Source organism: Rhamphochromis sp. 'chilingali' (assembly GCF_963969265.1).
Source record: "Rhamphochromis sp. 'chilingali' genome assembly, chromosome: 2".
NCBI classification, from domain to species: Eukaryota; Metazoa; Chordata; class Actinopteri; order Cichliformes; family Cichlidae; genus Rhamphochromis; species Rhamphochromis sp. 'chilingali'.
The window spans coordinates 15928651-16055937 of NC_137930.1; the positions used below are offsets into that span (position 1 = coordinate 15928651).

The window sequence follows — 127287 nt, forward strand, 5'->3', positions numbered from 1 at the left end:
TGTGAGAATTCACCTTCAGTTTACTGTGGCTGAGGGAATTTATTCAGTGGCCGATACTGTTGTAGTGTTGCTAAAAAGTACAGAGATAGCAAGCTGAAAGTTGGAAAGCATGAACTGAGATTAGATCAATAGCACCCCGAACTATGGAATTTGAAAAGCAAAAGCAAAATTTTAAAAGGTAGATTAAGAACATGTTTAAAGATTCATCTCTACACCAAAGTTGCTAGTTAGTTCATACATATAAGTTCATCATTTTACTAGTTTGTAAAGAGTTCCTTTTTCACAGTGTCATGGATGTTTGGTTGGATCTTTGTGAAGATAGCCCCTGGACATCTTGGGTTCTCTTGGCTTTTATGAACAAGCCTGCTAAATTTCACCCTGATATATCAGAACAAACGCTGAATGAATCATTGCTACCTCTGCATGGCTTCATGGGCATTTTGTTCATCTGGACCATGTGCTTCTGAGACAAAGCATCCAAAGTTAAAGAGATAAAACCATTATCGAAAATTACTGTTACAGAGACTTTTGTGTCCAATCTCTTTCTTAACACCTGGTTAACAGAAAGTAAGCAATATCACTTTTGCCTACAGCTGGTGTTTGCTATTCAGAAGAGGTTGCTTTTGGAATGTTAAACTCATTTTACATTATGGATCATCATGCAGCCCAGTGGGCCATACTTGTGAAACTTACCCTTCTGTCATTGTAAAGAAGTTTAACACAGTTAATCCCTGAGATACCTTCAAACAAACAAGCTTTATTTGTCATATACACAGTACATTGTATTGTATCATGTCTGCAGACAGCTGGCAGAAATAGCTGCACCATTCAAGGGCTTGGTTTTTAGCATGGGGGTTCTATAACTAACTATAATTAATTAATTTTTCAAAGTAACTTGCCCAACACTGGTCACCACTACTCTATGGCCTTAACTTGCAGGAAAGAAATGTTTAAAATTGATAGCTTATTGCCCAGGCAGTCCTCTTTCCTGTCATGTAGTTGTTTCTATTATTTAATGACTTTGTTGTAGTATGAATGTGAGTGGTCTTCATCAGGAAGGAAGGCCATAAAATTCATGTCATCCTGAGAGCCAATTTGGAGCAGTGCCTGCCCAGTTCTATTCCCCAGGCCTGCTAGTTGACACATCTGGCTGTAATTCTGAAAATAGTGCACCTACTGTCTAATACATTTTATTAGTTTATTATTTATTATTAATTCCCCTTGTCTTCTCCTTTGGATATATTGTTTCGTTTATCATCCACCTATCCTCACAGTTTGCTTGACAAGACAGTCTTTACAGAGTAAAAATACACTCTGGCAGCTCCATTTCTTTTTCCTCATATGTTGAACTGAAGTTGACACCATGGTGACTCACTCTTGGGGTACAAAGTGGCAATAGGAGATGGCAGAGCCTTTGGGCAAGCTGGTTAGCACCCATACTTCAGTAAAAATCTCTGCAACACAATATATCAAAGTGCCAGCCATAATGTCAACACTCATCAAATTCTCTTAAAAGTTTGTTTTTAATTTTTCCTAATGTTAAAAAAAATGCCTTACACATGGCTCCTTTCAAATGCCCAAAGGAAGCCTTCCCATGGAAGCATTAATCCAGAACCCAGACAACAACTGTCAATTAAATTTTAAAAGCAAAAAGAAGGAGGGTTTTCTCATCAACTCCACTGGTTCACCACACCTCTCCCATATTTATCCACACTCATATGAACACATGGCACAACCACAAACCCCTGAGCCCTGTATGAATTTTCATTCCAAAAGCTTAAAGTGGTGAAGTGAATAAGATACAATGCCACAATTACCAGCAGCAGTTTCAGGGGCCCAATTAGTAGCGGAAAGACCAGGAGAAGAATATCCTTTTAGGCTTTCTCTATGCTAACAAGTAGCGTGTGACAAAGGTGAAAGCTTGCAATAGACCCTATTTGGATAATTAATCTGACATTTTAAAATGATGTGATACAGAAAAAAATGTTTGCTCTGCTGCTCCATTTGTCTCATAAAAGTGAAGTCAGGACTTAATATGAATTTTTATAAGCAATGAGTTAAGAGTCTATTTATATAAATACACGTTTGCCACGAGGAGGCCTGACACACACTTGACGCACACGTGATGGAAACCCTCCAAGCATGACTTGTGTGTTCTTAACTTAGTGACATTTAATGAGGGAAAAGGATTTTACACTTACTGGATCCTCTTAAATGGCTATGAAGGAAACTTTGATGTGCAAAGTTGTAGCCTGTTAAAGTTTCCTTAATATAAGGAAATCCTCATTAAATAACAAGTGGCCACCCAGTTGGTCATGGATGAATTGGTGTTAGTGGCTGTACTACTTTTTAAAAGGGCAATTTAGCTACTTGTCACCCAAGAATAAAAGCAGGAAAGAAAGAAAGTGAGGCTATTTAGCCCGAGCAGTTACAGTAAGTAGAAAAATGTATGTTAATGTACTGGATGTAATAACCAAGGAACTTATGTTCTTTGGTAGTGTTTATGTGCATGTCATTCTGTGTGTAAATCCAATAGCTCAAAAAGCTTTGAATGAATTCTGATTAAACCTTTAGGTTTATCAGGTTAGGGTTAGATGGGCTCATGTTAGCGATCCATTAAAATGTGGCTTACATCCACCAAGGCCTTAAAGGTCAGCTTAATGATTTATTGGTGAAAAACAAAACTTATAACTTAGAAACTATGATCATTACAAGTGTGGGGTGTATTGTCAACATATAGAAAGTACTGTATAAGCTTTAAAATACCACATCACATGATCTCTGACCCCACCTTGAAGGTCAATTGATTGATCTGAATGTTAAAGTGATAATAATGCATGTATAGGGCTAAACTAAGTTTCCTTCAAGCATTCCTTTGATTGTCAACATATGGGCATATAGGGAATGTTGTATGGGGATTCAAAATATCATGTTACTTTGACCTCCGACCTTATCTTCATGGATAAATAAGTTCAAACTTTAATAAACTGTCTCTTATCTTTAAAATGGTAAATGGCCTGTATTTGTATAGCACTTTACTAGTCCCTAAGGACCCCAAAGCTCTTTACATATCCAGTCATCCACCCATTCAGACACTGGTGATGGCAAGCTACATTGTAGCCACAGCCACCCTGGGGCGCACTGACAGAGGCGAGGCTGCCAGACACTGGCGCCACTGGGCCCTCTGACCACCACCAGTAGGCAACGGGTGAAGTGTCTTGCCCAAGGACGCAACGACCGAGACTGTCCAAGCCGGGGCTCGAACCGGCAACCTTCCAATTACAAGGCGAACTCCCAACTCTTGAGCCACGATCGTCCGTAAATCATGGCTCAAATTCTACTGCCTCTGTTTGTATTGTCAGGATTTAGGAAATGCTGCTGGTATATTGGGGATTCTAAATCTCACATTATAGTTAGCTTTAATTACCTTCATAACATAATGTTAGTGTAGTCAAAGTAAACATCTTTCATGCTACCCTTATCTGACTTCTTAAGGGGTGTTTAAAAAGAGCAAAGAAAAAAAATGAATCTATATAAAATAAAATACTATTTCCTTAGAAATAAATACTGCCCAGAGAGTGATCTCAGAGTACTTCATGTTTCACATATGTGACCAGGTAGACCAGGGGTGCGCAATTAATTTTTCCAAGGGGCCCTAATGAAAAACTGGGTCTGTTGTGGTGGGCCACACCAATGAGCTGAACTCAATTCAGCTCAGTATTAACTGTAATGCTTTATAGTGTTATTGGCACTTCACAACAGTCCCAGTTTCTCATGTTGCCCCTTGGGAAATTTAATTGCCCACCCCTGATCTACGCTGACAGACTGAAAAAAATAACATGAAAATGTCTTTCTTCAGAGCCACAAATATGTCACTTGTGTCCCGCTACTTATAATTTGTGTCAAATGTTGTTCGGCTGTCTCGGCTGAGACAACTCAGTTATGCACGAACATCATGCTGTACGTGATAATCCTGCAGCTGAATGCTAGGGAAGCTATCTTTTCTGGAGCACAAAGAGGATCTGCATTATACCAAAACAAGGTATGGAAATCCAATCCAGCCTCTGTGCCTCTGAGGGTTCCAAAAACACACCTAGCACACATCACGTGTTTCTGTTTTTGTGATTGTGATTGTTAAGAAAAACAGCAAGCAGACAGCTGTTATCCAGCACAGGGAAACATGTTATCTGTGTGTGCCCTGCATTCCTTTGTCCTTATTAATGGCCGTTTCTTTTTAATCTCCCCCTTTCCCAGGACGGGAGTGTGCAGCACAGTGGTATACTGAAAGTTATTCATGAAGAACGTAATCAGAAAGTAGAAGGGAGGAGGTGGGAACTGTTCCTGACTGGCTGATGGGCCGCTGCACCTCCTCGGTGCCTGTAGGAGACACAGATGGATATGCTCACTCTAAACAGGGTGACCGACAGCTTCTGTCTCTTTCTGCATTTCATTTATACTTCAGCTTGTCTCACACTGATAACTCTCAGTGATATTGCCGCCACGGTGGTGATTGAGGGAAGGGAGGAACTGGTTTTTAATTATGATTCATCTGTTGGTCACTCGTCAGTTGAGGCTCTATGTCGCAGCTGTAGGAAAACAGGTCAGCTGGATGTCAACGATAATGATCGCGGATAATGAGAATGTGATTTGTTCATACAAGTCATATCAGGGGCCTTCCCTTCCTCCCCGGAGTTGGTGAATCACCTCCTTTTATTTTACAAGAGGGAAAAAAGCAGCAGAAAAAAAAAACTTGCAAGGGAAGGGCATAGCCTGTGATCCATCAGTTGGTGGAACTGGTTGCCAGAGCATGAAGTCGCAATGTCAGACAAAGCTTAGGAGGGACAGAAACGTGACCTTGCCTGGAAATTTCCAGAGTTGTAGCATTTCCAGAGGTCTATTCTGCATAGTGTTTTGAAACATTTGGTGCTTTCCTCCCCCACACCTGATTACCACACCTGACCTACTGTACGTCTGTTATCCCCACATTGAAATGGTTCACCTTGCAGAATTTTGAGATGGGGTTTGGGGTAGTGGAGGGTGGGGTCTAGGAGCAGAGTGAATGATGAATCATGTGAGGAGCACACAAGGATGAGAAAGCGACGCCATCGATCACCTCCACAGTGCCAGAACAGTGCATTTAATGAGGAAATCTGTCTGGTCGAGAGATGGAGACAGTAGCATGTCGCTGTGGGTGGCTGTCAATCCATTTCAAATTCAAGCCTTTGGAAAGCAGTCCATTGCAGTGTAGTTGTAGCATGGCATGAAAGATGTTTTGCAGAATAACTTCTGCTTATAAAAACAAAGCATTAAACAAACACTAAACCACAAGAAGGAGAAAGCAGAGGGAATTCAAACTTTGCATTGTTGCAAAGTTAAACAGAATATTGAACATTGTGCTGATGGACTTCTGAGCAGGGATGCCAGAGAATTTAGTTGTTGGCTTTCTTGGATTTTTATTTCATTTTTCACATAAAAGATACATTATACATTAAAAGAAAACCAAACTATCCTTCCATGACTGAGCTGGGTTGAAATTCTATAGTTTTGTTATAGCTTGATACAGAAACAGTGATACAGGGCAGTATAGGCCCTGCTGACTGATATCATCTTATCTGTAAATTAGATTATATTTACCAAGGTCAGTGGCTGATAGGTATCTTTTATATTACATCAGCTTGGCACTGGCTGAATGTCTGCAGAGAGGGTGAGAAAGAACCAAAAGACTTTATAAAAACAGTTTATCATCTGTTTGTTTTCCTAGCACAGAGGGAAAACAAAAGAACAGGACAATAAAATAAACTATGCTGGCACTGGCTGTCATCAAAACTGTGTTTTTTTTTTTTTATCCATCCGTCCATTTTCTTCCATTTATCCAATTCAAGGTCGTGGCGGAGCTGGAGACTATCCCAGTTGTCGCAAGAGCTAGAGTACACCAATCACACTCACACACATGTCTATAGTCAATTTAGAATACCAAATTAATCACCAATTAACCTAATGTCTTGGGTATGGGCTGACCCTAACCTTTGAATTGGATATGTGGAAGAAAATGGATGGATGGATGTTGATGATATAGTGCGTAGAATGTACTCAGCGTATGGAAACAGTACATTTGCTGGGGACTATATTAGCTTTAGTACTTACAGCAGCAGGTTGTTAGCCAGCTTAAAATGAGCTACAATGCCCATGGTACCCATAATAAAGGGACATGTCATCCAGTCCGATGGTAATCTGGTGCAATACCATGGACTTATTCTATATTAATGTTAGTGATGTAATGAGAACAACTATTCTGTATTAGCTCATAGTGCACTAATATACACATTAGTAGATCGGTTGCTGTCACTCTTCCCAATTACCATAACTCATTTTAATGAGGATGTCAGGTGCTGAATATCATTTGGCTTTGTTAGTCTCCTTTTTTAAGATGAACCAAAGACTAATACTGTAACTTCTCAGAGGAAAAAAACAAAGCCTTCATACCCATGGACAAGAGGATGTAATGTAATTCAAGCTCTTAGGAGACTCAATGTACCGAGAAGCCTTTATTAAAACAGAGGAAGAATACGGAGTAATGGCATGTAATGTGGAGTGTTTCTGACAATCTTTTACGGGTTCATGTTATGGGATCCCGCACACCCGTTGCTTGTTGTGGGAGTGGAAATGAGTTTTGGGGGATTCATTATAACAAGAGCTCCTCTGTTTTTGCGTTCATACATGACCGAGATGACACACACAGACACGCAAAAAAAAAGAACAGTAATTGCATTTTTCCCTCCCCCATTCTCGCCTCCAGTTCATATTACAGCAGAAATATGAGACTGAGGCTTGTGAGAAGAGTCGTCTGTGGCAGGTTTGACAGCCAATTTAGGCCTGCAGAAACAGACCTGTCCCCTCAGGCTGGGGGCTAGAACTGTCATACACGCATTCGCATACACAAGACCCCTTTCTTCTTCTTCTGTTTTCATTTTTGAAACCCTGACACCCGTTCTTTTCCATCTGCTATGCACCTAGCTTGATTAGAAGCAAATTGAATTCCTCACAAGTGCATGCACCTATGCATTTGTTCCCATCTGCCTTGACTAAAGCTGTATCAGAACAGCACCAATTTTGTATTATGTTTGAAATTGTATTACTATACGAAGATTAAAAAAGACTGGTTTCATGTTTTGGTAATTGAATTGTGGACTTTTATTGCTTTTATTACGTGGACATATGCTCTTTTCCAGCTCACATCCATATTTCCATTCCTGGACTCTGATAAAGTTTTGAAAACAATCTGCTAAGTCACTTAAAAAAATGTTCCTAATTGGAAATAGCAATTCCTTAAATCCTCCTGTGCATGTTCAAACCTGAATCCAATCCAGAATATGAAGTTGGACAGCAGAAACATGTGCAGCAGAAACATGTGCAGCAGCAAGCGAGGATCTTCTGTAAATATTCCCCTCATTTCCTGCTTAATATAGTAGACAAAAGTAGATTTATTCTTCTAATCACAGTCTTTGTTCGTACAGCCATACAGCCTTTGCCCTTCTGGTGAGTAAGTGTAAATATATTAAGGATGAAAGCGAGATGCTTTGCTTCAGCTGGAGACTAGAAAAAAAATCACATCACAGCATCAGATGGCTTGCAGTCCTTGGCTAACCTTCCTTCTGGATGTGTTTGATAGGCAGAGCGGATCTTTATCTTCTGCGCGTATACATCAGTGTACACAGAGGGCTGTTATTATAAGGCTCTGTTGTTTTCAAGGAATTTCACTGTCATGCTCATTACAGCCCCACATCGTCGCAGCCTTCATACCAGGTGTGTGGTGTACCTGTATAATAAGTTAATTAAAAGTAGCACAAGCAATCATTGCTACAGCGCAAAGGTCAATGAAAACTGCTCGCTGCCTCATCCTCAGCGGCAGCACTCAGTCTTTTCTGAGCCAGCACGTGTGTGTTCAGCTGCACACATCACCACACAATGCTAACAATTAAAACAGACGAAGATGCTGGTACAGATCCCCTGCTGAAAATTGAAGTTTGCTCACTTACAAAGAAATAAACAGGCTGTAGTTTTTATGGTAGTTTCATTTTAAATTTGAAGTGAAACACACCGTCATGTGTCGTGTGAGCAGCAGCCGCAGTACCATCACCATCTATGATCTTTGCAAACACAACACTCCAAGGGCGTGTTGTAATCCATGCCGGTACACGTCTGAGGTCGGGAGTCACTACATTGGAGGCCAGATTTTATCTGTGTAACACTCTGGCTTTACTCTGTATCAAATAGCACAACTCAGTGGCTCTTTTTCTTCCTTTATAAAGATCGTAACAACACACCTGACTATTGAATAAAATATAAAGGTCTTTCTTATTAACCTTGCTGGCAGGTGGCTCTAAGAAGAAGCTGCATTTGAAACTGGACTTTGCGTCTGATCGGTTTCTCTGCAACCCCCTGCACTCTTTCTCATGTTTGGAAAGAGTGAAAGGAAAACCATGCCTTTTGGGCCGGCGCACAGATGGTGACTGCAGCTCATGTCTATCTGCCTCAAGCTGGAATTCACCTGAACTGCTACTGAATAGCTGCAATATAATGGCCTACTGCTGATATCCATCTATATCCAACAGATGTGAAAGTAGAAGTATCTTTGGTCAAATTAGAGAACACTTTTTATCCTTCTGTATTTATGTTCGCCTGAAGGAAGTTTAAAGAGGCTCCGTAATACTCCGTGATGAGAAACATTGCAAGTTAGATCTATAAATATCATTATTTTTAATTCACAAACCCCTGCCTGTTCTCAAGTGTCACAAAAATGTACTCCAAGTGTGAATATTGAACGTATTTCTCCTCGGGCTCATCCAACAATTGTTCAAAGGAATCATTTTTGAATTAAAGTTCTCACTAAGCACCACAACCAGGTTTCTCCGAGGTTTCCCAATCATGCTTGAACATACAAGTTGCAAATTTTTAGTACGACTTTTTATCTCACTTCACACATAAACCAAATTGTGTGTCTGTATACAATATGAAAAAGTGTTGCCTCGAAGAATGAAAGTGCAGCTCGAATGATACATTCAGATAAGCAGTTTTACTTCTGAGGTCCTGTTGGTTCAGATGATTCATAGTTTCATTCAGCATCAATACAGGATGATTAGAAGATACAATTTCTGCATCACAATACAAACAGGTAAGTTTTGAAACACTTGAAAACACTGAAAATATACATAATCATGGTATAGAAGATGGACGTGGATACCATGACATTGTCCAACAGTTTCTTAAGTCCTGTATTGAAGCCTCTAAGATTTATGGTTTTATGGTAACTTGGAGATGTGACAGTGAACGCGTTTATGATGTTAGGGCCGGCTGTGGCTCAGGTGGTAGAGTGGGATCGTCAATCAATTAGAAAGTCAGTGAATCAATCCCTGGCTCCTTCTGTACATGTGCCAAAGTATCCTTGGCTAAGATAGAGGTATCCGTGGAGTGTGTGTATATTTGATGAAATGTTTAGGTATACATGTGTGTGAGTGAATGAACAAGACCTGTACTAAAAAAATTACTTTTACTGCTCAAGTATAAATGCACTATATGCAGTATATATACAGGCATAGCAATATGGCCACAGGCCCAATATTGTGTTGGTCCTCCTTTTGCTGCAACAAAAGTCCCTGACCCATCAAGGCATGGATTCCACTAGACCCCTGAACTTGTGCTGTGGTATCCGGTTCAAAGATGTTAGCAACAGATTCTTTAAATCCTGTAAGACTTGTTTGTCCAGCACATCCCACCGATGCTTGAATAGACTGACATCTGGGGAATTTGGAACACAAGTCAACACCTCAAACTCATTGTTGTGCTCCTTAAACCATCCATGAAACATTTTTGCTTTGTGTACATGTTTTTCAGCAACGCTTATGTAGGTGGTGCATGTCAAAGTAACATCCACAAAGATGGCAGGACCCAAGGTTTCCCAGCAGAACATTGTCCTAAACAGGTAAACGACACACACAAACCACCAATCATGTGCTGTAAAAGACAATGTGATTCATCAGACCTGGCCGCCTTCTTCCGTTGCTCCGTGGTCCAGTTATGATGGTCATGTGTGCACAGTTGCTGCTTCGACAGTGGACAGGTGCCATGATGAAGAGACAGTCAGTGTTATTCAGTTCACCTGTCAGTGGTCATAATGTTATGCCTGACTGGTGTATAAGTGCCAGTCTATGATGGTGTAAAAAAGAAAACACACAAAAACTGTGTGACATTGTGTGAAGTGTGAAACTGCTTGCTCATTGCCTCCATTTTGAATCATAGCGTGACCAAGATTTACAAAATAGACTTAATTTATTATTAACATAACCTGAAATGAGTGACTAAGCATGAAAGTGTTTATAGAGATCGAGACAGGAAGACACTTTTCACATAGACTTCAATAGGACTAGGAGTCTTTTTGTAGCCAAAGCTGTAGCCATCTGGTGGCCTTCAGATAGAGAATACAGCTTTAAGGCAGCTCTTTGTAGGCTTCATTTATCCAGTAGCTACACCCAGGTTTTATAGTGTCTTTGCCTAACAAACAAACAAACCCCAGAGAGGAAATTAAATACCAGCTCATCAGATCAGCCTACACATAGTAAACAAATCCAAATAAAACAACTGCACACAAACAAAACCAACCAGTGAGTTCAACATGTACTTATCTTAACATGAATAAAATCCCAAATAACTAAGGGTGATTAAACAACATATCTAAAACCAGGGATTTCAGTTAGGTACCACATAATGTGGCAACAGTTTGCACTCCCTTTATAAGACATCACAGGTGACTGCAGAGCAATTTGCCAGCGTTGATTATGAAGACAAAGTTCTCTAAATTCAAGTAAAAGAATCTTCAGCAAATTCAAAATGAACAGGTGAACAGAGCATGATGTATAAGATAAAGCAGCATGTGTGGCCATTTATGTGGTTGCGTGTATGTGCAGTGTGTATTAAAACAACATCTGTAAAATGACTGCAGGTGTGTTCCACACTGACACACACAAAAAGTGGATAATCAGTAAATATTCAGCAGAAACACGTAATGTTCCTGTCAGAGCCTCCCTGTTCATTATCTGCAGTAAAATACATCTTCAGTATAAATTGCTCAAAGTCCTTCTAGCTCAGAACCAATATTGTTTGCAGAAACCGCATAAATTCAAAAGCACAAACAGTAGCCGCTCATTCAATTTGGCTTCGTCAAATAGAAATAACCACCCACTCGTGTCTGCACTGCAGCTCCAAGGACAGAGAAGCAGGAGAGAGAGTAGCGCATGTTGTTACTTTTAGGTATTTGATCATCTTGTTATTTAACTGCTTCTTAAAGAGAAGGCTATGCTACATACAGTACAGGAGTTTGGCTGACTGGAGAGAGGTTAGCTAGACAACACGATGCATTCACAAGCATGGCTACAGTTTCTTAGTGACAACAGAGTCATGGACTCGAGGTCTCGTGGCAGAAGTTTGAGCCATCATTGACCTCCCGGCACAGCTCGAAGCCTCTCAGACAATCAGTGAGGGTAGAGATGAGAGATTCATCTATTTAATTTAGCTTTTGTATTACCTCCTGACAACTCTATTCTGCCATCTGACCAGAGGTCTCAGACAGCACAAGAAATGATCCCTTCATTCTCTTCTCGTGGTTGCTCCACAGGCAATTGACTACAGTGGTTTCTTTTATTTGTCATGGTTGCCACTGTGGCTCAGCAATAAAACAGCCTTTCTGTAGTTCACACAGGGAATGGACTCAGAATGAGGGCTATGAAAGTGTTTAAATTAGGCTCTACTTGAAAAAAGCAAAACAATTCTCTCCTCTGCAGCATTTATTTATTTCAGTAAATCCAGTTTTCTCAGTTTGAGTTCAAAATGTAATTTCTAAATAATGTAAAACAAGTCAGATGCAAGGAGCTAGAAGCTAGTCCAATAAATCTATATGGAAAATGTGTAAAGTATAAACCGCGAGCCTTCTAATTGATGATGTAATGTTTTTTTTTTCTCTTTACAGTCTCTCCAGCTGATCTAACCCATGACTTCATTATCACAATCCCAGCAACAAGGCCGGGAGCTGCAGTGAGGTAATTTGCTGCAATATGGCTTTTATTTGCTGCTGAATTATTAACAGCAAACTGTCATCCATCCCCAGTGAGGCTGCCGCACTTAAACAAGAGGGCAGAGCAAAATACAGTAGGGTTAGAAATGAGTGGTCAGCTCATGATGTCACCAGAGCTGTCAGCTCTCACAGGGCTGACTCACTCAAGTCTGCCAGTAATCAAAAGCTGCATCAGTAAATGAATCATTCTCTGAGGTTATTTCACACTTATCTCTCAGAAATTGCAGAAAGAAAAAAAATATGGATGAGTGACAGTATGTTTCACATCAGTGGCCACTGCTTTCTGTGTCAGGGACAGTGAGATCCAGGGTCAGAGGCTGAACTGTGACTGCAGAAAGGACGGTATTGGATTGTCAGTCAGACGTGGAGTCGAGGGATTAAAGTAAAATTTCTCAGTCTCAGTGTCCAGAGAGGAGTGAAAGAGAATCTGAAAGACTTTCGAGCTGAGCCATAATTTTTTATTTCATTTCTCTTTATTTCTGTTTCTGTGGTTTTCCAGGTGAGTTCAGACAGAAGTGAAGGCCCAATCACCTTGTTTGTTTCACAGGTGAATTAAATAAACGAGTGCCGTGGAGAAACCTTTCCAAATCAGAGAGATGCAAGCCTAAAGGGACACAGAGACAAAAGTATTGGATCACACCTCTGACTCTATGATGGAAGATCAGAGTCACCGATTACATCGGGGGTGTCAAACATAAGGCCCATGGTGCAGAATCAACCCAACAGAGACCCCAATCCGGCCCATTGCACATTTTTGGAGAATTTAAAGGAGGACATAAATTTTGGTCTTTTAATAGTATTTTGATACTTCTTCTCCTGTATCTGGATGCATTGTTTGAGTGGCAACACCTGTTGTTCAGGAGAATACTGCAGTGGCTACCTGCATTGTAATGGCACGCATAAATGGATGTAGCTGTGTGATGACTTTATCACAAGTGCGGGAAGTTACAAATATAATGGGGCCTTAATGAATAGAAAGCTGCATAATGTTTTATTCTGTGTCCATGTAATTTTGAAACACGGGGTTGTTCTGGATCTGTTTGTCTTATTGAAGAAAAATCTTAATGCTTCAGCTTACCAAGACATTTGCCACAATACAATACAAGACTTTGGGGCACATTGTTTTCTGTTTCAGCGTGACTGCACCTCAGACTTGATGGGTTTGGTGTAAAAGAACTTGACTGCTCTGCATCAAACACGTTTTAGAGAAACTAAAATGAAAATTGTTAGCCAGGCACTTTTGTCCAACTTCAGTGGCTAACCTCACAAATTCTCTTCTGGGTGAAGATGAGCACATACCACAATCTTTCCAAGCAGAGAAGGGAAGGCTTCGTTAATTGCTGCCCACTCCAAGTCCATTGTTGTTGATAAAACACATAGTCAGGAATCAGCCCCAATAATGCTGCATGACACATTTTCTGCAATCATCAGGACATTTTCAAGTGTTTGATGCAGCATTGATGGAAGTGCACTTCCATCAATACCATCAATACCATCAATACCATAAATACTGCAATTAAAAGTGGGTTTTATTTTAAAGTCCTGTTTTCAAAGCACTTTTTCTAAAGGTTTGATAAGTGTTAATTAAGTAATGGCTTTACCAAAGGTTGTGAATTTTTACTTTTTACCATATGTTTACTATATTGTTTTAGTATATTTCCTAATGAAAAAATAATAAGCTTTGGGGGTAAACAGCAATAACATCTAAAGGTTATGTACAATAGTCTTTATTACTTCCGACTGTCATAATAGGAAAGGAGGTGAGAAGCACAACATTTTGTTAACCACCCGATCACCTAGCTTTCCTCCGTCTGTTCACCTTGTAGCCTCTGTAATCACACCTCGCTACACCCTCTGCTCCCAGTAGACAAGAGTCATAATGATTGTTCAAGGCCTTTGTTAGTTTAATTGAAACATCATATCACGCTTGTGTATTCACTCCCATGCTGCTGCTTTACGTTGGGAGACTCTAGTTATTTTACTAGTTATAAATGCTGAATAAATAAAGTATAGCTGCAGAGGTGATTAAGGTGGACTTTGAAAAATAGTGTGCACGGCCAATATTGCTATTAGCTGCTAATTTTCCCTACTCTGACACCAACAGTGAATAAGGGTGTAATTCCCCTTTAATTAAATGCAACTTCAATGTATTTTATCAGAAATTAAAATGTAATTATGTTTAGTAGTCTGTAAGTGATTTAAGTAAAGTATAAACAGTTTTTGGTAGTGTATTAGTAATTTTAACTATTGCATATCACAGGAATTTTACAGGATAGGAGACACAAATTACTGCAGGTATTTTAAGTACTGCACAAGTATTTTTTAATTACTGTGTAATTTCTCAATCATAAGTTTAAACCGCATAAACATACAAAAAAAATTTTTCTTTCTTCTCGGTTGGTCAGGGAGAATAGTCCTTATCACAATTACTGAATAACATAACATCCACGATGCACATCAAGATAATGAATATTAAATAAGGATGTAAAAATGATGTAAAAATGCAAGATTAATGTACTCAATATAATGGCCACACCCTGAAAAGTACACCACATTTATGATCTAACATGGAATATATTGTTTGCTTTTCTGCTAAATTAACCATGACTTTCTATGATATGTAAAAATTGGTCACTTAGTACATAAAATAGTAGTACTTTTTAAGTATTTCTGTCTATAGAAATAGTATAAATATAGTTACTTTATTACATTTAGCTTTCAGATAAAATACATTAAAATTCCAAACGTTTTTATTGTCTGCAACCTTCAATTTCCGAGGCAGAAAGTATTGATTAAAGTTACCTGATACAATAAGCTACAGAGAAGTCATATAAATATGTGGACACTGTTGGGATGCTAGAAACATCTTCTTATATCTGTACAGCTTAAATATTGACAAGATAGCCAAGTTTTGGCCTTTGCTAAAGTTTACTTGAAGATTAATGTATAGAATATATAGACACATAGACAATTTTACGCTTATGTAACTTATGTTACTTATGACCCAGTAGAAGTCAGTGTGAGTGTAGGGACTTTGACCATGTATTCTCATATCTTCTTGTTTTGCGGGACATTTCTGGGTTGCATCCTTTGGGCAGTTTGTGTGTAGCCTTGTAAACTATTACAGCAAGCATAGAGTGAAGGTTGGAGTCTTTAAGAAAAAACCTTAAAACATCATTAAATTCATCTCTTTTCTTAGCTCGCTGTTATTCATTGATGTATAGAGAGGTGCAGATCTGAGTCTCTGTGTAGTCGAGGATATTGCTGTGTTTACAGACTGAGGCAAAGAGCAGAAAGCTGTCAGCAAGAAGCTTGCACCCTGGCTGCTTTTAAACACACTCAAACCAGCACTTTTCAATGGGACTGTGTGGAGGTGTGGGTGTATTTACTTACGGTTTTGAAGGTAAGTGCCGTGAAATAATCACAAAATAACTTTTTCCCTTTTATTTGCTTTCTTTAAATTAAAGGACAATTTCAGCAGCGGCTAAAAATGAGAAGCTGCAGACTAAATGTTTGACACGCTGATGTTTTTATAAAATATAAGGAGAGGAGAGAAAATGGATTTATTATTGTTGAAGCTGAGCATAGATTGCAATCCACAGTTACTCAAAGGAGAGTCAGTCACTAGTGTGATCATGCAATCAGGGTCACACACTGTAATTTTCACACACTGTATGCAGTAAAAATGCTCAGTGCAGAGCTTGTAGGTGTAGCAGGGCACCGACACAAAGATTTGGATTTGAACAACACAAAAGGAAGGACCGGATTTTTTGATTAGATGTATTTTGGTCGGTGAATTACCTCATGCTAAGCCATTTGCTTTTGTAGCTCGGGATTTTCCAGTGTTGCTCATAACCTTTGATTAATAACAAATGCATGAACAAAGTGAATGCATTTCACTTCTCATTAGGCAAGCTAATGTTCTATGTACATGTATACATCAGCATTTGATGTCCATTAATTTGGACAACTTGGATGTTTGTGGTAATGATGCTAATTAGTCAAAAATCAACTTTACTTATAAATTGTCTTCCTTCAAAGTATAAGAAGCCACATTAAAGAAGTATACTCCACTTCTTTTTGAGACCAGTGGACCTTCTGATTGAGCTCGAAGGTCTCTCAAGCAGGAGCAGAGAATAACTGACTGTCATTTGTCACTTATCTTGGTCTTCATGTATGAAGAGCTTGCATACAAAATAATTATGCACAGCGGTTGTCATGCTCTTGCTGGAATGCACAAAAATAAAAGTAATGGTGGAATTGGTGCGAGCCAATCCGCAAACTCTTGTTTGGCAACAGCAAACAGAGCAGATTTGGTTGCTTATGATAGGATATGACATTTCTGCATTTCATCCTTCCTCTAAAGAGCATTTTGGCCAAAACAAAAAGTCCAGCTTCTTTTTCTGGTTGCTTAATCCTAACCAGTCAACCTGATCACAATTTGATTATTAAAGTGAAAGTTGTTTTCATTGACTAAAACTTAAACGGTAACCTTTTCCTTTTTTCCGCTTCTATTTCGGCTCTGTTTGTGTGAAATAAAAAATTCAAGTTATCTTGGAGAGCCGCCGCAGTGATTTAGGCATTTCCATCCAAACACATACGGATCCTTGTAAAGAGGACAGATTGATGGTGGCTTTCAAGTTGAGGTAATTACATTTTTCCACAAACACACCATCCTCTCCGTAAGCATAAGCAATGGAGGAAGTCACTGATGTGTCTGTTGATTGGGTTTGAATCAAACAGTCTTTCATGATGCTTCTAGCTGTGTTTGGGTTTGCTGTGTCTCTGCATAACATTGTGTACCTCATTGAGTGAAGTTTATAAAGTGGTATTCTATATGAATGCTTACATCTTTTTATAGAGACTTGTTCTGCTCTCTATATATATATCATGGTATGCCTGTGTATGTGAAGATTCTGCCTATAGAGCATATGTCCTCTGCAGGATGTTAGAAATGTGGAGACTTTGTGCATGCTTTTCTGTGATCTTTGTGTCAAAGGTAAACAGTGCAACACCGGGAAACTGCGTCTCCTCAGCCACAGACGTTTTTACATCACATTCATGTTGTAATTTTTTGCAGCTAGCACCTTATGACTCATTTACAGTGGAGTAAGGCTTACATCCTTATGACTTGGAAAAATTGGTGGTTGCCTTAATCATCTTTAGATTGCACAGGTCTCCTGGTGGGAAGCAAGTTGTCTTCAACACTTGTGATACGACTTGGGCTACGTCCACACGTACCCGGGTATTTTTGAAAACGCAGATTTTTCTATGCGTTTGCACCTTTCGTCCACACGTAAACGGCGTTTTTGGTCACTGAAAACGGAGATTTTTAAAAACTCCGGCCAGGGTGGATATTTTCTAAAACTCCGTTTTTGCATTTACGTGTGGACGAGAAAAACAGAGAAAACGCAGCGTCAAAGATGTGCGCCTTTTTTGACGTCACACTGTGCGCCACGTTATTGTTTCGGTGAAATGAATTTCTACAATACTGTTACTGTTAATTGTAGTCTCTGAAGTGTTTAAATGCTTACATGTACACACACATTTACTGTCCCTCCAAACATACGACTCGGTTCTGCTTCTATGCCCCAGCTTTGTTTACTTTTCCCCACCGAGGCTTCTAGACTTCTGATTGGCCAACATTTCTACACGGTTAGGAATATAGCGCCACCTGCTGCTTTGGCATGTTCCTAGCAGCGTTTTCCTTCATTTCTGCCTTTACGTGTGGACGGGATTATTTTTTAAAACGAAAACGGAAAATCTCCGTTTTCAAAAATACCCGTGTACGTGTGGACGTAGCCTTGGACTGACTGTAATCACTCTCAGACAGATTGGTGAAAGTTTAAGCACATGTATTTAGTTATATTGCTAAATTAAAGTAAGGTTGCTTATGGCTACTATTCCTGCCGAGCTGATTCCTGTGCTATTTTGTAATCCTTTGATTTCATGTATCCTTGTTCATTTTGTTTCAGCCCTTTGTGCTTTTCCTGCTAATTTTCTGCACCAACTGGTCCCAATGAGCTTATTACTTCTCTTAGTTCATATACATATTCGCTTGTTAAAAATCTGCTGAATCAAACTCGTGGAGCTACCCACTGTGGCAAACCTTTGTGAATAAGGGAGCAGTCGAAAGTAGCTTTTTAGTGTATATACACATTGATGCCAAACTTTCTCTGTCCAGGGTATCCTCTTTGTCCTTTATATTTTTTTAAATCTTTTTGCTTCACTGTGTTTGGGTCATTATTTTCTGTAAACTAGTTTATCCATGAATGCTGAACAGAATGATTTCAATATTGCTAGGTTTGGCACCACATGCCAAAGCCATCACCACAGGTTCAGTGATTGGTGAGCACTGAATGTGTTTCTGTTGCTTTATTCCAACCGTATGCTAATAACTTGTATTATGCTCTTTTGCTAAACTTAAAAACAAATACATGAAATTAGTTTGGCATAAAGACTGTGAAAATGAAGAAAAACAGTTAGACAGGCTTTGTCTGATGCTAATAAAATTCACCTACCAGTATCTCTGAAGCTCTCTAATTACTGTGTTTTCCACTAACGTCCCCAAGTCTCTGCTGGCACTCTGCATATAGTCATTTTTTTCACTTTGGTTTTCAAAACAGACTTAATAAATAAATTGCATTTATTTTCTCCTGGCTGCAGCCATATCAAACTTAATTATTTTTGCTGAGGTTTTGTTGTTCTTGTCTAGTGATTGTGTCACTTTATTCCACATTATGCATACAGTGCATTGCTGTATGTCTTGGCATGCACATGTAGCCATGTGTATATTTGTGTTTGCCCTTGAGCATGCCCATAAACTGCTTCACCTTGACTACAACAGCTTATCATGACCCTGCAGTCCCTTGGCAGCAGGTTGAGTAAGTACTTCATTATGGAAACTACCAGCAGCAGTCCCCTCAGTGCTACACACACTGTCCACCCAGGAGTCCTAATCACCTTGGTGCATGGGGAAAGCATTTAAGTCGTCTTTAATAATGATTAATACACCTCCACTACAACACAAAATAGGCCCCCACGCACCACCATCCATCACCAATATGAAACCGCATCCTCTATAACACTTAAATTACATTCATTAGTGAAGCCTGCAGCACAGCGGCTGCCTGGGAGGTAGAGCGGGCAGTGGTAATTGTTCTTATATCAATCAGTTATGTGATTGGAAAATAAAACAAAATAAATTAGGAAAAATGAGAGTAGGGGGTTTGTTTCACAACAAAATCCCATACGCAGTTTTACTGAGCAGAAGAGCAGACACTAATGTCATTTTAAAGAGCTATGTTTGATTACCCACAGACATGCCTGTGTCTGCATGTGTAAATATACTTAATAATAGCCCTTAAGTAATGTTGTGTTGAGGAGAAGTGGAGCCTTGTTTTTTGCATTCAGTCTTACACAGCTATGGAAAACAGACAAATGTATGGGGAAAATGGGCACATCCTGTCTTTGATGCTGTCACATTTGTCGTCTTCGTGAGATTTGCTGGCTCTGATTTAGCCTCACCTGGGGCCAAATGCATAAAACTCAAGACAGGAGGACAAAATATGGCCATTTTGTCACATACACACACCTGGTTTATATTTCTCTGTCATTATTGAATTGTGTATTTGCATACTTATTTATGTGACCACTCATTAGATCTGTGAATAAAACACACACACACACACACACACACACACACACACATATATATATATATCTGTACTGGATATTTCCAGTAGTTTCATGATAGCCGTGTGTAACTGAAATCCATTTTGCATGCAGCATATATCTGCATACATCCATGTATCTGAAAAAACATTGCTGTGGTGTTACAGAATTGCAGATTTCACAAAGACCTTCATAACATTTATAAATAAATAAATAAATAATTCAGGAGGCAATTACATTGTTACTAGAAAAAAAAATGCTAAAAAGAGATTTTACCATGTGTATAGAAAGGGAGTTGAAACACAGCACACCACAAAAAAAAAAAACCCATTAAGAGTATCTTTCTTACTTAATGTTTATTTTCCACTTTATTATATCTTACACAATGCAATTAAGTTTAAGCACCCTCTTCTTTACAAATACAAGCTATGTGGGGTATAGTGTATGTATGGTAACTGTAGCTTAGCAAAGTAACTGTTTGGTCATTCTCAACTTTAAGCAACAACCAAACAGTTTCTCACGTTTGCCACCTGGCAATGTTGTGATGGAAGATAAAGGTCATATTCAGGAATATTTGTAAGAGACCTAAACTATTTTTGCTGCATACCCTAAGTAGGCTAATTAAGCTAATCCAGCCCAGTAGATATACTGTATACATGGAGGTACTAGGGATAGTAATCCAGCACCAGTTTCTTAGTTATGGGTGTTTGTTGATACTGAGTACCCAGGATAAATACAGAGAAGAAAAAAATGCACGTGGCGTTTATTTAATTTATTTGCACTGGTCTTATTTCAGATCTTCTCACACAAGTGTAGAGCTGGCAGGAGACAGCTGAAGTGATAAAACTTTTATTGGCACGTTAGGTTACCAAAAGCTTACCAACAATAGTTTGGCTGAGCTAGCTATAGCTTCTTTAATATTGTCTCTGAGCAAAATTAATGAGAGTGAGAGTAAATGAGCGTGCAGTGAGAGAAAGACAGCAGCATCATCACTGGATCTTTTCATTCGTCAGCTTACTTTGCCCGCAGTTTGCAGTTAAGTAAAACCACTTTTGCAAATGCACAGATGCTGTTAGTTTAGCTACAGTGAAATACCTGTCCCAGTCTGAACCAATGACATTCTGCCATTAGCTTCTTCCATGCTACATAAATTCTGACACTAGCTGCTGTTGTCAAAGTATAAAACTGAACTGAATGGTCTGAATCACAGATCAACTCACTCTCAATGATATTTGATCCAAATATCAGATCTGTGCATCCCTGGGAGATACCACAGGACTTGCTACTATTCATTAAAGCAATGTTTTAACTCAGCTGCCATATTACTAAGGGGGCCTTGCAGTGCATGCAAGTCTACTGAAATAGAAAAGTCAAAGTATAAAGTCTAACTACAAAAAAATCCTTATATCTTGGATTTGCAAATAGTTTGTGTAGTTGCAACTCTTTATCTGCTATTTGTGTGTTGTAAAAAGTGAGTGTAAAATCTGAATTTAACAGGATAACAGCCGATTATTCCTAATTTAAATGAGTTGTCTGTCCATGTCAGTCATAGTCTTTTTACCGACAATGCGAAAGGTTAAAAAGCCATTTGGCTCAGTCTCGCCTACAGTCTCGTGAATGCTGTTGTCTACGCATGTCTTTTAACTTCATCTTTTGTGAATATATGCACAAAACAAGCCCTTCTGAACATGTTTTCTTCTGGAGTTATCAGTTTGTTGAAAAGAGTCTGTTCTTTCCAGCTGGCTAGTTATTATTTTTTGAATTATTGTTGCCTGTAAATCTGCTTTAGTTTGATTTCTGCTGCTATATCAGCCAAATATGTATGTTTGTGTACAGCTATCAAGGAATGCCAGGGCCTCCATCAGGTGTTATGATGAGTTTTGTGCCGGTAGCTGTTCTGGTGATAGTTCCAGTTTTTGCAAAAACACTGAAGGGTTTTGGAGGCAGGCCCATCCAATTTTCTCACCCAAAACTTCTGGCGACTGCTGGTTTCTACACAGCATTTATATCTGTGGCTTCTGCTGTAAGATATGGCTTTGTCTCTGAAATGAGAACCAAGTGTAATGTGCTACTGGTTGTGCTAAATATGCAGTGGTAATATTGCTGAACACTGTGTCTCTAATGGCAAATTTGTAGGATAGTAAAAGCTACGAAGAGTGTAATACAGCTGGGAATATAGCTATAGTTTAATATTTTAAGAAATACTTGCTTCCACCTTTATGCAGGGAGTTTTGTTGGAGAATTTGCTAGGAAGATTGATCCCACACTTGTATGTGTAACCAACTTCTGTTATTTTGAGACAGGAAAGAGTCAGACTCTGATTTCCGTCTTGCTTTCTCTCTTCAAAAGGCTGCAGTTTACTTTTTATGTTTCTGTTTGTGTATGAATTCCACATGTATGAACTAGGGCTGTCAATAGATTTTCACTATACAACTTTTGTAGCTAAAGTGTTCTCATTCCCACTGAATTGGATAAGCATTAGAGAATGGACGGATGGATGGACGAACAGTAACTACACAAAATACAGTTTTTAAATTATGATTTCATATATTAGGGGAAAAAACGTTATGCAAACCTAGCTCTGCCTCTGAGAAACAGTAATTTCCCCCAAGACTGAATAACTGGTTGTGCCACAATGAAGCGTTGACAATTAACATCACTGTGGAGGAACAGTTGCCCACTCTTCTATTCCACAATGGGAAGGTTCACCACTGTTCCAAGTTTTCTCTATATGTGAATAATGGCTCTCATCATGGTTCACTGCAGCTTATTATGTTTTGGGGGTTTTTTGTTTGTTTTTGTAATATTTCTGGCAAATGGAGTCAGAACTTCCCATTCTGGCAAACCTGTTCTGGGTAGGTCATTAGCTCACACATTCAAGATTCAAAGTGTTTATTGTCATGTGTCACAAGAAAAAAGGCATTTCTCTGTGCAATGAAATTCTTTCTTTGCTGTCCACCCACAGATGCCGATTAATATATACAATAGGAATAGAACAGATAAATACAAACAGTGCAAATAAATGAATGAAGACAGAAAAGGAGAGAAAAATATTGAAGTGTGAAACAGAGATGTGTGCAAAAGACACATGACTTTGCTGTGGTGTTTTATGATGGGCAGCAACCATTGTTAAGTTGTAAGAAAGCTTTAGATGAGGCAGATTTTTGCTTTTAAGGTTAGTTCTAGTAGAAGTTAAACTTTATTAAACAAAATAAGTGGCAGTCACATTAGGAAGTTTTGGATGACACTAAAGTGTAATCTTTTCTGTGTGGGCATATTTGTGCACTGGAGACATTTTTATAAGATCATTTTGATCATTTCCTGTGATCTAATTTCTGAATATTTCATGATGCCTCCAGATACACCACCAGCGCTTTTCAATCAAACACCCTCTCAAAGCTGTTACAGGAATCACTTTGTGCTGGTTTAGCAGAGGCTCGCTAAACATCACACCCAAGTTTGAAATTCCTCAACTTCATCCTGAAACGAGTACTTGATAATGATCCAGAGCTTCTTCCAGACAGAGGAGCAGATACCACACACATGCGAGGTGTTCCAAAATAAAGCGAACAAAAAGGCTCGGGAACAAATATCCATACAGCTGCTTTTGATCGTGTTGTTCTTCTTGTTTTTCCTTCCTTCCTTTCATCCTCCATGAGAACCTGAGCGTTCTACAGCTGTTTCACTGTTAGCTCGGAGTGATTTGACACCTTCACTGAACATACAAACAGTCACCAGCACAAATACAGCCCACAACACTCGCTCTCTTCCTCTGTCTTCCCAACGCAAACACTTGCTAGCACACTAACAGAAACCACAAAGGTACAATGCTGCTTAGTAGAGGGGATTTACTCAGACAGTCACACTTTTCCTTACATTTGTATAAACATGCCAACATTTACTGAGCATTTGGTCCACGGAAATGTTTTGGCTTTGCGTATTTTGACACCTTTCCTGTTCTTTTTGTTTGACGTTTTTCTCATCCATTTGGTCTGCTCTGACACAGGGACTGTGAAATGTTTTATCAGCTGTATAACGCTTAACTGATTAGAAAGCACCTATAGTGAGCTCGAGTTTGCCAGTTTATTTTTGATTTAATATATAAATATCAAGAACTTTGTGCTATGGGCCAGAAAATCAACAAAATGGATTTTATGTATCATTTATTGCAGCTTCCTGTAAGCAGACTGTTGCTGGGGCCTGTAAACAAAGCCAACTGGCTTCCACTTCATTACCACAGATGTGCTATGTGAGGTACTCCTGATGTGAACACGGGAGTGTCTATGTTGGAAGCACTGGTGTTTAAATTGCTATTGCCATGGTAACAAACAGTTATTGTGGGTAGCAGCCACATGTTTTTTGTGACTATGGAGAAATGCATTAAAAATCTTATTAGCTAAACAAAAAACAAAAAAACACAAACAGCTGCACAAACACATGTCTGATACACGTATGTTGTTATCTGAGGTTTGGTATTATTCAGATGATCCACCTTTTGACTAATCAGCAAAACTGCAGACATGCTAAAAGGAAATATTGATTTAGACATAAAGCTGGGAACGTTGTGGTTAAAGTGCAAATGCAAAGCCATATAGTGTGCAACATGAGCGAGTGTTTCAATGGATCTGCTCTCTGTCCTTCCATGGCTTAGGGACGTAATAAGGAACAAACCTAATACGCATTTCTAAAACAAAATCAACACCTGCTCAGTTACTAAACTAATAATCTCTGTAAGCTAATATTTGTGTATGAACATGTAAAACCTGTTGGCAGGCAACATAAGGTTATGGTATTGGAAGCTTTCTGGTTTGGGTTTGTGGTGAGCTTGTAGCTCATCATCTATAGTCCAGTAAAGTTTGAGCGGGCTGTGGCTCCATGAAAGTAAGCAGTCCTTGGCGAGAGCACATTTGCCAGAATGCAACGTCTAAATCACTGGCCCAAAGTCTTGGCCTGAATATCCACAAAATTTACCAGAAGCACCAAAATATTGTCTGTCATCACACCCATCCATTCTTTTACTGTGAGCTTTGGGTTTTCCTCAAAGTGTGTGGTACAACTAGGTCTGTGGGCCACTCGTGCTTGTGCTGTTATTGATTCTTAAGCCAAGTGCAGAGAAGAGTGAGGTTTTAACGTAAAAAGCGCTAAAGTGAAACTAAGTGTTAAAACAATGAAACGTGTCCGCTGCAGCCACTTTTTGTTCTTTTCATACTATATTTTGTTTTCACATTTCTCCCATTTCCAGTGAACTCCGCTGTCACTCCATTCTCTAATCAGTATTTGGCAGATGCTTACATTATCCGTTCAACCTTCAGGTTTGCTGTCATTGGCTTGAACCATAACCAGGTGTGTTCTTCATGTTGATTTTTCATGCCAACAAAGATAACATTAACTGCCAGTGTTACTAGACTTCTCATATTAGTCAACAGATCCTGGATAATGGTTAACTGAGAATTGGATCTAGATTTCCTGTTCTCTGCATGGCACACTGCTTACAGTCCCACTATCAGATAGATTTTTAAAAGGCCAAATCTCACTCAGACATGACTGACAGATATCACTACAAATGGAAAGCAAAAAGCTTCAGAGATTATCTTTTGGGTCCCTGAAAAGGAACCCCAATGAAAATTCTCCAGGAGTGAATTGGTTTAGAAGTGCTGCTTACACGGCGTTGCATTTGAAAGCACAGATCTATGATTGATTGCTTTCACAGACATGTCAGCTATGCCTCTGTAGGAGTAACATTAAGAGTAAAATTATCTATAGTGTCTTTATATTCATGCTATCAGACCATCACACACTTTGGATTGAAGGTCTTTTGAGTAGTCGCCCCAGAGTCACTGTTAGCGTTTGGCTATCAGGACACATTTATTAGCCTATACCAAATCGCTGCTTAATGAAAGTGCAGCTCTTTTTAAAAAACAGATGTTAATGACAGCATCTCTATTTTATGGTCAGCCATACTGAAACACAAGATATGCCATCACAAAAAAAGTGTCTTTGTTTTTTAAGTTAGTTTTCAGCGTTTCTAAATCGGCAAAATCATCACCATTGGGTACATTAGGTATGACAGAGACACTCTTGTTTCTATTGGTATACAATGTACTCACAATTCGAAGTTTTTAACTCCGGATCCGAGCTGGCTGAGTGAGATCTTGAGGGAGAACAAAGGACAGCCTCAAGGGAAACGGGCCGGCGTCAGGAACAGGCTGAGAGCTCGTGCACACCGCACACCTCTGCCTAGCATCCTGCTCGCCAACGTCCAGTCACTGGAGAACAAGCTTGATGACCTCAGGGCCAGGATAAAGTTCCAGAGAGACATTCGGGACTGCAATCTCCTCTGCTTCACCGAGACATGGCTGAACCCAGCGGTGCCGGACCACGCCATCCAGCCGGTCGAGTTCTTCTCGGTTCACCGCATGGACAGGACACGGGACTCGGGGAAGTCAAGGGGAGGCGGCGTGTGTTTAATGGTGAACAACAATTGGTGCAACAGTGCGAACGTTGTTCCTCTCACACGCTCCTGCACACCAAATCTGGAACTACTGTCCATCATGTGTCGTCCTTTTTATCTACCTCGAGAATTTACATCGGTCATTATAAGTGCCGTTTATATTCCACCACAAGCGGACACGGTCACCGCCTTATGCGAGCTGCATGAGGCACTCACACAGCACCAGACACAACACCGGGACGCTGCGCTTATTGTGACGGGGGACTTTAATAGTGCCAACCTCAAACGCGCAGCGCCGAACTTTTATCAACACATCACCTGCCCCACTAGAGGTGAAAGGACACTGGACCACTGCTACACTACGGTCAAGGACGGCTACAAGGTACAATCCCGCCCCCCGTTTGGCAAATCCGATCACGCCGCCATCCTCCTCATGCCAAAATACAAACAAAGGCTGAAACAGGAAGTTCCGGTTCAGAGGAAGGTTGTGCGCTGGATGGATCAATCAGTGGCCGCGTTACAGGACGCACTCGACGACGCAGACTGGGACATGTTCAGAAACCGCTCCGATGATGATGTCAACGTGTTTACGGAAGCGGTTGTGGGATTCATCGGGAAACTAGCGGATGATACCGTGGAGACAAAGACTATCACAACGTTTCCCAACCAGAAGCCGTGGGTGGATAAAACCATCCGCGACGCTCTGAGATCCCGCACCACTGCCTACAACACGGGACTCATGACGGGGAACATGGACCCGTACAAAGCCGCGTCATATAACGTGCGGAAGGCGGTGAAAGAGGCGAAGCAGCGCTACGGGAGGAAACTAGAGTCACAACTCCAACAGAGTGACTCTAGGAGCCTGTGGCGGGGACTAAGGACAATAACGGACTATAAAGCACCAACAACCGGTATGACGAACGCGGCCGTGACTCTGGCAGACGAGCTGAACACTTTCTATGCTCGCTTCGAGGCTGCAGCTAAGGACTCCAACGATGCTAGTGCTAGCGGCGCTAACGGCTGCAGACAGGAAGATACTGCCAGCACCGGAAAGGTGGTCGTCATCTCCGAGCATGAAGTAAGGAGAGCCTTCAAGAGAGTGAACACCAGGAAAGCAGCAGGACCAGACGGCATCCCAGGTCGTATCCTCAGAGACTGCGCATACCAGCTAGCTCCTGTGTTCACTGAGATATTCAACATCTCCTTATCTCAGTCGGTGATCCCCACATGCTTCAAAGAGTCCATCATTGTTCCTGTCCCGAAGAAACCCCACCCTGCTTCTCTCAATGACTATCGCCCTGTAGCCCTCACCTCAGTAGTGATGAAGTGCTTTGAACGCCTGGTCAGAGACTTCATCATTTCCTCACTACCAGACACACTGGACCCACTACAGTTCGCTTACCGTCCAAATCGTTCCACAGACGATGTCATCTCTCATCTCCTCCACACATCACTTACTCACTTGGACACTAGAAGGGGGAATTATGTTAAAATGCTCTTCATAGACTACAGCTCTGCATTTAATACCATAATTCCCTCCAGACTCAGCTCATCTATGTGTCAGTGGATCTCCAACTTCCTAACTGGCAGACCATAGTCAGTAAGGATGGGCGGACATGTCTCAGCCTCCACCACTCTCAGCACTGGAGCCCCCCAGGGGTGTGTTCTGAGCCCCCTGCTGTACTCTTTGCACACATATGACTGTGTGGCCACTACCAGCTCCACCACCATCATCAAGTTTGCTGACGACACCGTCGTGGTGGGCCTGGGGCCTGTTCTTCGTACCGCGCTAAGTGAGTTAGCTGGATGAGATTGTTGACGATTTCGCGTGATCCTGGATCGTTCGGTTCCCCGAAGCCCATCCGGGACTTGCTGTCATAGCAACAGAGCCGTAAGCGTAAACCTGCTGGGGAGCAGGTTTACTTTATGTAAACAGGATTAGATCGCGGCCACGCAGGTATGTCCGCGTCATTCATACGAAAGCAACAGCGATATTCCACCACTGTTTCACCATAAATAAATAACATCAATGTAACTAAAGATAATGCAGCACTTGATCCTTTTATTGATTTCACACAGATACATACAGGTCATTCCCTAAAAAAGGGAAATGTACTATTAACATTCTATTACATGTATGTGATTATTACAGATGTAATTCATATTTCAGAGTAGTAATTGTAAATTACTTCGTGTAATCAAGATGAGAGACCACGGCTATAAAAGCGAAGGTGGATTTGGGAAGTCTGTCGCAGTCATATCCTGTCCGTTTACGCGAGCAACCCATTGCGGAAGGTGCAAGATTGATAAGGAGAGTCCTCAGAATTCAGCGTATATTGCGGGACAGACAGGATCCTTTAGCTCAGCGCGACAGTGTGCTCATAGAGAGATATCGATTTTCCCGTGAGGGTATTATTCACTTAACCAACTTGTTGACGAGGGGGTGCAGGACCACCACCTGTCTTTTTTTTTGCTCTGCCCTTTTCTTGGTTGCTGTTATGAACAAACAAACAGAGTATTCCAGGGTCTCTTTCCAAGAGACGACAAGCAATATAAGTGATAAATATTACCATTCTGTAGAATATTCTTATATTTCACTTTTACTTGTTCCCATGTTCTAGTGGGTCCTGTTGTGGCTCTAATGTGAAAGGGGATATAATATAACATATTATAATATAATATAATGTAATATAATATTGGATAATATGGTGTGATATGATAAATCTACCCTACCGCCTACTGGTGTTGGCCAGAGGGGCCGATGGCGCAATATGGCAGCCTGGCTTCTGTCAGTCTGCCCCAGGGCAGCTGTGGCTACAACCGTAGCTGCCTCCACCAGTGTGTGAATGTGAGAGTGAATGAATAGTGGCATTGTAAAGCGCTTTGGGTGCCTTGAAAAGCGCTATATAAATCCACTCCATTATTATTGTTATTATTGAATTACTTACGAGTTTGATTTGTCAGCAACTTTCTGCCAGCCCTCTCTCCTTGCTTTTGCAGCCTTTGCAGTGTTCCCTTGCGTTTTAATTAAACTCTGAAACTCCTGAAATCCCTCACTCAAGAGTTCTTGCTCTGCTGCCGAAAAATACCGAGCGCGCTCCTTCGACATTTTCGCCGACCAATCAAAGGGTTGCCGATCAATGTTTCTACTATCGATGCGTAGCCCCTGTTGGGCCACCCAGTGATCTCACATTACTTCATCCAGCTATACTAATCGTCAACAACAGGTGTGTTCGGGGAACCGGAATAGCGAGCTCAGAGTTAGCGCGATGATTTGGTCTTGGATGTTTCATTTGATCTTGGATGTAGTAAGCGACGTACGAAGCACAGGGCCCTGATCTCTGATATTTCTTCATACATTCTTATATATTTCTATACTGTGTATTGTGTTATTTGTTGTACAGTTATTTTATTTTCAACTTTAATTTATATATTTTATCTTATTCTTTCCCAGTTAAATTTACCCTTCAGTCTAATTTGTGTTGTACAGTTATTTCACTTTTTAACTTTAATTTTTATATTTTATTTTATTCCTTCCTAGTTAAATTTACCCATTTTAATTTTCATATTTATTCATTTATTCTTATTCATAGCCTTTTCATTTTTTCTTTAGGTCACGAACAGTTGTCTAAGCATTTCACTGCATATCGTACTGTGTATGACTGTGTACGTGACAAATAAAATTTGAATTTGAAAGTGCGACTCCAGCAGTAATTTAGCCTCTGGCTGTGTCTGTCCAAGCCGTCTGATTCACTTTCATTCCCACATACATTGTTGTTGTTGTAAGAAGCAGAAGAAGAAAAGATTTGACTGTTTGTCTAGACATTTATGTGTGTGGATGCTGAACTTTAAGAAATCTATCTGAAGAACGGGAAATGTAGACAGAAAATTATCTGAGATTTATTCACATGGACGCAGTTTTCGTGTACAGGAAGAAAAACATCATCCACAGAGCACCATAATCCATCACAATAAGCTCAGCACTGTTATTGGGTTTTCTTTTTGTGTTTTTTATTTGTTTATTGCAGCTGAGCTTCTTTCATAGCACGCAAAGATGTTATGCTCTGTCTACTGTCAATCACGACACCCGCAGACATAAAAAATATATATAATCCTTCAAGTCACCTGACAAATAAACACAGGTATTATAAAAAATGCTCATTAAGAAAGGTGGTTATTCTTATAATAGAAATGACTCTTTTCACACAATCTCAACTGTAAGACTCTCTGCTTGCATTTACTACATAAATAAAGTAAGAAAGACAACAAAATCTGGGAATGCCTCTTTGACCTCCCAAGCAGTGCAGGTCACTGCTAGCAGCTGTTTATTGATGTGAGATTACTAGCGGAGAAATCCGAGCCCGTTTTTCCTCGGCATAATTTAGAAGCATCACGAACCTCCCCATATGGAGCCAGTATGTGCAAACAGAAACAAATACAGGCTTTTTCTTTAACCCGTAGTATTATTTTTGTCCAGTTATACAAGTACATGTACTTTCTTCCCCCACTGATCTGGTGGGGAATCCCGAGAGCTTGAGAGAGTTTGAGTTTGTATGCGTGTTTTCTGCTGCTTCACTGCTGCTTTGATTGACACTTTTCATATTAGTCTCCGGTCTCTTTGGCTGAGTGCCGTGCCAGTAAAGTCTCTCCAAGTGTTTTTAAAGGATCAGTCAGAAAATCTGCCTTCCTCAGTTTATAATCCCTGTGAAGCATTGTGGAAATGTGTTGGGAGGCTGTCGTTTCCTTCTTTTATGTTTCTATAAAAGTGGTGTGAGGACAAATAAGTTATCTCACTGCACATTTGTGTGGAAGGCCCTGCTCTTTATTTTCTTTTACTAAGCACAATTCATTGAATTTCTTCAGATTCACTGGAAACACCACTAACCTGTTCTCTATACTTTTGCCAGTCCACTGCTCTGCTCTTCCCCATGTGCTGAAAATACGTACTTGCTTTCAGTCTTGCTGTTGAGTCCACTCGTTGTCCAACTGCTTCTACGTGCGCTTTCCAAAATAGACTCCTGTTACTATCCTTCCTACATTTTAACTCACTTCTTTGAAAGTGATTAAAACATCTGGGAATGAAATGTTTGGCTCTGGTGATGTTTAACACAGCTGCATACATTCAGTAATGTTCTGGTTCAACTCCGTCACTTTGACCTGTTTTGTAAAAATACATGATGAAAGCAGTTTTTTGCTTCCTCAGGTCAATTATTTATAATTGCGAGTTTCTTATAAGCACCATGCTCATTAAAGGCTCTCTATTGTTGTTGGAACTGATAGCAATCATAGTATGTTATGCACAGAATTTTGTATAGTTGTATATTATTCTGTATATATATATTTTTGGGTGTGTCAAGGAAACAATTAGTCCCAAATATAATTTACTAAAACCTGATGCTGTGGTACTGTACAGAAGTCATGAATTATCCCTCTTCTCTTTAAAAAATGTTTCCAAGGAGACAGACTTTCTTCTTTTTCTTCTCGGACTTTTTTTGTACCTGCCCATTGCACAGAAATGTTTCTTAAGCCACTTAACTCAAGGGATGAACCAGTGTTGTGTCTACACGTATCCAGTAGGGGTGCAACGATACACAAAATTCACGGTTCGGTTCGATACTTTGGTGTCACGGTTCGATATTTTTTTGATACAAAAAAATGTTCATGCCTTTTTAATTTGTCATTTATTAAAATTCTAAATATATATTTTAACTCAAACTTACAGTTTTTAAATTTAATTTTGCTGAAACAACAAAGTAATAAAAAAAAATCTATCTGATCGAGAAATCACTCACATTTGGAAAAGAGACTTTATTACAGAGAAATGGCTCTTTCCAAAATAAAAGCTATACTATACGCTTCTTCTGGGCTATATTCTCAGCAGCATATTAAACATATCAGGTCCCCATAAGGAGAATCATGTGCTAACGGCTGTCTAAATGACTCGGGTAAAGTTTGTAGCATGCAGGCTTGTTGTTTTTGTCTGCTTCCACTTGTCTTTGCACTAGGATGATGTCAGCATAAATGTGCAGTCATATTCGTTGTGTTCCCACTAGTGCTGTCAGCGTTAATCTCGTTGAAATGACGTTAAAGCCACAACACGGCAAATCTCCGTTAACGAGCTACCGCGGATCGCCTCATGCGTGGGGCTGGACGGCCAACACGTTAACGAGCTAACTGCGCTAACGCACTAGTTCCCACCCATGTAATTGAGCATTGCGTGGCACATCCAACATACTGTTTTACTTTAGTCCATGATGTGCTTACCTTCAGGGTCATACGTCACATGAAAACCAAAATAGTTCCAAATGCCAGATCTGAATTAGGGTGGGGGAGGTTCAATTTGCCATGTTGCAACGAGAGCTTAGCTTCTATCTCGCTAGCTTGCCCTGCGCTCAATGAATCTGCGTTCGACTACTCCGCCTAGGCTGCACTGTCGAGCCCAGATCAACTGAGCGCTCAACACAGACAGCATCGTCAGAAGGAAAGTTGATAAAATAATTTAAAAATTTTGTATTGTTCGATACATATGCGTACCGAACCGAAAGCACTGTATCGAACGGTTCAACATCGATACGAGTATTGTTGCACCCCTAGTAACCAGTGTTGGTCAAGCTACTTGAAAAAAGTAATCAGTAACTAAATACTAATTACTTCCCAAAAAAGTAATCCCGTTACTTTACTGATTACTTATTTTCAAAAGCAATTAGTTATTTAGTTACTTTTTAAAACATGATTTATCCCCTGAATAGGTAATAAAACGATAGATCTTTCAGCCCAATTCTACTTTTTCTGCATAATCCATCATATAAAATGTAATCAAATGAAAAAGTCTCTTTTCAAAACTTGTTTTATTAGTTTCAATCTTTTAACTTTATGCATCAAGCAAAAATTAAATTATATGCAACATTCTCTGACTGGAAGAAATTTGTTTAACATTTAAACCTATTTTCTGCACATTCCAGCACATAAAATAAAATATTTTTTTGTGTTTACAGTCACTCTTTCAAATAGATGCAAGTAAAACACAGCAGAAAATAAATAAAATCAAAGACTCAGCGGTCCTGTTGCTCTATTTTCACCTGTATAGCAGGAGTGGGCAGACGGAGGTTTGCCCTGGTGCAGGTGTGCCGCAGCAGTCAGTGGAAGTTTCTCTGTGAATTTCACATTCCAGTGGCAGCGTATTTGGTGCTTCCTTGGACGTTTAGGGTTTTTTTCGCTGTACAAAGAAGTTTTCTTCCCACGCAGTGAACAGCGGACACTAATATTTTTGTCACTTTTTATGGAATCAAACTCAAAGTAAGATCAGTACTTCCACGCTTTAAACGCTGCACGGTCATACTCTCTCCTGCACTCGATATATGATCCATTTTTGATCTGCACACAGCTGTTGCCACGAACGTCGCACTCGCTTACGTCATTGTCATGAGACACTCGCAAAAAAATCACGGTTTTAGTAACGCAGTAACGCAGCGTGCTTACGGGAAAGTAACAGTAATCTAATTACCTTTTTTGCAATAGTAATCCCTTACTTTACTCGTTACTCGAAAAAAGTAATCGGATTACAGTAACTGCCCATCTCTGCACGTAACAGACAAAATACCACTTTTTAATTGTATCTTTGGGCACTTTGTTGCTAGCAGCCTGTCACAAAAACATATAATTTGGTCTCATTTGTTTAGCTAAATTTATGAAAATCGCCAAAGATAACACAGTTTGAAAAGAATAAAATGATATTTTTGCTCCAACAATGAGATTCCAAAAAGCCTTTAGCCATAAACTTGGCATATCTCAGAATGATGTGCCTAAGAAATTTCAGGCTGTGTTGAAGAAAAAAGATGGTTATATTGAATATTGATTTCTATATTTCCATTCCACTTATTTATGGTTGCACATGTTTTAATAAATCAGTGTACCATATAACCATATAAAAATGTTGACCAATTAGAACCCTACAAACAATAACACTTGCAGAGTCTGCGATCAGCAAAGGGGATAAAGGCCACACCTTTGACACTGCGAGGCAAAATCCTAATTTTCATCCACATGTAAACAGAGAAACAGCGTCTCTGAATATCTTCATGTGGAAAAAGTTTTTCAAAAGCTTCATTTTGAGCAACATAAAACACCACATATGGACAAAATTCCACTGAAAAAGCTTCATTTTCCAAAATGTGTACCTGTGTAAGTTTGGACAGGGCTCGAATATTACTGGTCTTTACAGTGATCTCTCAAAAAACTAATAATCCATTAAAATAAACATAATAAAGTTTATAATATTCATTTCCTCTTATTTTCTCCTCTACTTGGCATTGCTGCGTATTGTTCATGTTTTCCATCTGTCTCTTCTGAAGTTGGTAGTGCTTCAAATAAACTGGTCATCCAGGATGTCCACAAAACAACCCTTTCATTCAATAAATTAACATAGATATCGAGCTGTTGGGATGAATTTAGAGAACTGTGGTTTGTCTCATGCTTTGTACTCACACACGAGGTTATCAATCTCTAGGTTGTGTAACACTCTTCAGATCTGGTGCTTAATCACGTCATGTAATGCTGAAATAAATGAATACAGATGGCACATCCTTAAAATAGGCAGAGACAAATTGCGTTAAACAGATACTTATAAAACCTAGTTTTTACAAGAATATTCGTCAATAGTCGACAGCTTTCTTGCATTTATCAAACCAGCTTTTATTTTTTTACTCTAAGCTTGTTCCATGACATTTATAACCTTTCATTTTTTTAAATGAATTATTATTATTAAATTTTTTTTTACATTTACTAACTTTAGTTTTTCAGATTAAATCTGGACTTGAACCTTTCATTTACAGTTGTGAGCAGCGATCCTGCTCACAACTGTAATAAAAGCTGTTTTTTTGCTGTGCCTCACAAAACACCATTTAGTGTAATATAAAGACCAACCTGCGGATATGACTGGTTCACTATTCATAATTAACAACAAGGCAGCATTTTATACACTAGCTACAAATTAGTGCTTAGTGAATAGATCGGCTTCCTTTGACCATTGTTCAGACAGCCCCATTATTACATGTATTCAAATTTAGAAGCTGTATCGTACAATAACAAGGTTCACAGTGCACACAGAGATCTGCAGGCATGGTGAGAGAAGGGAAAGTGTTTATTGTCTACAGGCGGTCTGGGAAACAAGCTATAACCACGGCACACAGTCTCTGGGCTCCCACTATCATTTTATTTACTACAACAATTTCTGCTCCCTTGTGAAAGCAGTTTTCTGAGAGCAGTGCAAAGCATTATTTCATTTTTAATGGTTGCTGCTGGGATCAGGACTGAGTACTCTTTGCATAATTATTTGTGGGCATGTTTGTATTGTTTATAGATTTTTTTTCCTGCCTGTGCTGGGCCATTCATAGCAGCGTGCTCAAGGAAATATTTTTCTTTACAGTGCATCTACTTAATGCTTTTGTTTGGGAGCTATTGATTAACAAGAGCATAATGGTTGCGTCACCGAATCGATGCCCAACTGGACAAAAGAGGCACTGAGATGGCTGTAGAAAAACATAGTAAAACATTCAGCCCAATAACCGTCAAACACTCGCTTGAGTGCATTTACTTTTTGGAACAGTGTTCTTTCATTTCCGAGGCGGTAAGTGCGCCGCAGATGTCGTAAAAGTCACATTCCGTGTGTTTGCACAGGCGAGAAAAAATAAATGGGTATGGAAACAAAGAGGCGCCGTATTTGCAGTCACCATAATTTGCACACACTGTTCGGCTCTCCCCGGCAATCTGTCACCTGAAAACATATTTGCACCTCTCTTATAGTTGGTTATTTACGGTAATGTACTTTTTCTCTTGCAACAGTGATGCACTGTATTGCCAAAACTATTCACTCACCCATCCAGATCATTGAATTCAGGTGTTCCAATCACTTCAATGGCCACAGGTGTAAAAATTAAGCACCTATGAAGACTGCTTCTACAAACATTTGTGAAAAAAGGCATCCGAAATGTATCTTTACACAAAAAAAAGAGAAATAGTACATCAAACAATGTTTCTCCATAAACATAACTCCTGTAGAGTGATGTGAGGGTTCAGCTATGCAGCAAAGTAGCTCTCCTGCCCCTGTGTTTGCATTTTTCTCTCAGCGTTTGAAGTGGGTAATATGCTTTTGGTCGAGGCCCAAAAGTCTTGATGGTAATTACCTTGTTCTTATTCTGACTCTCATAATTGTGTGCCTCCAGGGGGCCATTACAGAAGCCTCTACATCTAATTCTGTTGAAATAAAGAAAGGATAGGCTGGGAGCAATGCTGCCCAAATTTAATGTCAGGAGAAGAAAGAAATGACATATTTACTTTTGATTGCTTTAGAGGAAGACAAATGAGTTGTGTTTTTGATAAAAACGTATTTGCTAATTTGTATATAAGCCAAAGAGTTTCATCCTGATTCCAGGCAGCGATCTCAGCGAAGTTCAGAGACTGCATGCTGAAAAATATGTGGCTTGGGGTAACAGAGTTGAAGATGCTAAGATTTTCCAGGATGGACAAGATTAGACAGGATTAGACATGAGTGTATCAGAGGGACAGCTCAGGTTGAGCTGTTTGGAGACAGAGTTAGAGAGGTGAGGTTGAGATGATTTGGACATGTGCAGAGGAGGCATAGCTGATATACTGGACAGAGGATGTTGAATATGGAGCTGCCAGGCAGGAGGAAAAGAGGAAGATCACAGAGAAGATTCTTGATTGTAGTCAAGGAGGACATGCAGAGCAGGAGGATAGTGACAGGGTGAGATTGAAGCAGGTGATCTGCTGTGGGAACCCCTGAAGGGTTCAAGAAGAAGATGAAGCAGTGACAGATCTACCATGTAGCACATGTAACACTCACTAATTATCACTATTATATCTTGTGTGCTAATTCCACTTTATAACATATAGCCAGAGTCGAAATTATTGGCATTTTCCAACCTCAAATAAGCACTAGAAAACCACATGCATGAATTGCTACATCATTTAAAAACTGGATCTTGGTGTTGCTGAACCTCTTGTTGACCCTGCCACTGTGAATTTGTTTTTCAACCACCTTTAACACGAGCTGTGGAATATGAAATATGCAGCTTTATAACACAAGATAACTACAATGCATTATTTTTTCAACAGTAAAATAACTTGGGCGTCTTACATGGCTCAGCTGCTTCTGTGGATTGTATTCACTATTGTATTTAGCAGATAGCCTTGCCGTTCTTTGAAACTCATCATTTTAGTGAGCTGATCCCGTAGCCTGAAGAGCATGGGACTGTGGTGTATTATAGACTCTGTGTTCTTTGTGCTTCTCTGGTATGTTTTGGATCAATACCATTTTGAAAAAGGTGATGTTTGACTTTGTAAGCCTACTTAACCTTCATTGTCATTTTACTTTTGTCGTGAGATTGATGCTGAAAAGATTCTCGCAAAGGTGAACGGAGCCTCTCCTGCTGATTCCTTTCTTCAGGTTGTTGTGCTAAGCTAAGCTAATAAAATGCTTGCTGAAGCCTGAAATTTCTTGGCAGGAAATCAGAGTCATGTGTTACGCAGGGTCTAGTTTACTGTATAGCAGCTGTATAACACAACATAACCACAATGCATTCTTTTTTTAACAGTAAAATAACTTGGACGCCCTGCATGTCTCAGCTGTTTCAAAACCTGATAATTATAGGTGTTACCTATAATTAGGTAAGGCCAACTGCTTTCAAGTATGCAGTTCTCAAGATGACTGACAAGTACTCAGGTAGATACTTGATCAGTGGGTGGAGCAGTAACCGCAAATGTTATTACACTGAAACCAATTGCAGCTTAAGGTTTTCTTTCAAGTCTCCACATCAAAAGACAGTGACAGATATGTTCCATTTAAGGAAAAGAAGCGGCCCTCAATGCGCTGGCAACTTCTGTGCACTAAGGAAACATGTATTCTCCAAGTGGTTGGCAAGCGGTTGCTGAAAGTTGCTGGCAGTTGGGTGAAAATGGTTGCAAAGTGGGTGCCACACTAAAAGCCTCCTTGTTTGGTTGGTATCATATTGCCACGGTTGACTGCATGAAAGACCCAGACTTGTCTGCAAACACTCACTAACTGACAACCTTCAAAGTAAAAGTACTATTTAGTGAGAATCTGATGAGCGCAAACAAGTCAGTGTCTTTCATGGAAACTACAGGCAGCCATGGCAATCTGCTAGGACCGTAAACAATCAAAAGAGGGTTTTTGGAGCAGTACTGTATACCTCTTAGCAAATAATCTACCAAATGACAACAACCAACTACCTCCAGTAAACACTCGCCACCCTGTCCTCAAAGTACATGTTTTTCTCTGGCGAGTACCTTGGTAACGCATCCCATGTTTGGATACATCTCAAGAGAGATTTTGGCCCCTCTTGTTTACAGAACTCTAAATCCTTTAGGTTCCTTGGCTTGGTAACTTGGTAACCTGAAACTTCAACATTCATTTTGTTGGAAATGAATAAACTTACAATTCAGCTACATGTAGCTAACATGACATCACCCACTGGTTAGTGAATCCTACTGTAAAGCCTTCAGCTTTATAGATAAAACTTAATTAGGAGGGGTACATCTGGCAGTGCAACTAAAGGCACAGCACCCTCAGATGTGCAACAATGTGTCTTGACAGTAGCCACAGCCTTAAACATACCTCTAAGTGGACGCAGAGTCCAGTCCAATGAGTGAACCTCATTTTGTATTCAGTATGATTTTAAGCTAGTGATGGAGAATGATAAATTCATCCTTATAAAAAATTTTATTGAGATCAAAAAATCAAGAAAAATGAAGGGTTGTTTTACCATACACACTCAGAAATTAAAGTACAGAAATGTACCTATAGGGGTACAATGTCTTGTCACTGGGGTGGTACCCTCTAAGGTACCGTTCTGTACCCTAAACTGTGGGTACTGATTTGTACCCTTGTAATTTGTACCTTTTACACGTCAAACCTGTACTTTAAAGGGCAAAGTTGTACCCTTAGTATAAAGTACAAAAAAGAACCCTTAAAAGGAGTACAAAAATGTCTTTCTAAAGGTTCAGTATCTACACACAGATTTCCTATATTTTTCCTCTCAAGATTTGAAAAATTGAAGATACAAAGTCAAAAATACTTGTCACATTTATTACCTTCTTAAATACATTGCTTAACTGTTACATACAAACTGTTATCAACAGAGTATGTGTCATAAGCTGCAACATCAATTTCCTGTCCAGGTTTTAGCACCGTCCATTCACTATCAATGGCATGGTGGTCAATACAGAAGATTTATTTGTCTGGTGACTGTGATTGGCAGAGGCCGGTCCTCACCCTCATCTATTTTCACAATGTACTTTTGGAGAAAAATCAGGGTGTTCTTCAGATGTTTTGGATAAGCAAGGTTGAAGACAAAATACAAGCAGAAAGAAGAGATGATTCCTTCAAAAATACACGAGCTTCTGCACACTTCACTGCCATCCAACTTCACAATGTTTGGAGCGCTTCTGGAGAACACTGGTTTCCAGTCTTCATGAAGTAGCTGAACAGTTGGATAGGGGGTTTTAGGATGAACCTTTGAAGTCAAAAGAGAAGGTAGAGGAAAGCAATATCTTAGTCTCTTAACAAAAGATACATTTGTTTTCGTTTTATATAGACTAAATATTTTAATACACACACCTCTCCAAGTATGACAAAGAGATCCAGTTTCTCCTTGAAGACGTATGGCAGGAATAAAAGTGCAGCCCTTGTGTCAAGATCTGCCAAAAAAACAACAACAAAAAAAACAACAACACAAGATTACCCATGCATTTTATCTGGCATTTCCAGTTACCTATAAAAATTATATAAAATGGAAGCCTTGAAGTTAAAAAAAAAAAGCAAGACCTGGTAGGTCATCAGTGAGAGCCTCCTCTCTTGCATCAAGGTAGAGCTGGTAGAGTGGGGTTTTCCCTCGTGTAAGGTCAATCACCTTTGCTGCAACACATGAGAGCCCTTCACGAAATTGCTGGCTTACATTACCCGTTGTTGGTTGGATCCACCCGAGTTCGTTGCACAGCTACAAGTAAAAAATTCATTTTCAGTACAAAATAACAGTGTATGAAAATGAAATAATCTAAAGTTGATATTAATTATGTATGGTGCTGCATAATTATTTTTTTATAGAATTTAACAACAATACTGTAAGAAGTTACATGAACATATAAAAAAAGGAAAGAGGGACAGATGAAGAAAGCAAGGTCAAGGGCAAATAAAATTTACTACTATAAACATGTTAAATGTGACAGCTATTTCCAAGTTCAATTCAGCTTTCTGACTTACACCAGTAGGCATCCCTAAGAAGGGGTACTTCTTCAACACATCCTCCACAGGCATACCATCTGCAATTTCTTTCTGCCGCCAAGCAAACGTTTGCTGCATACGGTTATGAACCACCATGGTATCTGGTTGCATCTTCTGATATTGGCACTGTAAGACCTTTAAGTGGGCGTCTATGGATAATAAATCCTCTCCTTGGACGCATGGTCCCTTGAAAGAAAGCAAGAGTGAGAAGAGAAAGTCAAAACAGATTAGAAACCCAACATAAGACTAAATATACAATTAGAGCTGACACAATCTGTGCATCACAAAGAACTTGTATCGGTTAAAGTTAACCGATACCATGAACCAATATTTAAAATATGGAAACTCTGAAATAATTTCACATAAAATCTTAATTGTTAACTTGAAATTTTAGTTTTGGAGTCATATTTAAAATGTTTTTTTTTTTTTTTGTTTGTTTTTAAAATCTAGTTCACCCTCTTTTAGCGCCTTCCAATTAATAATTTTTTGTGAGGTAGAAGTATTAGCACTGGTACTTTGTATTAGCAAGTGCTCTAATCCAAGTATTGGTATTGTTTCGGTTTGAAAAAAGGGGTACAGTTGCATCCCTAATCCTTAGTTTTAGATGCAATAACAGATGCAAGAACATTTTATAGCTCAAGATGTCCCTCACACCAACCTGACAAACATTTCTCTGACTTGTTCGTTGACATTTATTAGGCTGCCCTCTCCTCGTAGAACCAAACTTCTCCTTACAACGTCTCACTGCCTCACTGTCGACTAGTGGTGCCCGCTCTGATTTGAATTTACGTCTCAAAGACATATGCCATGTGTGCTTGTTGAACAGAAACATAAGTTACTGTAAAAACAATCTACACAAAATACACCCAACAAAGAATCAGTAAACATACTTCATACAAACCTACTGAGAGGCTACAGATTGTCTTACTAACAAAACAAGATTGAAAAAAGCTTCACTTTTACTTTGTAATCTTGAAGGAACCTTATGCAAATTTTAAATTTAACTTACATAACCATTTCCCTCACGATCCTTGAGGAAAGGATACTTCATTACCAGCGTCTTCACAGCTTGCACATATTCAGAATTTGTGGGATACCTGTAATATCAGAAGAAACATAAGTGTTAGAGCAACTGCTGACAAACAAACTTTATCAAGTGTCAGTTATTGTTTCTTAGTAATGTAGCGTTTATTTTCAATATGACAGATTCAGCTTTTTCTAAAGCAACAAGCTAACATTACCCTGATTAACTTACATAGTATACTGTGCCACAGCTTCATATAGAACTCTGATTATTGTGTGTCTGTCCCTTGGATTTTTATGGCACGGTTCTTTGTTGTCCAGTTTTAGTTGCAGATTTTTGGGAAATCTTGGAATTTCAAAAGAGGCTGGCAGTCTCAAAGTATTTTCATTGCTGTGAAAACAGTTAAGTGTTTGTTTTTATTGCATGAATTGAAGTATAAAACACTACAGTAACAATACATATGGTAGAAACAATGATCATATTAACTAAATCCTAAAAGTGCATAACGGCCAACATGTATGCTTCAGACATACTAACTTCATTATAAATAAGAAAATACCTTATTGAAGTTGACGAAGTAGATGGTTGCCAGTCTTCTGGAGAGACAGTCTGTAGAGTCAGCCTCACTGAAGATTCCTTCATCCTTGACACAAATTGGTTGAATTTAACCTGCTTTTTGAAGGATCCTTGGAAAAAGGTATGCAACCATAGTCTCAGTAAGACCGCAGTCAACTGTGTCACCATCAACCTCATTGTCTGCAAGATAAATGGTAGTACAAACTCTAAATTCCATGTAAGGATATTTATCACCACATTTTTACATGGGTAAAAACCGTATATCACACACATTAAAACCTTTTGTACAACTTCTTTCAGTTCAAAGAAATATTCATTAAAAAAAATCAGTAAATTTAATAAACCAAATTTTTAGAGTGAATCCTCTCGATATGCAAAGTTTTCATTTTTAAATTTAGATGTTTGTGTGGGACTACTGGACACAGGAGAGCAGAGTCTGAGCATGCTTTTGTGCCCTTTCAAGTTTGGAAGAAAAAAAAAAGACTAGAATGCTGTAATTTGTTAATATTCACTACTAAGGTGACTCCTTTCTCCAGATTTCCGACAGTTTCTGCCGTCTGTTCTTTCAGACCGATTACTTATAGCGATAACACCCGCAGGACCGTATTACAAGCTCAGATTACATGCTGAAAAAGTTCCCACATTGCTTAAAACGCGACTATCAAACCCCAGCTGCGACACCCTTGTTATATTTTAAACAAGTGCAGCGTCAAGATATTTCCTTTAAACGTTATATTCAGTGTGTGTTGATGGCCTTGGAATGGATGTAAAAACGTGATTTTATTAAACCATTAATACACTAACCGTAAACTGCATTCAGCTACCAGGGAATCAAATTTCGCGCCGTTCCGCTGCGCAGGGGTTACCGAACCCATAGACTGTGGCCGAACCACATATATAAGTTCAAACTTATACAAATACTATGTGTACACATTTTTCATTTTTCAGAACTGTGACCTCAACTTTACACATGAAACGTTTATAAAAACGTTTGTAAAGAGACATAATTTAAGCTAAGAGAGTGCCGAAACTAGCTAAATTGCTAATATACGTTAAGCTAGGCTAAACCAATAATTAGTAATTACGCTACATTTTTCTTTAAATAAAACTTACCTCTGAAATGCTGAGCTTCAGCTTCGGTGACATCTAAGCCCCACTCTTGTATTTTTGTTACGAGTTCCTCGGTTGAAAGTGAACAGAGCACACCAGGACTTGCAAGTTCGTAATCCATCTCCGTCCGTTGATAAAACAAAATGGCACCTGCTGCATTTACAGAAAATTCTAGAATCCACCAGCTATTCGTTGAGTTTCTTCTTCTACTTTTGTTTGATGTTGTGAGGATGGGCTCAACTCGCACTCCGTTCAATAAGGGTGCTTTTTTGTAATTCATCCAAATAGTTATACTTTAAAAAAAACACTCTCTTAAAAAAATGTTTAAATGCATTTTTACTTTTTTTCTTTCAAATAAATTCATTGCTCTTAAAGCAGCTTAAAAATAAGGGGGGTTCAGGGAATACAAAAACAACAACAGCAATGAAAATAATAAAAAATAAAATAAAAACACTAAAATATATGCTTAAATCAATACAGTTGCAAATAAATTACTGTCAAAAAGAATTAAAAAAAAAAACCTCTAATCAAAAAGAGCTTAATCAACCTGTACTTTATCTTTTGAAAGAATGGGTACAAATAAGTACTTTTCACAATTAAGGAACATGTATGTACCTTTCAGACGCTAAAAAAGGTACAGATAGTTACCCCGAGGTCCAATATTTGTCCTTAGACTGTATTAATGTCATTTTTGTACCTTGGGGCACAGTAATGTACCCCTTCTGTACCCCTATTTCTGACTGTGTAGACTTCTACACACCCAAACTTATTTTTGAAACCAGAGGAATCGCCCCCTTCTGGTTATTAGAAAGACTACAGCGCACTGACTTCCCCTTTTAGATCTGTAGGCTGTTTCCATCCTTTATATTCAGTCTTTGCTTAGACAAGAAAAGAAAAAAGTTTGTTTTATAATATGTTGAACCACTTCAAATGTCTTCATAGAGCATTCGTCACGTGTGACAAGGTTATTAGACAGTGTTTAAGAAAAGAAAGAGAAGTACTTGAAATGCATAAATGATTCGACAGTGTAGACTTTGGCCCTCCCAAACTTCACCTCTCTGTCTGTTTCCTGCATGAATCACCGTGAGTCATTAGTAGTCCAGATCACTGACCAGACTTTGTGAGGATATGTTGAGTCTGCTGAATTTTCTGTCAGTTACATCTGACTGCTTTTCAGGTCCACTCAGACCTGACTGAAACTCTGTTATAACCGTTTTCCTAAAGTATGTTCCGGTTCAGTAAGAAAGCTTTCATGGCTCGACATGTTAAGACTTGATATTTCAGTGACATTCTTGTTGAATGACATAGAGGTAGATGGGAAACCTTTCCTGCTCTCTTTGTGTAAGAGAGAAAACTAGTGTTTGTCCTAATATGCACCTATCGTTCTCGTAAATAAAACACTGACTTACTAAATGTGAGTTTACATGGCGATGTAATCACCGTGCTTTTGGTGTCTGTTTTAGCTTAAAGTACACTACCTTGTAACACTAGCCAGACTTGGGTCTTTGATTGTGGCTATGATATATTCATAATATTTATTCTCTGTTTGGAAACGCTGTGAAATTAACTTCCATCCATCCATCCATTCGCTTCCGCTTATCCTTTTCAGGGTCGCGGGGGGCGCTGGAGCCTATCCCAGCTGTCATAGGGCTTCTTTCTACAAATATTCACACTGATATGTATTTTTATTGTCACTGCATTATGTTTTCAGTGGTTTAACTCACTCATTTAAAGCCAGTGTTGCTTGCAGCCAAGTGAACCAAACCAATGAGCAGCTAGTCAGACTAAACCCAAATTAAAAAATGCTCATTTACTGTTTATCTATGACATGTAATAGTGTTGGTTAAACAAGAGGACAGATAGGTACAAGATGAGTTCACAAGCATGAAAAACAAAAACAAAACAGTTGTATAGGAGTCCAAAATGTACTGTAGAGCATGGTTGCTTGGCCATGAGGGAGCTTCTAGACAACTACCCAGCCAACATTTATATGTGGGGCCCATATGGTTTGGAAATGGGCTGAAAAATGGGCCCCATATAGGATTGTCCGCGGGTTCCGTAATGGCCCCATATTAAATGCCCATATAGGTGTTATGTTAGGAAAATCTGGGAACTAAATGGGCCCCAACTGGGAAAAGTACACAGAAACCCACCTGGGCCCCATCTTTCAAGTTTTTGTGGGTACCATGTAGGCACCACATAGGCTAAAAAGTGGGTTTTAAGTGGGATTGTCCGCAGGTTCCATAATGACCCCATTTAATAAGCCCATCTCGGTATTATATTGGTAAAATCTGGGAACTAGATGGACCCCAACTGGGCAAAGTACACAGAAACCCACCTAGGCCCCATCTTTCAAGTTTTTGTGGGTACCATGTGGGCACCACATAGGCTAAAAAGTGGGTTTTAAGTGGGATTGTCCGCGGGTTCCGTAATGGCCCCATTTTATAAGCCCATCTCGGTGTTATATTGGTAAAATCTGGGAACTAAATGGGCCCCAACTAGGCAAAGTACACAGAAACCCACCCGGGCCCCACCTTTCAAGTTGTTTTGTGGGTACCATGTGAGTACCACATAGGCTAAAAAGTGGGTTTTAAGTGGGATTGTCCGCGGGTTCCATAATGGCCCCATTTTGTAAGCCCATCTCGGTGTTATATTGGTATAATCTGGGAACTAAATGGACCCCAACTGGGCAAAGTACAAAGAAACCCACCCAGGCCCCACCTTTCAAGTTGTTTTGTGGGTACCATGTGAGTACCACATAGGCTAAAAAGTGGGTTTTAAGTGGGATTGTCCGCGGGTTCCATAATGGCCCCATTTTATAAGCCCATCTCGGTGTTATATAGGTAAAATCTGGGAACTAAATGGACCCCAACTGGGCAAAGTACACTGAAACCCACCTAGGCCCCATTTTTCAAGTTCTTAGTGGGTACAACATGAGGAAAACATGAGCTAAAAAGTTGGAATGGCATTAGCAGTGGGTTCTGTATTTGCATCTTATTTCTAGTTTGAATTGACTAAGTTCTGGCACTGAGTGGGCCCCATGTAGTAAAACAGTCACAAAATCAATTTTTCAGACGGCTAATACGGGTTCTGTGACACAAAGACACCAAATATATTAAAGCTGACCGCAAACAAAATCTAGTTTGTAAATAAAACCATTTCAAAAATCACGAGGGTACACAAAACAACATTTTTCACATTTATTTTGTCCAACAACTGTGATTTTACGTAACTGTATTCCAAAGTGCGTAAACGTTTAAAAACTAGAAATGTCAAACTACAGCAAAATTCCTTAGATATTTGGAACTGTAGCAACATGGGGAAAAAGTCAGATGGAAAACTCAAAAGCTTATCTTGAATCAGCAGGGTTTGTTTTTTTACAGAGCCGTAAGTCTATTTTGTACCCTTGCAGCCCTCGGTCCTCCTCTGTCTTTAGCTCCACTGAACCACTTGGACAGAGCCTTCTCTGCTTCTTGCAAGTTGACTTTTGATGTTAAATAATTCTTCAGTGCCTCTGCAAATGAAGAAGAAGAAAAACGGGCAAGCCAAAGTAAAGTTAATCTTAGCTTACTTCATTTGGTGATGATTTTCAAAGAACAATGTTTATTTCACTTTATTGCCTCAAAAAATATATACAAATTGCATGATAACCAATCTCAGTTACACTTTCAAACACTTTATTAAAAAAGTTTAGTTTTCTAAAGTTCAAATGTCTCAAGTGAAACTAACTTACCATACACAACATTAAAAAGACGCAAATCTCTGAACTTTTTTTCCCCATGTCGGCCAAGCATGTTGTACTCCACAGCCAGCTCAGGTGATATGAGGAATTTCATCATCCTTCTTGTGGCATCGTCTACACTTGTTTCCCCTGTATCTGCTACCATGGCAACCTGAGGGGAACATACAAAAAGGACAGATTAGATACTGGCATCTGGTTAGGTTGCCTCCCTGGTGAGGTGTTTTGGGCACGTCCCACCAGGAAGAGACCCAGAACACCCAGGACATGCTGGAGGGACTATGTTTTTCGGCTGGCCTGGGAATGCCTTGGGATTCCCCCGGAAGAGCTGGGCCAAGTGCCTGGAGAGAGCGAAGTCTGGGCCTCTCTACTTAGTACCGGATTGGGTCGAGGGGCAGCAGCCTAAGCTTAAGATAATGGACCGGAATGGAGGATAAATGGACACTTTACATATTACTTAATGTTTACTGTGTGGTGATAAAAAAAAAAATGGTAGTAAACACAAGCTAAACTAAAAAAATTAATTGCGCTTCCTTAACCCTTTATCCCCAATAATGTTACGCAGGATAACTGGTAGGTCTGGTAGGTTTTTTCCTCTACTGTATACTATATGAATGTAATCAAGGATTAATAACAGAAAGAAAAAAGAAATTGAAATTTTGCCATTTTTACTAAAGGCAATCAAAATGTACATGAATAAAATATTTAAATTAGTCAATTCAAATTAATAACTCTAAAACACTGAACAAAATTAAGTATTTGACCCTGTGGTTTATTTTCGGACATCTCTTTTCTTCTAAAAGTCCAGGCGTGTTGGGCCCCTGGCAGAGCTCAGGTTTGACGAGACAGGTTTGGAAAAACCTGTCGCTGGCGACTTTTTGGGGGCTAAAGGGTTAAAATAAATAGGAATTGGCCAAAATTTGTATAAACTATGAAATAGCAGAACAAAAGTAAAAAAAAAAAATCTTTATCTGTTATCAGAATCAAATATTTGATTAGAATAAAAAATTTAACTTTCTGGAAGATTTCTCGTTACATCTGTCATAAAAGTAACAACATCTCAGAAAAGAAACATGATAGCAACAGAAAAATATGATAGCAGTGTGATGTGATGGTCCCTGGCCAGATTTTTACACATATTATAAGCCCTGTGACACAAAAACCACAGAACTCTGACACGCACAGACTGTTTTCCTTCGTGCTAATGAAGAAAAATGCTGGTCTGGTATGTAAAAGGGAATTTATTCTTCCAGGACCTGAAGCTCCGTAATGCAGCCCTCCAACAGCCAAACCTATCTGTTCTCTGATTGTCTTGATGCATGCTCAATCATCCAGGTAAGTAAATCTCCAAAAGTTGATTCTGTTCATCTGGACGTAGCGCTTGCAGCATTTTCTCCCACTGAAAATGCTACGTCCAGATGAACAGAATCAACTTCTGGAGATGTTCTCTGATTGGATTGTTTAATTGGTGATTGACATGAAATGACCAATCAGCTGAAAGGAAGAAAAATAGGGTCAAAATTTGGATGTGTAAGTATAAATCCACACACAGCCAGGAAAGCCGAGCGCAGAGTTGTTTGTAGCACCAATTCAGCCAGAGTGGAGCCAGATGGATTTTCCATCCATCCACACTGTAAAGTCTATAGACCAGCAAGTGATAAATTAACAGTGTTGTTGGTATTTTCTAAAACAGTTGTATGCAATAGGAATTGCTGTTTATAGTCCTCCTGTATATCTGCATGTTCCCTCCCAATTAAAACCTGTGATAATGGAGATTCAAATTCATGTCATACCTATACCAACAGTTATCAAGTATCCAGATCGACCTTTACTGATGTGCTCTGTCAGTGCGCCCCAGGGCAGCTGTGGCTACAATGTAGCTTGCCATCGCCAGTGTGTGATTGTGTGTGTGAATGGGTGAATGACTGAATGTAGTGTGAAGTGCTTTGGGGTCCTTAGGGACTAGAAAAGCGCTATAAAAATGCAGGCCATTTACCATTTAAAGGAAAATTGTTATTTCCATGTATTTTCCTGTTCTGCCTTCAACTTTGAGGACTTCCCCCCACATTTCTAGTTGTGACAGTGCACCTACAACAAAAAAAATCTGCTGTGATTTACATTTGTTGAAAGAGCAATTTTGTAAAATAGTCTATTTTTGTATGCACAGTTTACAAATCTGTCCTGTACAGCATGGACTGATTGCATGCTAAAAAGTTGTTGCTTAAAAATAAAACAATAAATTTTTAATTAATAACATCAGCAGAAAGCCTTGTTATTAATTAGATGTACAATTTCTATAGAATACGAAACAACTCAGTTCATTTTTGATCATATCAATACCAGCATATTACACAACTAGTGATGGGATTTTCGTCTCTTTTTAGAAAGCCGGCTCTTTCGGCTCCCAACCGGCTCTTCAGGTTGTTTTGTTGCTTTAATTAATTTATTATTAACAACAATATAAAATTATGAACAAAAGGAATTACTAATGTAAAAAAAGAAACGTGGTTTTATTTATATATGTTTATATATAAATATATATGGTGGCCCCTAGAGACAAAGCATGTACAAACTCCAAAACCCATTTCTAGCGTCAACTGAACTTCCAAAACAGAGCTATCTAGATCACTTAATTTACACAATTGAAATCATATGTGTATTTTTTGTGTATTTATACACAAGCACTCATATATATTCATAAAAAATTCCAAAAGCTGTTCATTTACCTGTTACTACCACACACCAAATCCGGTCGTTGGTACTTCCTGGCTTGTGTAGCCACTAGGTAACAAAATCTCAACACTGTGCCTAGCATCCTGGAGCACTTCTGTTGTGTTTTGTACGTGCTTTGGAGTTTGTACGTGCTATGGAGTTTTTACGTGTTTTGGGGTTTGTACGTGCTTTGTCTCTAGCAGCCACCGTAAATATACTTTTATTTATTCTCTCCACATAAAATGTAATAAATAAATCATATAATACAAAAAAACCAACTATTTACATTTCAACTTTTAACTATTTAAATTTTCAGCTTTTTCCTTTTAAACAAATTTAAAGTGAAACAACACAAAACACTGCAAACCACAACACAATTAAATATAAATTATAATATGAAAACAAACAGAAGATGCACATTCTCTGTCATATGGGCCTGCATGAATAAACTTTCTGAATCCTTTATCATCCGCAATTGAAAATAGTTGTGGATGATTACTATACCTTTCTAATGTGACGTTGTTGTCCCTGGCTCTCTTTCTCTCTCTCTCCCTCCTGCTCTGTTACTGTGCTACTGCGTGTGTAACAACCGCCCCTCCCCCCTCTTCCCAGCGCAAAGCACAAGGCTCGCGTGCAGAGTGAAGCGGAAAAAAAGTGCGAGAGAGAGGGTGAGAGAGAGAGAAAAAACACGCTTGTGTCGTTCACTTCAAAGAGCCGTTTCGTTTTGACCAACACATCACTAACAACCATGATGAAAAACGCTCATCTGCTTCCATCACCATCAGCTGATTAACATTGAGCTGCTGCAGTCAACACCATCAAACTAATTTACTGTTTAATGTTATGTTATTGAATGCTTTTATTTTTAAATCTTTACCAGCGCTTAAAGACTGTAGATGTTCACACCTGGTGTTAGAAAACCGAGCTCACTGCAGTATTTTTTTTTTATAACAGTAAATTTAAATTTTTATTGGTTACCGTGTTTATTACCACTTTTATCAGTAATGTACTTCCTATAAAATATGGATTTGATAAGTTACCGGTTTATTGAAATCAGCTAGTGAACACATCGATCACTTTATTGAACTACACGCCTTACACTCTTGTGAGCTCTGGTTACTAACAGCAGGTGTGAATGTTTGGAGTCCAAAACGCAGATAAAGATTAGAATAACAAGGCAATGTAAAATCAGTTTAATGCAGTTGACAGTAGCAGCTCAGATGGAAATCAGCCAATTGTGAGGAGAGCAGAGGACCAAAACTGTCAGAGTTGTGGGTCAAGTGAAGAGAACACTGTTGGCATTATTGTTAGCATAAAAGATGAAAATTAAATAAATGTTAAATTTTAAAATAGATCATTGCCTCCTGTGCCTAAATAAATATATATACTTAATACCAATAAAAAAAAAGGATGCCCCAAAGACCATCACTTTTCAAAAATAATAATAATAAGTAATACAAATAATATGAAAGTTACTTACATGTCAAAGATGGTGCTTGTGATCTTGAAGAATCTAAACGTGATAAGGAAATGAAAGAAAGTGCATGAGAAAATACAAACATTTTTGTTTTTTCCCAGGATAATTCAATATAAAAGATTCTCTTACTAATGCACAAAATGAACAGTGTAATTAAAAGTTTGAAAGGCACTGCATGTGTTTATATGATAAACTGACTAATTCAAGCAGCAAACACTAGCAGTGCAAAAATGTATCTAACTAGCTGACAGACTTTAAAGTCACAGGAAGATATATCAAAATGGTGACTTATGCCAGAACAAATGACTTGACAGACATAAATCCTAAATTCCTTTAAGTAAAAAAGGAATTACTTTTTTATAAGTGGTCCCTAGTGGTTTTCAAATTATTACATGGCTTGTTAATTTTTTATTAAATTATTAAGAAGCCAGATGAGTTCAAAACATTTACAAATGACTATAAAGCACTATCCAAACTTCAAATCAAGTGGCAAAATCTCCAAATTAAAAGTACTCGCAAACTATAAAAATTTGATTATACTTAAAAATATGCAAAAACTAATTTAGTGGAATTTTTACCTGCTCAAGAATACATTGAACATGCAATATTTAATTGAAAAGAACAAAATTTGTGTACTTTTAGAAAGGATTATTAAATATTTGGGGATACTAGACATAAAGAGGGTCTCGTACATTTACGGGCATCTAATTTCCTGGATTTAATGGTTTAAAAGTTTAATAGGTCTTTGAAGTTGATAATAAAATTGAGTCCATTATTAGCAAAAAGAATTTAAAAAAAAAGAGCAAAAAAATGCTTAATATATAATAATTGTTTTAAACTTAAGCTTTGTAATTGTAGCAGATTTCATTATGTCTGTAATTTTTTATTTAGCCCCACAGTAGTAAAAGCCATAAATGGGAGTTAGATTTATTACTAGTATTTTACACAGCATTCAGCTATAATAACATGTTCTGCATTTTCCTACTTCACCATCTGATCTGAACAGCTGCACTCTCTTAATTAATTAATGACCTAACATTTCTCAGTAACCAATAACTAGATGGAACAGCACAGTATCTAAGAGAGTGATCAGACAGTGTTTGAGCTAAAGACGCTGTGTGTTTCTTTTGGGGGCTTTTTACACACTGATCCACCACCGTTTTCCCATAGTACAATGCATATCTGGTAACATTACCGTATTCAGATCAGAAAACCGTTTCAGCTGCAGGCATCTACTCCTGTAATTTAAACAATCACCTTGCTACACTGCACATGAATATTACGTAACATGGTATGACTAGCTCATGTTCAGACATTTAAGATACTGTTCAGCCATTTTGTTTACTGGGTAGTGCATAATGGCCGAGTTAGCTGAGCAGGAATCCACTAAAGCCAAAAAAATAATATAAATTTTTTAAATTAATTACAAAAACCTTATAGGAAAACCCAAGAAACAGTTGCAGAAGCACAGAAAAAAACTGCCGTGTACGTTATAGTGTGTAAATTCAAAAACTGTATAGAGAGAATGGTGCAATGAAAACAGAATAAGATAAGATGAACTTTATTGAGTAGAATATAGGCAGTAAGAGTTTTTTAATTAACTTTAAATTATGTTTGCCAAAGACAATGCAGCAAATTAACCCAGTTCTACCTGCTAGCTAAAGATGTTATGCTTCTCCCCCTTATACCGTTTAGGACGACTATAGAAAGTTACTAAAATAACCATTGATGAAAACGTATCAAACTTTAAGTATTTACCTTTGTCATAGTTTTCGATTCTTTGGTATCCTTTTGTCCTCCACGTTCTTAAACACCAGGGAGAGAAAAGGCGCAACAGACGAAAGACCGCGAAGACTAGACGCTAGGCGGTGCAATCTGCTCCTCCCTCTTTTTAAACGAGCCAATAGGAGCTGCTCACATTAAAAACAACTTTATTTAAAAAGTCGTTTTACACCTGATACAAAAATTTTAAAAGTCAAACAATGCACAAGTTTAAAAGAACAATTTTATTTTTAAAAGTTTTTTAAGCATAGGGATGGTTAATATGTTTTAAAAAGTAATATATAATATTTATCAAAAAGTGTCACCCAAATCAACATCATAATAAAAATATAATTAATAAAAATATAATAATGATAAGAAGAAGAATAACAGTTTACCTAAAAGCTCTTCTAACATTAGACTGGTTTTGAAAAGTTTCAATAGTGTCAATACACCATAAGGACAAGGGAGTTTCACAGTTGAAGTGTGACTGCTTGAAAGACCCCATTCCCTCTCCTTTCCACTAGTTCAAAGAAAATATAAATTATTTCTGGTTATATAATTTGAGGGCACAAGTTTGAAGAGTAACATTTTAACAGATCGGTAATATACTTCAGGAGCTTTACTGGATCTGATTAACCAAAACTTCCATCTTCCATGTAACTAACTGTCTTTTCTCTAATACAGTAGAGTGTGTCTGATCTACTAAAAATCCTCAACTGCATGTTTGCTCAAGTAAATAGTCTTAATTGTTTGAACAACCAGTAATCCTTAATTTGCAAATGCCAAATCTGGATTTTGTCTGTGTAATTCACTTTTATCTTAGGTTTTTTATTCGTATTTTTTGCTTTTCTTTTTTTCTACTCTTGTGTCCGTTTTAATCACTTATTATTGCTGCTGTGACAAGTGAATTTACCTAAGAAGAATCATGAAGTCCTTATTTTATCTTATCTGAGCCTCACCATGCAGCCTACCATGCAGAGTTCACATTAAGTACATAAAATGAAATCTAAAATTAAAAAGTAACCAGTTTCAAACCAGTTATTTGGAATAGTGTGCAGAGTGTTTTGAGTAACATTGAATGTTCAAAAACACCAAAGTTCCTATAGTCTCACTTGACAGCTGGGTTGTAGTGTCTGATAACACATAACATCTTGAGGTCTCAATGTGGACTTTGAGTACATTTGCTAGCCAAGGCTAAATACTGAGAGGGTCAAAAATGAAGGGTCAAGAACATCTGACTGTACGTAAGGGTAGCAAAAGTGATAGACTGAGGTTGTGCCAAATATGTTAAAGTTAGGGTGATTTCTTAGAGAATGGTACCACATGGGTGCCGTCTGCAGGTTATAAAAGAGAGTTATGTTCATACTTTCTTTTGAGATTATTTTTACAATTTGACTTTCAGAACTCCCTGGGTTGTGCGCAATCTGTGATGGGCTTGTTTGGAATAAATCCTCCTTTATTCAAATAACACTTTCTCAGGCTCTTCACAGAAGAAGAATCCTCACATAAGCATGTGCTACCATTTTGAACCAATGTACACATTTACCATCACTAACCCAACTAGGACCTACATTGGATGCCCACCCATATGGCTTTCATGTGAGAAACCCAAGTGGGTCCCATATATACTAAACAATCTTGAGCCCACATAAAATATATGCCCATATTAACTTAACATAACCCATATGGGGCCTACATAGACATGTTTTCAGGGTCTAACTTGCATTTGCCCATGTGTGACCCATATAGTTTGACCAGGTGGGCCCCACCTATGTCATCAGTGCTAAAAAAATATATTGATTACCTAACTTTGCCCCACCTGGGGCCCACATAGACATGTTTCAGGGTCTGACTTGCATTTGCCCATGTGCGACCCATATAGTTTGACCAGGTGGGCCCCACCTATGTCATCAGTGCTAAAAAAATATATTGATTACCTCACTTTGCCCCACCTGGGGCCCACATAGACATGTTTTCAGGGTCTGACTTGCATTTGCCCATGTGCGACCCATTTAGTTTGACCAGGTGGGGCCCACCTGTGTCATCGATACTAAAACATATATTGATTACCTAACTTTGCCCCACCTGGGGCACACAACAACAGCCTATCCTTAAATGACTGTGTTTGCCCATGTCTATCCCAGGTGGAAAACCCAAGTGGGTCCTACATGTGTTTCCCATTTTGGACCAAGTTAAGTGTTTCCCATGTTTGACCCAGCTAGGACCTACTAAAAGTGCTCACTTGGGATGGCCCATATGGGTTTAATGTGAAGAACCCAAGTAGGCCCCATACAAAAAGCCCAGTTTGAGCCCATGCCCACATGGTACCCATCCAGCCCGAGCAAAAACCAGGTGGGGCCCATATATACATGTTGGCTGGGTAATACATATCAAATGAACCCATGGGATTTAGCTTTCTGTTTGGAATATCAGCAAAGGCTCATTTAGTCTAAAATGAACAACACTTGGAGGGATTGTCTTGTAGACATCAATTCAGTCTGTTATGGTCTCTCTGGGTTCCTTTCTAGTGACAACTCTGACACGTCTGACAGCAGTATTCTCCGAAGACCTAATTAGCCTGACCATTAAACTCAAAAGGATGATGGAAGGTGCTGAAAAGAACACTGCAAAGCAACAAATATTTGTCACTTTGTTTACTGCCAAAACTGATTAAGACAGCTTGTCTATATTTATTTTACCAGCTCTCAATATTCAGATTTTATTTCAAGATCTAACTCTCCGTGCTGTGTTTGTGATGTTGGATTACATATATTGCACAAATTCTTCCTAATAACCTTATATAGTCCTCACCATATGAGAGGTTTTAACCACTCAGTGTGCGGCTGTGTGTGTGCGTGTGTGTGTGTGTGCGTGTGTGTGTGTGTGTGTGTGTGTGTGTGAGAAGCATAAGGAGTTGATAAATTCCTTGAGGCAATCGAGGAGGGGAATTCAAGAAAGGGAAAAAGAAAAGATGTGATCCCTGAAACATGCGAGCGCTTGACGTAAACAAACATACCAGGAGGATTTCAAAGTGTCGGCCCCTCAGTGGAAATCCTCTGATGCGCCGATGGCATATAAAGAGACAAATGCACCGCAGAAAGGTATGAAGACATACTGTCTGCCCACACACACGGTGCCACTGTGAAGACCCTTTCTCTTTCATGTGTTATCAGGCGAAGGCTCAGTTGTTTGTTTACTGGCAATTTGTGCTGTCAGCAGCCCACAGACCATACCCATAATCAGTGCCAGGCCAGGAATGTAACCATGTAATGGAGGTGGAGGCGGTGGGAGGTGGGGATTTCCCCTCAAGCTCTACTGATAAGCTCCATGAAGCTTGCCGCATCTTGTATTTAGAAAACATCTGTTGAATTCTTTGGTCATAACGAAAACTGTTTGTAGTTAAGTTCATGTGAGAAATGCGAGTATGCTGCAAATTGCTGTAAACATATGTTACATCCCAGTGTTCTCGGTTTCCATATCAACCCTGGCTACGGCAGGTGATTGGCACTTGTGCTGGCTTGTGGGCTGGGCTTATACAGGCTGGTCCTTTGTTTTAGCACACTCCCTCTAACCTGCTCCGTGGTGTTTGGCATTAGGCTCTTCATTTATCTGATTATCTGCCTACAATAAACAGTGGCGTGTAAACTCTCACTGTCGTGCTGTGTCTACTAATATGTTTGGCGTTAGATCATGGGACGAGCCTCTATTATAATATTAAAGACATTATAGAGAAACTTGGGAGACTTGTCCCATGATCTAAACCTACCCCATCACCTTTGGCTCACAAAGGTCATATATGTGTTACCACATCAGGTAGGTTGGAATTGCTGAGTTGCAGGACTCGGAACATAAAGGAATTGAGAAAAGGAGTCAACTTTTGTTCACTGTAAACAAAACCAAATACTAAATACAAGGAAGCAAAAACCTGACCCTGGAAAATGAAAGCTGGGAACATGAACTGGGAATAGACTAGGCAGTAACAAGGGGACCAGGAACACGGTGACACATGCAACGCAACATGGGACTACGAGACAACAGGCAGAGGAAGACAGGGGACTAAATGCACAGAGGATAACGAGGGGATAGGAAACAGGAGGGAAACACAGCCAGAACTAATCAGACATAATGATACAGGGAGGAAGCAAAACTAAACACAACGAACACAGGACGAGAGACTGTCAAAATAAAACAGGAAACACACTGAGATGCAGACTAAAAGACAAAGGTTTGACTCTGGAACCGGGTGATAAACAGACATGGGAACATGATAGACGAGGGAATAGAGAGGGCGAGAGACATGACTGCCTGGGGAGAACACAGAGGAGACCAAGCCAACCAGAGCATGAAGGGGAACAGACTAAATGAACATGAACCTAAGAACTGCAAATACAAATGGATCATAGCACTCTTAGTTTGCATAAAGAAAGATCTCCAATCTGTGGTAGACCAGTTTTGGTCCTCAGGGTAATTTAAGGAATTTAAAGATTTTCTGTGTCAAAAGCAATAGTGGTCTGGCTGAACAGGAGATACTAGTTGAAGTGTTTGAGTTGTTCTGTGACTTAACCACTGAAGGTGAAGAGACAGAACAGTTGCAGCAGAGTGAAAGGATACAGGACAGAGTTGTAGGATTAAAGGAGCTGGAAATAAAGACTTGGGTCTTTAAGAATTAAGGGTTGAGGCAAGGAAAAGGAGCAGGCAAGGTGGTGTGAGCAAAAAAAACAAAAACAAAAAAAACAAAGGCATGCACATGAAAGAGAAATGAATGAGATGGAGCTTAGAGCTCAAACCCAAAGTGCCACCATGAAAAAATGAGTAATTTTGATATTTGTAAAAACAATAATCTGGCCCCCCTTTCAGCGAGAAAGATGTTGAAAAGTACTTTCTGCACTTTGAACGTGTAATCAAAGAATTGCTAGACCTTACTGTTTTAGTTTTTTCTAGTTGGTAAAGCTCAGGAGGCATATTCATCACTCAGTATAAAGAAGAGTATAGACTGTGGCCTTGTTAAAGCTAGTATTGTGCGAGCTTATGAACTGGCGGCAGAAGCTTACCAGCAGCATTTTCATGGTTGTTCAAAAGATGAAGCATAAACTTATGTGTAATTTGTTGGAGAAAAGGAGACATTATAGCACTGGCACAGATTTTCAAGAACAAGGGTGATGTGCAGTGCTTTAGTAACTACAGGGGAATAAAGTCAATGAGTCATACCGTAAAGCTATGGGTAAGAGTTGTTGAGGCTAGGTTAAGAAGCGAGGTATGTTCACTAAGCAGCACTATGCTGAGAAAGAGCCCTACAGATACGATTGCTTTGGGAGTATTGAGAAAGTATAGAGAAAGTCAGGAGTTTCACTGTCTTTGAAGATCTAGAAGCGCATGCCAAGAGAAGAGCTGTGTTAGTGCATGAGGCAAAACCCCAACAACCAAATGACCCTGTTTGAGCAAGCACTTGGAGACAGTAGGAAGGAAAAACTCCCTTTTAACAGGAAGGAACATCTGGCACAAACAAGGCTCAGGGGGGAGCAGCCAGAGGTGTGGACTCGAGTCACATGACTTGGACTCGAGTCAGACTCGAGTCATTAATTTTATGACTTTAGACTTGACTTGAAAAAATGTTCTAAGACTTGTGACTTGACTTGGACTTTTACACCAATGACTTGGGACTTGAATTGGACTTGAACCGGTTTACTTGAAAAGACTTGATATTTTACCCCAAATATAAAATTTAACATGCATATTATATAGAGATTGAAAATGTGACGTCATTCACGGGTAGAACCGCAAAGGATTCTGGGAACTCGTGGCAAGCGGTACTAGCGCACGCAGGCTTTCAATTGAAATCAGTCACACAGCGATAAAAAGAAACACAAAAATGTCAAGAAGCTGTTGTATTATTAACTGCAATGGCCGGTCGCATGACAGCCACGGGAAGCCGACGGGTAAAGAGATCGGTTGTTATCGGATTACGTCGTTGAAGAGAAATTGTTCGAGCCATGTTTCCGAAGTAACAAAGAGGCGACTGGATGGCCTGGATTGCAGCCATTCAAAGATCAATTATAACGTCTCAGAACACTCCAGCTCACAGGTTAGTCTGCTCCAAGCATTTCCACAAAGGTCAGTCTGCTGTTGTAGTTAATGCGTCATTTTTCTTAACATAATTGGTGATATAGGTTACAGTCTGGCGCTGAACAGAAATTGTCGCGCTATGCTCCTTTATTTATTGTGCATAAATAGTGAATTGTCCTGACACAATATTGCGTTTCGCTTCTGTTATTATGGTACATTGACAAAAACATATACTTTTATTCACAGGGTAAAACAGTTGTTTTGTATGACTAATTTTCCAGTACGATTACAGCATACAATATTATTGTCACTGCTACATTTCTGTAACGCGTACCAGAAATTATTTCCACTGCTAATTAATTACCATTGAGCTCAAAGGTTATATTAATAAACTGTTAACGAATGTGTATTTATGACGACGATTTGTGAGACTGGTAAACTTATGATACGTACGATGGTCTTTACTTTCTACACGGTGCATTTCAAGGTCCTGTACCCATCCGTCGGTAAACTGTACCTGGGCTTGTTGCAGTGACCGGAAGTTACTAAACTTCACGAGTGTATGCGCTCACTCCAAGAACCGTATGATTATAAATATGCATATAAATATGCTACGATGAGATAGCTGACTTCATCTAACTAGCAAATGTTTTCCAGGCTACGTTGGTGATGCAGTTTTTTTTTAAAGGATATTTTAAAAAAAAATCATTTATTTATGTATGATATTTTTGTCATGCGATTTTAAAGCCAGTCCTACAACCGCATCCAAGAATAACATGCAGCTTATCTCAGAACTGTCGGTGAAAATTATTCTTGGAGCTAGGTTTAATTGAGCTGCATTTTAAAGAGGTGCAATTTCACAATTTGTGTATATTTTCTAAGTTCACTATTTTGTCATGTGTTGAGAAAAACACAGATTTAAAAATTACATGGTCTAATATTTACATTTAGCATATAACTGCAACATGCTTTTTTTCTGGGTTTTTTAAAGACTCGAAAGGACTTGAAATTCAAAATTTCAGACTTGTGACTTTACTTGGACTTTTACACCAGTGACTTGAGACTCGACTCTGACTTGCCTGACATTACTTGAGACTTGACTTGAGACTTGAGGATAAAGACTTGAGACTTACTTGAGACTTGCAAAACAATGACTTGGTCCCACCTCTGGGAGCAGCCATCTGCAGGAACCTAGGGGGTGAGGAGGGGAAGCAAGCAAGAGAGTAAGCGAAAGAGCACTTAGGTGTAGAAAAAGGTGTAGAAAGGTGTAGAAAAATGCTTGTGTAAATGGGTAAATGAGGCATGTTGTATAAAGTACTTTGAAGGCTCCAGGAGAGTAGAAAAGTACTATGTAAGAACTAGTTCATGAACAAAACAACAAAAACAGAACAAAACAGAGGGGCTTCCTGGAAGGGAAGAAGGACATGCAAAGGGTTGTTGTTGCTGAGGATGATGATGGAGGTAGGCAATCTGCTGTGGCAGCAACTGAAAGCTGAAGTAGAAGATGTATGCTGTTTATGCAAAAATTGTTTTTCTCACTTAGTTATTGCACAATGTGAAGTAAAATAAAAATAAGTAAATTAAGATCTTTGACGCAACAACAAATATTAGAAATTGCAAGACTAATCTCGATGAACAAAGTGTACAGTGACAGGAGAGTCCAAAACACTAATACCAAAGGTAGTTGGAAGATGGAGTATAAGCGGTGACCTGAGAAACACTGAGAGAGAAATCAAGGTCATAGAAATGCTTGGAAAAGTGAGAAAACACAGAAGGAAAAACACAGAAAGTAGAATAAAGCAAAAAGTAAACCAAAAAGGACCAGATAATATACATAAACACTAGGGGTGCAACGATACTCGTATCGATATTGAACCGTTCGATACAGTGCTTTCAGTTCAGGTATGCATATTTATCGAACAATATAAAATTTTAAATTTATTTTATCAACTTTTCTTCTGACGATGCTGTCTGTGTTGAGAGCTCAGTGGATCTGTGTTCGACTACTCTGCCTAGGCTGCACTGTCGAGCGCAGATCCACTGAGCACAGCGCAAGCTAGCAAGACAAAAGCTAAGCTTGTTGCAAATTGAACCTCCCCCACCCTCATTCAGATCTGGCCTTTGGAACTATTTTGGTCTTCATGTGAAGTATGACCCTGAAGGTAAGCTCGTCATGGACAAAAGTAAAACAGTATGTCGGATGTGCCACACTGATAAAAGCTATTTTGGAGAGAGGTATATATAATCTATGCAAATCATGTAAAATTTTCTCTATTATTGCACTCAGCCAAGGAATTATAAAGTAATGGGTTAATTATACCCTTTCCCTAACAGTTACAACATTACATTAAAAAATGCAGTAAAATATACCCCCAAACAATGAGTCTTATGTTCCTAATTGCGCATGCGCCAGACTGCGCTTTTTGACCAAGCGGGACAGCAAGCAAATTCTGGGTCCTTTTTCCGGCTTCCAACAAACCCGATCGAACCACAGAAGTGAAGGTATGCTATTTACATAGGGTGAATAATATATAATAGCGTATGCAAATGGTAATTTTTGAAGTAATGAGCTATTACACTTCACTTGTATTGCTTAAGTCTGTGTAATGCACCATTACTTGAAATAAAACTTTGAATCTGCTGCTGTCTGTTAACCGTCTAGACATCTGCCGGTAAGTTGCAATGAAATGTGTTCGTGGTGCGCTTTTTATCAGTCAGCATGCATGACCAGTCCCGGACTATGTAATAAGAACATTGAGATGATGAACCATCTGAATGTCTTTTTTGGGGGGGTACATTTTACCTTATATGAATAGGTAATGTTTATCAACTGATAATAATTAAATTTTATTAGTAATTATATAATTAATTTTACCTAATTTCAATGAGTAAGTAGCTGTTGAATATATGCGTAAATATGGGGTAAATTTTACCCAATTTAATTAAGTATTTCATAGCTTTTTATTGAAGCTATTTTATACACAATATATTGACTTAAATCTACCCCAAAAAACTCAATGCAAATTGTTACCTCAGATTTATTGGGTAAATTCTATTGTGGCGTTAACGTCATTTCAACGAGATTAACGCTGACAGCACTAGTGGGAACACAAAGAATATGACTGCACATTTACGCCGACTTCATCGTGCAAAGACAAGTGGAAGCAGACAAAAACAACAAGCACGCATGCTACAAACTTTACCCGAGTCATTTAGACAGCCGTTAGCACATGATTCTCCTTATGGGGACCTGACATGTTTAATATGCTGCTGAGAATATAGCCCAGAAGAAGCGTATAGTATAGCTTTTATTTTGGAAAGAGCCATTTCTCTGTAATAAACTCTCTTTTCCAAAGATGAGTGATTTCTCGATCAGATAGATTTATTTTTTATTACTTTGTTGTTTCAGCAAAATTACATTTAAAAACTGTACTTTTGATTTAAAGTATATATATTTTATATATATTTTAATAAATGACAAATTAAAAAAGCATGAACATTTTTTTGTATCGAAAAAATATCAAACCGTGACACCAAAGTATCGAACCGAACTGAACCGTGAATTTTGTGTATCGTTGCACCCCTAATAAACACATAACACTGACACTCTGGGACACCGTTGGGCTGGGTGGAAGTGTTTTATCACGACTGCAAAGCCGACTCATCAGTAAATCAGAGATGGAGTATACAGCACTCTCTGATTTAAGCCTCCTGCAAGCCTGAGACCCCCTTATGCTGGAATTAAGCCTTGGGCGTTCGATGTTTGCGCTTCTACTCGTCTATTATTTACCACATCACTGCATTGAAAATGATGATATAGTGTCAAAGAGTTGAAGAACCACACTACCAAAGTTCGGTTAACTTTTATTCCCCCAGAATGCTGACGGAGCGTGCAGAGCAACCCTTTCTTTAGTGGGGCAGCCATAAAGGGTTCAGACAGTCAAATGATTTGAAACCTTTTTGGTTATGTGGTTTTGAAGTACCTCAAAAACAAATTCTGCTTTTTCATGTGTCCTACAGCTGGCTTTTAAGGCGGATTACTCCACAGGACTGTGTAAATAGCACTCCATGACTCACGCACATAAACACATGGCAAAAGACTGAGTTAATAACCATGCTGTTGGACAAGTTCTTCAAAAATGCTGTGTTTTTGTAGAAGAAAGACGGAAATGACTTTGAGCTGAGCTGTTGAGTGAAACATCAAGCACAATGAGCGTGGGTGTTATGTAAGTCAATAATACAGGAGCACAGGTGTCAGTGAGAGTACAAAATCCAAAATGCTCCTCATACAGTTAAGGATCTCGGATGTTAAGTTAAAAAGTCAAACAAATGACGTCTTGGATCTATGGAACTGCTTTAGGAAGTTAATATTCATTAAATATGTTGATTTGTTTGAGTTTTGTACTTGCCAGAAGGCCACTCAAAACAGCCAGTCAGCAGACACACCTGAAAACTTATCAGTCATATTGTTGCACTACTAGCTCTGGTAAAGCTGAAGGTATCATTCTTCGTGGTTACTGCATATGAATATCTCTCTGAAATGAGCCATTAATAAAGCCATAATAAGCAGGTCTTTATCACATTTCATTTACATGTAGCCTTGGTTTAGTCGACCTAAAATAACTCCTCAGAGGTTAACAGATGACAGCCAGGATGCAAGTTTCTTTAAAAGGATCTAGCTTCTGCCTGCTGGCTACACATTTAAATTCAGACATGACTTCAGGTGGAACAAAGATGAAACTGATATAACTTTTGTTGTGTGTGACGTAAAGGTCAAGTGTTCAACCTACCAGAAGCCTCCTTTTTTTTTAAGCGCTTTTTTTTGTCTTCGTCAGCCAAGAACTTTTGACACTGTTGATGTCTGTGCTCTCCTGGGTTGAAGGCTGCCTCCACAGATCCTCACAGCTGCCCTGGTATTTAAAAAGTTATATGGATTTTTTTTCTTTCTTCCTGAACCACAGTCAGTCATCTTTCTTCTCCTGCCAGATGATCTTTCCTTTCCCTTTCTCACTTGCCTGACTTCCCTTTCCTTTTTTTTTCAACACTTCACTCTTATTCGTAGGGAAATATTTTGAGTTGGGATTTACTCAGTTGAAGTAAGATGTTTTTCATTCTTTACCTCAATCAGTAGTGGCTTTAATCTTCTTGGTTACTCCACTACTTTTGTCATTCTTTATGTGGGTAACCTGTAAAATCCATAAAACAATCAACCACAAAAACACCCGAGGTGAGTCTTTATTTTGACTAATTTCTGCTTACCCTGTAAAGATTCTCACATCTACTTCAGTTTTGCAATAAATGTCGCATGATTATATCCACGACTGCCCAGGGCTGTCCATTCGAATAATCACCATTACAATAGAAACAGCTTACACACTGATAGCTTAAAGATCATTACACCACCATTAGGCCATTAATCTTAATGGTTGTAATTCTGTGGGTACTTTGATGATATCTTTGGTGTTACTGTGTCACAGACAGAAAGATTTGCTTCACTCGCCTTTCAAAACACGTGGATAAAAACTGGATTAACGTGTCTTGAAACAGATAAAGACAGTTGTAGCAAATAGATGGTCCATCGTCTTAGAAGCAATACTTAACAAACAGGCATTGTCTGTTTGCACAGTAACTGCATGTGAGCAAATGCACAGTGAGCCTTTTGAAGGATCTCATTTGAATCTGACAGGTTGAGGAAATATTTTGGTACGAAGTATTTGGGATTCTATAAATTCTAGAATAGATTCTATTCATTTGGGAAGGGTAAGTGGTCCTCAAAATGTAGCAGAATGTACTGTATGTATGTGCAGTTTGACTGCAAATAGCTTCCCTGTAATTATATGCTTGTGACTGATTAGCATCAAAAATTCAGATTAGCCTTCACAACAGTCAGCTCATTGCCATACACAGTACTCTCAAAAAATGCGCACACACAAAATACTGACTTTAAGTAATTTGATTATATCTTCCATCTAATTTTGTTACATAACTACAATATAAAACATTATATTTAAGTGAATCCAGTCAAATGAAGTTTACTTGAATGGTATGCAGGTTAGTTTATACCCAGCAGTGGTATAAACTAATGAATTACTGTAAATGTCGGGCTATAAGCCGCTACTTTTTGCACAAGCTTTGAACCCTGCGGCTTTTAGTCAGGTGCGGCTTTTCTATGGATTGTCCGTGATTTTTGTCATATCGTAAGACGATTTGTTTTGTGTGTTCCGCTGTTGTACGGCACTACGTTGCCTGGCGGAAGGATCGGGGTTCAAGAGTGGTATGTTAGTCACATGTCCGTCCACCAGGCAACGTAGTGCCGTACGAAGTAGCGCGAAAAACAAACTTCAAAGTAGCGGTACGCGTTCAGCGGGAGTCGTGGCTGATGAGCGGCGATAAACTTGCAAGTTATGCCCAAAAAGCAAGTTATGCCCAACTCCACCGGTGGATTCTGACAGCGTGGAAAAGTGTGAAAACATCCACGATCACCAACGGATTTTGAAGGGCTGGACTGCTGCATGATGGAGAGGAGGACACCGCCACGGCCCTTCTGAGGGTGTTCGACTCTGACACTGACAATGAGGATTTCTTTGGTTTTGAAAGTGACAACGAAGGAGAGAAGAAGAGTGGATGACGAAGCCATCCTGAGCCTGTTTGTATCCGACACTGGAGAAGAGGACTTTGGTGGTTTTAGTGCGTAGGAAGAAGAGAAAGATGGTGGTGAATGACTGACTTTTCTTCTTGTTAAAGCTGTGTCACTGCACCTGAGCCTAAAAGGTAGGCCGAATCTATTTTCCTGGTGTGCTGTAGGTTACTGTTATGTACTACATGTGCAAATATGTACCCATAACTTGTTTTTCAAAATATTAATAAAAGTGATGTCTCCAAACAGCCATCTCTTTCCTGACAATTCCCTTTGTGCATATTCTCTTACATATGATAAGTCAACATTGAAACACCTGCGGCTTTTGGTCAGGTGCGGCTAATGTATGTACAAAACAGGATTTTCCCCTGATTTTAGCTTGTGCGGCTAATATTTAGGTGCGCTTTGTAGTCCGGGAAATACGGTATTTGAATAAATAAACCTTTGATTATATATGTAAACTATTGCTTCATGTTAATAAAGGCAAATAATATTTTTGTAGTGTGTGAATATAATCATGCATATGGTGTTATGTGTGTGTTATGGCTGCTTGACAGTTTATAGACAACTTACTGTCTCAGCTGCTCTGCCAAATATACGTTTGTCACGCTGCGCTTTTCATCTAAGTAAGCCTGATCTCTCTGGGAACAAAACAACATGAAATTCTGTGCAAAATGTTTAGAATGCATTTCCCTGATGCAAAAACACGGTCCCTAAAATGATCGAATGATTGAAAAACTATGGTAATGATATAAAAACACTTAAAGCTGGAGCAGCTTCTTTCATCACTACTGAAGACAGCAGTGAGGGGAAAAAAAGATTCATTTTATAAAAATATTATAATATTCTCCATCATATGTTTCAGTTAATGATACTAGTGAGACTAAAAAGAATGTGTGATGTGGCGTAAAGTCTAATGAATGAACATGTTATGTTTATTTCCATAGAGAAATGGTAAATGGCCTGTATTTGTATAGCACTTTACTAGTCCCTAAGGACCCCAAAGTGTTTTACACAACCAGTCATCCACACACTGGTGATGGCAAGCTACATTGTAGCCACAGCCACCCTGGGGTGCACTGACAGAGGCGAGGCTGCCGGACACTGGCGCCACCGGGCCCTCTGACCAGTAGGCAATGGGTGAAGTGTCTTGCCCAAGGACACAATGACCAAGACTGTCCAAGCCGGGCTCGTACCGGCAACCTTCCGATTACAAGGCGAACTCTCAACTCTTGAGCCACAATGATGAGCCTGTAATGAATGTGATTTTGGATGATGACTTAGGCCCAAGGAACAAGTCTTTGAGTTACAGTCTGCTGGATTTCATGGTCTGCAGAGAAAGTCGTGTGTGATCGAAGATTCAGATCTTTGTTCTTAGATTGTTTAAAATATTTTCAATATTTGGCACTGGCATTAGCCGTTTTTGGTTGAATTTGCTTTTTTCTTTTTTTTTTCTCTCATATAATTCAGTGTCTATGCATGGCTCCACATTCAGATTTTGTCTTGTCATTTGATCATCTCCACGTTTGCAAATCAGCTGAACAATCTTTGGTATTTCTTGAGTTTTATCAGAAGTAAAGAAAACCCCTTAGAAATTTTAAATTTCAAATGATATCTAGCATCTTTCTGTTTCTATCACAGCTCCTCTGTTTCTGCTTCTCCCACACTCCATTCCACCAAACTGATCCTCTTATCAGGGATTGTGGAAAGGATTTCTGTATTCACCGTGGCAAATTCTCCACAGGGTTCCTTTTGATTTGTCTCTTCTGTGCACATGTGAGCACCGCCATCATAGTCCTTGTCTTCAATAATAATTTTTATGCCAACGACACCCAACTCTTCTTTTCCTTTCCTTTTTTTAAACACAGCTTGATGCTTCTCTGGTCGGGACCTCCAGCTGGAGATCTGCCCTGCACCTCAAGCTAAGTCTTGACAAGGCTTAGCAGCAGTTCCTTTACTGACAAGCAAGTCTTTGCTCTCTATCACTGTTTATATCACCACAGTGCCGCCTGTCAAGACTTACAAGAGTCTGGGTGCAATTCTTGAGAACTGTCACGGATAAAAAAAATTCTTTAAAAAAAATTAGGCTTGAGGACTTTTTGTAGAAGGAAAAAAAAATCAGAATTTCATTTATCTTAAAGATTCATCATCTGATCTAGGACTTTCAGTCAAACTGTCTAGAGTTCAAGTTCACTTGATTTTTGTGACGGCATCTGTACTATGAGTGTCTTTATGAAATATGTCAGAAAGAAGTTATTTTGAAAAATTTGTAAAAAAAAAAAAAAAAAAGTTTAAAAAATTCAATAAGCCTTAAATCCAAAACTACAGCACATGAAGTTATAAGTTCTATGAATTTGCAAAATTTTTCATGTCACATCATTTTACTATTTACCTGAAAACTCAGAAATATACACAAATATCTATGCTATACCTACACATACACAAAGACCTTTGATTATGAAGATGTGTTCTGTATTAATTGTTATGAATTGAACATGCTTTAGTAACATAAGGTCTAATCCATACTATATATACTTTATTATATACATATCTATATATACTCTTATTGCTACACTGTTAGGTTAGGGTAATATTGCTGTAAGCAGACAAGGTTTTTCTGAGGTTTGATATCTTTGATTTAAGAGACACATTTCTAAAAACAGGCATCATTTTTGTTAGCTTGTAAACCATTAGGGATCCAGTTCAGTATTCTGATGCAGAATTTGAAATATATGGAATAAAAGGTATGCATTTCTGCGACTGCATATGCATTTGCTTTTAAGAGTTTCTTTGTGCTGCTTTACTATACGTTTCAAGAACACACACCTTTCTGTATATGTGCTGCAAGTTGTGATGTCCCATCAGTCCTTGAACACTGGCCCAATGTCCTGCATGTGAATTGACCATTTCTCCAGGCTCTGACAGCTGGGGAGGCAGGCGAAGCGCAGCCTGCCTGGGCAGACAGCTGCTATAGCCCTTCGTCTTGCCCTCTAACAGTGAAGCCTTGTGCAACGCCTGCCTCTCCTGAATGTCAGCACTCACATAACTACCTCACGCTCACATTGCCAGCTCTGTGCATTACTCCGCAACCCCGTCTGTCCCCTCGCTCTTTTTCTTTCCAAGGGATGATCTGTCTATCTGTTGCAAATTTTCACCTCTCCTTTGTTTATGTTTCTCGCCATCTCTACTTTCTGCAGGAATGTCGGCAGGTCAAAAACTTCACCGCTGCAGGGTCAGAGCCTTGCCACGCTGTAAACATCTCGCCATATTCCCACATTCAAATCATCATCTTGTACTTTATTATATACTAAAATAATTCTTTCAGTGAGCTTGTGAACTGTGAATTTACGAAGTATTTCTCCATAAAAGATGATAATTCCTAAAAAAAAAACTGGTTTCAAATAAACACATGTGATTATTCATCTTCATAAATACAATGAAAGCACTTGTGGCATTGGGTAGGTGTGATATAACCTCATGTTTCGGAATGCAGCCTGTGTGTGTTTTCGTTTACCTTGAACAGGGTTGAACTTGCGCTCTGGAGCTTGACTCAATGTTAAGTCCAGTCAAGGAATGCTAATGTGGGAGGGCACTTCAACTAAGCTGGGCTTCCACATCAAGACGTGAAGGATGGGGTGATTCAGTGCTGCGGGAGGATCAGTCACTCTGTGCTTGCAACTTGACCAATTTCCGAGGTCAGAGGGCGTTGCTGTGAAGAATCTGAGTGGATTGACGATGCAGCTGTGTGGAGAGATGCAGTGATTTATCATTCCGGATCAAATCTGAGCAGAAGAAGGAGCAGGATGAAGGAAAGTGGAAATATCACTAAAAAAAATTATAGAAACAAATGAACCTCGTCACACTCAATGTTTGTCAATTAACACAAATGATCAGTTAATGCATACAGAACTTACTGATGAATATACACCTTCATCTTTATTATAACACACTTAACAGGAATTAAAACCATAGATTCAAGGTGCACAACGTCTCTCACAGCATATGCAATGCTGCTGCAGAATCGTGCAAAAAACTTTTTTTTATGCATGAGCATGCCTTTTCATTCCACTGAACAATGCTCTCATATATAGCTCTGTCTAGAAAAGCTCAGGTATGTGGTGCTTGTGTGAAAACAAACTGAGGTAAGGCACACACACACACACACACACACACACACACACACACACACACACACACACACACACACACACACACACACACACACACACACACGGAAAAAGTAAAGTAAGGCACAAGTGAACCTTATCAGACAATACAGAGGGTGGGAAAAGAACAAAGACAGGAACCATGACAATGACACTGACAATAAAGCAATGAATGATGGACTGTAATGCAGTTGGTTAGGCTATTTAGCAAAAAGTTCTGCAGTGAAAAAGCTATGAAAGCCCATCAATTTGCTTTATTTAATAAAACATGACTTAACACAGCACAAACTTAAGGATAAAAGTACAGTAAAGTACATTTTAATTACTCTCTAAATTCATTCCTTATCTCTGTGTTGCAAGCAATGCCTACATCTGCTGCTGGTGCAGAAATCTACTGTAGATAACGTCATAGCCATAGTTATAGCATGTGTCTGTAGGAATGGAAACATTTCTCAGAGCTTTTGGTTCATACTGACAAGATAGCATGACACAGTGGCTGCAGACTTGTTGGCTGCACGTTGTGATGTGAACTGCCCATTCCTTTACATCCTAAAAGCACTCAATTGGACTGATATCTGGGGATTGTGATGGCCATTTGAGTACACTGAACTCATTGTTCAAGAAACCAGTTTGAAATAATTTGACCTTTGTGACATTGGAGAATGGGGCCATACTTTATGTTTATGCTAAATTCTGATCCTACTACCTGAATGCTACAGCAGAAATCGAGACTCAAGCGATGGTTTTTCCATCTTCTATTGTTCAGTTCTGGTGAACCTGTGTTAACTGTAGCTTCAGTTTCCTGTCCTTAGCTGAGAGGAGTGGCAACCAGTGTGCTCTTCTGCTGCTGTATCCCATCTGCTTCAAGGTTTGCCATTTTGCATGTTCAGAGATGGTACGGTAACAAGTGTTGCTTTCGTATTTGCTTGAGGAAGTCTGGCCATCCTCCTCTGACCTCTGCAATCGACAAGACAACTTCACATATAAAATCCCAGTAGACCAGCACCTTCTGAAATACTGAGACCAGCCTGTATGGCACATTCAAAGTCACTCAAAATCACCTTTCTCCCCGATTCTGATGCTTGCCGCGGACTTAAGCAGGTGTGTACTGAGTTTCTGCCACGTGATAGGCTGATTAGATGTTTGTATTAACATGAAGTTGAACAGGTGTACCTAATAAAGTGGCCAGTAAGTATGCTCTTGGTAACAGTTTTGCATTTCGGTATCATATCTTGACAGCTATTGTTTAGTTTTGTATCCAAATAGCTGAAAAGACACAACTGTCTGTATTTCAATTCAGTTAAATGTTTTTTATATAGTACCTCATCGCAACAGTCGCCTCAACGTGCTTCATATTGTAAAGATATAGGTAAAGACCCTATAATACTACAAAGAAAATCCCACCTATTAGATGTCCTACTATGACTAAGCAGTTGGTGACAGTGGGAAGAAAAATCTGTCTTTTAACAGGAAGAAACCTCTGGCAGAACCAGGCTCAGGGACATCTGCGGTGACCGGCTGGGGGTGAGGAGAGGAAGAAAGACCCACTCTCTTCCACACTGTGAACAAGAGCCAGTCGTTAATAATAAGTATTAATAGTAATAATGATAATCAGGCCTTTTAACAATTAGTTTGGCCAAATCTCGAATAAAATGCATTAATATTAGCATTGCTAAATTCAGTTTTCAGAACAGTTCACAGTATGTGACACAATTATATTCAAAACCTATAATCTTCCTTCCCTAAGCTCTGTTTTTTAAACCAGTTAAAATACATGTAGCATGATTTACACTGTCCGAGCCCACACATAAAGCAGAGTGTGAAAGAAATGATTAGAGAAGAATGAGAGCTTGGAACTGAGAAAATCCTTGTGCCCCAGGCTGTGTCTTGAAACCTTGATCTCTTCAATGCAAATCCTTCCCAGAGGTCATAAGTATTTTCGTGGATGTGAGAGCATGTTTCGGCAACAACAATCATCTGTTCTGAATGCTCTGAAAATAAGCTATGTCATGTATGTGTGTGAATGCGGTTGTTGTTTTGTTCCGTCTTGGTGTGTTAACGTTTGGCAACTCGTTTGATGCCAATATCAACTGGTTGATCCAGCTTTGTCAGACTGCTCATTTAGACGACGTGTCTTTATGTGAATTAGGTTTCGTCTCCCACGCTTCGTTCATCATCATGTTTTCTTTGTTAAGCAGCACAAGTTCTTTCTTTTTAAAGATCCTACTGGTTATTTAATGCCGCACTAAACCTTTGTGTGTTAATCACCGTGTGAAAAAAAAGCCACACACACACACACGCGCACACAAATAGCTATCATCAATTATTTCCACTAAAGCAGTGATTTATTGCTGTGGCAGTTTTACTGCATACCCACCACTCTTTAAATGTTATTCTTACACCTGCTTTCTCCCTCTTACCCCACATTGCCCTTCCTCTCATATGTGAATTTCAAACATAAACTATTACCCTGAGGGTCAAAAAGGAAAAGGTCACCAATTTTCATGGAATGCTCAATATGTAAATTTCAAGGCAAATATCAGGATCCTACAGCCAGCAGGCACACAATTATAACCTAGATTCCTCAGTGGGAGCAGTTTAATTCCTGAGAATAGATCTTCTCATGAGTTAAGAATTAATGAAGCACATAATTTGCATGTAACTGGAAAAAAAAAACTTTGTTTCTTGTCTCCTAAGAACTTCTGTACTTGCAGATAGTTTACTTAGATTTTGCTATCACCCATTTTTATGTGCTGGCTTTTCCTCTCAGGTGCAGATAGGTATCTGTTTGTGTGTTTATGGAGCTTCCTACAGAGTAGATTGGGGTAATTACAGATCTAAAGCCTCGCATATAACAACGTGCTCTTTGTCCCACCGACAGGGTGCCTAGCGTGGGACAGGGGGTCACGGAGTGCGCTCAAACAGCAGCAGTGTAAGGATCAGATTTAAACGTCTGCTGGTGGATTGAAAGACACACAAACAGGAATGCACAGGTGGATGTGTGCATGAAGTTTTATACTTGGTCAGTAATGAGACAAACCTCAGTGGTGCCCGTTCCTGATTTATGTATTTTTTTCTAGCTAGTGTTGTGCCGTGTCATTGTCAGTGGATTTCATTTAAATGTGCAAATGTCTGAGCTAGAGGTGTATTCAAAACCAGAAAATTAGAAACAAGAAACACACACACACACACAGAAAGAATTTCAATTACTACAGCACACAAGTCATTATGATATCATTAGCAGAATTCACTACTTATCAGTGCAGAAGTGTCTAGTAGGGGTGGGTTTTGATAATCGATTTATCGATTAAAATTGATTCTGGCTTGGATAACGTGATATCGATTCATTAAAATCCTGAATCGATTTTGCCCGAAACACCAGAATCTCAGGTGAAACCTCACAAAATCTCAACAACCACCAAACAGCTAAAACAGTAAATGAGAGCAGGAACACGGATTCTGCACAAAGACGTAAACACAAAGTGCGGACCTGCCGACGGATCAGAATCAGTGAGATGTCGCCTTTCTCACCCGACGGCACGGACACGGTCGGGGCTGAAAGCCGAGAGCTCGCTGATTCTGATGTTTCGGCGGGTCCGCGCTTTGTGTTTACGCCCTTTTTGCGCTGATTCTAAAGCTGTTAGTTTTGATCTCTCTCCAAACAATATTGACCGAACCAGCAGCAAAAGAAGATCCAAACTACGCTTCACATAAACATCGTCATGAATTCCCTCTGACTTTTGCTGTTTTGCTTCCACCACACTTCATGCACAGCTCTCTCTCTCTCTCTCTCTCTCTCTCTGTACTTCAAGAACAGTTTCCCGTCTAAAAATCTGTTTTCTGCATTATTTGCTTGCTTGTTACCCACAAGTCTACCGTTGTTTACAGCGCTGTCGGCTGCTGTTTCTTTCCTTTTACTTCCGAAAAGAAAACCTCATTTCTGCTGTTCAATGGGCTTCTGAACAAATGTAAACTTTTTAAAATTATGCAAAATGCAAAACGCTTAGCCGTGTCTCTAATAAAACCGCTGTAACTTCAGAGGTAATGTTCATATGTTGATTAATGGTTTACTTTTGTTTTTGATGTACTGCAGAATATTTTTATAAAATCCCAGGCCAGGAAAATCACCTTCATGTTTTTCTGTGTTTTATCTTCAGCTACTTTGACACAGAAGCATCTGTTGTGATGCTCACACCTTTGATAAAGTCTTGCGAGTGTCAGCTTCCTTGTTATAGATACAAAAATATGTAAATGTTCTGATCTGAATTATAATTTTCCTGACTGTCTGAGGCAAAATTTCCCAGATTTAAATCGAATAGAATCAAATAGAATTGAATCGTGGATCGAATCGATTCGGGACCTTGTAAATCGGAATCGAATCGATTCTAGAAAACAGTGACGATACCCAGCCCTAGTGTCTGGTCAGGTTTCTAGTGCTGTGCAATACTGCAAATGTTGATCCAATACCAAGTACACACAGGCCCAGTCTGCAGCCTGACTGCTTTTCACTGCCTTTGTTACCTGTTGAAGTTCAGGGTCTGGCTGCTGGGCTGAGGTCGCCACACACTCCGCTTTAACATCATTCTGGCGTTTTGGCTCGCTTTCCATTAGCATGCTGTCTGTGAAGATGTTTGCAAAGAGTTGTTGTGCAAAGTTGTGTTAGTAGTTTAATCCCAGTGTTTATGTCCTGGATGCTTTTTGCACTTTGCCATCACTATCTTGTTCTTTTGTTGAATAAAAGTCAAAGTAATGTCCATATCACTGCTGTAGACCACTCAAAGTGAATCAGCTGACTGTAGCGCAAGTACCACAAGAAAACAGCAGGTTTATTTGATGTTTTTTTGTTCTTTTTATTCGCCTGGTTAACCAATAACTGAAGAACCTTTGAAGAGACATAATTGTAACTGTAATGTATTTGTGAACAAAATTAAACTTTTGTCAAATGAGTGGAGCTGTGAAACAAAAAAATATGATATGATGAGGTTCTTGCTTTGTGTCTGGGTGCTTCACTTTAATAACAATTTAGACGGTTAACATAAGGTCACTGGACAAAAGAGTGCAGATACCTGTGTGTAGAAGTGTTCTTTCAGCAGGTCTGTATGGATAGGTTTTTCAAACACCGTTACTCATGCAGCATTAACATGCTGGTGTAACACGCTGACTAAAGCCCGCCAACAGTGAGTGGCACAAAGTAGACTTAATCTGATGCAACAGCCACTCAACTATCATCTGTGAGCTGATGCAGCTTAAAGCACCTTCGGCCTCTGTGTCGTCTCCCTGAAACTCAACAAAAAGTCGAACTTTTTCCCCTTTTTGGAAAGGGGGGGGGGGGGGGGGTCAGCACTCAATGCACACAGACCTTTACCATAGGCCGCCTTGACGCTGCTCATTGCTGCATGTGTACATGTTATCCCAGTCTGCATATTTATTTCCTCTTAGCTTTGCGTTCATCCATACATTAGCATATTTTCTGATTATCTCTGCATGTGAAATGTAACTCACATATGCATAAGTGGCTCTGCAGAAAACCATGAAGAAACTGTGTAGGCGTAAACAAGCGTTGATTAAAAAAAGGTCTCTTCAGCAAAAGTGTTCTGTGAACATGTGAGTGCAGACTTCAGCGTTTCAACCGAAATCTGAAGAATCGCACGCTCGTCCCAGGCTTGAGAAACCTGTGCTACATTCAGTCTTATAAAACTCTTTGAAAACCCACTGGATGAATCAGGAATTATGCTGGTCACACTTAAACCAAGACAGCTTTTCTTTATTCCTAAAAAGGCTGGAATCTTAAAAAGTGTTCCTCCAAACAAAAATTGGATGAAGAACATAGACCTAAAATCTCCTTAGAACAAATACAATGCAAAATGTTGTTCGCCGCATTCACATCCGCAAAGAAGACTATTACAAAGCAATGGTTCAGTCCTGACATTTGTATGGAATCATTCTGGATACGATGTCTTATCCGTGTTAAATCACGTTTTAAATCAATAAAATGTTAATCATAAAAAAAAGAACATAGACCTAAAAGAAAAAAAAAAACAGACACAGATCCAGCATGCACAAAAAACATAAACATAGGATTCTTCATGCAGACAGGAAATAGAAAAGCTGCTGTCAGGTATTAAATTTTAAATGGAAGGATGACGCTCAGCGATAGTTTGTTTAATAACTGCAATATCTTGTTTCATCACTCGTCCGCACGTCCAATGAAAAAGATTGTTATGAAAAGTAATGTCAGCTGGCCAGACGCTATCAGACTCTCACGCCGACATATCAGTTAACAAAGATTTGCAAACTTATCAGGTTACAAGGGTAGCTGGTGAAACATGAATAGGACATAACATGCAAGAGCGCAAACATCTGTGTCAACAAAAGTTAAGAGCACAGGGGAAAACTGGCGAAAATGGAAAAGGGTCCAAAAAAAGAAGAAAATAGGGCAGTGTTGATTCCTCGAATGGAGAGAGAGCCATCTTTGCGTTCAGCCACACACACACACACACACACACACACACACACACACACGCTTCTGTGCAGGTGGTTCTCACAATAAGACTTGCTGAGTGAAGTACTTGTGTGAGATTAATAGTTGTGATAAAGCTGTAATGAGCGAGCGAGTGAGGCGGAATAAGTGGGGAGAGAGAGTTTTTGAGAGGGGAACCCACCTGACTGTCTGCCAACAGGATGTCAGCGGTCTCTAGATTATTGGCTATACATACCGCAGCCTATGAAAATACTGCATTCAGTGACTGATGCTGACAGCCTGACCAGAGGGCGGTTACTGTGTGGATGAATGTGTCTGCCTTCATTTAGGCTTTTGATGTTGCCAAAATCAATTTCTTTTACCAAAGTCCTGCAAATGACATGACAGTGGATTTCTTTAGGTCTCCCAGAGGAAACAAATCATTGCTCTTCACTGCCCTGTTATCAAATTTTCAGCGCATCTCTGATGGTCTGATTTTTGCAGCTGGAAGTAGAGGCGAGTAGATCGACCCGAATATCGATAGCATCGATACAAACACTGATATTAGAAAAGATTCAAAATGCATAAAAAACTGTAAAGTGTGGAGGTTTTTTGTAATTATCTGGCGAGTAAAAATCACACTACTTTATAGCTTAAAAGTATTGGTATTAGCAATGCTGGCTTTTTATTCAAACTGGGAATTGGATACAAAAATTTGTAGTATTTCACAGCACTATCTGAAACCTTAGGGCATGCAGCACAATGAGCTCCAAAGACACATGACCTTCCTCTCCAATAATAACCCCAGGAATAACCTCTGCTCAGCTCTACGCTTCCTATACTTAAAGTCCCCTTTTACACATGCCCATTTTAACTTGAAGGCTCAGCTGACCAGATCAGTAAATAATTACAGGCAGCCAGGCAGACTAGTGCTATAATTGACTCTACAGCAAGGTGAGATATGGTGATGGAGAGAGTCCCACTAACCAAACTGAGCTCGTTGCAGTTCTCCTGAGGACAAATTAGGTTCAAACACAACCTACTTCACTTACAGAGTAGTCTGACACCCTGGCTGACAAAGTAAACCAAGAGATTGACAGTATAATTCAGAGCAAATTTACAATAATGGCTGCCCACGGCGTGGTCACTCTTTGCCCTTGGCTGTTTCCTTATTTTTAAATGGGTCGACAACACCTGCATTAGGTGCACTTCTGCTGAGGCAGTTTGCAAGAACCAGGAGGCGGAAGGAGGCACTTGCCTCCATGACTTTCTCAAACTCTCATCAGCCTCTGGCTCTCACTTGAAGCACTTTAACGTGTGGCCATTCGACAAGATGTGCTTGTTTGATCTTGTGACCTTGTCCCAGCATACCCATTCCAGCTGAGTGACGCTTCTCAGGGCTCCGCAGTTCAAGGCAAGGAGCGCAACACATATAGCAGACGGCGCTGTCACACCGGCTGTGAAGGGCATTTCATTTACTGCTTCGCTGTAGATTAAATTCTGGAGGCTGTCGTGCACAGTGGCTGTATTTATAAGCAGCACGGAAAGTTGATTAATGTGAGACGTGGCCAACCGAGAAGAAAGCCTGACTTCATTAAGATTTAGAGGGGAGGGGTGTAGATAATATAATGCAAACTCCTCATGTAAAGACTTGGACTTGAAATGAAGGATGAATAAATCACCTGTGGCAAATAGAAAAGTGGGTCACATGGCAAACAGCACGACTTGTCAACATCTCACATGTCATTCCTCTGTTTTGACTTCAACAGCTGCTGTTTTCACGCCTTTCGATGAGCATGGGCTGGATTGCTATTTAGTCAAAAGATCAAACGTCTCTGCAGCAATAACAGTTTTATCTGTGTGCTTGTTTCTTTTTGCCACATTAAAAATGTTGGTTTTTCAGTGGGTTTTTTTTTTGTTTTTTGTGCTTTTGTACTGATATTGCATAAGTGCCAAGTGAAGGACCTCATTTATAGTAAGTGATATTCTACCAGTGTTGTTTTTTCATGCAAGGTTAAAATTTAAAAAAGCACGTCTGAAACTGTATTCCAGTGGGTGATGGTAGTAAGGTGATAGTTGTGAGTCTCCTGTTTCACCTGCACAATTCATTAAAGGAGACACCGTTAAAGTCCTGGTCACTTTCAGACACAGCAAAACTTCAGCATAAAAAAAAGATAATAGAAATAAAGGCATTTGGTGAGTTAGGCATGCATTACGCTCGCTCCTCACCCATCCTTGGTATTTTAAACTCATGCAGTTGTATTGAAAGTGTACAATATTCACATCAAAATTTACTGACTACCCGGTTACTATTACAGGTTAGTGAGCAGCAGGAGTTGATGTTTTATTTGAGCCTGTTAGCATTTGTCAATCTCTAGTGTGTTTGTGTGTCTCCGTGAGTATTCATGTTGTGTGCCTGTCGAACAGATGCTGTTGCCTCAGACTCTCTTTGGTGTCCTGTGGGAGTCCTTCATGTTTATTTCATCAGTTCTAGTATTGCAGAAGTATCACCTCATCCAGCTCTTGCAAGGAGGCTTCATTGTTTTGTTTTGTTTTTTGGTGAGTGCCTTTGTGTGAATGCATAATGAAATCATTATGCACAAGAGGGAACAGTGTGAACAGTGACACCAGTCAGCCGCAGCATTAAAACCACATGCTTAATGCTGTGTAGGTTTCCTTCTTGCTGCCAAAAGACCCGTGACCTGTCGGGGATTAGATGTAAAACAGCAGCATTCAGGAGTCTCGGCTCCACCCACCTGCTGATCAAGTATTAAAGAGAGAGTAGTCTTCAGTCGGTCCTCAAAACCTCTTAAACCAATTATATGAACCCATTATATGAACGTTTGATCTGTGACACATGCTGAGGTACCCTAGCAGGGAACAAAAATAAAAATATTGGTGTGGGAATATTCATAAATAGCAAAATATAATTTGTCAATGATGCTCATGAACATTACAAATAAAGTATATTTGGGGCAATGCAATGTGGGCACCCTCTGTTGGTTTATTGGTCTTTTTTTGTAGTGGTCAAAAAACATTTAAAAATAAGTAACACCAGGGCTCCTTTGTGGCAACATTAAACATGTGAAATAGGGTTGCGTATACGTTACACTTCTGTTCCGGATTATAAAATGACCCCTACTCTGATACAACTGTACAGTCCCATTAATAAAATACATCATGATTATGTTGTTCTATAGTGTTACTGCAATGCTGCATGGTGTAGTTGTTTTCCAAACACAAAGCAATGGTGTTACAATGTCATGAACATTAGCATTATGTAGTGAAGCTTATGTGTAAGCTCAGTGAGGAAGATTTGCAGTCACACATCTGTCTGCTTCCCTGTCTGCTAATCTAAGCTTTCAAGCTCATTGTGACATCACTGGTGTAGTCCAATCATCTTTCTCCTTTAAGCTAATCAGCCTCCACTCCACATACTTTGAATCTCACTGTTCATCTGTCATTCTCCCTACATGCAACTTACATCCTCTCCATCTCCACCTCCACCTTGTTACTAAGGCTCCTCCATCCTCATCTCTACTACCTCACTGCTGGGATTACGTTCTGCTGTGACGGGCCATCGGCGTCTAATCGCCAAACACCTTAATTGAATTATGTATATCAATAAATCATGTTCAATTACTTCTAATAATCCGGCCCAACAATTTCAATTTGTCATCATGTTATGTTTTAAGGTCTTTGATCACTTTTATTATCCAATGATAACCGACATGCTCAGAAGCACCTGGATTACTTACTTACTTCCCTTTTCAGTTGTTTTATCCAGACAGTTTTAGAAAAAAAATATGCATAGATTATGTGATCACACTGCTTTTATTATTTGTTATATTATGATACATTTTTATTATCTATTTGTTTTAATTAATTAACTTATTTATTTTGCTTTGAGTGTCTCATTTGCACTTGCAGCCAGTGAAATGTGCTGCTGTGTAAGCGTTTTGGCAGCAGTGATGGAAAAAGGCCTTTGTTAGACGGTCATATGCTTTTCTATAATCAGTCAACCTGTGAACTGGGTGGACCTGAGGGGGGAAAAAAGAGGCCTAAACAAGAACACAAATGAAACCTAAATTCCAAGCATAGCTCGGTCACATGAACGTGACTCACCACAAAGGGTGTGCAGACATTCAAAGCTAGTTAAATCCCCGCATGCTATTGCAAGCATTTGAGCTCTTGGCAGAAAATGCAGAGCCCAGAAACACACTGCAGAAATGTATTTCCAGATGAAAACGCATGAAGTGCATCATCATCTTGATCAATGATCATCATTATTATTAAATATTGACCAAAGATTATTATTTCAAAACCCGGATGTTCTCTCTTTCAATGTGACCTGTTGTCTTGGGTCACAGCAGCAGGTTGCCCTCAGCGCTCCATATGCTGATCACTGATTTAAATCAGCTGTTCTCACTTTTTCCACTGTTAATGCGTAAAATTCAGTTCAGTCCGGTCTACTGTCAAAAGAAGATTGTTGTACACCTTCTAACTCTTCCATGTCTAAGGAAGCATTTACTTCTGTTTGTACTACTGTTGCTTGTGCACAATGTTGCACCTCTCACGTGTCTGCTACTCTGTGAGACTATATTGCCTAAGCCTGGATCTATTTCAGTAACAGTAGATTTCATGGGAGGGCAGCGTGCATCTGCGCAGTCTGTGTTTACACAGATAGAGGAGAGAGGTACGGTCAACCATCTGGAGTTATCTGCTTCATTTCCAGCCAGCACATTTAGGTCACGGAGAAGTCTACACTCCAAACCTGCAGGGGCCTTTAGATAGCAGATCAACCTCTCTGCTGTACCTGAGGGACATATATGAGAAATTTGGAGGACTCTAATTATAGGTTTTTATCTGTGTGTGGATGTGTACAAACTCACCAGTAAATGTAGTGCGATGTACACAGAGACGGGAAATGAAGAAGGGTTAAACGTGAACAAAATTTATGGAGAGAAAACAAAAGAAGACACGATGAGTTTTGAACACTGAAGCAAAATTTGTTAAAGAAACATATTGTAAGCATTTTTTAAAATATCGTATCAGTCTCTTTTTTTCACAAATCAATGAACAAACATGGTGCCTGGCATCTGTCACACAATACTGGCTACACATGACACAAGTTTCAAAGTTGCAGTTTTTCTGCAACTTTGAAAGTTGCAGAAAAACTCCCATCTGAAGGTGGGAGTGTGCTTCTCTGTCAGCTGTGTATTCATGCCTAGTTAAAACTGTTCACCAGAAAACAAAATATCTGATTTTGTTAATGTTTGAATCTCTATCCAACCACTCCTGTTTGCCTCAGTCACACAGGTGTAGACCCTCTGGTAACCTCTGATCACTAGGGAAGCATTGCCTGACTAGCTGGCGAGTGCTTGCTGGATGCTGCTGGCTGTCACTAGACGAAATCAGTCACAAACAGGGTGCTGCACCAAAAGTGGGTTGTGACTGCTTTGCTGGCTTGCAGATATTTCACATGGAAGATGCAAATATGTCTACAGACACTTGCTAACTAAGCACCGAGTGGTGGTGAAACTTGAAAAGTCACACATGAGCCAGAAACAGAGACTGTTTGCCTTCAAAGTAACAGTCTTCCCTTACTACTGCATACATGTTATTCCCTAGCGACCTGTGGTTTCCAGGGGTGCACAGACTGGTTTCTAAGCATTTGGAGGGGCCTTTAGGAGTTGATTTAAAAGCAATTACTGTACTATCCACTTCCAGCAACCATTCGCATTTGGCAGGGGAATACTTATTTTTTCCTAGCAACTGGTGCTTTGCTGGCAGTCACCAACTGGTCTCTATCCCTGTGTGACTGGAGCCTTAATCTTCACTTCAGGTTTCTTCTGACTGTAATACACTGAAAGCACAAAAATTAGAATTAGTGTCTGAAAAGTGAAGTTCCCTATACCTGTTCTTTGCAATAACCAGTGGGGGGAATTTCATGCTTTGCTTTGCTTCCAGTTTTATAGAAGTCTGTGGGAAAACCGCCCTCATCTCCCTTCTTTTTCCTAATGACTGCACAGGGTCTTTGCTAGTTTTTTTCTTTTTTAAGTTGTTATTTGAGACAAAAAAGAAGGATTGATAGGATTAATCAAGATATCCCTATTATATGCTTATTGAGTTTTTCTTTTTTGTATATATAAGAATCCTATGTAGGAATCTGTATTATTATTATTATTATTATTATTATTATTATTATTACAACTTAATGATTCATTGGTTAAAAACTGACCAAAATCCCTATAACTTATAAACCATGATTCTTACAAGGGTGGCGTTTATTGCCAACATATAGAAATGACCATATACAGATTCAAAAATTAACGTCTGATCTCTGGTCTATACATAAAAATGTTTCTTGCTGCCATTGTTTGTGTTTTACATATCCGATTACTTTGGACCGCTTCTTCAAGATCAAATAAGGCCAAACGTTCATAAAAGATCTGTAATCTTTAAAACTATGCCCTACTGCCTTTGTTTATATTGGGGAAAATTATGACTTTGTTATGTACGTCATAGCAACAGGATGTAACCGTTTATATATAACAATTTGAGTTTGAACAATTTGTACAGTGTTTCTGAATAAAAAAATGTTTCTTTTAAAAAACAAAATAGGCATTTAAACTACTTTTACTAAATAATGAAATAAATGCTTCATGTGTACTATATTAGCATAAATAAAAATAATTGAAAAAATTTATTATATTTAAAATGATGTGAACTATTTTTAAATGGGTTTCACAAGGGCGTATAACCTTCCCTTTGCACTTATTTTCACTGCACAACAAACCTGTTGAAGTACTTTATAGTAAAATAACTTTAAAGCTATTGGATTGGATGTCATTATTAGAGGTGTGACCCCATAATTGTTTCATGTTCAGTGTTCAGTCTAACCAAGACAGGTAAGTTTAAGCATTAGCTGATGACTCCACAGCTCTAACCCTCCCGTCCACATGTGGTTGAAATGGTGATATTCACAGTGTTTACTCCCAGAATTCAAACTCCGCAGTATCTCGATTACAGTTTCAGGTTTTTGTAGAAAACATGAGCCCCTGACAGTAACGTTGCAAGTTGGATCGCTGAACTGTCAGCTTTTATAAAGCTTCATAAAGCTGGGGGGAAGCAGAGGTTTCACATAAAAATAAAAAACAACACCGTTCTCACTGTCACTTGATATACTGTTATAAAAAGCTCAGTTACAGCAGCTTTAAAAGACTCAGGAAGACTTAAAGACAATATAAATCTCTCCTTTATTTGGATTTGTTGCAGTGATCGGATCAAGGCATAACTCACAGAAAACTGTCTCCTCCAAGCAGCTTTTGGTATCTTGTTCTAGAAACTCGGGTCTTTTCTTTGTACTCTATAGCCCTGATGCCTGCACACAAACATCGGATCCGCTTTACTGATAGTAAAATGTTCCAGTGAACCTGATTGTGTTTCCTCTCAGCTGCCTCTGTGCTTTTTTTACTATTCAACCAACACCTCACTCTGAGAAGACCAGCGTGCAAGAATGATGGAAGAGCTTATTAGACCAAATCAGACAGGCTGTGTTTTGCAGCTGTCTTTGAAGACACAAACCATCCTCAAAGATTCTGCAGTACAGATAAGGCAGTTTTTAGCCTTTGAATTTTTCAGTAACCTTTCATATCGCATTTCCTTCCAGAACACATGTATGCAATTTTTTAACAGCTCACCCTCTGTTCTCTGACTTAACTCTGCGTTTCAAACACTTCAAACACTGCTCCCACCTACTGCTCTCAGCCAAACCGGCTTTCCATCAATAAGAAAATATTTTTGTTGTGCTCCTTCTCTCTCTCTGCAGCTCTGTGGGTGTATGGATCTCTTGTGGCAATGGTTTATTGGGCTGTTCTCCTCTCCTAAATGATATGAGGGCTGCCTTCTACTGGAGAGGCAGATAAGAGCTTTAATGGATTACCCTGCAAAGCTGCAGCTGACATTGGCCTCATAAATCACATCGTAGTTGTACTTGAGTGCCGAGTTGTGTGTTTGTATGTACCAGAGGTGGACTGGTGTGATTACAACATACAAATCCTTTCACATGCCCGATGATATACCGCAATGAAGGTAGCTGATTTTTTTTCACAAAACTTTCTTGTGATTTGTTTCACATTGTAAAGACTGAATGCAATTGTCAGGATGAGGGCTAAGAATTAAAGCAAAACTAAACTCTTACATGTAGTCACCATCTATCATCACAGGGTTTTACTGAGAAACTATTTGCGAGGCCAACGGAGGCATGGAATCCATAGGAGACAGAGGAAAACACTGTTGACTTGGCTGAACGCGTGGCCTGAATAGAAATGAGCTGACTTGCACACGGGGACCTGACAAGCATGATCTCTATCTTTGACTCAAGATTTGTAGAACAAGATGCCAGTTTGACTACAGAATAAACTGTTGCATGAACCGAAGCAACAGAAAAAAGGGGGGAAAGGAAGAATAAAATATCATAAAGCGCTTTGCGTGTCACAGAGAAAGACTACAGCAATGACAAATTTCAGGAAAAACCAACATAATAGTATACATGCAGGCTGCTCAAAAAAATGAAAGGAACACTTTGAAAATGGATCATATCTTAACAGGGGAAAGGAAATGCTGGGTATCTGTACTGATATGGACTGGGTGATGTGTTAGGAATGAAAAGATGCTACATTGTTTCATGGAAATAAAAATGATTTATCAACAGGGGGCTGAATTCAAAGACACCCTAAAAACCTAAGTGAAAAAATGATGTTGGCTTGTACAGTACATTTTGCAGAAATCTCATTTTTGCAAAATAGGCACAAACATAATGTTCCAGAGGTGTTCTACTGGATTTAGGTGAGGCGAATGTGGGGTCCAGTCAGTGGTATCAATTCCTTCATCCTCAAGGAACTGCCTTCCCACATGAAGCTTGTCGTGCACCAGGAGGTACCGAGAACAGATTGCACCAGGGTCCCCTGGCCTAGCCTGTAGAGTCTGTGTGTCCCTCCATGGATATGCCTCCCCAGACCATCACTAACCCACCACCAAACTGATCGTGCTGAACAATGTTACAAGCAGCATAACGTTTTCCACAGCTTCTTAATACCCTTTACATCTGTCGCATGTGCTCAGGGGGAACAGGGTCTCATCTGTGAAAAGCACATGGAGGCAGTACTGGGCATAACAATTCTGGTATTCTATGGCAAATTCCAGTTGAGCAGTACAGTGCACAGGACCCACTAGATGGCATCAGGCCTTCAGGCCACCTTCATGAAGTCTGTTTCTGATTATCTGGTCAGAGACATATATCCCAGCGACCTGGTCATTTTGTAGCTCTGGCAGTGCTCATCCTATTCCCCCATGCACGAAGTAGCAGTCCTGCAGGACCTTCTACAGCCCTGTCCAGCTCTGCAAGAACTGAAATCTCCTCCATTCTTTTGACACTGTGCTGGGATTCACAGCAAACCTTCTGGCAATGGGCCATGCCATTGTGCCATTCTGAAGGAGTTGGACTACCTGCGCAACCTCTGTAGGGTCCAGGAATCTCCTTGTGGTGCCGGTAGGGACACTGACCCTAGCCAAATGCAAAACGAGTAAAAAAAAAAAAAAAGACAGAAAAGATTTGGAGGAAAGAATTGCAAGTTGTCTCCACCTGTAAAACCATTCTTGTGCTGGGGGTTGTCTTTTTGTTGTTCCCCTCACGCACCTGTAAATTTCATTAACACCAAAGCAGCTGAAACTGATTAACAACCCTCTCTGCGACTTACCTGACCAAATCAATATCTCAGTAGTTTAGTTCCCCTGATGCTATTCTCTGATTAAAAGTGTTCCTCAGTGTACGTCTGCTAGAATAGCTTCAGTGCTGATTGATTTTTCACTCACAGGAATACTGTTTGAAGGATGGAATACCATTTTTCTAAGGGTTTTTCTCTCATTTGATGTTTTAATGAGGATGATAAAGAGTGTTGCTTTTGTCCAAAACGTAGATAATTAGTTGGGTTAAGATCTGGTGTCTCTAAAGGTCTTTGCATGTGACTCACCATATTTTCATGCTCATTAAAGCACTGAGTGAAGCTTTATGCCCTCATCCAAGAAGAGACCACTTCCACTCTCATAAATACATCCCTCAGAGCATAATAACAGAGGGATAATACTGCAGACAGTCGAACACACCACTGATGAGTAGTCTTTCCTGTTATATTTCTTTGAAGTCCCACTCAAGTCTGCCTGCAGGGCACATGCGTAGTTGGTGAAATGTTTTGGTGGATGAGTTCCAGGAGTCACAAAAAAATTGAGCGCACGCAAACATCTGCATGTAGCGTTGCGCTCACCATCTGGTGACAAAATTGACATCACTCGGACCCAAGTGGCACCCTAGCATATTCAAGGACTCTGAAATTATGGCGTGCCTCTTAGAGTCGAGGATTAGGTTATTTCCTTTTATTTGTAACCTTTTGTGTGAGTTTCTTGGATTGACTTTCATGTGCTGCTGGTAAGTAGCACATTGTAACACGCGCTCTAACTGATCTCAGTAACAATCCTTTGACATTTTGGGCTTAGCTTGTCTGCTGCAGTAATGCTACTTTGACGGAGGGTTAATCAGTTCAGTCTCTGCTTTCCTTCCAGCTGGTGCTAGCTTGGTGCAAGAGTTTGGGGTGGAAAGTTGTTATCCTCTACCATAAGAGGACAAATAAGTCAAACTGTGTATGGCTCCCTGTCAAAACTCTGTGACTAATTTTCTATATATACCATAACGTGTTAATTGGAATAGCGAGAAGAGGTTTCATCCACTCGTGCAAATATACCCATTCTGCCCTACGTAATGAATGTGTTGTTAGTATTCGTGTCTTTGCCCTCAGCAAAATCTTATAAAATCTGCTCTAAAGTTTCTTTTATTAAACTTTATAACATTCTGGATCTCTGATGCACTATTATGAATCACATTTGCGTCTTCCACATGCTGTGCTTGAATCAGAAAAATAGCATCATGATGGAGAATCTCTCAATTTAACTCCTAGTTCTTTTTAGACTTCTCTGGCTCATGAATACCTGACATGCCCTCCCATCTCTGTACTGTCCAATAAGAGTCAGCAACCCTAGGTGATCCGTTATTACTATCCATGATTTCGTTTCATTGTCTCATGTCGAATGCCTCTGTGCTGGGGCCCAGTGTGACTGCATAGCCTCACCACTTCATCATGTTGGATTAAGTCAAATGTCTCCACCCTGGCTGCATGCCAGAAGAGGTCAGGCTGGGTGGCCCGCTTATGCAAACACAAGTCTCTCCTCCCGCTTTCTTTAGCAAGGATGAGCACTGCAGGGGAAAGTATAGTGTGTTTAACTCGTGTGTGGCATTTTCAGAGATAAGCATCTCTGCCTGAGGCCCCACTCAGTTCGAGCCGGATTGGCTAAACACTTTTATGTATGTGTGTGCATGTATACCTTAGATACGCTTTCACTGGCTCATATGTGTGCGAGTGAATTATGACCTACCAGAGTCTATCCAAGCTGTTATAACAATGTCAGTCTGGGTTAAATCCACCCTGTCCTTAAGGAATGATCTCACTCTCCAGACAATTCATTGTTCTCACAGCATCACTCGGGCCTGAGTCCGAGTGCACTGCTGTAAACTTTGAGAATGCATACTCACCAGAGTAATTTCACATTGAAGATTGCAGGAGTGCTTGCCAAATACTGTCTTTTTTTGACTTTGTAAAGGCCAACATCTGATTATTTTATCCCTGTAAGCATCACAAATAACACAGCTAACATATCAGAGCTTGACTGTTTAAAAGCAATATATCTGCCAGCTTGAGACAATTTGATTACAGTGCACAGCGGTGAAACAATATAAGTATGCATCATGACAATATAGTGCTTTATTTAAGATACCTCACACCCAAAGAAATTATGCAAGTTCAAGTTATTGAAGAAATCAGATTGCAGCAGAGTGAATCATGCTCCTGGGAATTTTATCTAGTTACATTGTTCATCTGAAGCGAGGGACCCGCTTACATTTTATCTCCAAGACTATGGCATTGTTGAAGTGAGGAGATATTCATCTTGAGCTTTTTATAGCAAAAATAAGCAGAATTCACCAATCCCTATGAGCATCTGATACCCGATTGTCATCTGTATGCTTGACTTCCACCAGTTTGCTTATAATTTCTAAAAAATGCTTTGGAGACAACCCCTATTTACCTCCAAGAAGCATTCAGTCGTAGCCTTTCTTTACACATTGCCTCATTTCCTGTTTTAATCATGTTTTCATGCCACCGGCCCTTTAATGCGAAACAGTGCGTGAGCAAGCGGGCAAGGTTTCCTTTCATACAACAGTCATTCCTTTCAAACCTGCAAGTATGAAAGCAAATAGAGCTTGCAAGCTGCAGTCGACGATGCCCCCCCATCCACCACCTCCCCAGTGCCAAACTTCATGATCTGCTTTTGACATGCATTTGGTGTGACAGGTAAACACACACAGTTGCCCGGCAGCCCTACGATAAGGTGAGTGCGCAGGGGGAGAAAAAGTTCTTATCAGTCCATATTTCATTACAAGCAGGTGCGTCTCAGACTCTGCACCTTCAGATTGCTAAGAAAGTCAACCTCACACAAGGAAGTGATATACATTAATGGAAAAAAAAACATCACTGTTCCACTGGAGAGGCAACACTGTTTGCAGACACATACACACCCTCTCAGCTGTCTCTCTCACGCTTCCACACACAAAGGCCAGTATCCATTATCTTCTGCATCCGTTAAGCGGTTTATTAAGCTCTGCACACTTGTCACGCGGTCAGTTTCTAATGAATTCTCTGTGTGAGGAATGGAGGCAATAAAGGGGATGCAGATGAGAAAAGGAGACTGAGCTGTGTGCAGGCTGAGGCCTAATGAAAGCAGGGATATGTACAATGTAATGTATATTCCCCTGGCCATGACCACACTCCTGACGCTCTGTCATTTTTATGGCACGATCCTTCTTGGATGCCAGTGGATCTCCCAAAGGAGAATTCAACTCGACAACCACCAAGCTGAGGAATTGCATAGCATCCCTTTTTGCGTTTCTCTCACTCTCACCTCTGATTTCCCTCTCTGCCCCTTTTCACCTTTTTTCTCTGGCAGCTTCGATTCAGCTCATTCATTAATCTGTGTCACTCTCTCGCGCTGACAGAAGGAGCAGGGACGCTGTGGTAAGGACTACATTTCAATAGCAATCTCAGGAAGCAACATCCTGTTAGATGTGAAATACGGTCTTTTAGTTTTAGATTTACACCTTGATATGAATGATAACTGACCAGCAAATGAATGTTAAACAATCAAGATGCTAGTTTTGAAAGGCAGGGATCGTTACCTACAAAAGGAATTGGCTTTGGAAAAATAGCTGCTTGTAAGTTAGCAAGCTAAACATGCTTGTTTTTACAGTTAGGTCTGTAAGTCCATGCACAGTGGCACATTCGTTTGTAATTCTGTCTATGTGCACCACAGCAGTGGAAAAAAACAATCAAACAATGTGACTGAAGTGCAAATTTTCAGATTTGATTGAAATGCATTTAACTATTGTATTGTTTAGGAATTACAGACTACAATGTTTCAAGTTCTTACATGCTCAAAAGCAATTGTACAAACAGTTTTATATTTAATAACTAGAAACCATACTCTACTGAAATCAGATGAATGACTTGCCCATTTAAAAACATCCCATCTGTTTGTCTTGAGAAACACTTGTATTGGTTTTACAATAGGCTTTGAGTTATTATTCATTTGCATCGCAGAGCACTGTCTGATCATTTTGGCTTCATTTGGCTGAATCTGAATAATTTCTTTCTCTACACTTTTTGCTTCCAATCATTCTGGTACAAAATAATCTTGGTTTCATTCATCCAAAGTTGTTGGGTTTTTTTTTTTAAAAGATCTGTTAGCTCTTTTAAATGATTTCTGCCAACATGTAATCTGGCCTTCTTGTTCTTGAGTGTAACCAGTGGTTTGCACTTTGTTGTGCAAGGTATTTATTTATAATCAATCAGATGTTTTCATACAGAGGTTTTAGTAGTCTTCTCTGGCCTTTTGGTGTTGCTGAGCTCATCAGTGCATTGCTGTTTAAAAATATACCACATTGTTCATTTAGCCACTCCTAAGGTTTTTGCTATTTCTCAGATAGGTTCATTTCAGTTTTTCAGCCTAACCCTTATGTGAGGTCTAAACCTTTAGACCAAAGTTCAGCACTACAGCATACAGAGGAGGCCTCGCTATGCCTTTAAACTGCTTGTTAGTTTTTGCTTGTAATTCCTAAACAGGTAATGTGATACTTTGGTAAATCCCTCGATTTGAAGCTGAAGTTAGCATATCTATCAAATCCTATTAGTCCAATTTAAACTCAGCTGGAAGTGTACACAGGCAAAATCACACACAAAAGGTCTTTGTCACAAAAATGTTAAATGTAAATGTGTTCTGTCTGTTCCACACATTTCTTACTTTGGTGTTTCTGGTTTTGGGAAGATGCTGGTGAAGTCTAAAGACTTTCTAACCTGCTTATGCATTTTGCATGTTGCTATGGTTTCACTATGATTAAGGGAACGGTCAGTTAAACAGTCTTTGGTCTGCTGCTTGTTCTTGTGTTTTTCCCAAGAAAACAAAAACACTTACTAACACTTACCGCTTGCCTTGTGTCTTATCATACAAGTAATACAAGTTAATGTTTTTTTGTTTGTGTGTGTGTGTGTGTGTGTGTGTGTGTGTGTGTGTGTGTGTGTGTGTGTGTGTGTGTGTGTGTGTGTGTGTGTGTGTGTGTGTGTGTGTGTGTGCATTGATTTATGCTCTAGATGCTCTAAATAAAACAGGTTTAACGGTGTACTGGCTTCACTACTGTTTAATAGCTGTATTATTTCATTTTCAAAACAGGAAGTGTGTGTTTGTGAGCCTTTCAGAGATAATTACACAGTTAACTCTGACTGTCTCCATTGTTTGCTTAGAACTGAACTGAAGAAGAATTTAACTTAGAACTGAAGAAGCTTCTCGGATGAGAGATAAAATGTCTTCAAGCAACTTAAAGAAGTCCAGACACTTTTCTTTCCAAGCTCCTTAGACTACGATGACCTGGATGACTGAGAACCTTCACAGACAGACTGTCTCCAGTGTTCTTAACATCTGCCACAAATGTTATATCATGGACACTATGCATAAACAACTAGAGTAGGTAGGGAAATGTTGACATCTATTACGTAATGGTACTAGCATGATGGGGAAAGGCAGAAAAAGGGCATAGTTAGATGATAACTCACTACATAAAAAGATTTGCCCCTTATGTCACTTCATTGTGGAGCAGCCCAGTTTTCATCTATTTCATGTAATGCGTGTTATAGAATTATACTTTCACTTCAAACAACGTGATGGAAAGTAATTTGTGGAATGAATCTAAGTTCTATAGGGATTCTCTTTCTCTGTTTGGCTATGAAATGAACACCCCTTCCCCTGCTCAGGCTTTGCTTTGTCATCCTGCCTCCTGACAACGTCCTCTTTCAATATCTTCTTTTACCGTGAAATTTGCTGCACTGGATGTGTTTTATTGTGTGCACAGTAACAGAAGCAGTAAAGGATTCCTTTGTGGATAACAAGTCACGTGCTCTTCCTCCTCTTTCTCTCCATTCACATTGTTGAGATGTGTTAACGCTGAGACATAACACCTTCTATATGAGCCGAGGGCTTTTGTCTGCTACTAATAAAACCTACTCTGGCTGATTACATCTTGTGAAACTTGGATTATAGACACCCACAACGATGTACTGAAAATGGACAGCTTATATAACATTATCAGTGTGTTAAGAGGTGTAACTTAGATTTACCCATTTTTACAGCTTGCCATAAACTCTTTTTCTGTTCTTGCATGGTGTAACATCCATGTATCATCCTTTAAGCTACAAAAAGCACATATGTGATCCTATGTCAAGTGACTCTGGTTGACGTAGTATATAAACTACCACGGCAGAGGCGTTCACATACCTGCCATATTTCATATTCCACAGCGGTTCACCAAAAAGTACGCTTACGATTTACATCCCATGGACTTAATGATGAACTCTTAGAAACCTGAAGCTCATTGCTGTGCTGGAAACATAATGGGGGTGGCGGGTACTGAAGGGACTGAAACTTGGAGCGGTCTGCTCTCATTATGTCAACCTTATAGTGCTGTGTGCTGCTGTTATACTCACTCTAAGGCCAATTACAACAAAGAGCTGACCTACATAGCCTTGGAAGATATATGAATGGTGCAGGTTGATCAAACAGTGAGAAACATCTGGAGTCCTTGTTCCTGAGAGAAGTTTCGCTCTGGGTGGGAGACTTGACTAGGTTTTTTTTAAAACATTTACGGCAATCAGAATGAGGCCCCTGACACAGGTTCAACACTGCCTTCTACAACCACTAAATATATGTAAGCCTGAGCACAAAAATAATAATTTCTCTTTGCAAATTGACTTGATTTGCACTGTATCGCCACAGTTTCCTGATACAGTTCCAGTGGTCTCAGGTTTCAGCGTTCATCATTCAACAAAATAATTATAAAGAAACTGAAACTCTAAATTATGATCATGTATTGTGGCATTCAAACATTCTCATCTATTCTAAGTCCGTTTTCACGCAAAAGAAATGAGTGTCAGAGATGCATGTCTAATTTTTTCCTGCACGCTTACCATGTCATCCTGTCATGTGCATGAGTAAATTTAGGTACAGAACTAAATATAAGTCACAGTGTTTGAGTCAGCTGGACAGTTGGCATTTGGGCTGAGTAATGACACATTAAGCAAAAACTACTTACACATAGGCCTTCCTCATTAATTTCATGGACAAGACAAGACATAACTAGCAAAACTAGCATACAGAAAAAACTCTTGAAATTAATTGTTTTCAGTGTTGTAACTTTGTCTTTCATACAGCTCTGTCTGTCTGTCACTTGTTTAATTGTTTGTATCATAAAAACTGGTACCTACTCTCAGCTGCTTTTTAGTTTTTTAGTTATGGCTTTGTAAAATGGGATGCTAGCTAGCTAGCATAATCAGCTTCTCATGCTCAACCTGATCCAATGACCTTCAGTCTACCCAGCCTGTGGATACTCCCAGACCATCAAATACTAACTACAACTATCAAATACTACAATTTTTTAGAGCTGCTGAAATCTACAAATTACACAAAGCTGCCTTTTAGTAAAGTGTCTGAGACATTAGATTTAGGCTAGCATGAGACAGACTGGCAATTCCCTCGTCATTACTCAAAAAGGAAATTCATTACACATTACTTGTACTCCATGACATATATTTGCACACATTGTAGTCCTTTCATATTTATATGTATATGTATATTTATACCTATATCTCTATATTTATCTGTTTATCTTAATATTTATCTACCAATATCTCTGTTTCTACACTCATTTTATATGAGTGCTTAATGTTTGTGGTATATTTGCAGGGATTGCTGCTCTGAGATTAATGAAGTCTCTCTGATTAGTAATGCATTGCATTGCTTTACTTAAATAATATTCATTATGTTACTGTTGAGCCTGGATCCACAGGAGGTTTCTTCTTTTTAAAAGGGAGTTTTTCCTTCCCTGTGTTGCCAGATTGCTTGCTCATAGGAGTTCATATGATTGTTGGACTTTTCTCTGTATTCTCTGTATCATTGTAGGGTCTTTTACCTTACAATTCACCATGAGGCAACTGTTCTTCAAAGCAACAAATGTAACCAGATTACAAGTTCATTGTGTATGTTCACAGTAATTTGTGCCACAGTGTCCAACAACTGTTTTCCCTCGTGTGACTGTAGCATAAGACGGTTTACATTTTTATCACAAGTCCAGAGAATTGTCAGTGCTAGCAATGTTCTCATTTTCTTCATAAAAAGAAGAAAATTATTTCCTCATTATGTTGAACTTTATTCGGGTTGGATTATGTTTCTTTAGTTGCGTATTTAAAAATTGCGAAGTACATAATAAAGTCTGATTACATTTCTCAGTCTGCCTTTATGGACAAAAGCCAGGCACAGTCTGAACAATTTTTCTTCTGTAGCAAAGAGCCACAAGACCAAAACAACAACAACTGCAAAGAAGAAATGATTTGATGCAATACAACTGCCAGGTATGTGGGATATTACAGAATGAATCCTACTGTTTGTGCTGGGAGTCTTTTGGCTCAAATGATGAATTAGCAATGCCTAATTAGAGCTTGTTATCTCAGATTGGCTACACAAAATGAGTAAACACAAGTTAAAACTTAATGGAGTGCCAAGAAGCGAGAATTCTCACCCTCTAACAAAACACAGGCTCACTTACAAGCAGGCATATATTGAATTAAGGGTTCTACTTTTTCTTTTTTTTAGTATTGCAGTTCTCACAAAATAACACAGTGCTTTACACTTTTTGGCATTTTGTTCACATTTGTATTTGTTTGTTGTGAAGGTGTTAAGAGCAAACACAAGGCTGAAAATACGAAGCTTTAAATGTCTAATAAATGCTGCCTTGTTCACTTCCCCATAAAATATTTCACTGTAACTCCAGCTGCCTTTTGTCTCAATTTATTAGACTTCAAAATGTTTTCTCTCCATGGCTTTACTTCTACGGGTGAAAACAATCATACATGCCAACATGAAGTAAACACAATTAAGATACAGTTGCTGCAGGGCTTTAACTACCTTTAGAAAAAAGCTGAAAAAATTACTATGCTGAGACAACTGATTGGTTGTTTTAAATAAAACAATTCATGGAAATTTTTTAGGTGTTTTCTCACTGTGTCTTAACTCTGGATCTTGCCAGGAAATTAGTCAGCAGCAACTTCTCAACAGTCTCATTTGCAGTAATAAATTACATTTGACAAGCCAGCAGTAAGTTTCACTAAGCTGTTTTGAAAACAAAGGAGCCTTGAAATTCTAGGTACAATACACTTGTGGTTTTATTTCAGTACATTTGGTAATACCGTTTTTTTTTTTCTTTTCTTGGTAACATTTTTCTAAAATTTTGGGAGCACAGTAATCATAACTGAACCTTTTTTCAAAAAATATCAATTAGGACTTTTCCCACCTTTAAGAAATGGATTTTTAATAAAGAGGAGACAGGAAACAGACAGGGACAAAGAGAGAGAAGTAAGCATGCAGCAAAGGGCCTTGTGTTAGAATGAACTCGGGCTGTTACATGTGGTTACCTGCTCAACCACTAACAATCCACAATCTCAAGCTGCTTGAAAACATAAATTACGGTGCAACATTTTGAATATTAATAGACAGAATAATTAATCATGTTTAGCCTGATTGTATTAAATGGACTAATAGATTACTAGATATAGCTGCAAGACACAACTTGCTGCTAACATTAGCATTCTTGGTTAGCAGCATCTGTAGGACACAACTGATCATTTTGTGCAACAAGTACAACCAGTACTCTAGGAGGTCTAGTGATTCTTGTGAATTGTTTTGGTCTCTGCAGCTGGAATTGAAACCGTATTTATGCATAGTCCCATATTTTCAAACAAGTTGTTACAAATGAAGATGATAAGATCTCTCGAGTTGACTGCAAATGTTAAATGGCTCGTATTTGGTATCTGTTAACCGAGTTCTCAATATCAGAGTCAAAGAAATGTTGGTGTGAGTGAATGAGGCCATGTTGGCTAACATAAATCTGCTACATTTTTGAAAGGAAGGGATTAACAGGGCAACTCAGCATCACCAAAATGCCTGGAAAACAATGGAACAGGATGTGTGTATGTGTGAATTTGAAGACAGATGGTTTATAATGAGGTGTATGCCGTGGATTACACTAAAGGAAAGGAAAACCTGATTATATTTTGCTAGAATAAAATATATCATCATCTGTCTAACATGGTGGAGGGAGTGTTATGACACTGGCATGTAAGGCCCCAATAAAACTGGGGTTTAATGACTAGTGACGGTTGATCGAGCATAAGAAGATGAATAATGTACACATTTAGCTAAATGATGCAAAACTGCTCAGACAGCACATCACAGAGCAAATGGATAACCCAAAGCCTACTGCAAAAGCAACCCAATAGTTTCTCAAAGCAAAGAAATTGGATATTCTTCAAAGGCCAAGACAGTCACTCGATCTCTGTCTAGTATTGCATGGTTTTTGGTTACTTAAGCCAAAACTGAAGGCAGTGAGACCCACAAACAAACAGCAACTGAGAGACGCTGCAGTAAATGCCCGACGCATCTCAAAGGAGTAAATTACATTTGCTGATATCCATGAGCTCAGGCGGCATTGACTGTAAAAAACAAAACAAACAAACAAACAAAAAAAACGTTTTTATGATAGTTTGTCCAGTTACTTTTGAGCTCCTGAAAAGGCCTTTAATTCAAAAACAGTTAATGCAATAATTGTGTTGAACCCCTGGAATGATAGCTGAAAGACTGCACTTTAATCACATACTGACTGCTGCATTACTGGTAAAATGATTTTAAAAATGTATAATTGTTCAAATACTGTGTAAAATAAAAGTACACAACACACATGAGAAGGATTTTTTTTACATATCAGGTAGAGCGTTAGCGAGTGGAAAAGTGTAAAGGTGATCAGCTACCCTACAGTGGTGAAGGTTGTAAAAAGTCCTCTACTTGTGTCTGTCTCGCACAAGATTTACCTTGTTTTCCTTTCCTCATATCTTTGGTTTGTAGCACTCGCGTTTGAAAAAGAACGTGTCCTCATTCCTGCCCCGATTAGTTTGATACCACTTGACCTGACCTCAAACTTTATGTTTAGTAGCTCATTTCTCTTATTATGTCAAAGTGGATATTTTTAAGGGTTCCTTTCAAATCTGATGTTTCCTCAGAAGCTTCGCCATAACTTGAAATATCTCAATTTTGACTAGAATTTATTCAACTCTATTATTGTCTTTAGCAAGAACATGTTTCCCACCGAAGTCCCAAGAAAGATTTCCCTCCTGTTTGATCTAATTCTGTGAGGGAACCGTAACTGGGTTAGCAGCTGAAAGCTGCTCTGGGTCACACCAGAAAAAAATCAGGAGTGCGTGCCAATCAGGACAAACCACAACTTTAATATAATTTGTTACTACTGACTTTATAGAACAATCACAGTACTAACACCTCACAGAAAGTACTCACCATGGATCATTTAAATGCATAGGCTACAAGCCGCATATACAAGCTTGGACAAAGATTAATCCCCATCCAGAACTAAGAGGTTCTGGTTTTTTGCTTTAAGGTTGTCTGACATTGTTTATGTGCTCAGCTTCACTGTGGGAGCACTTAAGTTTCATCTTGTGTATTATTTGTTGTTTTTCTTTCATTGTTTTTCATTTGTAAATTGAAAGCTTGGCTTGAGTGACACAGTTTTTGTAGAGGTGAGGGAAAGATTTGCAATAAATTATTCATGATCTATCTGTAGGATGGGTCTGTTAAGAACTGAATACTCTAGCTGCTAAAGTGAAAGAAAATGTAAGAAAAACTTGTGACCTGAGACGGCCTGGATGAGTCTCCATCTCTTTCTTTCCTTCTCCCACATTATTTTGATGAATAACACTGACACGCGCAAACATCAGGGGTCATCCATCAGCTCTGCACCAGCTCACAGTTAGAAAGGAGGACATCAAATATTAACGCCCACAAGTCCTCCCTGCACACAACAGAACTTTGACACATACAGTGCAGTGAATTATTGAAGCTCTTCAGCAGTTATACATTTAAAACCAGTGATGCACACTTACAGCGGGTGATAGACATTTGTGATGATACTGTCTGCACTCACATACGCTTTACTGAAGTCAGACATAACTGCATCATCATCGTACCAGAAGAATACTAGTTCCATGGGCATTTAAGTGTTATGACCACTTGTCTTTCTTACCATTCAAACACAAAAAACACCAAAAATGTTGTCTCTCACTGGACACAGAAAAAAAGAGTATTGTGAGTTGTGCACCCAGGTGAGCTGGGAAGCCTGGTAGGATCTCCCTGAGCAAAAGTGGCAAAAAAAACAAAAAGTCTGATTAAAAGATCACCATGAAAAAAAAAATGACTGTGACTATGACTTGTCTCAGGACTGGGTTACTGGGGACTCACACTGGAGTCAAGCCTGCAAATGGATAAAATGACTACTATGATGGCCAAGCCACTAGACAGATCCATGGCAAAAGAGCTATGGGGTCTGGTGTGGATCAAACAGCGGTCAGAGGATGAGTTCCTGGAACATGGAAGGAGCCGCGGCTAGCTCTTTAGGTTGAAAGATACGGAGTAGATATAGCTGCAGCCACCACTCTGTCTGCTGGGTCTGAGTCAGTGTGCTGAAGAAGAGAGTGAGTCTCCTCTTCCAAGATTGAAGACACGACTGTAACTGTACCGGTCTGCTGGAGTGAAGAGAGAGCTGAATATACAAGTGAAGCTGGAGGAGACCATGATGGAGATGTTGTGTCTTCTGACAAGCATGGGAATATATTGCTGTTCCTCTGAAAGGAGTAGAGGGGATTGCCAGAAAGGGAGGAGTATCTTAATACATTCATTTCTTAACCAATTCTATCACAGTTTGGACTTTTAGAGTGATTCTTACAGTACTGGAAACCATATTTTCAGGACTATGGTTCTGCTAGCCTAGTTTTTCAAAACACCACCTGCCAAACCTCAGTAACAAAGAACAGTATTTGTAGAGCACAGTGGACACGATACAGCAAAATGTTGTTAAGTTTGAGGATTTAATGTGATTAATGTAGCAACTGTAACATCAGCAGGCCAAAGTGTGTATATCTATGATGATACCCTACAAACAGGAATAGAAACAATCATCTCTGACCATAGCTTACTGCAAAACATACCATTCTCCTATTTGTTTATTTGTTTAATGAAACCATAGCATAATTTTGGCAAGTTGGTGTTAACTATGACAATTAATTCTAGTCAGCACATTAATTAGATGTCAACAGATGGCACGATCAATTGCACTGTATGAGCATAGCCTATTGTCTTTAATGCAAATGCTCATTTTATACAATGCGACTTTAATTAGGTTTGAATAGACTAAACTAAACTCGCTGTCTGTTTACTCTGACGTATGTGTTATCAGGCATTCATTTTGACAGTGTTTTCTAATCGTGGGTGAGATATTCGAACAGCATTAGCAATTTATTTCTTTTCTCTTTCCTAGCACGTCTATCTCTGTTACCAGTTTTGGCTTATGCTCAACAAAAGCAAGGAAGATGTGTGCACCTTGAAATCTTGAATCTGATCCCAGGGTCACCATTGTGCCTTGACTCTCTCCAATCATTCAACGATCTCACCAAAAGCTGTTCAGTTGTATTTATATAGCGCTAAATCGTAACAGTAAAGTAAAAACTGTACAATAATACAGAGAACCAAATAATCAGACAACCCACTATGAGCACTTGCCGAAAGTGGGAAGGAAAAACTCCCTTTTAACAGGAAGAAACATCTGGCGCAAACAAGACTTACAGAGGGGCAACCATCCGCCATGACTGGTTAGGGTTGAGGAGAGGGAGACGGGACAAAAGGATCTAGCAACTAAAAAGTCCTCGTATTTCCATGTACAGTCTACCTGTTACTGGGCTGAATGCTAATTAAACAGATTGCCAAGCAGTAAACTCTTTGCACCCATGTTAAACTGTAGGACATATCTGTGTAGATAGGTGCAGATACATGTGTGTGTAGAACTACTCTCCACATCCCAAATAATTCTGCTATAGAAATTCACAGGACACAGAGATAAAGGAAAACAGTGGTCTCTATGGGTGTGGTATTTCGCCTCACTACAGACAAAGACAGAGATGTGAGGTTCTCACCTCAAATCACACTCATCCAACCCCTTGAAGAGCTTTCTAAATTGGAAAAAGCTACCTCAGCGTACCATCCCCCCCACACTTTAGGGTTTTTTTTTTCTTTACTCCTCCAAATGGGCAACCTGGTGAGAAGCTAACAAGTAGATGACACTCTGTCCCAGCAGGTGACACCAGCAGTAACAAAGGCGAATGGGTGAAGAAGTTAAGGGGAGAGATATATCAGGGAGAGAAGAGGTGGGAGAGTGCTAGGGTGTGAGCACCGCAAACAAAACACTCAACCACTTCCAATTAAGTGGCAGCAGTTGCCAGGGACCTCTCTGAAGTAGCTGGTTGTTTCATACAAATATACAGTCAGCAGGTTTTTTTCATCTTCTTTTTTTTCGTTTCAGTTCAGCTTAATCTTCGTGCATCGCATTGGATAATATAAAATGATACTCCAAGAATCTGGAAAACTGTGCATACACAAAGCTGAAATGTGAAATTTATCTAACACACACCAATTAGTTAAACTGCAGGAATGCCTTAAAGACATAAAGACCTGGATGGCCGCTAACTTTCTGCTTCTTAATTCAGATAAAACTGAGGTTATTGTACTCGGCCCTGAAAATCTTAGAAATATGGTATCTAAGCAGATTCTTACTCTGGATGGCATTACCTTGGCCTCCAGTAACGCTGTGAGGAACCTTGGAGTCATTTTTGACCAGAATATGTCCTTCAACGCACATATTAAACAAATATGTAAGACTGCTTTCTTCCATTTGCACAACATCTCTAAAGTTAGAAATATCCTGTCTCAGAGTGACGCTGAAAAACTAGTTCATGTATTTATTACTTCCAGGCTGGACTACTGTAACTCATTATTATCAGGATGTCCAAAAAACTCACTGAAAAGCCTTCAGTTGATCCAAAATGTTGCAGCAAGAGTGCTGACAGGGACTAGAAAGAGAGAGCATATTTCTCCTGTTTTGGCTTCCCTTCATTGGCTTCCTGTTAAATCCAGAATTGAATTCAAAATCCTGCTCCTCACATACAAGGTCTTAAATAATCAGGCCCCATCTTATCTTAATGACCTTGTAGTACCATATCACCCTATTAGAGCACTTCGCTCTCACACTGCAGGCCTACTTGTTGTTCCTAGAGTATTTAAAAGTAGAATGGGAGGGAGATCCTTCAGTTTTCAGGCCCCTCTTCTGTGGAACCAGCTTCCAGTTTGGATTCAGGAGACAGACACTATCTCTACTTTTAAGATTAGGCTTAAAACTTTCCTTTTTGCTAAAGCATATAGTTAGGGCTGGACCAGGTGACCCTGAATCCTCCCTTAGTTATGCTGCAATAGACGTAGGCTGCCGGGGGATTCCCATGATGCATTGAGTTTTTCCTTTCCAGTCACCTTTCTCACTCACTATGTATTAACAGACCTCTCTGCATTGAATCATATCTGTTATTAACCTCTGTCTCTCTTCCACAGTATGTCTTTTATCCTGTTTTCCTTCTCTCACCCCAACCGGTCGCAGCAGATGGCCCCGCCCCTCCCTGAGCCTGGTTCTGCCGGAGGTTTCTTCCTGTTAAAAGGGAGTTTTTCCTTCCCACTGTCACCAAAGTGCTTGCTCATAGGGGGTCATATGATTGTTGGGTTTTTCTCTGCATCTATGAAGCACCTTGAGGCGACTTTTGTTGTGATTTGGCGCTATATAAATAAAATTGAATTGAATTGAATTGAATCTATCTCTATATAGAACATACTTGTTGACCTTCCATTTTTATGAATATAACACATTTTGAGGCAAATGGAAAGTTTTGAGTAAAAAAGAGCAAAAATCTCAGTTCCCAAATATCCGCTATAGTTTGGTCCCAAAATTACATCAGTCCCAAAGACAATAAAACAGATGGACATGGCCTGTATTTTGTATAGCGCTTTACTAGTCCCTAAGGACCCCAAAGCGCTTTACACATCCAGTCATCCACCCATTCACACACTGGTGATGGCAAGCTACATTGTAGCCACAGCCACCCTGGGGCGCACTGACAGAGGCGAGACTGACGGACACTGGCGCCACCGGGCCCTCTGACCACCACCAGTAGGCAACGGGTCAAGTGTCTTGCCCAGTGTTGGGAAGGTTACTTTTAAAATGTATTCCGTTACAGAATACAGAATACATGCCCCAAAATGTATTCTGTAACGTATTCCGTTACGTTACTCAATGACAGTAACGTATTCTGAATACTTTGGATTACTTAATATATTATCATGCTTTTTACAACAACGTGAATGTACTATTGCTGTGTGATTTATTACTATTACTGAAGGTCCGCGACTCCGAACTGTAGTAAAGGGACCTCTGACTAATACGGCGGGGTCCCTGTCGGCTCATAGCCGAAAAATAGCTTTACTTTGTTGTGTGGGTCAACTTTTCTTGCGAGAGACAGAGAGAGACGTTGAAAGACTGCTCCAACGGAACTTATTGTTTTCGGAGGAAAACACGAACACGGTGTACAGTCGAGTCTTAATAGCGTACTTACAACTGGGCTCGTCAGGCACTCTTCTTGGCTGAAGTGGTTATTATTATATTTACATGCTTCCAGCTCCCGTTTTTCCTCGATGACAACTCCAACCTTTCCACTCCCCTTTTTCTCTCTCCCTCCTCGCGCTCACAGACCCATAATGTGTATGGCAGTCCATTCTCCCTGCAGCACGGACTACACTGCCCATGATGCTACATTCTTTAGAGCTATGCTTGTAGCATTCTGCCTGTTAGCTTAGCACAACAACAACAACAACAACGAAAAGACGCTCTCTCACCCAGGAAACACACAGTCGCAGAGAGAGAGAGAGAGCGTCGCCCTGTAACCATGGCAACCGTAGCGCTGCCGCCTGGAACAACAGAACGTAGCTGTCAAACAAAACCCAAACAGTCCTGACCCGCGACAAAATGACTGGTGTCAAGCCAGCCTCCAATTCGAGACTTGCAGTCAAGCCAGCCTCCAGTTTGTTTTACGTTCCCTGTGTATTCAAAGTATTACGGGAATGGATGTGGAAACCGGATTTCAAAATAAAAGCCAACTTCGAGTGAATTAACAGATATGTTAAGAACATAATAACATATAATTTAGGCTTTTTTTTTTTTTACAAACTTTAATGTTAGATCTATATGACACAGCCTTGTACCCTAATTGTGCCCTGTCACTATCAAGGCCATCTTATTTTGGATTTCAAAGTAAAAGCCCTGTGAATCTTCATTTTTGAACTACTCTTTCAATGACTTAATAATGCTCTTAAAAGCAAAAGTCGTATTTCCAAATACTATTTGAACTTTATATCAACACTTTCCAACCACAGTCTTTTTACAGTGATACCATATCAATATCAAGTCAGTCTGATTTTGCCTTTCATAGTAATGGCCCTTTGAAATTGTCCATAATTGACTTAATCTTCTAACGATTCAAAATGCTCTAAAATGAAAAATTCTTGTTTCCACAGGGTAATTCCACCTTAGATCAACAGTATACAGCCCCACAGTGATACCATATCAATATCAAGTCATTCTGATTATGCCTTCCAAAATAAAAGCCTTTTTAAATTGTCCATAATTGACCTAACTTTCAGTGATTTCAAAATGTTTTAAAATGGAAATTTCCTGTTTCCACAGGGTAATTCCACTCCAGATCAACAGTATACAACCTCACGATGTTACCATATCAATATCAAGACATTCTGATATTGCTTTAAAAAATAAAAGCATTTTCAAACTGCCCATATCTGAGTTGCTCCTGGAACAATTTCAAAATGCTCTAAAATGGCACATTCCTGTTTCCACAGGGTAATTCCACTTTAGATCAACAGTATACAGCCCCACAGTGATACCATATCAATATCAAGTCATTCTGATTATGCCTTCCAAAATAAATGCCCTTTCAAATTGAGCATATATACGACCTACTTTTTTAACGATTTCAAAATGTTCTTAAAAATAATTTTGCTGTTTCCACAGGATAATTTCACTTTAGGTCAACAGTATACAACCTCACGATGTTACCATATCAATATCAAGTCATTCTGATTATGCCTTCCAAAATAAAAGACTTTTCAAATTGCCAAGATACGACCTACTCTTTTAAAGATTTCAAAATGCTCTAAAAGTGAAAATTGCTGTTTCCACAGGATAATTTTACTTTAGGTCAACAGTATACAACCTGACGATGTTACCACATCAATATCAAGTCATTCTGATTTTGCTTTCAAAAATAAAAGCATTTTCAAAATGCCCATATCTGACTTGATCCTGGAACAATTTCAAAATGCTCTAAAATGGAAAATTCCTGTTTCCACAGGGTAATTCCACCTTAGATCAACAGTATACAGCCCCACAGTGATACCATATCAATATCAAGTCATTCTGATTATGCCTTCCAAAATAAAAGCCTTTTTAAATTGTCCATAATTGACCTAACTTTCAGTGATTTCAAAATGCTCTAAAATGGAAATTTCCTGTTTCCACAGGGTAATTCCACTTTAGATCAACAGTATCCAACCCGACAGTAAAACCATGTAAATTTCATGTTGGTCTGATTTCGCCTTTCAAATTAATGGCCCGTCGAATTTGTCCATATGTGATATACTCTTTCAATTATTTCAGAATGTTTTAAAAATGAAAATTGCTGTTTCAACACATATTGGGTTTTCATTTTGAAAAGCAAAATCAGACTCAATTGATTATGACAGAATTGAATCATAAAGATGATGTAAAAGGAAGCTGAAATTGCCACTAGGTTGTAATTGATAGTACGTTTATATTTTAAGTCTGTGGAAAGATGTCATGGTTGGTTTGCAAGCTGTTTTGTAATTTCTTTATTTAGAATGACATCTTTCCACAGACTTAAAATATAAAGAGCAATTTAAGAGCATTTTGAAATCGTTAAACGAGTAGGTCGTCTACGGGCAATTTGAAAATACTTTTATTTTGGAAGGCAAAATCAGAGTGACTTGATCTTAACATCGTATCTCTGTGGGGTTGTATACTGTTGATTTAAAGTGAAATTATTCTGTGGAAACAGAAAATTTCCTTTTTAGAGCATTCCGAAATCACTGAAAGTTAGGTAAGTTATCGGCATTTTCAACAGGCCATTATTTTGGAAGGCAAAATCAGAATGACTTGAAATTGAAGTAGTACCATGGTGTGGATGTACACTTTTGATCTAACATGGATTCATCCTGTGGAAAGAGCAAGTTTCATTTTTAGAGCGTTCTGAATTCTTTAAAAGAGTAGGTCGTATATCGGCAATTTGAAAAGTCTTTTATTTTGGAAGGCAACATCAGACTGATTTGATATTGATATGGTATCACTGTGGGGTTGGATACTATTGATCTAAAGTGGAATTATGCTGTGGAAACAGCAATTTTCCATCTTAGAGCATTTTGAATTCGCTCCAAGAGTAAGTCATATATGGGCAAATTGAAAAAGCTTTTATTTTGAAAAGCAAAATCAGACTGACTTGAAATTGACATGGTAACATCGTGAGGTTGTATACTGTTGATCTAAAGTGGAATTACCCTGTGGAAACTGAAATCTTCCTTTTTAGAGCATTCTGAAATCACTGAAAGTTAGGTAAATTATGGGCATTTTCAACAGGCCATTATTTTGGAAGGCATAATCAGAATTACTTGAAATTGATATGGTAACATCGTGAGGTTGTATACTGTTGACCTAAAGTGAAATTATCCTGTGGAAACAGCAATTTTCACTTTTAGAGCATTTTGAAATCTTTAAAAGAGTAGGTCGTATCTTGGCAATTTGAAAAGTCTTTTATTTTGGAAGGCATAATCAGAATGACTTGATATTAATATGGTATCACTGTGGGGCTGTATACTGTTGATCTGGAGTAGAATTATCCTGTGGAAACACGAAATTTCCATTTTAGAGCATTTTGAAATCACTGAAAGTTAGGTCAATTGTGGACAATTTGAAAAGGCTTTTACTTTGGAAGGCAAAATCAGAATGACTTGATATTAATATGGTATCACTGTGGGGCTGTATACTGTTGATCTAAAGTGGAATTACCCTGTGGAAACAGGAAATTTCCATTTTAGAGCATTTTGAAATCACTGAAAGTTAGGTCAATTATGGACAATTTGAAAAGTCTTTTATTTTGGAAGGCATAATCAGAATGACTTGATATTGATATGGTATCACTGTGGGGCTGTATACTGTTGATCTAAGGTGGAATTACCCTGTGGAAACAGGAATTTTCCTTTTTAGAGCATTTTGAAATCACTGAAAGTTAGGTCAATTATGGACAATTTAAAAAGGCTTTTATTTTGGAAGGCATAATCAGAATGACTTGATATTGATATGGTATCACTGTGGGGCTGTATACTGTTGATCTAAGGTGGAATTACCCTGTGGAAACAGGAATTTTCCTTTTTAGAGCATTTTGAAATCACTGAAAGTTAGGTCAATTATGGACAATTTGAAAAGGCTTTTATTTTTGAGAGCAAAATCAGAATGACTTGATATTGATATGGTATCACTGTGGGGCTGTATACTGTTGATCTAAAGTGGAATTACCCTGTGGAAACAGGAATGTGCCATTTTAGAGCATTTTGAAATTGTTCCAGGAGCAACTCAGATATGGGCAGTTTGAAAATGCTTTTATTTTTTAAAGCAATATCAGAATGTCTTGATATTGATATGGTAACATCGTGAGGTTGTATACTGTTGATCTGGAGTGGAATTACCCTGTGGAAACAGGAAATTTCCATTTTAAAACATTTTGAAATCACTGAAAGTTAGGTCAATTATGGACAATTTAAAAAGGCTTTTATTTTGGAAGGCATAATCAGAATGACTTGATATTGATATGGTATCACTGTGGGGCTGTATACTGTTGATCTAAGGTGGAATTACCCTGTGGAAACAAGAATTTTTCATTTTAGAGCATTTTGAATCGTTAGAAGATTAAGTCAATTATGGACAATTTCAAAGGGCCATTACTATGAAAGGCAAAATCAGACTGACTTGATATTGATATGGTATCACTGTAAAAAGACTGTGGTTGGAAAGTGTTGATATAAAGTTCAAATAGTATTTGGAAATACGACTTTTGCTTTTAAGAGCATTATTAAGTCATTGAAAGAGTAGTTCAAAAATGAAGATTCACAGGGCTTTTACTTTGAAATCCAAAATAAGATGGCCTTGATAGTGACAGGGCACAATTAGGGTACAAGGCTGTGTCATATAGATCTAACATTAGAGTTTGTAAAAAAAAAAAAAGCCTAAATTATATGTTATTATGTTCTTAACATATCTGTTAATTCACTCGAAGTTGGCTTTTATTTTGAAATCCGGTTTCCACATCCATTCCCGTAATACTTTGAATACACAGGGAACGTAAAACAAACTGGAGGCTGGCTTGACTGCAAGTCTCGAATTGGAGGCTGGCTTGACACAAGTACAAAATGAAACAGGAAAGTACCGCAGTGTAATCCATTTATTTCAACAAAGTAACTGTATTCTGAATACCACCTTTTTAAACGGTAACTGTAACGGAATACAGTTACTCATATTTTGTATTTTAAATACGTAACGGCGGTACATGTATTCCGTTACTCCCCAACACTGCCAAGGACACACTACCTTCTGTCTTAAATCTGTATTCTTGTTAAAGCCAACTCCTCTGGTTGCAATAGACTTATGATTGCATAGAAGTCCATGGAAAAACAACCCTTGGCTCTCTTGCTCTGTGACCTCTGATGACTCTGATGACCTGGCTCTGCGTGGGATCTTTTTTTTATTTTTAGAATTCACACAGTTAAATTGATTATGCATTGTTATGGGTGGGCCGAGCTTGATTGATAGGTAGTTGCTCACCAGGTAACTAATCAGTAAATTCCTCAAACACAAGTCATCAGTCAGTCCCTTCACAGTCAGATCCACCCTTTGTCCCTTCAGGCTCTGTTTCTTTAAGCCATGACGCATCATGGTAGGCCTCTTGTGTCTCTTGTATGGCGGCTTATCTGAAGAGGTTGCGTATGTTTTGGTGCCTTTTGGAAGACAGCCCTAAAGCCTTTCAGACATATGTAACTGATTTTTGTCAGACGGGGCAACGCATGGGGATTGGAGAAAAATGATGTAGTGCAGTGAAGTCAGGTTGTAGAGAAGCTGGTTCAAATATGATTCATAATGTTTTGTAGCTGATGTATTGGTGTGACTAATTCAGTTCTGGGAGTCTATTTTGTTGATAACAGATCAGCTCTTACAGTGTATTTCTCTCTTAGTCGCCCCCATGCTATCTTTGTTATGCTTTACAGTCCTACTTATAGGCGTTTCTGCGAGACACAGATGTTTGTTTGTTTGTTTTTTAACATCAGTGATCTATGAATCTTTACAAGTAAACACATTCCTGCTGAAACACTGTTCAGAACCATTGTTATCTGTAATTCTCAGGGGTTTTTTTTTTTTTTTTTTTGTGATTATCTGATTAAAATATCACAACAGAATCTTCCTCACTGTGACAGTGACAGTATTACTACTTTAAATGAGAAGCGCGGTAATGTATGAAAATACATTTATTAGCTAAGAGTGTAAATGAGATATCTGGTTCTGTAATATGAATTGGCTGCAGCCAAGAGATTTGTTTTTTTTACTCTTAGCCAACAGGAAAAAGAACAGCTGGCAGTCTTCTGATGGTTAGCTTAGCATAAGATCACATCTCCACGTCTGCATTTCGGTATTTTCTCACTGTTTATGTATGGATGGATTTCTTGTGATTTTATTCACACACACCCCCCCACCGCTCCACCACCACCACAAAATGTTCCTGTGTTTGATTTAATGTCTGCATTTGTTCCTCTTGATTTACACCTAATGGGTTTGTTTGTTTTTTTAACCTCCTGCAGATAAAAAAAAAATGTCATCAATTTGAATTTTTCACAGAAACGATGATGAGTTCGGGCTCGTCTTACATCAAAACTTTTGACAACTTGGCCAACATTTTGCAGGGGGGGAAATGCAAATCGCACATTTGTCTCTGAGTAGACTCGTGGCATGACAAGTTTTTCTTTCTAAACTGAATAAACATTGTATTCTATTATAACTCATAAACTGTTGACGCGTATGAATTTGTATACAATGCCAATTTGTGGCTCTCTTTGTTCCAGTAGTGATTGTCTGCCCAGCAGCGGCACTTTTCCTTTTGCAGTCAGTTTGATAAATAACCACATGCTGTACGACACTGTTGATGTGATATTATCTTCATATATGTTTGCAAACTTTTCATAGTAATACCATTTAATTTGTGTTATAAATGATCCTCCCGTACTCGTGCACTGCAGTACACTTTTATTTAATTTCACTTGGTATCCTGTATTTTTTGTAATTGCGAGCAGAAATTAGTAATAATTTCAACACCAAACAACGAATTAAAAACAAATGACAATAAGCTGCTCAACCCACAGTGCTGCAGGATGAGTCATTTTAGACCATTATTTCTTCTCAGCAGAAGACTTCCAGTAATGAGTAAACAAGGCATTATGTTACTGGGTCTTTTCTCAGAGGCTTGAGTCCCAGGCACAGCAGAGTGATGCAAAAACCAACTGTGCTTATTGTTATTCACTGTTGAGTTTTTATTTCTGGGGAGAATTGCAGTAGTTTCTCTGTATTCAAATGTGGTGAGAATGGTTTCAAAGCTCAGGGAAATGCAGTGGAAATCTCATTACAGTGTACACATGCTGGAAAAAATGTTGGCTCCGGGGCAAATTAAACGCCTTCTCCTGAATCGCAATAGGCTTGTTAGGATTTTAGTGTGGAAATCGAGCGCGGGGGTGGGGTGGGAGGAGAAATAGGTTGGCAAACAGTAGTGCCGCTACCTGACTGCTTTAACAAGCAGGGTTAAACTGTAACCTGTGGTCTTACGTGGCCCTTTCAGATGCAACTACACAAGCTGATTTGCATTAGACATGACTGCTGGTATTTCCAAGACTGGACAAGCCAGCAGCCTGAGGCACATTGGCAGGTGACTGTGTGTAACAGATAAACACTGATTTATATTTGGGTCAGTTGTGTACCATCATTCCTGTGATTTGTCCAACATGTTCAGGAAACTATCCTGAACGTGATGCATATTTAAATCCGTCAGGCCAGTTAGCTGGTAGCTCAAACAACAAAGTGACTGTAATCGAAGTGTGGTAGAGAAAGTGTGCCATGCTAGATCCAGCTTAAGAGCCTGGAAAGTAGAAACAACTGCTTATACTATCAGCCAGTACAAGAGCCATCCGCAGAAAGGATAGTTACTATGTAATTATAAATAATTCAGAATCATTTTAATTGTATAAATTTTACTCTTATAACATAGTGAGGTAGAGGTAAAGGTCAGAATACACAGAGCATTGCAGTATGTTGCGTATTGGGCTGAATAGCTGCAGACAAGTCAGGGTGTCACGCAGGCCTCTGTCAATCACCAAAGGTGCCAACAATGGGCCCATGAGCATCAGAACTAGACCACAGTAATGGAAGAAGGTGGCCTGGTCTGATTAATCGTATGCCAAAAAAGTAGCGTTAAATCTTGATATGTGACCTGCTTTGTGACACTCTAGAAAGAGGGCTTTAACAAAGATATTTGTGGTTTTTAATGCAACCATCGATATGTTAATACTTAAAATACTGCTAAATATTTTTTCAGGTTTCAGCATTTATGACAGGACCTAAATGTATTTATTGTTATGTGCCTAAATGCATTACATTCAACATATTTGTGATGAAATGTGTTGATTCTAAGTGAAGCAATATTTTAGTTTATATTAGCTTCCATGAGCTTCAGTTTTAGTTCATGCCTGAATAAAGGTAAGCTGGTCAGATGAAATGTACTGTGTACAGCGTAATGTGTTCATTTCTGCAGCAGAAGCAAAATAGGAAAGGCTCTGATTTCAAGGTCAATTAAAATTCCAGTGTGGCTTCACAGGAAGTGGCTTTCATTTTGGTGTAACATACCAGCCATGGTGTTTTAAAATGGTTTCACAACCTGATGATAAAAACCTATGAGGATTACAGCCTTCAGGTTTTGGCTCCAGGACATCCGATGACACAAAAAAATAATTTCTCTCTGTGCTCAGATACAGGAAAGGAAAAACCTCACAGTAAATGAGCTGCCTGAGGGAACAGCCATATAAGTATTGAACAGTGACCTTGAGTGATCTGGAAGACAGTGAAGCAGCTCTATCACTAATGGTCCACTGCATAGCCAGTGCCAAAGAGGACCAAAGTGGTGACTTATTAGCAGGTCAGCATTACTTAAAGTTTGCTAATGGAGAGGAGAGGAGAGCTTAGATTGTGACTGGCTATTATGATTACATTAATAAGGTATTTTGTCATCCTTTCTGTCATGTTTTTCCCATGTGTTATAGGCTACCCATCTACAGCAGATGAGCTGTATGGTAGGGTTAGGGTCTGAAAGACATGTCCTTAAGAAACAGAAAAATATCCATCAAAGGCGTGACACAGGACCTGAGAGATGCATCGGCCCCTTCAGCTGATACATCTACTCCTCACTGAAGCTCATCAGAAATGGTCTTAGTGGAAGGGTAGCTGTCAAGAAGGTATTCTTATGGAAGGGTAACAGGAAGAACAGGCTGAGGTGTGCCAAATTACAGAAGACTGCAATGAAAATACTTGGAAACAGATTTTATGTGCAAACATACAACCAAGTATGTTTGCACATGTTACAATAAATCTTTGCACTTATTTCCCATTATCCTAGCAAAATATAATGGAATTAAAAACAGGTGTTTTGTCTACTTTTTTTATATTAATTTTTCATTTTAATTGACCTTATACCTGAAAAAACAACCTTGCAATACTTTTTATTATTCATGTCAGTTTCTATCAGTTTGAAAATACATTCAGTTAACACTTCATTTCTTTTTCTGAAAGACTGAGGTATTTAATTAGCCCAGTAATTATTTCAGCATGATAGTTTTTTGTTTGCTTGTTTTGTTTTTTTCATTTATTTTTTCAGGGTAAAACTGGTGATTTGCAAATGGTGTGAGGTGAGGTCAAGAGTTTACAGTCTGTGTGGGAGAGGATGGTATGCAGTGCTTTGGGAAGAATTGTTCCAGCTGATTAGTCATAAGGGAGTAGGGGGGTTGTGCTCCCTGCATGTAATGTAATAGATGGAGATTTACTGCTGCTGCTGTCACAGAAAAGTCAAGATGAGTTTAAAGTTGAAAAGTGGGCCAGTGTCTCTTGAGATTTAAGTGCAGAAAGAAATAGGGATCACATCTGAATCTGAGGAGGATAGGGTAAAATACAGATATTTGCTCATCATTTACCCATATTTAGTCTCACTGTGAACTGCTAAACAGTGACTGCAGGGAGACACGAAAAAGTCAAAGCATGAAACAGCTAAGGAGATTTTCACATGAGTTTACAAAATCTTTTTGTAAAGAACATTTTTAAGCAGCTTTGCATCCTGGGAGAAATTTGAAGTTTTTAACTCTCTGTTTTGTCTCCAATAGCTTATCCAGCAAGCTAGCTGAACCTCCCCACTTTATTCCCTTGATGCTAACTAAGCTAATTAGCTAAGCTAGCTGTAGCTACATTTTTATAGCACACATACAAGAGTGTTATTAATTAAACAAATGTACAATAGTCTTTAATTTGGCCGTCTAAAGTGGGGTGTGAAGGTGGAGTGGAGGGTTTTCTCATTCTGTGATCTTCAACCAGCTTAAATATATCGCACATGAGGAAAATTACAGCTGAGGAAGAAATGGTTGGGCGGACAGTGAGAAATGAGAGGCAGAGTGGCGGATACAGCGCCGGAGAAGATAAATTTGTGGGAAACAAGCAAAATAAGCAAGATAACAAGACATTCTTTCAAGCACATTAACTGCGTTAAGCTGCAGTATATCATGTTAGATCCCCCTCAGCTCTTCTGCCTATTAGCGCTGAGGGCCATATGTGTTATCACACCCCAACACACTCTGGCCAAGGTTATACCCCTGCATATTTTATGGCAGCCCATTTTCCTGCAGTTTAAACACCCAAGATTAAACACAGTCCACTTTTCTGTGGAGACATATGACAGTAGTCAGAAGGTAACACCTGAAGGTGCTGTGCTGTGTGAGATAACCGTAATCGTAAAACTCTTATCAATGAGCACCTGCACTATGGCTGCTGATTCAGCCTGTTTGTGCTCAGTCTCAGCACTATTGACCGTTTCGAGCTACTTAAATCTTGATCCTTTGTTTGTTGGAGGTGTGGTTTTTTAAATATTGAAGAGTTTATGGTTTACAAATGTGTGATTGAGTCTTCTGAATGACAGTTTAATCTGATGCTGACTAAAAGTAACTTGACTACAACCTACAGCTTGTTTGTTGTATAGATATAGAACTTGGTGATAAATCTGAAGGTGTGAATCCAAGAGGTAGTAAAATTTAATTGTGCCTTAAATGAAATGTAAGTAGAAATACACTGCAGTTTCTCTCAGCATTGTAATCTTAATAGCGATGGCAATCTTGTTTCCAAAACTCACCTTGATAGTGACAGTTCTCTTCTCCCTCAAAGATTTCTTGTGCAAAGGCTTTTCACGCTCATGTTTTATCACCAAATATATTAATCATTTGCTGTGCAAATGGATTTGTTTTGAGTCACAAAACAAATCCGCTCCTTGCACTTTGTCACATTTGACTCGTCTCTGGATTTCTCTGTTGGCATGAAAAAAATCGAGGGCAATTATGCCATGCTTTTGAAACATGACAAGACACAAATAATAAAGTACAGGAAGCCATTATTCTAGCTCTGGCTGCCAGCAGAATTTAGAATTAAATCTAAAATTGTGGTTATTACTCATCAGGCTCAGCACAGGGAAACCCCTGAGGACATTTCTGATCTGTCGTGTCCTTTCACCAATCTAAATATGCTGACTTGACTTTAAAAGAGGCTGTGCTTTTGCACCCTTTGCTTTTAAACTCTTTTAAACTCATTTACTACGGCATTATTGTTTGAAATGTTTATTTTTTTAAAAAGGAAAATTTGCTTATTTGCCCCTCGCCTTTTTTGACCTAATGTACCTGATTTCAGTGTGAAGTGTGTTGTATTTCAGCAACGCCACATTCCGAGGCACACCTTTCAGGTTTCAGCGATCTTCCATCCTGTTTACCTTGAAAAAAAGGTGACGTCATGTGTTGTTGTATTGGACCAATCTGCTCCTTCAGTTTGTTTGTGCTGAAGAGCTGAGAAACGCTTATATTTGGAAGTCAATAAAACCACATTTATTTAAGTGATCCACTGCTGCCACTAGTCAGTCTAATCATATTATTATTTCAGCCCGTAATCTGACATCAAATAAAGGAGAAGTTGATCACTATGTTGAGTAATTATCCTGTGTTACCTGAACATGCAAACTGATGTGTGTACATTTGCATGCAGATTTCCATACAGACAGCAGACGTTCGCTGTAGGTGCACGTTACTAGATGTGGATGAGGTAATGTTTTAACAGGAATGTCTCAAAAACTATTAAAAGATGAAAGCCTAAATTTTTCACTGGTGGTTCTCGTCATCAAATTAAACCAGAATCTGTAATTTTGGACAGATCAAAAAAGAATTCATGCTGTCCTACAGAATCCAGTATTTTACACTAATGAGAAACTTCACATTGCAAAAGACAGCTAGTGGCAATACAATTATGTAGTAATAGAATGCAGTTTCTTATTAGTTTACACTCAAATATAGGACTTTGCAGGAGTACTGGGCTTTTTTTTCATACTTTAAAGTATGAAGCAAAAGGCTTGAGCAAAAGGCCCATGTTGATTTGAGATCGAATGAACCAACATCAAAAATCAAAGGATATAGCATGAAAACAAGTGACTGATTGCAGTGTTCATTGTTTATAACACTTGTATGTTATAACGGTTCACAGCTGGTCGCAGTGTAAGCAAGAGTAGATCATACACCGATTGTACTGCATACTTTGTACCATCGTTAACAGACGCTCTCAAGTAGATGGGCTGCCCATGGACTCCCAGCACACTATCACTGCTGAATGATGATTTCAGCATTACAGTGACTGTTATCGCTGTGATAATATCTTCAAATGTCAAGCACACCTGTCACTGAAGCAACACCTAAATGTGAACCCTTCCCGAGGCCTTGCCTTTCCGTATCTCCAAGTTTACTTAGGTCCAAGTAACACAGATTTCATTTCAGAGTGTGAGCATCTGTCCAGTTTTTTTCATCTGCTAGTTTTTCGCTACCGTGCAGACTTGTCCATGGAAATTTCATGTAATTAAACACCAACTATGCATGCACCTCAGGCGGCTGACTTCAAACCAACTTAAAAGAAGTATAACAGGAATGATTACTCGACCATGGTGTCTCCAGCTGTCCGTGTCCGCAACAGAGTATGATCAAGGTTTAAAAGAGTATAATTAAGGCTTAGCTCCTCTCACTGGGCCGGTCGACAGGTCAGTAAATAACTTCAGTAGGGGTTTGCAGGGCTGCTTCTAACACGGAGTTAAATGTAAGGTACTATTATGTAGTCACACAGAGTCAATCAGTGAATGCTCCAACAGGAGATGGTGTAGTATTACTTTCTTGAGACTTTCAATATGTTTGGATTTCATATAATAGTATCTATGCAGAATGAAAATAACATTCTTTATAAAGCCTGTTTTACAATTATGGACCTGTTGCTCTTACAAAGACCCTATGCATACATTCTTTGCACTGTTGTCTACAAGCAAGTTGCAGTGTCAGAAATATGTGGAACAAATGGTCTGTGGACTCTTTTTCCATGTGCTGTTGTTGGTTCATCAGTCAGAAGAGAAGGTAAGTTATAACATACAAAGAGCTAAAGTGGCACAGGTTGTTTGAAACAATGCAAACTACCCTTTGCATTATCTGCGCTTTTCATGCTGTGGTGAACTCCGCTGATGCTCCCTTTCCTTTTGAGGCCCGTTTTTAACCAGTCAGCATTCAGGTTGTGTCATCCCTGTCAGGCTCTGTGGCTTTTTGGGGGGACTACACGCAACCACATCTGCTTAGGTTGCATTCCATAATTCTTCACTCCGCATAGCCAAATACAAACAACCCAACACAACCATGGTACCATGTGTCCACCTTTGCACACCAAATCTAGCTTTATATTAATCTTAAGATCATTCTTGTTGCTTTAATCATAGCATAGTTTTGAAACCTGAAACCATAAAATAGTGTTGGCCAAAAGAGCTCTCCACAGAACAACCGTCATACATAACACATCGCACAAACACAACTCTTTTTTTTAATGTTTGATACACAGTCTTCTTCCAACATTTATGCAGATTTTAAATGTGGCTCAATCAAGAATCTATTAATGAGTATGGATATCCTCCATCTATCCATATCCATAGGTCAACATCCATTGACTAGAATCCAATATGGAATGATGGATAAGCACACTGATTGATGCCTAGCCATCTATTGATGATACACATTCAATTCGATTCAGTTTTATAGTAAAGGGTAAATGGACTGGTTTTTATATAGAGCTTTTCTACTCTTCTGAGCACTCAAAGCGCTTTACACAGCTTGTACTTTCACCCATTCGCATAAGCACATTTTCTTAGTGCTTTCTAACTAACATTCACACTCCGATGGATGCATTGGAGAGCAATTTGGGGTTAAGTATCTTGCCCAAGGATATTTGGCACGCAGACTAGGAATCGAACCACCAACCTTTCGATAGGTGATGACCTGCTCTACCGCCTGAGCTACAGCCACTCCAAACCGCAACAAAAGTTGCTTCAAGGTGCTTTATACTGTAAGGTAAAGACCCTACAATGATATAGAGAAAACTCCAACAATCAGATGACCCCCTGTGAGCAAGCACTTGGAGACAGTGGGAAAGAAAAACTCGGTTTTAACAGGAAGAAACCTCTGTCGCGACAGGTTGGGGTGAGGTGTTGGAGACAATAATTTATATCTTAAATTATTAATCAAAAGCCAGAATATATTAGGTTGTACTCCTATCATGTGTTGCCACTTACAAACTATTCTAACCTCATTGTGTCGTCCATTTTACATTCAGTGTTATTTTTCTGCTCATGATACAGCATGACCCATTTCCATTACTGTCTCGGGAATCCACTGAAAGAATATTGCTTCTCTCGTTGTCGAAGGGCAAACTCATTTGGCACTATAATTGAAATTGTCACTTCACTCCATCACATTTAAGTTATTTTTCTTCTCAGAGGAAAGAACGAGGGAAGACAAAAAAGCAAGGAAGAGTCTTCTCACTATTCCCCAAAGAGACATTTCCCTCCACATTGAGCATAAACAGATTTGCAGGCTTATGTAGAGAGCGCAAAGTCATGCCCACAGAGAGTGCTGCCAGCACCCGTTGCTGTCTGCCTCCCTACAGACTACAGCTAAATCCTCACACTAATCTCCAATTAAAATGGCGATAATAGGTGTTTGCCCAACTCAGTGCTCACCACTGCACCCCAGCTCCATCCTCCCTTCTTCCAACCTCACATCAAATCTGTCACAGGGACACACACACACACACACACACACACACACACACACACACACACACACACACACACACACACACACACACACACACACACACATCTACAAAACCCCCGTCAGACTCTTTCCAAAGTGCCCAAAGGATTGACCTAGATTGAGGCCACTTCAAGAACTAATTTCTGCAAACACAAAGGAGGATTAGTGGAGATTAAGATGACAAGGTCTGAGGATTGAGTGGTAGCTGGCATAGGCCAATTATAATTACTGTTCGAACAAAAAGTGGACTGTGGCTAATCCATAGAGGGCTCGTGTTTGGATCTGCTCTGCTCCAAAATTGTTATTTAGCTCATAATTTTGCCAGCGACTGTACCTTAAAAGCTCCACATGGACCACAGCACCGCTGTCCATGTCTCTCCCAACTGCCGAAATCTTCTAAAAACAGCACAGGCTCATTATTCATAAAGGCGCAGCGATTAAATCCTGTGAAAGGATTCGAGATGGGTTGTATTCAGAGTGTGACATTTTCTGCAAGGTTATGCTAACTAAATGTTTCATCTTGCTCCTTTCAGCCTTATGGTTCTGTTTGCCGTCGTGCATTGTTGTGGCCACGCTTCCAGACTATAAACAGGTTGCTGGCAAAGAGCAGCTTACCCTGCTTAAGCCAGTGATTTTTCCTAACATATTCCATATGTTGATCTACTTTGCTGAAATACACATTCTGCTCGGCCAATGTGATTAAGCCCGATCACACATATATTGTCAAATACATCCAGTGTGCACGTTTAAAAGTGGGATTTTAAAAAAAATTGTGATGAAAATGGGACACTTAGTCCTCTAAAGATCAATCCAGTGCTTTAAGTTTATGTTGTTGCCATTGATCTGCTCTGAAAAGATGGCTTTTTCATGTTGGTCCTTTTCTGCCTGTCTTTATCTCCTTTGCTTAGACTAAATGAAGCAAAATGCTGGAGAGGGAAACATGTTTAAGGAGCCGACCCAAAGTAAAGTTTGATGTGGCCACTAAAGCTGTCAGTAAAGCCGTGTGATAAAGCTCCTCCGAAATGCCAGACGCTTTTCATTGTTTCTGACGCAGAGCTTTGGGTGTTTCGAAAAGTTTTCACTGCACATTGGGGCATTGGGGACTGGGTGTGTGAGCGACTGCGGCCAGCAGAGTGTGTCTGTGGGTGTTTGGAAGTGTGCTCGGGCGCATGTGCGGCTTGCAGTGTTTATGTTCATGTGTGCGTGTGTGGTCCGGTGCAGAACAAAAGCGGACACTCATCGGCGGGGTTGGCGTGCGCAGAGCACATTCGGAACGGGAAAGAGAGGCAGGCTTTCATCTTCTCGCGTGCTTGTTGATACCCCAATGGGGACCACATGCCCGAGTCAAGCGAGGAATCCTTTTGTGCGATTAAGACTAAAAGTTTAGGTGTCCCCCACTGTTGGGGCCCTGAGATAAAGCTTCATAGCCTCATCAGGGAAGCCAGTGGAAGCCAATGAAATCCCTCTAAGGCTCAGATAACAACCTGCCATGATGGAAGCCAAGCAACGGATAAAACAGTCAAAATCCTAACCAGCTGTCAGACGTCCTGCATTACTCTGCTAATTACAAACTCTGTGGGTTTCCAGATCCCCCCCCTGCGACCACCTCCAACACCCTCGGCTGTCCCAGCCTCACCTCTGCTCCATCTGTAAGCGTGGCATTTAATTAAGGAGACTTTCCTAATTAATGAGAAATGCTTCAAACCTGCAGTCTGACTTCAAGTGCTTATAAAAATGCCTGAGAAATTGCAGCTCTGCACACCGCTCACACTCATTCATTAGCTGCGGCTAAACTACCTTACATCAGCAAACATTCATTTATCAAGCTCATTGTGAGCAAACCTCAGTAAACACTGTTTTCTTTTCCTTCAGCTATGTTTTCTTTTCATTGTTGTCTTGATATATATGTATTTTTCCCTCTTAGTCAGGTTGTTTTGGTTTGCAGATTAAGGTCTTAGCCCGGAGTTGTTTGTACCGACATGTCTGTCAGAGTAAAAGCAGCGCTGACCTTTATCTGACAGGTAGTTTCAAAGGATCAGGGAAAGTCTGTCCCCAGAGAACGGTGGGTAATAATGAGTTCACATCATGTCCGTCCTTGAAGATTGCAGAATTCCAGTCGTTTGGTTAATCAGGAAAGCTAGAGGTGCACTGTTTTAAGTCCCTGAGAGTAAACAGTTTTGAGCTACTTTTCAATTTTATGCAAAACTTACTTCACTTTAATTGCAGAGGTAAACAGAAAATTCAAAATATTCTTAAAAGTGAAACGAGGGATTTGCACCATTTTGGATTGAGGGGCCTAAATTAAAGAGTTAATAAATTTTACCTCTAAACATGCCATTGTACCCTAACCTCTTAACCCAAACCTAACCATATATTACCTTTAGGGGTGCAACGATATTCGTATCGATATTGAACCGTTCGATACAGTGCTTTCGGTTCGGTACGCATATGTATCGAACAATACAACATTTGTAATTTATTTTATCAACTTTCCTTCTGACGATGCTGTCTGTGTTGAGCGCTCAGTGAATCTGTGTTCGACTACTCCGCCTAGGCTGCACTGTCCAGCGCAGATCCACTGAGCGCTCAACACAGACAGCATAGTCAGAAGGAAGAGCGCAGGGCAAGCTAGCGAGACAGAAGTTAAGCTCTACTTGCAACAGGCAAATTGAACCTCATTCAGATCTGGCGTTTGGAATTATTTTGGTTTTCATGTGACGTATGACCCTGAAGGTAAGCGAGTCATGGACTAAAGTAAAACAGTATGTTGGATGTGCCATGCAATGCTCAATTACATGGGTGGGAACTAGTGTGTTAGCGCAGTTAGCTCGTTAACGTGTTGGCCGTCTAGCCCCATGCACAGGGCGATCGGTGGTAGCTCGTTAACGGAGATTTGCCGTGTTGTGGCGTTAAGGTCATTTCAACGAGATTAACCTGAATGCACTAGTGGGAACACAACGAATATGACTGCACATTTACGCCGACATCATCCTAGTGCAAAGACAAGTGGAAGCAGACAAAAAAAAGCAAGCATGCTACTAACTTTAGCCGAGTCATTTAGACAGCTGTTAGCACATGATTCTCCTTATGCTGCTGAGAATATAGCCCAGAAGAAGCGGATAGAATAGCTTTTATTTTGGAAAGAGACATTTCTCTGTAATAAACTCTCTTTTCCAAAGATGAGTGATTCCTCAATCAGATACAGGGCTCGCAATATCGCTAGCCTGACGTCCCGGGGCTAGAGATTTTTTCAGTCGGGCTACCAAAATCTATCTCTTCCCTGCCCGTCGGGCTATTGTAGGAAAAATATATGTCAATGCTTTTGCATTCTTTCAGAAATGTAGCTGGGTAATTATGTCATTGGCATCGGTGAGCCACTGTCAATATGTGACATATTGAAGTCGCGTTTGAATTTGCGCTTGTTTTTTTGCTTTCACTTTGCAATCGTGCGAACTGTGTATAGAGAGCGACAGCACTGATCTGTGAGTGATGATAATTTGTGCACCAATTCCTCTGACATCGTCTTATTAATCGTTAGCTTACTATGCAAACATGACAAGTGAAATCTCCCGCAGCAAGCTTAAACATGTGAGAGGTTGATCGCGCAGAGAATCGCTGAGCTTATGTGAGTGCGTGTGTAAAAGCATTTCAGTTCTGCTGAGCCAAATAAGACAGGTCAGGGTGAAGAAGTGACAGCCAAAGAAAAGCTTACCACAAAACGGAGAAGTTATGACAAATCAGACTATAAGGCAAAAAGAAAGTGCAGCTTTGGACAAAATAATTTCTGTGGCTGCAATATGACGAGCTAAATAACCAGGGCTGCACATAAGTGGTCCGCAGGTGCGCATTCGCTGTCAAAATAAAAAAACACGCACAAGGGTTAGGGTTAAATTTAAAAACTGTACTTTTGAGGTAAAATATATATTTATAATTTTAATAAATGACAAATTAAAAGTGCATGAACATTTTTTTGTATCGAAAAAATATCGAACCGTGACACCAAAGTATCGAACCGAACCGAACCGTGAATTTTGTGTATCGTTGCACCCCTAATTACCTTATACTCAATCTTCATACTAAAATGTAATCAATTATGTCATGGGGTGTTGCTTTTGTCCCTAAAAGAGGATGCAAGTGATTTATTTAAAGTATGACGTTCACTCACCAGCTACTTTGCAACATACATCTTGCTGGTACCAGGTGGACAGATTCAGCAAGGTCTTGAAATAATTCCTTGTGATAGCATCATGCAATAGTTTTAAGGCCACAGTATACCACAGTAGTCACTTTGCATGCCAGTAATGTCAACATAGTAACATTCATTCATGCTTGGCGTTAACTAGCCACTGCAATATTCTCCTGAACAGTAGGTGTTGCAAGTTAAAACATTCCTCCACATCATCTCCCTCTGTATAATCTGTGAATCTCTGTGCTGATGTGCCATTGAAACTGTGTTAAAAACTGACATGGTTGAAAGATGCACGACCGGCACAAATGGCATCTTGCGACAGTGGATGTGACGTTCATTTGGTGTAACTTTGTCTAATGGTGCCATTCGCCTGGCACCACACAGCCTTGTTGTAAGCTGACAGGAGTGGCACCTGTGGGTCTTCTGCTACTGAAGAGCATTCAGAGATGGTATTCTGCATACTTTTGTAGTAAAGAGTGGTTAATTGAGTTACTGTAGCTTTCCTGTCACTACACTAAACAGTTCCTGAAACACTCAGATGAACCCTTCCTGCACCAACAACCATGCCACATTCAAAGTCTGCTTTCAAAGTAGCTTTTTTTAGCTTGTCCCTGTATTGACAGTGATACTGGAGGTACAGACAGGAACTGTAGGAAAGGATAGAGACATACAGCAAAGGTCAAGCTAGTGGTTTTGTGACATGTGCTCTTTACCATTAAGCCATGAAGCGCCCCCATAACTGATTATTCTGAATGATTTCTGCAGCTATACATCTTGTCAGATTGATATAGGTCAACAGTGACATGCCACCATACTTGTTCCTAATGTTGTCTGTTTGAAAAGGGCAGCTGACGAGGAGTGGAAGATGCAAACAGGGCACATTTAGACCCCACCGCCCCTGTTCCCTCCCTTAATTAGAAGGCAAGAGTTAATTGATTGTTTTGGCTTCTCATTCACGTCACAAGGGAATAATGTTTACAGACTTCAGCCTGAGCTATGCTACTTTAAAGTTAAGCGCTTTTACCCCATCAACCCACCTAAACCACCAGGCCCTTCTTCAACTACTCCCCCCCACCCCTTCCTTTCCCAACCTCAAACCACACCCGAGTGAAAATCCATATAACAGCAGAAATTGCAGGGCAAATGCCTTTGAGCCACACTGATTAAAAGACCCACCAACCCCATTTCAAAGACGACATAAACAATGTTAGGAGCACGCTGCCTGCAGTAACTCACCCCACTGTTATTACATCTTATGAAGTAGTTCGGCATTTCATCTTTCTGTGGTTTTCAGCACTGAGATAAGCCTGAGAAAGCTGAGGTAAGCTAAGTGGCCTTAAAAGCATCCCTGAGCGGTTAATAAGTATGTACTAATGACTCCCAAACACATCTTATCAACATAAAAAGGCCTGATAAAGCGCCAGCATAACCAGAGGGTGAAGTGGTGTTTTGATTCGTAGGCTCGTAAATCTGCAGCTGTCAGAAAAAAAGGAGTGTAGGTATTCATGACACTTGCAACATGCAGTTATTGAGCTGTGGTAGAAACACAGTCTTATCTACGGCCTCACCTAAGTACAACTTCATCTCCTGATTGTGTCCTTTTCAAAACCATTAAACCATAACTAAAAAGCCTTGTGTTTTCACCATCTACGCCATCTAAATTGCTTCTGTCTCACAGCTTTGAAGCAGCGTGAAGTGTTTAAAATCCAGCAGAGGAGAATTTAAGAAGGGTCACGGGTGCTTCTGTCAAGAGGTATGGTGTCTCAGTGACAATTCAGATAAGATTCCCGTAGATTGGTTGCTCAGTTGTTCTCAAGCTCCTATGGGAGATGCAAGTGAGTGTGTCATTACACATGATACATGTGCTCTGTCCCAGAAGGCATTTTCTCCCATACACAGTCATTGGAACAGCAGCAGCTGTGCAATGATGAATCTTGTGTAGCATCACAAACCACTCGATCCAATAACATTTGGAAAGTCTAGAAAAGGTGATTTTATTTCATCACGTGCAGGAATGTTAGCTGGTGGAAGTCTTGGACTGGAAAATGATATTGTACGGAGGATAGGTCCTGTTAAGACCGTGCCAAATATTGATTAGGTGGTGTGTCCACACTAAAAAACCCTAGCAACTCCTGAATCAAAATGTATATGTGCCATTTAGGGGATCCAAAAGGACTGCTTAGCATTGTCGTGTCACAGAACAGAAGGTTTGGCCTTTCCCTCCACAGTTCAAAGATGTGCATGTTAAGTTAATAAGTGATTCTAATAGGCTGTAGGTGTGGATGGGTGAGCGTGCGGTCGTTGTTCTCTCTGTGCTGGCCCTTTCATGTCCAGCCTTTTGCACTCAAATAAGCTCCGGCAACTGACACCTCATGACCCCGAAATTGGATAAGCGGTTAAAAAAATGGATGAATGGATCCCCTGACCTTTCCCTTTGCAGCACCACGAGGTTGACATTTATGTTATTGAGTGTATGCCCCCTCCAGGTGAATTCTTATTTTTTGTCCAGTGATTTATGGTCAAATGACTGGAAATATTAAACCTGCTATATGTTAACATTGTCATTCAACGTACCAGCCGTAACAATTTGTCTAAAGACTCAGTGTAAGTTATGTGCATTTTCACTAAGCAGCCAACAGTAGGGATTTAAAACCACTGAAAGTCATATGAATGTGTAGGCAAAACTATAAACCAGGCATAACCATAAACCTGATTAATAATTGTGTGTATTGTGTATAAATCAGTGTATAAATGGGGCATCCTTCAAGTCAGGTATCGGAACTAATTGTTGATTCTGAAATGGCTACAGGCGCAAATGTGGTGGGCGAGTGGCTGTCTGTGTCAGTTTTTACACGGAGAGACACTATAGGAAGGTGGGGCTCACTGTCTCTACCAATGGTTCCATCCTCAACCAGTTTGGGACGAGTTTCTGCAGATGCAGCCATCAGAGTGTAAGTGCGACTACTAGTCAAGGTGCACACTTATGTGAAGAACATGCTTTGAGTCCTCATATATATAAGTGACAATCCATTAACCATTTCTGGGGCTAAGACAATGGATGGATGAATGGATGAATGGATGTGCTGCGCTGTGCTGTGTTGTGCTGTGCTAAGATAAGATAAGCTAGCTGGTAGTCAGTAACTGAACTTAGCAAAAAGATAGAAAACAAGATGAAAATGCTAGCCTGCCTCTGTCCATAAAATAAAATAAAATAAAATAAAAACACAGACAGCACCTCTGAAGCCCACTAATTAACACATTTAATAGTAACCTAGTTCTAAAGTCTTCCAAAATCAAACAAAACCAGGAGCAGGAAAGCTCTTGCTGAACACTACTTTATTGAACAAGTCATTAACAACAACTTCTTCTTCCTGTGAGTCATGGTGCTCACCTCACGTGTTTATCGACAGGCACAACAACAACAGGCACCTTCCCTTCTTTTTTTATGAAGCAAAACTTTAACAAACTAAGTTTGCTGTCTAAATTTGCACTTGGACTGAGAGGTGAACAAAACCAAGGTCAGTCATGCATTAGTAGCTCCCTTGTGTTCTTTTAATTAAAGCACTTTTCTTAATGTCCTCATCTCACTTCAGGTGATGGAAAGCAGTAAATTAGCTTGTGGCTGCAAAGCACCATAATCAGCAGGATGTCTTTCCAGGGATACCCACAAAATTTGAAGGACAGGGTCAGTAGGATTATCCTTGGGGGAGGCTACATTAATGACACAAGCAAGAGACAAAAGCACAGGGCAAAGATAAATAAAAGAATAAGAAACAGAGTCATTGTGGATCAGGAGAGACTTCCTCAGACTTATTTTCTGCCCATCCATTTTCATTCAGCTTTCTCACAACAATGCAAGAGCCGTGCTGTGGAGGATAAATAAAACGAACAAAGGTGTTTTAAATGAACTGGAATAAACTCGTTTAAAAAAAAGAAAGAAGCAAAAACAAACATGTAATGGAAATTTAAATTGGTAGAGACAAACAGCAATAAGCCAAAACCATAGAACATCTCTGCAGACATTCCTGTCTGCAGTTAAAAGGAAGCCTTGATAAAGGTTAGAGGAAGGTTTTGAAAGTCTTCTGTGACCTGAGCCTTGCATGGCCTTTTCTTTAGCAGTTTATCATTTTTCTTTTTTTCCTGCCCGTTATGTTATCTCCTGAGTCTGCTTTGTGGTCTAGATAAGCAGCATATGCTGAAGGGCTTTTGAAAGTAAATTAAACTTCACTGAAGGACACAGAAAACAACAAGGTTCAAAAGAAATACCAAAACATTTCAATGTCACCATTGCATTTTCAAGCAATCTAGAAAATGTAATATAATATTTCAAAGGGAAACCTGGTGTACTTGTGCTATGAAGTTATTTTAGAGAGTACTTTGAAAACTTTTTAAATTTTTAAGTGAAAGATTAACTTTATCATGTGGATTTTTTTTCTGCTATAAGCTTCATTTTGGGACATGTGACAGTGGCACACTGGCCCCTGACACAGTACCCTTGCCTGAGGCAGATTGGTTTTCAGCTGCCTGCCTGAATGCTGATGTAACTCATAGGTCAGAGCGAGCACAGCCCAGTGGAAGGCTCTCTCATTTCGAAAACATTCCTGGCATGATCACAGTGTCTGTCTGGGGTGGTTTGAACCAGCTCCACCCTGAATGGCATGAAAATTTCGTGGTTGGGCAAAACCAAAGAAGCTTCCAGCTTTGTGTCCATGTACCTGAACCTCTGCACAGCTGTCTCCAAAAGTTGATTCTGTTCATCTGGACGTAGCGTTTTGTGGGAGAAACGTTTCGTCACTCATCCAAGTGACTTCTTCAGTCTCAGCTGACTGCAGGTTTCCCCAATCTTATAAACAGTACATTTGCATAATGGCTGAAACCAGCCCACTGAAGGAACAATGGGCTGGGAGGTCAGTTCCTTAATCTTAATTATGCAAATTCTCATGACCATTGATCAGCAACCACTGACTAAAACCCACTGATCAATGGCCATGAGTACCATTCACAGAGAGTTGGGCAATGGCTGCAATCACAGCATTGTAAGATGGCGAAAGATGTACCCTTAGGCCCCCTCCTCGATTCATTGATGGTCTTTCCCTTTTCACATAAATGACCTCCTTGACTCCGCGCTCAAACCAGCATTCCTCCATGTCCAAGATGTGCACATCCTCATCCTTGAAAGAGTATCCACTGGCCTGTAGGTGTAAATAGACTGCAGAGTCCTGGCCTGATGAGGTGGCTCTTCTGTGTTGTTCCATCCGCTTCGCCAGAGGTTGTTTGGTTTCCCCGATGTATAAATCCTGGCAATCCTCCTGGCACTTGACAGCAAACACTACGTTACTCTGTTTGTGTCAGGGGACCCGATCCTTGGGGGGGCTTTGATCAGTGGATTTTGGTCAGTGGTGTTGATCAATGGTCATGAGAATTTGCATAATTAAGATTAAGGAACTGACCTCCCAGCCCATTGCTCCTTCAGTGG

At 39.5% G+C, this 127287-nt stretch overlaps 1 protein-coding gene and 1 long non-coding RNA gene across 3 annotated transcripts; both read right to left on the minus strand.

Moving 5' to 3' along the window:
- Positions 1–39386: 39386 nt before the first annotated feature.
- Positions 39387–102995, minus strand: LOC308392033 (sterile alpha motif domain-containing protein 3-like). 2 transcript variants are annotated; one of them, XM_080874876.1, is made up of 11 exons: positions 102604–102995; positions 69183–69409; positions 60165–60222; positions 42150–42346; positions 41822–41980; positions 41576–41663; positions 41225–41380; positions 40546–40752; positions 40111–40282; positions 39904–39983; positions 39387–39799 (listed from the first exon to the last, which is right to left on the minus strand). In XM_080874876.1, the coding sequence occupies exons 3-11, from the start codon at positions 60210–60212 to the stop codon at positions 39503–39505; spliced, it is 1404 nt and encodes a 467-aa protein (XP_080731002.1). In that variant the 5' UTR covers positions 60213–60222; positions 69183–69409; positions 102604–102995; the 3' UTR covers positions 39387–39502. The 2 variants fall into 2 exon arrangements, with proteins under 2 accessions (XP_080731002.1, XP_080731003.1); XM_080874877.1 differs by lacking the exons at positions 41225–41380; positions 60165–60222; positions 69183–69409; positions 102604–102995 and having other exon boundaries at positions 42150–43068.
- LOC308392469 lies at positions 46463–53087 on the minus strand. The gene is made up of 4 exons (XR_013970816.1): positions 52963–53087; positions 51208–51240; positions 47010–47169; positions 46463–46790 (listed from the first exon to the last, which is right to left on the minus strand). It is a non-coding gene; the product is annotated as an uncharacterized lncRNA (long non-coding RNA).
- Positions 102996–127287: the final 24292 nt, after the last annotated feature.

Coding starts and splice junctions, on each gene's coding strand:
- LOC308392033 (XM_080874876.1), bottom strand. CDS start 60,212: ATGGCTGCTCCCAGAGGTGGGACCAAGTCATTGTTTTGCAAGTCTCAA. Junction 42,347..60,164: donor CATTGTTTTGCAAGTCTCAA/GTAAGTCTCAAG, acceptor TTTATCTTGCAG/ACAATGAGGTTGATGGTGAC. Junction 41,381..41,575: donor ATCGTGAGGGAAATGGTTAT/GTAAGTTAAATT, acceptor CTGTTCAACAAG/CACACATGGCATATGTCTTT.